The sequence below is a fragment of the Zingiber officinale genome, chromosome 10A (assembly GCF_018446385.1).
Source record: "Zingiber officinale cultivar Zhangliang chromosome 10A, Zo_v1.1, whole genome shotgun sequence".
Classification (NCBI taxonomy): Eukaryota; Viridiplantae; Streptophyta; class Magnoliopsida; order Zingiberales; family Zingiberaceae; genus Zingiber; species Zingiber officinale.
The window spans coordinates 7408542-7552720 of record NC_056004.1 but is presented as its reverse complement, the minus strand read 5'-3'; the positions used below and the strand labels follow the sequence as shown (position 1 = coordinate 7552720).

The 144179-nt window shown below is 40.1% G+C and overlaps 2 protein-coding genes and 1 long non-coding RNA gene across 4 annotated transcripts; 1 reads left to right on the top strand and 2 right to left on the bottom strand.

Annotated features, from left to right (window-relative positions):
• Positions 1 to 58773: 58773 nt before the first annotated feature.
• On the bottom strand, positions 58774 to 121333 carry LOC122026458 (40S ribosomal protein S26-like). Its single transcript, XM_042585202.1, has 6 exons — positions 121280 to 121333; positions 63056 to 63148; positions 62821 to 62905; positions 62617 to 62747; positions 58905 to 58919; positions 58774 to 58803 (listed from the first exon to the last, which is right to left on the bottom strand). Exons 1-6 carry the CDS (start codon positions 121331 to 121333, stop codon positions 58774 to 58776), a joined length of 408 nt encoding a protein of 135 aa, XP_042441136.1.
• On the bottom strand, positions 58904 to 60019 carry LOC122026135 (MLO-like protein 7). 2 transcript variants are annotated; one of them, XM_042584776.1, is made up of 4 exons: positions 59614 to 60017; positions 59386 to 59502; positions 59091 to 59255; positions 58904 to 58960 (listed from the first exon to the last, which is right to left on the bottom strand). In XM_042584776.1, the coding sequence occupies exons 1-3, from the start codon at positions 59830 to 59832 to the stop codon at positions 59130 to 59132; spliced, it is 462 nt and encodes a 153-aa protein (XP_042440710.1). In that variant the 5' UTR covers positions 59833 to 60017; the 3' UTR covers positions 58904 to 58960; positions 59091 to 59129. The 2 variants fall into 2 exon arrangements, with proteins under 2 accessions (XP_042440710.1, XP_042440711.1); XM_042584777.1 differs by lacking the exon at positions 58904 to 58960 and having other exon boundaries at positions 59090 to 59255; positions 59614 to 60019.
• LOC122026136 lies at positions 60712 to 61324 on the top strand. Its single transcript, XR_006124033.1, has 2 exons — positions 60712 to 60836; positions 61278 to 61324. It is a non-coding gene; the product is annotated as an uncharacterized LOC122026136 (long non-coding RNA).
• Positions 121334 to 144179: the final 22846 nt, after the last annotated feature.

Here is a 144179-nt window from a genome sequence, read left to right as displayed (position 1 = left end):
ACTTAGCTAATTTTCGCAATAAGTAATTAACTAGATTATTAAGGCGAGGGATACTTACAGAGGGATCGGGCCCTTCGGAAACGGATATGGATCCGTGGCTTCGCTCGGACTCGGCCTCCGACTCGGTCTCGCTTTTGGATTCGTCGATCTGGTCCCGGGCCATTAGCGCAAATAAACTCGTCTAATCGAGTTCGTCGTTGTCGTCTTATGAGGAAGATTCGTCCCATGTTGACTTTAATGCCTTCTTCCTTCTCTGCTTCTTTGCATCCTTTTGATTCGGGCAGTTGGCCTTGATGTGTCCCTTCTGGTTGCACCCGTAGCAGATCACTTCGAACTTTACCTTAGAACTTAGTTGAGCTTCCTTGGATTGGACTGCCTTCTTTAGGTCCTTCTTGTTGAAGCCTTTCTTCTTCTTGTAAAGTCTCTTCACAAGATTCATGAGCTCCGTTGTTAGTTCTTCATCTTCATCATCTGAGTCAGGTTCTTCTTCTGACTCTGGTTCAGTTCTTCTTCGTGATCTCGGTTCGCGCGTTCGACTGGTACCTACAACCAAAGCAACCCCCTTCTCGGTTGGTTGTGCATTAGTCTGCTCATGTAATTCAAACTCACAGAATAATTCATCTAATTTTATTGAAGATAAATCCATGGAGACTTTGTAGGCATCTACCATTGATGCCCACAATATGCTCCTCGGAAACGAATTTAGTGCGTACCTTATGACGTCCCGATTCTCTACCTTTTGCCCGATTCCGTGGAGAGAGTTGAGGATGTCTTGAATTCTTGCGTGTAGAGAGCTTGCCGTCTCACCTTCCTCCATTTTCAGATTATATAGTTTATTAAGTAAAAGATCACTTTTACTTACCTTGGTGTCAGAGATGCCCTCGTGGAGTTCTATCAGTTTCTCCCATAGCTCCTTTGCGGTTGAAAATGGACTGACTCTGTTGACCTCCTCCTTGGTAAGATCATGTTGGTGCAGTGAGCACCAGATGATCGAACCTGAGTTTTGATTATGGCAAAGGGCTCAAAGTTAAGTGGTGGTGTTATCTAACGAGGTTCATGAGTGTTTCAGGAAAGTCCTAACTGCGGTTAGGCAGGGGAAAATCCTAAGGGGGGGTAACCTTAGGTCCTAGGGGGTGGTAACCCTAGGTGAAGGAAAATCCTAAGGGGAGGTAACCTTAGGTCCTAGGGGGTGGTAACCCTAGGTGAAGGAAAATCCTAAGGGGAGGCAACCTTAGGTCCTAGGGGGCGGTAACCCTAGGTGAAGGAAAACCCTAAGGGGCAGCAACCTTACGTCCTAGGGGGCGGTAACCCTAGGTGGAGGAAAACCCTAAGGGGCGGCAACCTTAGGTCCTAGGGGGTGGTAACCCTAGGTGGACAAAAACCCTAGGGGGCGGTAACCCTAGGTCCTAGGGGGTGGTAACCCTAGGCGGAAAGTCCAGTCGGTCTGGAGGACCAGACTGGCAACAGGTAAATCTCCTGAGTGGAGTAGGTGAGGATGCGTTCCCCGTAGAGGGAACAATAGGCGTCGGGTCGACCTAGGGTTTCCGGCAGGAAATCTGAAGTCAGACTCGGACAGTCCGGAGACTGTTAAATACTATCATCTTCATATTTATTATTGTTTTGTGCTAACTTTGTGCTGTAGGGTATTTTTGGGATTAACATATCTTGCAGGGGCAAAAGTGCACAATTACTCTCGGATGAACAGTGTCCGAGGCGCCTCCATGGGGCTTGGAGGCGCCTCGGGTGCAAAACATAAGCTGGCTGCGAAGCAAGCTTCAAGGCGCCTTGGATAGGCTTAAGGCGCCTTGAACAAGTTGATGAAGGCGCGTTGGAGAGGTTGGAGGCGCCTTGAACAGGATAGAATAAGACCAGGTCGGTTCTGATCCACGCGGGTGATGCGGCCAGCCTGGAGGCGCCTTGGAGGGGTTTAAGGCGCCTTGAACACTGTTTATAAAGGGGATTCGACCAGCAGCTTAAAAACACAACATTCAAGTCTTCCTTCTGCATTTAGCTGCTAACGAACTCGTCCCGAAGTGCTGCAACTCGACACCGACAACCCGAAGCTTCAATTTAGTATTTTCCATTGTCGGTATAAGATTATTTACTGCATTACTTGTAAATCATCTTTGTATACTTTCGAACTTATAGTTGTTGCCCACCGAAAGCGATCAAGGATCGCGGGCCTTCGAGTAGGAGTCGCCTTAGGCTCCGAACGAAGTAATTCCTTCATGTCTGCGTCTCTTTTAATTTCCGCTGCATTAACTCTTACGTTTTACGATTCCGATAATCGAACGATTTTAGCCACGAGCGCTATTCACCCCCCCTCTAGCGCGATCTCGATCCAACAGATCACACTGGAGGGTGCAGGTAGCTTTGGCGTCGGCTTCCACCTTTTTGATTAGGCTCCCAGTCCTCGCAGGGTGTAGGCTTACCGTCCTTATCCGTTGGCAGATCCAAACCAGTCTTGATTATCATCTAGGTTTTGAATTAGATTTTCAGGTAGGTTTCCATTCGTCCCTTCCAGTACCAGAAATCTTCTCCGGAGAAGAGGGGGGGACGAACGGTGCTGAAACCCTCTTGTTGGGCCATTGAGAGAATATGCAAAAAGAAATAAAAAATATGTCTCAAGACTAAGTCTTGGATTAGTAGTGCGGGAGTAAAGAATTTAAAAAGAACTAACTCGAGTGGTGTTGCACCAACCTCGAGCGACATCGATACGAATGAGAAAAAAATAGGAATATAGTAATAATACTAATTTCAGTTGACTTCGAAAATCGATACCTCGGCCCGGACTGCCCAGATACCAATTTAAAACACCACGAAAAAATTGCGTGATTGGTGGTTGCACCAGATCAACGCGACCCCTCTCTGATACCAATTGTTGGATCGAGAAGTGCTAGAGGGGGGTGATTAGCGCTCGCGGCTATTTCGTTCGATTTGTAAAACTATCGGAGTTAAAAACACGCAGCGGAATAAAGAAACACAAACACAGAGACACAGGGGAATTTACTTCGTTTGGAGCCTAGATCGACTCCTACTCGAAGGCCCGCGATCCTTGATCGCTTTCCGTGGGCAACAACTAAAAGCTCGAATAGAATTACCAGTGAAGTACAATAATCAATAAGAAATAATTAAATTATACCGACGACAATATCAATAACTGAAGATTCGGAGCTCCGGGTCGTCGGGGGGTCGTTGCAGCACTTCAGGATCGTGTCGTTAGCAGCTAGTCGCAGAAGGATTGCTTGGAGTGAGTTGTTTTGAACTGCTTCTCGAACTCCCCTTATAAAGGGTATCCAAGGCGCCTCTAAGTCCTCTGAAGATGCCTCCGTCCCTTCTGAATCGCTCGTGCAGATCAGCGCTGAACAGTCGTCGCTTATCGCCTTGAAGGTGCCTTCATCCATCTTTAAGGCGCCTCCAATGGGGCATCCAAGGCGCCTTCGCACACCACGAAGGCACCTCCAGCGGGTCTGCACAGCCACGTCACTTTAGCACCCGAGGCGCCTCGGACACTGTTCATCCGAGGCTAAATTGTGCTCCTTTGGTCCTGCAAAAAGTGTTAGTCCCAAACACATATCCTGCAAAACAAAGTTAGCACAAAACAATAATATGGATATGATAGAATATGATGACAGTCTCCGGACTGTCCGGGTCTGACTTCGGATTTCCAACCGGAAACCCTAGGTCGACCCGACGCCTACTGTTCCCTCTACGGGGAACGCATCCTCACCTACTCCACTCAGGAGATTTACCTGTTGCCAGTGCGATCCTCCAGATCGACTAGACTTTTGCTCGGTGCTCGATGCTTCCGGACTTTCTGCTGGACTTCCGCTTCCCGGCTGGTCCAGTCTTTCACCTGGTTCGCGACACCAGGACTTTTCACCTAGGGTTACCCCCCCTAGGACTTTTTCCTGAAGCACTCGATCCACCAAGACTTTCTGCATAGGGTTACCACATCCTATGACCAAGGGTTACCACCCCCTAGGGTTTTCACCTGCATAACCACAGTTAGGACTTTTCTGAAACACTTAGTGAAGCACGTTAGATTACAACACACCTTAACTTTGAATCCTTTGCCATTATCAAAACTCAGGTTTGATCGTCGGATGCTTCCCACACCAACATAATGTTGATTTAAGTTTAAATTAACAATTTTAGATTTAAAATTTTAACTTAATAATTTTATTTTAATTTAATAATTTTATTTTAATTTAAGTTAATAATTTTAATCTAATTTTTTTTATCTTAATAATTTAAATTTATTTTTTAATTTAATAATTTGATTCAATTAAGTTAGAGTTATATTTTTAATTTGAGTTAATAAATTTTTTAAGTTGGATTTTGTTAAGTTGACATTGGATTTAAGTTTTAATTTTTTTTTTTTTAAATTTAACTTTATGTTAAGTTTAAAATAAATTTAGATTTAGGTTTGAATTAATTTATGATTTAAGTTATGTTTTAAGTTCAAATTTATTAATTTCAATAACTTAAAAATGATATTAGGTTAAGTTCAATCAAGTTTTATTAAAACCTATTAAAAAGGTTATTTTATTTAACCCATGTTAGATTCAAACTTAGCTTTGGGTTAATCAAACAAGTTTTCTAAGGATAAGTTTTCAGTTTAATGGCGGGTTATATGATCTTCTTGTGTATCAATGGTGGAGCACTTGCTGAATACTTTCCAAAATAGTCTTCCCCAAAAACCTTAATACTAAGTTTTGGTCTAACTAGCCCATGTTTGATTGGGTAGCTTTGATCAGATCCACTAAGTCTAGTGCACGAGGTAGAATACACAAGATTCAGCCTAGACATGCCTTTGATAAAGTTTCCTTGACGTACTATATATCATCTCAATCCATTCCGATGCTATGTTATTAGGGTTTTGTAAATCTTTTTAACTAACCATTATAAACTAAAACATAAATCTAATCCTAAGTATGAAAGTAGGTTAATTAACTTGGTTGAACAGTCTTTCTACTTGCTCCCTCTGAGTCATAGTTTAGATATGATCTATCTAAGTAATGAATTAGACTCTTATGGATCGAATAGTGATTTGGTTTGATTGTTTTGGTTAAACAGTTTTTAGGGACCCATGCTTGGACTTGAATTCTAATATTTTGACTAATTAGAGATAGATATGGTTTGTTGGTTTTCTTTGAGTTATAGCCAAGTCTCGATTTGTTGTACATGGCTTGTTGCGACCCAAGTACCATATTTAGACACTTGGATCCAAGTTTGAACTTTTCCAACATTTTCATGAGTCGCTCGACTTGATCTTTCAAGTTATAATTTTCTTCCTCAAGTTTTCCAACTTGAGTTGAAGTTCCAACTTGAACTTAGTTAGTCAAGTCACTCAAGTTGACTTGCTCCTTAAGGTGGCCAATTTATTTATGTAGTAAGTTATTTTATTTTTATGATTTTGTTAATTTTTTAAACAAATATTAAACTACTTTAATTAAATTTGACTTGGAATAAAAAGATACCATATTTGGATCTTCAAAAACGGATCTGTGGCTTCTCTCAGACTCGGTGTCGGTTTCGGACTCGTACTCTTCCTCAGACTTAGAATCTTCTTTTCTTACCATAAGGGAAAGATGACTCGAGTGCCTCGGTTCTTCAACATCGGATTCCTTGAAGGATGACTAGTCCCATGTCGCTTTGAGGGTCTTCTTTCTTCTTGTTGATTTTGGATTTTTATCCTTCTAATTAGGGCATTCCTTTTTTAGATGCCCCGTCTTGTTGCATCCATAACAAATTATTTCTGATTTGTTTTGCATATGGTTGATTGGTGTCTTCTCGATGCTTCTTTTGAATTTCTTCCTTGTTAGTAGTTTTCGAATCATATTGACTAGCTCCTCTTCATTGGTTAAGTCTGAGTCAGACTCACTTTCTGGTTCCTTCTTGGCTCTAGTCTTCGTTTCTTTGCTTGAACCTGCATACAATGTAATCCCTTTCTAGATTGGACTCAAGTTAGACTATTCATGTAATTCTAATTTACAAAATAGTTCATCTAATCTAAGAATTGAAAGATCCCTTGAAACTTTGTATGCATCTACTATTGATGCCCACAAAGCATTTCTCGGGAAGGTATTTAATGCGTACCTTATCATGTCGTGATTCTCCAAGTTGTATCTGATTAGGTGTAGGTCATTGAGAATATCTTTCAATCGAGTGTGTAGTTGCATGGTCGTCTCTCTAGAAAGTATTTTAATATTAAATAAATTATTTATTAATAAATCTCTTTTGTTTACCTTAGATTCATCGGTTCCTTTGTGCATCTTCACTAGATGGTCCCAGAGTTCTTTAGCATTTTCATTGGGCCCGACTCATTCAATTCTTCCATCGTTAGGCCGCACTAAATGGTGTTGATTGCTTTGTAGTTTAGTTACACCTTGTTGATCATCGGAGGGGTCTAGTCTTCTAGTTCTATCAACTTTCCATCTATTATCGGGGGAGTATATCCTTTGAGTATAGTGAACCAGAGCTCGATGTCGGATTTGAGGTAGCACTTCATTCTATTCTTCCAATAGCTAAAGTTCTCTCCTTTAAACAAAAGAGGGAGAACAGTGCTATACCCTTCTAGGTCGAAGTTTGACATCTTTGCTATCAAAGAAAAAGAAGAGGAAGATTTCCAAAACTCTCATCTTGGGATTAGTAGTGTGGGATAAAGAATTAAGAAAGACAAAGAAATCTTTTTAAGAAGAAAAGAAAAAGTTTTTAAAATTTCTCGAAAAATGATTAAGTATTTTAAAAGCTACCAAGATCTGATACTAATTGAAGGATCGAAATATGTGATAGAGGGGGGGGAGGGGTGAATATTGCACGTTTAAAAACTTTTCTTTTATCGTAAAGACAAATCAGAAAAAACAACGGAAAATAAAGACATGTTTCGGTTACTTGGTTCAGAGCCTAGGTTGACTCCTACTCCAAGGCTCGCGATCCTTGATCGCACCGTTGGGCAAGCCACTAAACCCCTTCTTTCTAAAATCTTTGGAAAGAAGAAACTCATACAATGAAATCTGTAAGATAGTAACAACCTACTATCTTACTAGAGTTTAAGTACAAAGCAAGCTAAATAAAAGTATACCGACACTAGATAGAATATGGAGCTTGGTCAATACTTCTAGGATGGAAAAGTAGCTTGTTTGAAGATGAGAAGAAGAATAGTACCATGAATAGTAGCTTTGCACATAGATGAACAGATCACTTGATTGCCTGCCTCGGACCTCAGCTCTCTTTTTATAAGCATCGTCATTGTTCGGTCGATTGATCCCTAGGTTCGATCCATCGAACCCGCTCCATTCCTTCTTCGCTGAGCTCCAATCAGATCCAATCTTCGGTCATTGATGATATTTAATGGTTCGATCGATCGGTCCACTTGTTTGGTCGATCGAACGATGAGCTTTCCCAGTTCGTCGAGATTCTTCATTAATGCACCTTTAATGCGACGATCGTTCGATCAACTGATCACTGGTTTGGTCGACCAATCAGCCTGGCTTCTTTCTTTGCTTTGGCTCGAGTCTACTCTCTCCCATGTCATCATGGTTTAGTCGACCGATCTGTGTTTCGGTCGACCAATCAGGCTTTGACCAAAATTTGCTTTGTTTTGCTCTGGTTTGATTTTTGGTCTAAGTTAACCTAGTTTGGTTTACCATTCCCTACGTTTGATCGACCTATCATGCCGAACGTGCAACATAGAGTTAAACAAAATATATCTGCAAAATAAAGGTTAGCACAGTAATATATATAATGCATGAGTAGTATTAGACAACAGAACTATCTTGATCTCAACTTGGAAACCTTCTCGGTTTCTTCAATTGGATCAGTGGCCTAGAATTTGTTCCTTTTTGAAACACGACATCACTGTCACTCTTTCAGTTGTTTACCTCAACTTACCTGTCAAATATTAGTCCTCTAGACTTATTTGGACTTCGCCGCTTAGCATCGGATCAGCCCACCTGGATTTTCCCTCAATCTTTGGTCCTCCAAACCTATTGAGCTTCCCTGCCAAGTGTCGGGTTGTTGGGTTCTTCAGGCCGTAAAACCGCTTTTCGCGTCGTGGAAACCCCGAATCACCCAAATCCGTAGATCCGTGCAAGGAAAACCGAACGAAAATTACGAGTACGAGTTACAAAACTTCTAGATCTACATGATGAAGATCTTTACCCTTGTTGCGTGCCCTTTTGCGTTCCCGCTCGTCCAAGGAATTGCAGGATCTCTAGACCGTCAAGCGTCGGTCCTCTAGAAGTATCCACACGGACACATAGGTGGAGAAAACCTCACACAAAGGTGTGCTAGCATCTTGGTAAGATTCGGCCAAGCAAGGAGGAGAGGGAGAGGGAGTGCTTCAAGAGGAAGAAGGAAGAATAATGCACACTTGAATGAATGAATTAAAAATCAATTCATCCCCATTCAAAATGTGGCCGGCCACTATCTTCATGTGTAACTCCCCATTAAATGCAATTAATGTGAAGTTATTATGATAATGGCTTTGTAACTTCCATGAGGTGGCACCCATGATGATGTGGAGTAACATCATTGGTCCACTTCAATGCCAACTCACCAATGAGGTGGCATAAAGTCAAGTCAAATTTGACTTTTAATCTTCCTCTCATGTCAAGTCAAACTTGACCAAATCTCTTTCATGGTTGATCGAATCCAACCATTTGATTCAAGCCAACTTAATATAATGAATCTAATTCATTTAATTAAATTGATTCAATGAGTCAAAATCTTAATTAGACTCATTGAACACATGAATCAACTTGAGTTGAACTCAAGTTAGCCCAATTAGGATTACTTTTAATCCAATTTGATTCATCAAATGAATCTAAACCTCTTGGTTCATCATATGAACCTAATCTCCATCTAATTGTCCTAAGTGTGTGACCCTATAGGTTCTTGTAACGTTGGCAATGCCCTAAACCCATTTAGGAGCATAAGTAATGAGCGGTATCTAGCAACACATCATTACTACCCAAGTTACAAGAAATGTCGAGATCCAACATCACCTTGTGACTACTAATTGTGACTCCTCACAATATATGACAAGTGTCCTTCTATCATAGACATCTAGATTGATCAATATGAGGCATAGACCGTGTCATCCTCTAATCAATCTAAATCTTGAACTCCAAGTAGACACACTAAAACAAATGAGCTCAATATCCTATATTGACTCATTTGGGCATGACCATGCACTTCGTGGTCTCACTCTATCAAGAATACCGATGTCACTCCCGTCATATAAGAGGGATAGATCCCATCTACATCACTCACATCCCTCCGCATAATTTGTTACATACCCAGTAATCGCCTTTATAGTCCACCCAGTTACGGGTGACGTTTGACGAAACTAAAGTACATAACTCCTTATGTAGGGATCTATGGTGACTTCAGGTCTAAGGACTAGTAGTCATACTAATAGCCACATAAGAAAGTATATGACACTCATATAATGATCCATGATACTTTCTCATGGTGGGTCATTCAGTATATATTCTCTAATGTATACCCATGTGTCAACTTGATATCTCTATATCCATGACTTGTGAGATCAAGTCATCGAGTTGACCTACATGCTAGTCTTATTGCATTTAACATTGTCCCTGAATGTTAATACTTGACTAGGAATGATTAAGAGTAGTGTTCCCTATATCATCTCACTATCGGTTCAACTAACCGATTGATATAGGTGAGAACCATCTACTCAAGTACATTATTATAATTAGTTTATTTGGCACCAATACAAGTAAATATATTAACCAAACAAATGCCTTTATTAATATACAAGAATATGATACAATGAGTCCATACAATCATCAAATGATTGGCTCTAGGGCTCTAACTAACAATCTCCCTCAAGCACTAGTGCCAATCAGTATAGGCTGTAAGGCCTAATGACCTAGTGTGACCATCATGCTTCCTCTGTGCCAAAGCCTTGGTCAAGGGATCTGTGATGTTAGCATCTGTAGGTACTCTGCAAATCTTCACATCTCCTCTATCGATAATCTCTCGAATGAGAAGGAAGCGCCGTAGTATATGCTTGGTCCCCTTGTGTGAGCGAGGTTCCTTCGCCTGTGCTATAGCTCCATTGTTGTCACAGTAGAGCTCAATAGGGTCAGCGATACTGGGAACCACCCCAAGTTCAGTGATGAACTTACGGATCCAAACTGCCTCCTTTGCTGCCTCTGATGCAGCAATATACTTTGCCTCTGTTGTAGAATCAGCTACTGTGTCCTGCTTCGAACTCTTCATGCTCAAAGCACCACCATTAATGCAGGATACAAACCCTGACTGCGATCGATAATCATCCTGGTTGGTCTGGAAGCTAGCGTCACTGAAACCCTTTACAGCTAGCTCATCATTGCATCCATATATCAAGAAATATTTTTTAGTCCTTCTTAAATACTTAAGAATATTCTTGACCGCTATCCAGTGACTTTCACCTGGATCTGACTGGTATCTGCTCGTCATGCTCAAAGCATACAAGACATCAGGTCGAGTACATAGCATGGCGTACATGATCGATCCTATGGCTGAGGCATAAGGGATCTGATCCATGCGGTCTCTCTCCTCTCTAGAAGAGGGACCTTGAGTGTTCGAAAGACTCACGCCATGTGACATCGGCAGAAATCCCTTCTTGGAGTTCTGCATGGCAAACCGTAGGAGTACCTTGTCAATGTATGTACTCTGACTTAGGCCAAGCAATCTCTTAGATCTATCCCTATAGATCTGTATCCCAAGAATGCGGGATGCCTCACCTAAGTCCTTCATTGAGAAGCAACTCCCTAGCCAGGTCTTGACAGACTGAAGCATAGGGATGTCTTTCCCAATGAGTAGTATGTCATCCACATACAATATGAGGAAGACAACTATATCCCCTACAACCTTATTGTAGACACAAGGCTCATCTTCGTTCTTGATGAAACCAAACTATTTGATTGCATCATTGAAACGAAGATTCCAGCTCCGAGAAGCTTGCTTTAGTCCATAAATGAACCTATGCAGCTTGCATACTCTGCTAGTATGCTGTGGATCTACAAAACCCTCAGGTTATGTCATGTACACATCCTCGAGTAGGTTTCCATTCAGAAACGCGGTTTTGACATCCATCTGCCATATCTCATAGTCATGGTAGGCTGCAATAGCAAGCATGATCCGAATGGACTTAAACATCGCTGGTGGAGAAAAGGTTTCATCATAGTCAATACCATGAATCTGCTTGAAACCTTTAGCTACCAAGCGACCCTTATAAATAAGTCCATCCATATCAGTCTTTCTCTTAAAGACCCACTTACACCCAATGGGTTTTACCCCTTCAGGTGGATCAACCAAAGTCCATACTTGATTGGTGTACATGGATTCCATTTCGGATCTCATGGCTTCTAGCCATTTCTCAGAATCTGGTCTCATCACAGCTTCCTGATAGGTGGAAGGCTCATCCTCTATGAGCACAATGTCATCATGGTCAGACAAGAGAAATGAGTATCTCTCAGGCTGACGACGTACCCTATCAGACCTGCGAAGAGGTATGTCTACTTGAACAGGTTGTTGTTCCTCAATTCTTTGTGGAACAACATCATCCACAACACTTAGTGGTTCCAGTTCAATTTCCATCGAGGCATCAGCGCTATTGTTCGCATCTTGAACTTCTTCAAGATCGAACGCGCTCCCACTAGTCTTTCTAGAAACTAAGTCCCTTTCTAGAAAGACCTCAGTCTTTGCCACAACTACCTTGTGCTGACTGAGAATGTAGAAGTAATATCCCTTAGTTTCCTTTGGATATCCAATGAAATAGCACTTGTCAGATTTGGGTCCTAATTTGTCTGAGACTTGACGTCGTACGTAAGCCTCACAACCCAAAATCCTCATGAAAGACACCTGGGCATCTCTCCCAGTCCATATCCTATATGGTGTCTTTATCACGACCTTGGATGGAACTCGGTTGAGAATGAAAGCTGCCGTGTCTATAGCATAGCCCCAAAGGTATGTCGGAAGATCTGTGTGACTCATCATAGATCGTAGCATATCTAATAGGGTACGATTCCTCCTTTCGGATTCACCATTCCACTGTGGTGTTCCAGGAGGAGTGAGTTGGGATAGAATCCCACACTCAGCTAGGTAGTCACGAAACTCATGGCTAAGGTATTCTCCACCTCGATCTGATCGAAGTATCTTAATACTCTTGCCAAGATGGTTCTGTACTTCATTCTTGAATTCTTTGAACTTTTCAAAGGATTCTGACTTATGTGTCATCCAGTACACATAACCATATCTACTGAAGTCATCATTAAACGTGATGAAGTACCTATAACCGCCTCTAGCAGCGACATTGAAAGGGCCACATACATCACTTTTGGGTTCTTCGGGCCACGAAAACCGCTTTTCGCGTCGCGGAAACCCCGAATCACCCAAAGTCGTAGATCCGTGCATGGAAAAACTGAATGAAAAATTACGAGTACGAGTTTGAAAAACCTTTTTAGATCTACTCCTAGATCTACATGTTAAGAATTTTACCCTTGTTGCGTGCCCTTCGCTTATCCCGCTCGCCCAAGGAATTGCCGGATCTCTAGACCGTCAAGCGTCGGTCCTCTAGAAGTATCCACACGGACACGTAGATGGAGAAAACCTCACACAAAGGTGTGCTAGCACCTTAGTGAGATTCGGCCAAGCAAAGAGGAGAGGGAGAGGGAGAGCTTGAGAGGAAGAAGGAAGAAGATACACCCACTTGAATGAAAAATGAATTCACATTCAAACCAAAAGTGGCCGGCCACTCTCCATGGTGAAACTCCCAAATTAATTGCATTAATTGCAATTAATATGAAGCCATTAAAGAGAATGGCTTTGTAACTTCCATGAGGTGGCACCTATGATGATGTGGAGTAACATCATTGGTCCACATCAATGCCAACTCACCAATGAGGTGGCATAAAGTCAAGTCAAACTTGACTTTTAATCTTCCTCTCAAGTCAAGTCAAACTTGACCAAATCTTTTACATGGTTGATCGAATTCAACCATTCGATTCAAGCCAACTTAATATAATGAATCTAATTAATTTAATTAAATTGATTCAATGAGTCAAAATCTAAATTAGACTCATCGAACACATGAATCAACTTGAGTCGAACTCAAGTTAGCCCAATTAGGATTACGCTTAATCCAATTTGATTCCTCAAATGAATCTAATCCTCTTGGTTCATCATATGAACCTAATCTCCATCTAATTGTCCTAAGTGTGTGACCCTATAGGTTCTTGTAACGTTGGCAATGCCCTAAACCCATTTAGGAGCATAAGTAATGAGCGGTATCTAGCAACACATCATTACTACCCAAGTTACAAGAATGTCGAGATCCGACATCACCTTGTGACTACTAATTGTGACTCCTCACAATATGTGACATTGTCCTTCTATCCTAGACATCTAGATTGATCAATATGAGGCATAGACCGTGTCATCCTCTAATCAATCTAAATCTTGAACTCCAAGTAGACTCACTCGATCAAATGAGCTCAACATCTAATGTTGACTCATTTGGGCAAGGCCATGCACTTAGTGGTCTCACTCTATCAAGAATACCGATGTCGCTCCCGTCATATGGGAGGGATAGATCCCATCTACATCACTCACATCCCTCTACATAATTCGTTATATACCCAGTAATCGCCTTTATAGTCCACCCAGTTACGGGTGACATTTGACGAAACCAAAGTACATAACTCCTTATGTAGAGATCCATGGTGACTTCAGGTCTAAGAACTAATAGTCATACTAATAACCACATGAGAAAGTATATGACACTCATATAACGATCCATGATACTTTCTCATGGCGGGTCATTCAGTATACATTCTCCAACGTATACCCATGTGTCAGCTTGATATCTCTATATCCATGACTTGTGAGATCAAGTCATCGAGCTGACCTACATGCTAGTCTTATTACATTTAACATTGTCTCTGAATGTTAATACTCGACTAGAAATGATTTAGAGTAGTGTTCCCTATATCATCTCACTATCGATTCAACTAATCGATTGATATAGGTATGAACCTTCTACTCAAAGACGCTATTATACTTAATCTATTTGGTACTAATACAAATAAGTATAATAACCAAACAAATGCCTTTATTAATATACAAGAATATGATACAATGAGTCCATACAATCATCAAATGATTGGCTCTAGGGCTCTAACTAACAATCTCCCACTAGCACTAGTGCGAATCAGTATAGGCTCTAAGGCCTAATGACCTAGTGTGACCATCATGCTTTCTCTGTGCCAAAGCCTTGGTCAAGGGATCTGCGATGTTAGCCTCTGTAGGTACTCTGCAAATCATCACATCTCCTCTATCGATAATCTCTCGAATGAGATGGAAGTGTCGTAGTATGTGCTTGGTCCGCAGGTGTGAGCGAGGTTCCTTCGCCTGTGCTATAGCTCCATTGTTGTCACAATAGAGCTCAACTGGGTCAGCGATGCTAGGAACCACCCCAAGTTCAGTGATGAACTTGTGGATCCAAACTGCCTCCTTTACTGCCTCTGATGCAGCAATATACTCGGCATCTGTTGTAGAATCAGCTACTGTGTCCTGCTTCGAACTCTTCAAGCTCACAACACCACCATTTAAACAAAATACGAATCCTGACTGCGATCTATAGTCATCCTGGTCGGTCTGGAAGCTAGAATCACTGTAACCCTTTACAGCTAGCTCATCATTGCCTCCATATATCAAGAAATATTCTTTAGTCCTTCTTAAGTACTTAAGAATATTCTTGGCCGCTATCCAGTGACTTTCACCTGGATCTGACTGGTATCTGCTCGTCATGCTCAAAGCATACGAGACATCAGGTCGAGTACATAGCATGGCGTACATGATCGATCCTATGGCTGAGGCATAAGGGATCTGATCCATGCGGTCTCTCTCCTCTCTAGAAGAGGGACCTTGAGTCTTCGAAAGACTCACGCCATGTGACATCGGCAGAAATCCCTTCTTGGAGTTCTGCATGGCAACCCGTAGGAGTACCTTGTCAATGTATGTACTCTGACTTAGGCCAAGCAATCTCTTAGATCTATCTCTATAGATCTGTATCCCAAGAATGCGGGATGCCTCACCTAAGTCCTTCATTGAGAAGCAACTCCCTAGCCAAGTCTTGACAGACTGAAGCATAGGGATGTCCTTCCTAATGAGTAGTATGTCATCCACATACAATATGAGGAAGACAACTATATCCCCTATAACCTTCTTGTAGACACAAGGCTCATCTTCGTTCTTGATGAAACCAAACTGTTTGATTGCATCATCGAAATGAAGATTCCAGCTCCGAGAAGCTTGCTTTAGTCCATAAATGGACCTATGCAGCTTGCATACTCTGTTAGTACGCTGTGGATCTACAAAACCCTCAGGTTGTGTCATGTACACATCCTCGAGTAGGTTTCCATTCAGAAACGTGGTTTTGACATCCATCTGCCATATCTCATAGTCATGGTAGGCTGCAATAGCAAGCATTTTTCGAATGGACTTAAACATCGCTACTGGAGAAAAAGTTTCATCATAGTCAATACCATGAATCTGCTTGAAACCTTTAGTTACCAAGCGACCCTTATAAATAAGTCCATCCATGTCAGTCTTTCTCTTAAAGACCCACTTACACCCAATGGGTTTTAGCCCTTCAGGTGGATCAACCAAAGTCCATACTTGGTTGGTGTACATGGATTCCATTTCGGATCTCATGGCTTCTAGCCATTTCTCGAAATCTGGTCTCATCACAGCTTCCTGATAGGTGGTAGGCTCATCCTCTATGAGCACAATGTCATCATGGTCAGACAAGAGAAATGAGTATCTCTCAGGCTGACGACGTACCCTATCAGACCTGCGAAGAGGTATGTCTACTTGAACTGGTTGTTGTTCCTCAACTCTTTGTGGAACATCATCCACAACAATTTGTGGTTCCAGTTCAATTTCCATCGAGGTATCAGTGCTATTGTTCGCATCTTGAACTTCTTCAAGATCGAACGTGCTCCCACTAGTCTTTCTAGAAACAAAGTTCCTTTCTAGAAAGACCCCAGTCTTTGCCACAACTACCTTGTGCTGACTGGGAATGTAGAAGTAATATCCCTTAGTTTCCTTGGGATATCCAATAAAATAGCACTTGTCGGATTTGGGTCCTAATTTGTCAGAGACTTGACGTCGAACGTAAGCCTCACAACCCCAAATCCTCATGAAAGACACCTGGGCATCTCTCCCAGTCCATATCCTATATGGTGTCTTTATCACGGCCTTGGATGGAACTCGGTTGAGAATGAAAGCTGCCGTGTCTAGAGCATATCCCCATAGATATGTCGGAAGATCTGTGTGATTCATCATAGATCGTACAATATCTAATAAAGTACGATTCCTCCTTTCGGATACACCATTCCACTGTGGTGTTCAGGAGGAGTGAGTTGGGATAGAATCCCACACTCAGCTAGGTAGTCACGAAACTCATGGCTAAGGTATTCTCCACCTCGATCTGATCGAAGTATCTTAATACTCTTGCCAAGCTGGTTCTGTACTTCATTCTTGAATTCTTTGAACTTTTCAAAGGATTCCGACTTATGTGTCATCAAGTACACATAACCGTATCTACTGAAATCATCAGTAAATGTGATGAAGTACCTATAACCGCCTCTAGCAGCAACATTGAAAGGGCCACATATATCACTATGTATGAGTACTAACAAATCAGTTGCTCTCTCGCTATGCCTACTAAAGGGCGTCTTGGTCATCTTGCCTCGTAGGCATGACTCGCATATCTCATATGATTCAAAATCAAAAGAGTCCAACAAACCATCCTTATGGAGTTGGGATAAGCGCTTGTCATTTATATGACCTAAGCGATAGTGCCAAAGGTAGGTTTGGTTCATGTCATTAGATTTGAACCTCTTGGTATTTACGTTATAGATAGGGCTCTCGAGGTCTAGAATATAGAGTCCGTTTATCAGAGGTGCACTACAATAGAACATATCGTTTAAGTAGACTGAACTACATTTGTTCTTTATAGTAAACGAGAAACCTTTCTTGTCCAAACAAGAAACTGATATAATGTTCTTAGTTAATGCAGGCACATAACAACAATCGACTAACTCTAGTACAAGCCCAGAGGGCAGAGATAGAAAGTAACTCCCTACAACAACAGCAGCAACCTATGCTCCATTGCCTACTCGTAGGTCCACCTCGCCCTTTGTCAATGCCCTGCTATTTCTCAGCGCCTGCACATCAGTACAAATGTGAGAACCACATCTAGTATCTAATACCCATGATGTAGAAATAGATAGATTGACTTCTATAACATATATACCTGAAGTGGAAGTCTCACTTCGCTTCTTCTTAAGATCCTCTAAGTATACCTTGCAGTTCCTCTTCCAGTGCCCGGTCTGACCGCAGTGGAAGCAGGTAACATCCTTGGCGACCCCTCCTTTAGGCTTCGGTGCCTTGCCTTTGCCCTTGGTTTGGGACTTTCCCTTACCTTTGGGCTTGCCTTTGCCCTTATACTTCTGGACCATCAGAATGGGCTTAACCTTCTTAAGGTTAACCTCAGCAGTTCGTAACATACTAAGGAGCTCGGGCAGTGGCTTGTCAATCTCGTTCATGTTATAGTTCAGAACGAATTGACTATAGCTATCCGGCAAGGACTGCAAGATTAAGTCAGTGGCCAGCTCTTGGCCAAGTGGGAACCCCAGTCTTTGTAGGTTCTCTATGTACCCAATCATCTTGAGTACATAAGGACCTACGGGAGCCCCTTCTGACATCTTGCACTGAAACAGTGCCTTAGAGATCTCAAATCTCTCATGCCTCGCTTGTCCCTGATATAGTTGGCGAAGATGCTCAACCATATCGTAAGCGCCCATCAACTCGTGTTGCTTCTGAAACTCTGAGTTCATGGTCGCGAGCATTAGACAGGACACATCTAATGCGTCGTCTTGATGCTTCTTGTAAGCATCTTTGTCTGCTCGCGGTGCATTGGCAGGAGGACCCTCCGGAATGGGCTGCTCCAGAACGTGCAGTTTACATTCCTGGGTGAGAACTATTCTCAAGTTCCTGTACCAGTCCAAAAAATTCGCTCCGTTGAGCTTGTCCTTCTCAAGGACAGATCGCAGGGAAAAGGAATTCGTGTTCGACGTCATGGTTATCTACAACAGAAAATTTGTAGAAATAAATATCATATTCTTTTAAAATCATTTAATTAGGCCTTTAACTAAATGATGCTCCCACTGAATTCTATAATTCATGTGGGACAAGATCCACATCATACTAGCCCTTGAGTTAACTTTGGCTAATACGCCCAAGGCTTAGTATGATCGGTAGGTAACGATTACCAATTACATATCTATGCAACTCTTGTTTATAGGATCAAGATCCATATTTATATTAAAACTCGAGTTAGCTTTGGCTAATACGCCCGAGAGTTAATATAAACGTGATTTTGTCCTACCTTTCCAACTATTGGAAGAATGCCTATAGTTGACTCGATCCAACCGAGTAACTAGGAATACTCAATCTAATTGAGTTTGTATTCACCAATGCGTTGATAGGCGGGACCAAGATTGTCCCTCCGTACCCTACAAAGATAATATGTATTGCTCTGCTTTGGCAGATTCAACAATACATGTGATCGAGGTAGTGATAGGTATCACGGCACAGTTAGGCATTAGAGTTGAGTCGATTGAGATCAAATCTAATCGAAAAAGGATGCATCTTGAGCACGACTTAGATCTAATCTAATTGCAAGGGTGCATCATGTGCACGACTTAGATCTAATCTAATCGTAAGGCACTAATTAATTAACTACTTATTAAATATGCATCACATACACAAGCAATTAATTAATCTATTTGTGATTTAGTCATGGCCCTACTACGATCTTCTCAAGCCAATGAGAAGATCGACTGGTCAACCTAGGGTCAACAACTTCTCCAAGCTCCTCCCTTTGACCACCTTGTGTTGCTCGTGCCCGCCTCGGAACTCCGTCTCGTGTGGACCCTCCACCGCTCCAATTTGTACATTACAATTTGAAACTCGAGTTACATTCGAGTCTAAATCTAATTTACAAAAAAAATATAAGAGAAGGTGTGATGCGCAGGTCATGAATATAATACAACACTCGCAAACACATAACGGCACGCAGGCCGTATTATGAATTACAACACAATCCAATCACATTGGGTTTTTGGGCCATGACTATTACAAAATTAATATATAATTCAAAATTATATATTTGTTATAATTTTCTGTAATTTTAAAATTAATTTTTACAATTTTTATGAGTAAAATTTCCGTTCGAACCCGTTTAGCGGTTTCGGGCGCAATCGCGGAACGGATCCCCTTGCGGGGCCAGGGGCAGCGCCCCTACCCGCGATCTAACCATCGCGAGGGTTCCTTTGCGATCCAACAGCGCCTAAACCCGCTGTCCCAAAACGATTTGGGCCGAGACATTGCCGTTTCGGAAAAATCTTCCCGGCGGGTTCGTTTTTAGCGATTTCGGGTGCAATTGCGGAGCAAATCCCCTTGCGGGGTTAGGGGCAGTACCCCTACCCGTGATCTAACCATCGCGAGTTGCTCCTAAGCGATCTAATGGCACCCAAACCCGCTGTCCCAAAAAATTTTGGGGCGAAACCAAGCCGTTTTTGGAAAAATCTTTCCGGTAGCCGAAGCCTACAAGCGTCTAAACACTTGTGCTTCGATTACTCGAGAAAAATACTCATAAAAACCCAAAAACCATAATTTTACAGAAAATTACAGAAACTTTAGTTTTCATAAAACCAAAAAACAAACTCGTATTCGCCTTGCACGTGGCTCTAATACCACTGTTGGGTTCTTCGGGCCATGAAAACCACTTTTCGCGTCGCGGAAACCCCGAATCACCCAAAGCCGTAGATCCGTACAAGGAAAAACCAAATGAAAAATTACGAGTACGAGTTTGAAAAACCTTTTTAGATCTACTCCTAGATCTACATGTTAAGAATTTTACCATTCTTGCGTGCCCTTCGCTTATCCCGCTCGTCCAAGGAATTGCCGGATCTCTAGACCGTCAAGCGTCGGTCCTCTAGAAGTATCCACACGGACACGTAGATGGAGAAAACCTCACACAAAGGTGTGCTAGCACCTTAGTGAGATTCGGCCAAGGAAATAGGAGAGGGAGAGGGAGAGCTTGAGAGGAAGAAGGAAGAAGATACACCCACTTGAATGAAAAATGAATTCACATTCAAACCAAAAGTGGTCGGCCACTCTCCATGGTGAAACTCCCAAATTAATTGCATTAATTGCAATTAATATGAAGCCATTAAAGAGAATGGCTTTGTAACTTCCATGAGGTGGCACCCATGATGATGTGGAGTTACATCATTGGTCCACATCAATGCCAACTCACCAATGAGGTGGCATAAAGTCAAGTCAAACTTGACTTTTAATCTTCCTCTCAAGTCAAGTCAAACTTGACCAAATCTCTTCCATGGTTGATCGAATCCAACCATTCGATTCAAGCCAACTTAATATAATGAATCTAATTCATTTAATTAAATTGATTCAATTAGTCAAAATCTAAATTAGAATCATTGAACACATGAATCAACTTGAGTCGAACTCAAGTTAGCCCAATTAGGATTACTCTTAATCCAATTTGATTCATCAAATGAATCTAATCCTCTTGGTTCATCATATGAACCTAATCTCCATCTAATTGTCCTAAGTGTGTGACCCTATAGGTTCTTGTAATGTTGGCAATGCCCTAAACCCATTTAGGAGCATAAGTAATGAGCGGTATCTAGCAACACATCATTACTACCCAAGTTACAAGAATGTCGAGATCCGACATCACCTTGTGACTACTAATTGTGACTCCTCACAATATGTGACATTGTCCTTCTATCCTAGACATCTAGATTGATCAATATGAGGCATAGACCGTGTCATCCTCTAATCAATCTAAATCTTGAACTCCAAGTAGACTCACTCGATCAAATGAGCTCAACATCTAATGTTGACTCATTTGGGCATGGCCATGCACTTAGTGGTTTCACTCTATCAAGAATACCGATGTCGCTCCCGTCATATGGGAGGGATAGATCTCATCTACATCACTCACATCCCTCTACATAATTCGTTATATACCCAATAATCGCCTTTATAGTCCACCCAGTTACGTGTGACGTTTGACGAAACCAAAGTGCATAACTCCTTATGTAGGGATCCATGGTGACTTCAGGTCTAAGGACTAATAGTTATACTAATAGCCACATGAGAAAGTATATGACACTCATATAACGATCCATGATACTTTCTCATGGCGGGTCATTCAGTATTCATTCTCCAATGTATTCCCATGTGTCAGCTTGATATCTCTATATCCATGACTTGTGAGATCAAGTCATCGAGCTGACCTACATGCTAGTCTTATTGCATTTAACATTGTCTCTGAATGTTAATACTCGACTAGGAATGATTTAGAGTAGTGTTCCCTATATCATCTCACTATCGATTCAACTAATCGATTGATATAGGTATGAACCTTCTACTCAAGGACGCTATTATACTTTATCTATTTGGCACTAATACAAATAAGTATAATAACCAAACAAATGTCTTTATTAATATACAAGAATATGATACAATGAGTCCATACAATCATCAAATGATTGGCTCTAGGGCTCTAACTAACATCACTATGTATGAGTCCTAACAAATCAGTCGCTCTCTCGCTGTGCCCACTAAAGGGAGTCTTGGTCATCTTGCCTCGTAGGCATGACTCGCATACCTCATATGATTCTAAATCAAATGAGTCCAGCAAACCATCCTTATGGAGCTGGGATAAGCGCTTGTCATTTATATGACCTAAGCGACAGTGCCAGAGGTAGGTTTGGTTCATGTCATTTGACTTGAACCGCTTGGTATTTATGTTATAGATAGGGCTCTCAAGGTCTAGAATATAGAGTCCGTTCATCAGAGGTGCACTACAATAGAACATATCGTTTAAATAGATAGAACAACATTTGTTCTTTATTATAAACAAAAATCCTTTCTTGTCCAAACAAGAAACTAAAATTATGTTCTTAGTCAAGGCAGGCACATAACAACAATCATCTAATTCTAGTACAAGCCCAGAGGGAAGAGATAGATGATAAGTTCCTACAGCAATAGCAGCAACCCGTGCTCCATTGCCTACTCGTAGGTCTATCTCACCCTTCGTCAATGCCCTGCTATTTCTCAGCGCTTGTACATTAGTATAAATGTGCGAAGCACATCCGGTATCTAATACCCACGACGAAGAAATAGAGAGGTTGACTTCTATAACATTTATACCTAAAGTAGAAACCTTATTTCTCTTCTTCTTAAGATCTTCCAGGTATTCTTTGGAGTTCCTCTTCCAGTGCCTTGCTTGTCCTTGATATAGGTGACAAAGATGTTCAACCATATCGTAAGCACCCATCAACTCATGTTGCTTCTGAAGCTCAGAGTTCATGGTCGCGAGCATAAGACAGGACACATCTAATGCGTCATCTTGATGCTTCTTGTAAGCATCATGGTCTGCTCACGTTGCAGTGACAGGAGGAGCCTCCGGAATGGGCTGCTCCAGAATGTACAGTTTACGTTCCTGAGTGAGAACTATTCTCAGATTCCTATACCAGTCCAGGAAATTTGTTTCGTTGAGCTTGTCCTTCTTAAGGACAAATCGCAGGGAGAAAATATTCGTATTCGACGTCATGGAAATTCTACAACAGAAATAAATGCAGAAATAAGTATCATATTCCTAATCATTTAATTAGGCCTTTAACTAAATGATGCTCCCACTGAATTCTATAATTCATGTGGGACAAGATCCACATCATACTAACCCTTGAGTTAACTTTGGCTAATACGCCCAAGGCTTAGTATGATCGGTAGGTAACGATTACCAATTACATATCTATGCAATTCTTGTTTATAGGATCAAGATCCATATTTATATTAAAACTCGAGTTAGCTTTGGCTAATACGCCCGAGAGTTAATATAAACGTGATTTTGTCCTACCTTTCCAACTATTGGAAGAATGCCTATAGTTGACTCGATCCAACCGAGTAACTAGGAATACTCAATCTAATTGAGTTTGTATTCACCAATGCGTTGATAGGTGGGACCAAGATTGTCCCTCCGTACCCTACCAAGATAATATGTATTGCTCTGCTTTGGCAGATTCAACAATATATGTGATCGAGGTAGTGATAGGTATCACGACACAGTTAGGCATTAGAGTTGAGTCGATTGAGATCAAATCTAATCGAAAAAGGATGCATCTTGAGAACGACTTAGATCTAATCTAATCGCAAGGGTGCATCATGTGCATGACTTAGATCTAATCTAATCGTAAGGCACTAATTAATTAACTACTTATTAAATATGCATCACATACACAAGCAATTAATTAATCTATTTGTGATTTAGTCATGGCCCTACTACGATCTTCTCAAGCCAATGAGAAGATCTACTGGTCAACCTAGGGTCAACAGCTTCTCCAAGCTCCTCCCTTTGACCACCTTGTGTTGCTCGTGCCCGCCTCGGAACTCCATCTCGTGTGGACCCTCCACCGCTCCAATTTGTACATTAAAATTTGAAACTCGAGTTACATTCGAGTCTAAATCTAATTTACAACAAGAATATAAGAGAAGGTGTGATGTGCAGGTCACGAATATAATACAAAACTCGCAAACACATAACGGCACGCAGGCCGTATTATGAATTACAACACAATCCAATCACATTGGGTTTTTGGTCCATGACTATTATAAAATTAATATATAATTCAAAATTATATATTTTTTATAATTTTATGTAATTTTAAAATTAATTTTTATAATTTTTACGAGTAAAATTTCCCGGCGGACCCGTTTGGCGATTTCAGGCGCAATCGCGGAACGGATCCCCTTGCGGGGGCTAGGGAAGCGCCTCTTCCCGCGATCTAACCATCGCGAGGGTTCCTTTGCGATCCAACAGCGCCTAAACCCGCTGTCCCAAAATGATTTGGGCCGAGACATTGCCGTTTCGGAAAAATCTTCCCGGCGGGTTCGTTTTAGCGATTTCAGGCGCCATCGCGGAGCAAATCCCCTTGCGGGGTTAGGGGCAGTACCCCTACCCGCGATCTAACCATCGTGAGTTGCTCCTAAGCGATCTAATGGCACCCAAGCCCGCTGTCCCCAAAAATTTTGGGGCGAAACGAAGCCGTTTTGGAAAAATCTTTCCGGTAGCCGAAGCCTACAAGTGCCGAGACACTTGTGCTTCGCTTCTACGGAAAAATTACCCATAAAAAACTATAAAAACTTAAATTTACAGAAAATCACAGAATCTTTTATTTTTCAAAAAAATAAAACTAAACTCGTACAAGCATTGCGCGTGGCTCTGATACCACTGTTGGGTTCTTCAGACCGCGAAAACCGCTTTTCGCGTCGCGAAAACCCCAAATCACCCAAATCCTTAGATTCGTGCAATGAAAACCGAACGAAAATTACGAGTATGAGTTACAAAACTTCTAGATCTACATGATGAAGATCTTTACCCTTGTTGCGTGCCCTTTTGCATTCCCGCTCGTCCAAGGAATTGCCGGATCTCTAGACCGTCAAGCGTCGGTCCTCTAGAAGTATCCACACGGAACACGTAGGTGGAGAAAACCTCACACAAAGGTGTGCTAGCACCTTGGTAAGATTCGGCCAAGCAAGGAGGAGAGGGAGAGGGAGAGCTTCAAGAGGAAGAAGGAAGAATAATGCACACTTGAATGAATGAATGAAAAATCAATTCATCCCCATTCAAAATGTGGCCGGCCACTATCTTCATGTGTAACTCCCCATTAAATGCAATTAATGAGAAGTTATCAAGATAATAGCTTTGTAACTTCCATGAGGTGGCACCCATGATGATGTGGAGTAACATCATTGGCCCACTTCAAAGCAAACTCACCAATGAGGTGGCATAAAGTCAAGTCAAACTTAACTTTTAATCTTCCTCTCAAGTCAAGTCAAACTTGACCAAATCTCTTCCATGGTTGATCGAATCCAACCATTTGATTCAAGCCAACTTAATATAATGAATCTAATTCATTTAATTAAATTGATTCAATGAGTCAAAATCTAAATTAGACTCATTGAACACATGAATCAACTTGAGTCGAACTCAAGTTAGCCCAATTAGGATTACTCTTAATCCAATTTGATTCATCAAATGAATCTAATCCTCTTGGTTCATCATATGAACCTAATCTCCATCTAATTGTCCTAAGTGTGTGACCCTATAGGTTCTTGTAACGTTGGCAATGCCCTAAACCCATTTAGGAGCATAAGTAATGAGCGGTATCTAGCAACACATCATTACTACCCAAGTTACAAGAAATGTCGAGATCCAACATCACCTTGTGACTACTAATTGTGACTCCTCACAATATATGACAAGTGTCCTTCTATCATAGACATCTAGATTGATCAATATGAGGCATAGACCGTGTCATCCTCTAATCAATCTAAATCTTGAACTCCAAGTAGACACACTAAAACAAATGAGCTCAATATCCTATATTGACTCATTTGGGCATGGCCATGCACTTCGTGGTCTCACTCTATCAAGAATACCGATGTCACTCCCGTCATATAGGCGGGATAGATCCCATCTACATCACTCACATCCCTCCGCATAATTTGTTACATACCCAGTAATCGCCTTTATAGTCCACCCAGTTACGGGTGACGTTTGACGAAACTAAAGTACATAACTCCTTATGTAGGGATCTATGGTGACTTCAGGTCTAAGGACTAGTAGTCATACTAATAGCCACATGAGAAAGTATATGACACTCATATAACGATCCATGATACTTTTTCATGGCGGGTCATTCAGTATACATTCTCTAATGTATACCCATGTGTCAACTTGATATCTCTATATCCATGACTTGTGAGATCAAGTCATCGAGTTGACCTACATGCTAGTCTTATTGCATTAACATTGTCCCTGAATGTTAATACTCGACTAGGAATGATTAAGAGTAGTGTTCCCTATATCATCTCACTATCGGTTCAACTAACCGATTGATATAGGTGAGAACGATCTACTCAAGGACATTATTATACTTAGTTTATTTGACACCAATACAAGTAAGTATAATAACCAAATAAATGCCTTTATTAATATACAAGAATATGATCCAATGAGTCCATACAATCATCAAATGATTGGCTTTAGGGCTCTAACTAACACGGGTCCTCTCGACCCACTTGGTCTTTCCGCCTGGCCTCCATGATCTACTAAGTCTTTCCTGTCTAGTCGCGACTAGGGCTTTCCCAGTTGAGTAAACAACTTACACACTCAATCAACTTGTTAGATCACAAAATACTTAACTTGAACCTTTGAAAACATCAAAGCTCAGGTTTGATTATAGTGCGACCTGCACTAACAAAAATTAGCTTCGTGACCTAAGCAAATATTATATTACATTGGCATGCTCAAATTGGTGAATAAAGTGCTTCTAGGTATTGAATACTTCTGGCTTTCCATCTTACCCATTCCTTGTCCAGTGATACACAAGATATATGAAATATATCAATCCTTCGTATGGTATACTAAGCATCTGTCCATCTCTTGGGCGACTATGTGGTTGGGTGAAGGAAGAAGGAGGATACGAAGTGCACTATTTTTGAACCTAGAATTCATCTCTTTTGTCCAAGTCATTTACCTTGGATAATTCACTATCAATCCAAAATAGTACAAATATGAGTACAACAGATTTATAACTTAAGTACTATAATAGAAAATATACCGATGACTTCTATGGATCTAGAAGGTCATTCTTTCCATCATTGAAACAAAGTTCGGGTGTCGTAGAGATTATCATAGTACTGTGTAGTACTAAAGATGCTTGGGATGTTCTTTTGAAGTGATGCTCAAGCCTCCTTTTATAGCTAAGTTGAACCTGATCTCGATCCACTAATCTCGGGATCAAGTTTCGTAACTTGACTTTTATTGGCTGTTTGATCTCCCTTTTCAGTCGATCGATCCTTCTGTATCGACCCCATCTTGTCGTCCAAATGCTGCCGCTTCATATGAGATCTTCATTAGGTTGACCGATCCTGTCGTTTGGTCGCCTGATACTACTTTCCTCGCAGGCTTATCTGGTCTAATCAACTCGCTGTTTATCCATCATTCGGTTGATTGAATCTCCTTATTTGATCGACCGATCCTTTTGTAACGACCCGGCCCCTTGGCTCCTTGGGTGGCCCAACTGGCGGCCCATTTGGCGACCCCTTGGCGGTCCCTTGGGTGGCCCAATTGGTGACCCCTTATGTCGTCGACCGACGACCCTCGGCCATGCCGTTACTTACTAGGTCTTCCCACCCTGGCCAATGGATTTTTACCTTCCCCAGGATTCAAACTCTAGACCTCCAAGCTAAGTACTAGAGTTTATGAATCCTGGTATCCAAGTGAGTTTTTACCTTCCCCAGGATTCAAATGACTTTTCACCGTTGATCAGGAGCCAAATCAATCACAGCCGTCCGTTCAGATCTGGAACAGATTCGAAACAGAAGCTACAGTAGCTTCCAGTCTTCGTCGACTCCTCCACAGCGCAGCTTCATCCCGCGACGATTTCTTCAGGATTTCGACCCCTTTCTCTTCTCCAATCAATTTCCCGAGCTTCAACCATGGTGGAGAGCTTCTCGACGGCGTCATCCTGATCATCTGGAGCCTCCAGCGGGTGTTCCCTCTGGCGAATTCTGCACTTCTACAATACCTCTGTTCACCTCAGATTTGGAGGTGTTCTTCCATATCTGAGCTCCGATTCCCATCAACAACATTTGGAGGTGGTCTTCCGGTGTTCCTGAGCTCTATCCGACGTCCATCCGCATTCCACAGCTTCCAATCCGATCCAGAGATCAGATTTGCAGATTTCTAGCATTTTCGACACTTGAGTGGGTTTAGGGTTGTTCTAGCTCGCCGGAGGTGGTCCGCCGGTGTTGTTGAGCATACCTCGAGCTGATACGCCACTGAGAGTCTTCATTGAGGTCCAAGTTGGGTGTTCTCGACTTTGGCACTCTTGTGTGACGGCAAGAGTGTGAAACTTGTGGACTTGGTTGTGAGAATGGATCGGTTAGGGTTTTATTTCATTTTGCTACTACTTTATAGCTTAGAACAGATTCCTCTTATGTTTGTTATGCTTTTATGCAAGTAATTTAGCATTTGTTTGTTTTGTTGAAGTTTAATTCATGTTTAGTAGTTGTAATTTCGTTGATACAATTTAGTTTAATTCTTGTTTGATGCTTAGTTAATTGTTAAGTGTTTAATTTCTAAGTTAGGGTTTTAATTATGCTTTAGATTTTATTGCATATCGTCATTTCATATTTAGATTGAGTGTGTTAATGATTTAATCACAACATAGAGTGACAATGTGTTATGGTTTAATTGTTGACACCTAGGTAGATTTCATTTATGCAGTAGATTAGTTCTTATTTTCTGTGATTTTCATTTGTTAGATTTTTATTCAAAGTTCAAACTCCCATTTTTCATGTTAAAAACCCCAAAAATAGGAATAAAACAAAATCCTAGATTACATCCTACCGTTTGTTCCTCGAGGTTCGATCCGGGGCTCGTTATTACAATATCATTGTGAAGATATGAGGTTCATGGAATATACATTGTTAATTTGATTTACGAGTGTGACAGACATCGTTATCAAATTTTGGCGCCGTTGCCGGGGAACATATGCAATGTTTGGTAATTTTAGGATTGTCTTTATTTTAGAAAGCCTAGAAATATTATTGTTTTGATTGCTTTCATGCTTATATATCCATGTGTTTAATTTTATATGTTCCTGAGTCTTCTGATTTTATTTGCTAGTGTTTCAGTGTAAGAACAAGAAATTTATGTGACCATGGATCCATATTATCAGTATTTTGGAGATTGGAGTCAGAGTTATCATTATTATCCTCAGACTAGGATTTATACGCCTGAATATCATTATGAGGATGTACAAGAATAATTTGCAGAGTCAGTTTGGAAATTCAATGAAATTATGCAACAAATGAGTGAGCATCAAGTGCAACAATTTGCAAGGATACAGAATATTCAGAGTCAGTTAGATCAGATTGCATTATCCATCAATCAGTTACAAGCACAAAATGCTAATGAGGAGATGGATTGTGGAGCTCTTGTCAAGCCTAACCCTATTCCTATTTCTTCACAAGAATTTTCTAGTTTTATTTGTGATGATGATGTAGTTGTTCAAGTTTCTGATTCTACTAATAGTGTTGCTTTAGGTGATGTGAATGATGCAGGTATTGTTGTAGAAGATGATTTATGTGTAGGGGAGTGCTTACTGGAAGCATTACCTCAAGAATCACCAAGAATTGTATATGTAAGTGTAGGGACTTGTGCTATGGAACCAAGCACCCAAGAATCACTACATGAAGTTGTACATTCACCAGAATTAGAGTCTGAGCATTTACTTGATGGAAAGGAGGTAACAATCACCACTCCAGGTACCTTTCAACACGATAAGGTAAGTATTGTTTGTGATACATTAGAGAATTTCATAGAGGTACCATTTATTGATTTTATTAGATGTGATTCATTTCTTGAAATATTTTCTACCCACATAATATTCTCCTATTTTCTTTTTATCCCACATGCGTGTGGGAGGTGTTTTCTTTTATTGATTGTGTAGGAGAACATAAGCTTCCGGAGTGGGTGCTTAATCTGAACCGCCTCAGACCTCCAGAAAGAATTTTCAAGGGAAAAAGGATTAATAAGAAGAATTTGAGTAGAACCATGATTACTCCACTTCCGGGGTGGTTTTTTTTTGTTAGATCTTCTTCAACCACCGGGAATGAAAGGGGAGTTGGTTCTAATTTAGCTTTCTCTTGCATTTTAATTCATGCTTGTGTCTAATAAATTCTTGATACATTTCTTTAGTTTCATACTTTGCATTTGCATTTTATTTTTATACTTTGCATTTTGTTTAGTATAAATAGCATGTCATTTGAATAAAGTCTCCATGGGAATTTTCTAAGTAATATTTTTAAGATGGTAAAAGTTTATTAAATTTAATCATCAATTTTAGGTCATGTGACATGATTGGATACTCTACTTACATGATATTGATTAAAATGGTGGTGGATTCCAATTTGGATTAATTGAGTTGATTGCATGGCAATACCTAGAGAGGACCACTTTAAGCCTCCACGTTATTTTCTTTTGTGTGTCATGCACTTACAACAATTGAAACTCTAGAACTTGCTTAGTTTCTTTTCAAAGTCACAATAGCATATGTGTGCATGGAGATGAAGGATATTTTTTCATTCTTGTTCCCTTATTTCCCATTTCTTTCTCTACAATTTTCTTGAACATTCTCATCTAGCATTCTAAATCTTAATTCTCTTTGCTTGTCGCATTTCTTTTATTTTATTGAGAGTTTTGGATTAATTGCTTGATGAGTTAGCTTGACTAAGATGGACAAGGCTTTAAGTGTGGGGGAGAGATGATGAGATGATAAATTTCTGGAAAGATTAAAGATGTTGCAAGGATTTCCAAAATATTGGCACAATCACTTGATTAAGGAGTTGTATAGTGCACTTTTGAAGCTGATAATTGGATGCACTGGTTTGTGCTACTATTCTGAAAATTTTCTCTTTAAAATCTTAAATCATTGAGAAATTCAAGCAATGTGTTGTATGCTCAATAACAAATGGTATGCTTAGCTTGTATGGCATTTGCAAGATGCGAAAAGATGAATTCAGGGATAAATCTGGAGACAAAATAATGCAGAACATGAGATGTGCTATAACATGGTACCTGTTGGTGCAACCTTAGGTCAAGGTTGACCTGGTTGACAAGACTCGAGTTGACTTGACTCGAGTTATGTTTTGATGTTTGACGAGTTATGACGATGTTTGACGTGAACAGAAAAGTTGTATCTTGATGTTTGACAAGGATACAAGCTTGGGAGATTGTGGGTGCAACTCGTGGTCAAGGTTGACCTGGTTGACCCGAGGTGAGGTGACCTGACTCGGAAAAGTCCAAGCAGGGAGCTTGGCACGGGAAAAGTCCAAGCAGGGAGCTTGGCATGGGAAAAGTCCAAGCAGGGAGCTTGGCACGGGAAAAGTCCAAGTATGGAAACTTGACATGGGAAGACGGAGAGGGCTCGGTAGCTCGTTCTCCGGACAGTGGTCAGAGAGGGCTAGGGAGCTCGTTCTCTGGACCGGATGGAAGTCGGAGAGGGCTCGGTAGCTCGTTCTCCGGACTGTGGTCAGAGAGGGCTCGGTAGCTCGTTCTCTGGACCGGATGTGGAAAGTTCTAGTGAGTGAAGCTAGGTGAAAATCCTAGCGAGTGAAGCTAGGTGAAAGTGGAAGTCCTGGTGAGTGAAGCCAGGCATTCGGGAAAGTCCTGGTGAGTGAAGCCAGGCAGTTTGGAAGTCCTGGTGAGTGAAGCCAGGCAGATTGGAAATCCTGGTGAGTGAAACCAAGTAAAAACCCTAGTAAGTGAAGCTAGGTGAAAGTCCTGGTGAGTAAAGCCGGGCAAGGGAAAATCTAGATGGATCAAGGGTGATCGGACATCTGGTGTTGGGAAGTCCAAGTAGATCAAGGGAGTGACCAGATGCTAGGAATAATGAACCAACAGATCAAGATTGACCGGATGTTGGTGTAGAAGCCTGAGGTTTAGGGCTGGGGAGTTTGGATCGGTCTGGGGACCGATCCAGTGATACACTGGATAGCCTGATCGGTCACCAGACCGATCAGTAACCATCCAGTAGCCTACTGTAGGTTATCTGATCGGTCTGGAGACCGATCAGACAACGATCAGGAGGCGCAAAGAAGTTCGGGAGAAGAGAAGCCTGATCGGTCTACGGACCGATCAGGAGGTTCCCTGATCGGTCTGTGGACCGATCAGGAGGTTCCCTGATCGGTCCATGGACCGATCAGAGACGGAACAGAAGCGAAGGCTAGGGAATGGATCGGTCTGTGGACCGATCCACATGGAGCCTGATCGGTCCACAGACCGATCCAGGCACTAGCCGTTGCGACGCAACGGCTAGATTTCTTCTGTGTTTCTTCGCTTTCTTCACAGGTTATAAAAGGAGGGCTGCTGCTGCGAGCCTTCTTCTTCGACTACTTCTTCTTCCTTGGATTGAAGCTTCTGCTTCTGTGCTCTGAGGTTCTGAGCTTTGTTGAGCTCGCTTCCGAAGCTTCGCGTGAGCTTCCAGTCGTCGATCAGCTGCTGCGTTTGGGTTGTGAAGTTGCTGCTTCATCGCCTCCGATCGACAGAGAAGGCAAGCGAGTGTTGCATTCATATTGTTGTTTGTATTTGCTTCTTGCTTTCCTTGTACTCCTTTCTTGTTGTTACAAGTATTGTGGCGAGGTTTCTCCACCCACAAGGAGCATTTATTAGCCGGTTCTCCGGGGACTCATCCACCGACGGATTGATAGGCTTCGTCCACCTTACGGACACGCCGAGGAGTAGGAGTTTATCTCCGAACCTCGTTACATCGGTTTGTTTGAGGTTTGTCTTCTTTCCCTTTCGTTTCTGTGTTTATTTTCCGCTGCGCTAACACGTTTTGTAGAAACGCGACGATTTGGGGTCGGCTATTCACACCCCCCCTCTCTAGCCTCCGTACGAAGGATCCTAACAAGTGGTATCAGAGCGAGGCGCGCTCTTCGTCGGATTAACACCCGTGGGAGCACAAGCTAGAGAATGGATCGACTCGGAGAAGACATCACGTTTCCACCCTTCTACGAGTGCTGCGACTTCGCGTATTGGAAGGTAAGAATGAGGTATTTTCTTATGACTAACCTTGAAAATTGGAGTTGTGTTCAATTAGGTTTCAAGCCTCCGATGGACAAGAAAGGAGAAACCCTAGAGAACAAGGAGTGGACCAAGGAGCAAATCCACCAATCAACCATCAATGATAAGGTAACGAAAATCATTGAATTTTCTTTACCTAATGATGTTTTGTGTAAGATAGGAGGATACAATAATGCCAAGGAGTTGTGGAACAACTTGGCCAAACTCCATGAGGAGAGCCCCACTTCAAGCCATGAAGAGGAGCCTAGTGAGCCAAGTAGCTCACATCGTGGAGGTGAGGAATTAGAAGTTGAGGGCTACTCAACATCTAAAGAAGAAGAGGAGGTGAGTTCTTCTTCAAGATCGGAGCACGAAGAAGAAGCTTCTACCTCCGGGAGGGATGAAGAAGAGAGCATCCATCCATCCTCAACCCTAGGTAACTCAAACACCTTAAGTTCAAGTAAATTGCATATAATGTGTTTTGAGTGTAGGGAATTTGGACATTACAAGAGTAAATGTCCAAAGAAGACTAAGAAGACTCCACCGGCGCCAAAGATCAAGGAAGTCGGAGTCCCAAAACGCAAGGGCAAGGAGCACGTGGTGTGCTTCCAATGCAAGCAACGGGGACACTATAGGAGTCAATGTCCAAGGGGGAGGCAATCTCACAAGGACAAAAGACCAAGCATGTGTAAAGGGGGAGCGAAGGCAAACCCTAAGGTATCCTCTAAGGTTCATTCTTGCACTTCTAATAAGATACATGCTAGTAGTCTTATTGCAATTGTCAAGAATGATAAGCATGATAATCATAGAAATCAACATGTGTGCTTAGGTGCTAAACATCTTAGCCTAGATAAGAACAATACTAGGAAGGTCAATCCTAGGATTAACTCATCTAAGGCTAAGGAGAACCTAGGTAGAAACCCCAAGACAACTAGATATATGCCTAGGAACACCTCAAGAAAGAATGATAAATTAAAACTTGAGGTTTTAGAGAAAGAAAATCAAGTCTTGAGGTCAAGACTTAACACTCTAGAAAAGGCCCTAAAGAATTTAGAGAAGTCAACTCTAGGGTCTAAGGGTCAAATTTCAAAGCCCAAGGACAAGAAAGGTTTGGGTCACAAACCTAAGTCCCAAATGGTCAAGCCCACCTATCATAATGTTCCATTCGATTATGGAACAAAAACTAGGGCTAGGAAAACCACCACCAAGGTCACAAGGGGAGTCACCCCTAGAGTTGATCTTGATGAGTCCCAAATGACCAAGGCTTTAAAGCCTAGGAGGGTCATTAGGAGGGTTGCTAGGGAAGTCATCCCTAGTGAATATTTAGTGAACCCAATGAGCTCAAATAGGTATTGGGTTCCTAGGAGCATCTTCTCTACCCCATAGATGGGTTAGAGAGTGTCAACTCCGATTAGAAGGGTAGTTAACCCAACTTTGAGGAAATTGACACTCAAGGAGCATTTTCAAGATTTTGTGAACCTTTGAAAATGAAATGGAATAATCATTAATATTTACTCCTTGAAGAGTAAATTGTGCCATATTTGAAAATAAAAATTATATCGACTTTAATCTTTATTGGCACAAGTTAGGAAAACCTAGAGAAATACCAAGTCGGGGTCTTGGTACTCTCTTAGGAATTTAAGACAATCTAGGCCTTAATTAAAAAGGTGCTATTCTTGAGGAAATATGAAATATGCCAATATTTGAGGATATACTTAATGTTAAGTGGCATAAATTAATCAAGAAAAATAGGAATGCCAACTTAGGTTTGGGCATTTTCTTGAAGCACTTTGAGCAATCTAGGTTTAGATTTTAAGTTAGCTAAGGTGTTAAGGATACTTAGATAGGTAATCTAGGTATTTTATTTGTGCTAACTTACCATGGTTGTTTGCCATATGCCATGCCATGACATCATGTTTAACTTATTATCATTTGAAATGTCATGATCATGCTTAGGTTAATTATATGTCATGCTTTAGTTTAAGTTTCATACTTTATGCCATGACATCATGACATTGGCACATGCTTTTATTTATGATATTATTTCATGCCATGTCATCATCTCTTGCATTAATAATCAATGAATTTGATTTAAGTATAAAAACACATTTTGATATTGAGATCAAAGTGTAGTTTAGCAAATGCATGAGAACTTAGCCTAAGATAACCTAAACCCATATCTCACATCAAAATTGACTTGGATGTATTTGATACACTTTAGATGTGTGTGAGATATTAGGATCATGAGTTAGGATCAAGGTACATAGTTCTTGTACCTAGATGAGCCTAATTCAAGAGATTGGAGGATCATAGGGAAAACTTGTGTACAAGTCATGTACATATAGTCCTAAGATTATGGTCCTAAATTAAAGGGTTAAAAATCATTTCAAAATTGATTTGAAAAACCTTGATGAAGCCATCCTAGTGATAGCATTCATCATTGAACATTGTGATACAAAGTTTACTTAACTTTGAACTATTTCAAAGTCTTTTGAACTTTGTATCAAAATTGAAAAATGGAATCTATTTTCATAGAAAACTATTTTTCCTTGATAGTATATGTTATGAGGAATGTATCCTCAAAATTTCACAATTTTTGGAATTTTATGGAATTTATTAGGGGTTTCTGAATTTCGGGAGAAGAAAAATCAGAAATCCCTGTGATCAGAGTCTGGATCGGTCACTGGACCGATCCAGGGAGGGCTGGATTGGTCACTGGACTGATCCAGAGTGCTGTGGATCGGTCTACTGACCGATCCAGTGAGGTCTGATAGCGTGCCAATGTGCTGAAATTCGACTGGATGTCTGAAATTTCAGTTTCGGGAGTTGAGTTTCGGATCTCTAAAGGATTGAAACTCTCCAAGACATTGTTGGTGCAATGGTCAAGGGTGAGTTGGCCTTTAGGGGGAGTTTTACCTATTAGTCAAGGGGGAGTTTTTACTCCTTAAGACTTTTGAGGATTAATGATAAGGAATTGTCACTAAGTTGAGTGTTGAGTTTAGTATCAAGGGGGAAATTAAGGTTTTCAATGAAAGGTATGGGACTTTCATTGGGAAGAAACTCTTGACCTTGATTCCCTCTTTTTGATGTGTGTCAAAAAGGGGGAGAGATGTCCCAAGGGGGAGAATGGGAGAATGTTTTGGAAAACCTAAGTTAGGTTATAGGGTTAACCTAACTTGTTTATGGGTTTTGTCAAACATCAAAAAGGGGGAGATTGTTGGTGCAACCTTAGGTCAAGGTTGACCTGGTTGACCAGACTCGAGTTGACTTGACTCGAGTTATGTTTTGATGTTTGACGAGTTATGACGATGTTTGACGTGAACAGAAAAGTTGTATCTTGATGTTTGACAAGGATACAAGCTTGGGAGATTGTGGGTGCAACTCGTGGTCAAGGTTGACCTGGTTGACCCGAGGTGAGGTGACCTGACTCAGAAAAGTCCAAGCAGGGAGCTTGGCACGGGAAAAGTCCAAGCAGGGAGCTTGGCATGGGAAAAGTCCAAGCAGGGAGCTTGGCACGGGAAATGTCCAAGTATGGAAACTTGAAATGGGAAGACTGAGAGGGCTCGGTAGCTCGTTCTCCGGACAGTGATCAGAGAGGGCTAGGGTGCTCGTTCTCTGGACCGGATGGAAGTCGGAGAGGGCTCGGTAGCTCGTTCTTCGGACTGTGGTCAGAGAGGGCTCGGTAACTCATTCTCTGGACCGGATGTGGAAAGTCCTGGTGAGTGAAGCCAGGTGAAAATCCTAGCGAGTGAAGCTAGGTGAAAGTGGAAGTCCTGGTGAGTGAAGCCAGGCATTCGGGAAAGTCCTGGTGAGTGAAGCCAGGCAGTTTGGAAGTCCTGGTGAGTGAAGCCAGGCAGATTGGAAATCCTGGTGAGTGAAACCAGGTAAAAACCCTAGTAAGTGAAGCTAGGTGAAAGTCCTGGTGAGTGAAGCCGGGCAAGGGAAAATCCAGATGGATCAAGGGTGATCGGAAATCTGGTGTTGGGAAGTCCAAGTAGATCAAGGGAGTGATCGGATACTTGGCACGAAGAGGAAAGCCCAAGTGGGTCAAAGGGATTGACCGAACACTTGGTGGAGAATTCTAGCAGGTCAAGGGAGTGACCAGATGCTAGGAATGATGAACCAACAGGTCAAGGTTGACCGGATGTTGGTGTAGAAGCCTGAGGTTTAGGGCTGGGGAGTTTGGATCGGTCTGGGGACCGATCCAGTGATACACTGGATAGCCTGATCGGTCACCAGACCGATCAGTAACCATCCAGTAGCCTACTGTAGGTTATCTGATCGGTCTGGAGACCGATCAGACAACGATCAGGAGGCGCAAAGAAGTTCGGGAGAAGAGAAGCCTGATCGGTCTACGGACCGATCAGGAGGTTCCCTGATCGGTCTGTGGACCGATCAGGAGGTTCCCTGATCGGTCTGTGGACCGATCAGGAGGTTCCCTGATCGGTCCATGGACCGATCAGAGACGGAACAGAAGCGAAGGCTAGGGAATGGATCGGTCTGTGGACCGATCCACATGGAGCCTGATCGGTCCACAGACCGATCCAGGCACTAGCCGTTGCGACGCAACTGATGTGCGCAGATTATATACTCTTTTATGCATGTTTTTACGCACATTTACATACTTTGAGCATGCTTGATCTATGCATTCTTATACTTCCAGCTTTCCTTTTAGCATATTTACTCTTTTGGTTCGGAGATCTGCTTTTTGTGCATTTTCTGTACACAGGAGTCGAAATTGGTGAAGATTATGCGTCCTCGGGCAGGCTTGGAAGTAATTGAAGGAAGAGAGCATCAGACCGTGTACCACACATGGCCATGTAGTCTTAACAGGAGGGGAAGAGGACATGGCCGTGTGAATCTCACACGGCCGTGTCTTGTTTCGAAGAAACCAGAGCAGATGCCTTACATGGCCGTGTGGATCTACACGGCCATGTGAGGTTTTCAGAGGCCAAGCAGGTGGTGGCCGTGTGCATCACACGGTCGTGTGAATTTTCCAGAGACCAAGCAGGTGGAGGCCGTGTGCACCACACGGCCGTGCAGTATTTCCAGAGAGCAGGAGGCACTTGGCCGTGTGCACCACACTGCCGTGCAGCATTGGCAGAAAAGGAACTGGACATGGCCGTGTGGATCTCACACGGCCGTGTCGAGGGGCCGTGTGGCGCCCAATTCCCTCTTCTATTTAAACCTTCCTTCATGAATTGAAAGGGGATCTCTCTCCCTTTGGGAGAAAGCAAGATTTGGTGGTTCCCTCTCGTTCTTGGGAGGATTCTTGGGCGATTCTAAGGGAGATCTCGACGATTCCGGCTCCGGAGCGAGGATTGGATCCGAAGACAAGGCTTCCTCGTAGAAAAGTTTTCTTTTTCCCCCTCTTCTTGTTTTCTTGGATTGGGGATTCAAGTAATGCTTGTAATCTCTATTTCTTCGGGTTTTCTTCCTCGATTCATGGAGTAGATCTTGTATTCTAGGATTAAGGGAGTATTTGTATGGTGGATTGATGTAATCTCATATGGATTTGCCATTTTCTTGTTTCAATGACATTGCCTTGCTTGTATCAATTAGATCTTGAATGATTAATGGTGATTTGTGCTTAATTCTCATTCTTGATTGATTGTTTGGGTTTCTTGTGGACTTTGTAAAGATAAACTCTCACTCGATCATCCGAGGGATCCACGTGACAGGTGCATGCCCGTGTAAGGACGTTTGAGAGATAATCTTGAAGAGGAAATGAGAATATTCAAGAGAGTAGGATGGATCTTGGGATTAGTTTCTTGTATCTTGATAGATTAATAAGTTGTGGGCTTGTATGTTGATATCCGAGGAAGACATAGTAATAGGTGCGCTTCTGTGTAAGGACAACGTAGGTTCATGTCTAATTAATCCTATTTGGATACATTTCTCAGTCTTTAGACGGTTGTCTATTGCAAGAGAGAACCGGCAACTTTCTACATGTTTGGCAATTGAGGGATAAGAATTGGTGAACCATTTACATTCAAGAAATCTTACAAAGAAACCGAAACTCCTAGAATCTCCCTTTATCATAACCCAAAACACTAAACTCTTGTTTGTTGATCTTTAATATTAGATTTGTTTACCTTTACTTTGCTTTTGAAACGATTGGATAGTTGTTTAGCTAATTTGCTTTGAGACGTTTCTAGTGCTTATTCCAGTCCCTGTGGATACGATAATCTTTTATATTACTTGCGACATTTCCGTACACTTGCGGAGAGTAACAAGTTTTTGGCGCCGTTGCCGGGGACTGCGCTATAACATTAGGAATTATCAATTGAGTTAGACTAAACATAACATTTGTTTTCCTTTCATATTGCATAGTTGTAACTAATCATTAGATTTCCGTTTTTTTTACTTTCTTGTATGACTTTCACTTCTTGTTAATTCTTTTTGTACAAATTCAATTCTGCATTTTTGATTCTTCTATTTTTTATTTTCCTGTTGAATTGTCATTTGCTATCTTGTTCTTGTGTATGCGAAGATCTAACTTTGCAGGGGAATTCTTTCCTTTTGACCCTGAGATTGATAGAACTTTCCATAAAAGAAGAATTCTGCAAAGGTAAATCGAAGAACAAGAATATCTAAACATGGTGTGCAAGTCACTAGGAGATTATGGAGCTCCGAAGTTTGCAAAACAAATGGGAGCAATTGTTTACCCTAACATACAAGCAAGAAATTTTATACTCAAACCATCTTTTGTTTCCATGGTTCAGAAAACTCAGTTTGGAGGATTGGAGATTGAAAGTCCTTATTCTCATTTGATGGAGTTTTATAGATATTGTTGTACTTTGAAATATGCAGAAGTTTCATCTGATATTATTCAGCTGCTTGCTTTTCCTTTTAGTCTGAAGGATGCTGCAAAAAGATGGTACAATTCTCTAAAGTCTCAAAGTATCAGAACATGGGATGAGTTAGAGCAAAAATTCCTTGACCAATATTTCCCTCCAAGGAAAACTACTTATTTGAGGAGTCAAATTTTAAATTTTAAGCAATTGGATGGAGAAAAATTGTACCAAGCCTGGGAAAGATATTCTTCTCTTCTGCAGTTATGTCCACATCATGGAATTGAGAAATGGTTAATTATGCATTTGTTCTATGTTGGGCTTTCTTTCTCAAATAAGAATCAGCTGGATTTAGCATCTGGAGGATCATTTTTGAAAAAAAGTCTAGAAGAAACTTTTGAGATAGTTGGCAGAATTACGCAAAACTCCAATGATTGGGCAGAGCAAGATAGTTCATTCTTAACAATGAATAACATTAGAGAAAAGGATAATGTTGAAAAAGGGCTTATCTTGAATCAAAATGATTTCTAAACATTATTTCCTTGGTGTTGTGAATCATTATAAAAAATGTTTGGCGAAAAGGCATTTTCAACAGAAAAGGGGGTATGTCTTGGTGATCATAAGGAGGAAGATCTGTTTTTAGACAATGAAGAGTTGTTAGAAGAAAGCTTGGCTGAGGAGGAGACTATGTTGATAGAACAGGAGCCAGTTTTCACAGAAATAGTACCACCTCAACTTGAACTTAAACCATTACCCCCAAATCTTAAGTATGAATTCTTGGGCTGAATTCTACTTATCCAGTTATAATTAATGCTCAGTTAAATGAGTTTGAAACAAAGAGACTGTTGGATGAGTTAAGGTTGCATAGAAAGGCCATTGGATATACAATAAATGATATAAAAGGGATTAGTCCATCTTTCTGTATGCATAGAATTTTACTTGAAGAGGGGTACAAGAACTCAATTGAGCATCAAAGGAGACTAAATCCAAATTTAAAAGAGGTAGTGAAGAAGGAAGTGATTAAACTACTTGATGCAGGGATTATTTACCCCATTTCGGATAGTGAATGGGTGAGTCCAGTCCACGTGGTTCCAAAAAAAGGAGGAATGACTGTTGTCAAGAATGAAGAAGATAAGCTAATTTCAACACGAACAGTGACGGGGTGGCGAATGTGCATTGATTATCAGAAGTTGAATAAAGAAACAAGGAAGGATCATTTCCCTTTACCATTTATTGATGAAATGCTTGAAAGATTAGCTAAACATTCTTACTTTTGTTACTTGGATGGATATTCTGGATTTTTTCAAATTCCAATTCATCCTCAAGACTAGGAGAAGACTACTTTTACTTGTCCTTATGGTACCTTTGCCTATCGTCGGATGCCGTTTGGGCTTTGTAATGGTCCAGCCACTTTTCAGAGGTGCATGATGGCAATTTTTTCAGATTTAATAGAAAAAATTATGGAGGTTTTCATGGATGACTTCTCAGTTTATGGGAATGACTTTGATTCTTGTTTGTCAAACCTTTCTACTATTCTAAAAAGGTGTGAAGATACAAACCTAGTGTTGAACTGGGAAAAATGTCATTTTATGGTTAAGGAAGGAATAGTTTTGGGGCATAAAATTTCAGAGCGTGGTATTGAGGTAGATCCAGCAAAAGTGGAAGTAATAGATAAATTACTTCCACCCATCAATATAAAAGGAGTTAGGAGTTTTTTAGGACATGCTGGCTTCTATAGACGCTTTATTAAGGACTTTTCAAAGATTTCCAAGCCATTAACTAATCTGTTGATTAAAGATGTTGAGTTCTGTTTTGATAGCGAATGAATTGAAGCTTTCAATAAAATCAAGAGTGCTCTTACAACAGCTCCAGTCATTCAAGCACCTGATTGGGATCTTCCTTTTGAAATAATGTGTGATGCTAGTGATTTTGCTGTAGGAGCAGTTTTGGGACAGCGAAGAAATAAGGTTTTGCATGCGATCCATTATGCAAGTAAAACACTTGATGCAGCCCAAGTAAACTATTCTACTACAGAAAAAGAATTATTGGCAGTGGTATTTGCTATTGATAAATTTAGATCGTATCTAGTGGGATCAAGAGTAATAGTATATACTGATCATGCAGCTATCCGGTATCTGCTTGGAAAGAAAGACGCCAAACCTAGGTTAATCAGGTGGATTTTACTTTTGCAAGAGTTCAACCTTGAGATTAGGGATAAGAAAGGAGCTGAAAATGTAGTAGCGGATCATTTGTCTAGAATATCTCAAAAGTCAGAAAATGAGGCGGATGTTGATTTACCTATTGATGACATATTCCCGGATGAACACTTACTAGCCTTATCTAGTGTGAAAACTCCTTGGTACGCAGATTTTGTGAATTTCCTTGCTAGTGGATTGTTACCTCCAGATTTTTCCCACCAACAAAGGAAAAAGTTTTTTTCAGAAGTTAAGAATTATGTTTGGGATGAACCTCTCCTGTACAAGAAATGCAATGATGTGATTTATCGAAGATGTATACCTGAAGAAGAGATTAGAGATATCTTGTTTCATTGCCATTCTTCATCCTATGGAGGACATTTCGGTAGTTCAAAAACGATTACGAAAATTCTTCAAGCAGGATTTTATTGGCCAACCTTATTCAAGGATGCTAAGTTGTTTGTTCAATCTTGTGCCAATGTCAGAGAACTGGGAATATAACTAGAAGAAATGAAACGATATTAAATTACATTCTTGAGGTTGAGTTATTTGATGTTTGGGGAATTGATTTCATGGGACCTTTCCCTCTTTCATATGGGAATAGGTATATTCTTGTGGCAGTAGATTATGTGTCCAAATGGGTAGAAGCTGTGGCATCTCCTACGTGCGATGCGAGAACAGTTATCAAATTATTTAGGAGTATTATCTTTCCAAGATTTGGGGTGCCAAAGGCAGTCATTAGTGATGGAGGATCACATTTTATAGAGAAACAGTTTGAAAACTTACTTAGAAGATATGGAGTGAAGCATAAAGTAGCAACACCTTATCATCCTCAAACTAATGGGCAAGCTGAGATATCTAACCGGGAAATTAAGTCCATATTGGAAAAGACTGTATCTACTTCAAGGAAGGATTGGGCGTTGAAACTAGATGATGCTTTATGGGCATATCGAACTGCTTATAAAACTCCTATTGGGATGACCCCATTTCGATTAGTTTATGGTAAGCCTTGCCATCTTCCAGTTGAACTAGAACATAAGGCTTATTGGGCAATTGCAAATTTGAATATGGATTTAAAAGAAGCAGGGGAGAAAAGGAAGCTTCAGTTGAACGAACTTGATGAATTAAGGATGGATGCATATGAGCATGCTAAATCTTACAAAGAAAGGACAAAGAAATGGCACGATCAACACATTCTTCGTAAAGACTTTAATGTGGGAGATTTGGTTTTGTTGTTCAATTCAAAATTAAAACTTTTTCCTGGGAAGCTTAAGTCAAGGTGGACGGGTCCATATGAGGTAAAGAAGGTTTATCCTTTTGGAGCTGTAGATATTTGGAACAAAGATTTTGGGATAATTAAGGTAAATGGTCAACGACTGAAAAAATATATTCATGGCACGAAAATAGAAGAGGTACAAAGGTTGTATTTTTCTGAACCTCGCCCTCCAGATTGAATTCTTTTAGCTAGTATAAATTCATTTGTTGGTTTTTACTTGTTTTTAATTTTGTTTTCAGGATTAGGTGCAAAACAAAGCCCGACCGTGTTCTATACACGGCCAGGCGAAGGTTGCAGGGAAGGGAAGTGGTTGGGCCGTGCCACCCAAACACGGCCGTGTAAAGAACCCCGAGGAGAAAGATGAAGAGGCCGTGTCCCAGACATGGCCGTGTGGAGAAACCCGTGAAAGAAGAGGTTTAGGCCGTGTCTCAGGCACGTCCCGTGCCTGGAATCCAGAGAAGAAAGGGAAGGGGGCCGTGTCACATACACGGCCGTGCGATGAGAAATGATCATGGCCGTGTGATATCACACGGCCTGATCCACATCCTCTTAAGGAATTAGGGCACGGGGTGAGGGGCGGCACACGGCCGTGTACCGCCGCTTGTTCCTTTTCCCTATCTTCCCTAGTCTAAAGGATTGAATTACTTCTTCCAATTTTTCCTTCTCATTCTTCTTTAGGAGATTTGATTTTCTTCCATGGAAAACGTGATTGAGGAGACTTCGGCCACAAGAAAAGGGAAGGAGAAGGTGGTTGCAAGAAAGGAGATGAATGTTTGCTTTGAAGGTATTTCCAATGACTTTGGTATTATTTTCTCTAGTGATGAGCAACGGTATAGATATTCATCTTTATGTAAACGACCACTTTTAGGCACTAGGTTTCTTGACGTTGAAACTTTAGAAACTTTGGGGTTTAAGGATGATTTAGTCTGGCTATTTGAAAGAATAGGATGGAGTGGTTTAGTGAACATGAAATATCCTACTTATCCTAGAAATTGTTTTTGAATTTTTAAGCTCAATAGAAGTTGATAATGTTCAAGGTGGGGGGAAGTGTAAATTTCGTTTGTTTAATGAAAGTTATGAATGGACGTTGGGAGATTTTAATACGTGTTATGAGTTGCCAAAGAATGATGTGTGTGTGATTTTGCCCCAATTTGTGAATTCACATTTTTGGCAACAAATTTCTGAACAACCATTATTCGATCCTCATAATTCCAGAGTTTTCCAAATTATCAATCCTATTTTTAAATATGCTTATTTAGTCATGAAAAACACTATATTTGGAAGGGAGGACAAAGAGGGATCGGTAAGACTTGTAGATTTGTATTGCTTGTGGGCAATGGTCGAAAATGTTCCAATTAATTCTGGTTATTTCTTTCTTAGACATTTGGCAAAATTAGGGAAATCAAATTCTACCACACCTATTATTTTGGGGGGATTACTTACTCAATTGGCCTTGGTATTAGGATGTGATTTGAGTGAATTAGAGGTGGTGGAGAGCTTTTGTACATTGGATTTCAATTCATGTTTAGCAATGAAAATGATTAAGCATGAAGAGCATGGATTTAGTTTAGTCATTAAAAATGGTTTCCCTTTGAAATTGCCTAATCGTGATTTTACTACAATTCATAATAAAGAGAATTGGTGTTTAAAGTTAGCTAGGCAACAATCTAGAGCTTTGTCAACTTTTACTCGAAAAAATGTTTCTAAGGGTGACCAAGAGATTCATAGTTTTATGTTCAAGAACTTAATTCTGCTTTGAAGAATATTCATAATGATTTAGATTCAACTAATGAATTTCTTGAAGATAAGAAGCTTGTGGAGGAGGAACTATTTAAAAAGCTACAAGATTGTTTCAAGAGTGAAAGAGAATTGTGTGATAAGATTTCTGAAATGATGAATGCTTATAGGGCTAAAATGGAATTTCATGAGGATCTTAGAGGTTGTATGAGATTTGTGCAGGATGACATTGATAAATTGTTTGAATATCATAATTTTTTCAGAAACGAAGTTAAATGGTTTGTTAAAGATTTTGCATCTTCTTTCCCTGATTTTCCTGATCTTCCACCTCCTCCACCATATTGATTTCATCGAGACGATGAAAAGTTTAAGTCTGGGGGGGTGTCATGTATTGTTTAGTTTGGTTTTCAGTTTTTAGTTTTTGTTAGTTTTGCATGTTGGTTCTTATTTTCATTGCTTGTTGCTTTATTTTGCTTGTTTTTGAAATAATCATGGCATGAGAACATCAAGTCTTCACTTATATGCTTTCTTGGATTCAAGTGAAATGTTAGCACGATTATTGTCTTGATTCATGATGTTTGAATGATGCTAGTAGTAAACTTTGTGTAGTTCTTTTTTCTATCTTGGGAAGCATTAATAAGCTAAGAATCTTATGGTGATGAGTTTTAGTTTTGGTTCAACCTTAAGGATTTTATCTTCACTACACTTGTGCTTGATGCTTGAATAGTTGATGTCATTGAAATAGTCATGATTCATCTTGTTTGCTTAGTACTTGGTTTCCATGGTGATTTCTCAACTTTCATTTTGGTTACTGGATGAGGCTCAAATCATTAAAGCTCATTTGGAAAAATCAAAATATCCCAACATGTGTGCTAAAAGTACATTTGTGAATAAGTTTTGCACAATGCAAACACTTATAAAAAAAATAAAAATAAAAAAATAAAGGAAAAGGGGATATAAAAAATAGTTGTCATGAGTGGAATCTAGCAAGTCACCCCTTTGAGACCGAGTTAGGTTACTGGGGAAATGACTGCTTAGCTTCTCTTGAGATTGAGCACACCTTTGAGACCTTGGGTTAGTTGAGAAGTATGAACCAAGTGAGCGGTGAGTAAGTGCCTATCACTGGTTACTTTTCTTTCACTGGAAACATTAGGAATTCAAATTTGATGACGACTTGACTAGGACATAGATTGAAACTTGAAGGGTGTTGAGTTACTTTTACACTGTGCACAAGATTTTTATGCTTGAACCATACTTTACTTGTTTCCATGATCATGCTTGTTAATGAAACTTTTTGATAGAATTAGGAAAGTGTATTAGGTTTTATGAATGTGTTGTAGAACATATGAATCTAGACTGCAGCATTTTGCTTGAGGACAAGCAAAGGTTTAAGTCTGGGGGTGTGATGTGCGTAGATTATATACTCTTTTATGCATGTTTTTACGCACATTTACATACTTTGAGCATGCTTGATCTATGCATTCTTATACTTCCAGCTTTCCTTTTAGCATATTTACTCTTTTGGTTCGGAGATCTGCTTTTTGTGCATTTTCTATACACAGGAGTCGAAATTGGTGAAGATTATGCGTCCTCGGGCAGGCTTGGAAGTAATTAAAGGAAGAGAGCATCAGGCCGTGTACCACACATGGCCATGTAGTCTTAACAGGAGGGGAAGAGGACATGGCCGTGTGAATCTCACACGGTCGTGTCTTGTTTCGAAGAAACCAGAGCAGATGCCTTACATGGCCGTGTGGATCTACACGGCCATGTGAGGTTTCCAGAGGCCAAGCAGGTGGTGGCCGTGTGCATCACACGGCCGTGTGAATTTTCCAGAGACCAAGCAGGTGGAGGCCGTGTGCACCACACGGCCGTGCAGCATTTCCAGAGAGCAGGAGGCACTTGGCCGTGTGCACCACACTGCCGTGCAGCATTAGCAGAAAAGGAACTGGACATGGCCGTGTGGATCTCACACGGCCGTGTCGAGGGGCCGTGTGGCGCCCAATTCCCTCTTCTATTTAAACCTTCCTTCATTAATTGAAAGGGGATATCTCTCCCTTTGGGAGAAAGTAAGATTTGGTGGTTCCCTCCCGTTCTTGGGAGGATTCTTGGGCGATTCTAAGGGAGATCTCGACGATTCTGACACCGGAGCGAGGATTGGATCCGAAGACAAGGCTTCCTCGTAGATAAGTTTTCTTTTTCCCCCTCTTCTTGTTTTCTTGGATTGGGGATTCAAGGAATGCTTGTAATCTCTATTTCTTCGGGTTTTCTTCCTCGATTCATGGAGTAGATCTTGTATTCTAGGATTAAGGGAGTATTTGTATGGTGGATTGATGTAATCTCATATGGATTTGCCATTTTCTTGTTTCAATGACATTGTCTTGCTTGTATCAATTAGATCTTGAATGATTAATGGTGATTTGTGCTTAATTCTTATTCTTGATTGATTGTTTGGGTTTCTTGTGGACTTTGTAAAGATAAACTCTCACTCGATCATCCGAGGGATCCACGTGACAGGTGCAAGCCCGTGTAAGGACGTTTGAGAGATAATCTTGAAGAGGAAATGAGAATATTCAAGGGAGTAGGATGGATCTTGGGATTAGTTTCTTGTATCTTGATAGATTAATAAGTTGTGGGCTTCTATGTTGATATCCGAGGAAGGCATAGTAATAGGTACGCTTCTGTGTAAGGACAACGTAGGTTCATGTCTAATTAATCCTATTTAGATACATTTCTCAGTCTTTAGCCGGTTGTCTATTGCAAGAGAGAACCGGCAACTTTCTACATGTTTGGAAATTGAGGGATAAGAATTGGTGAACCATTTACATTCAAGAAATCTTACAAAGAAACCGAAACTCCTAGAATCTCCCTTTATCATAACCCAAAACACTAAACTCTTGTTTGTTGATCTTTAATATTAGATTTGTTTACCTTTACTTTGCTTTTGAAACGATTGGATAGTTGTTTAGCTAATTTGCTTTGAGACGTTTCTAGTGCTTATTCCAGTCCCTGTGGATACGATAATCTTTTATATTACTTGCGACATTTCCGTACACTTGCGGAGAGTAACAGCAACGGCTAGATTTCTTCTGTGTTTCTTCGCTTTCTTCGCAGGTTATAAAAGGAGGGCTGCTGCTGCGAGCCTCGGTTTTTCTTGAATCTACTTCTTCTTCCTTAGATTGAAGCTTCTGCTTCTGTGCTCTGAGGTTCTGAGCTTTGTTGAGCTCGCTTCCGAAGCTTCGCGTGAGCTTCCAGTCGTCGATCAGCTGCTGCGTTTGGGTTGTCAAGTTGCTGCTTCATCGCCTCCGATCGACAGAGAAGGCAAGCGAGTGTTGCATTCATATTGTTGTTTGTATTTGCTTCTTGCTTTCCTTGTACTCCTTTCTTGTTGTTACAAGTACTGTGGCGAGGTTTCTCCACCCACAAGGAGCATTTATTAGCCGGTTCTCCGGGGACTCATCCACCGACGGATTGATAGGCTTCGTCCACCTTACGGACACGCCGAGGAGTAGGAGTTTATCTCCGAACCTCGTTACATCGGTTTGTTTGAGGTTTGTCTTCTTTCCCTTTCGTTTCTGTGTTTATTTTCCGCTGCGCTAACACGTTTTGTAGAAACGCGACGATTTGGGGTCGGCTATTCACACCCCCCTCTCTAGCCTCCGTACGAAGGATCCTAACAGTACCAAGATGTAAAAAAAAAAAATCAGAAGCAGAAATAAATCTAGAAGCTGAGATTTGAATTCATTGGCTGAGAGCTGTCAAGTAAATAAAGAAGTGCTGGAATTTTGCAAAATGTGCAGAATTCGAATTTGAATTGGAGTATCAGTTTTGTGCCAGATTCTGTTATAAGCCTCAGGCCTGTAAATATCCATATGGAGCACTTGGTTTTCATTCATCAATTGAGTTGCTAAACCACTAAAATCTTCCATGATTTAAACATGTAAATATAATGGAGGAAGGGGAGTAGATGAATTTCTTTGGAACTGAATTCTGAAGAAGAAAAAAAAACTATAAATTCAGAAATGAAGAAGTTTATCTATGAATTGTTGCTGCACCAATAGTGGTGATTTCTGAAAAAAATTTGGGATTCAAAGAAGCTGATTTCTGAAATTAGACTTCTTGTGATGAAATATGATTTAAGAAGGTCGAGGTTATTGAGTTCAAGGGTTTATGTGCTATAATTCCAGAAGTGGATTCTGAAACTCTGCCTAGATTGTATTGAAATGTGCTTTTGATTTCCAGAACCAAGAATCCGAAGTGAAATTTCTGTAATATTGAATTTTACAGAAATGATACCCATGTATCAACTAATACATATTTAATGGTGAACTTCTATGCTGTTTTTGATCAGTAAAAAATTGACATCAAAGTTTATACATTCAATGATAAATGGGATCTCCTCTCAAGGCTATCAAATCTCTGCAATAATTTGGAGGCTGCATTTTGATGCTAAAATCAGTGATCAGAAGAGTTTTGTGAAAGTGAATCATGGATGCATGAAATTTAATGGAACTGGACAGAACTGAAATTGCAATCTCATAAAATAACTGAAAAGCAGGAATTGTTAGTTGAGGTGTGAATTATAAGAGTAGGATTTCTGTGAACTCAGTGAATCTATTTTCATAGTTTTGTTCATAAATGAAGTTTTTATCCTAATGGATTAAAATTAGAGTGCTTGATACAAGTTTTGTACCAATATCAGTGAGCATTCTTGAAATTTAATTTCTGAAATTGGATTATAGCAGTTGGTATAGTTAGCAATTCCTCCATCTAAGCAGTAGGATGATAGTACAGAAATTCCAGCAAGTCAAGTTTCAGCAGTCTCTGAATTTTAAACCAAAATTCCAGCAACAAGTTGTTTCTGAAATAGAGTTCAAGAAATGAAATTTGAGAAGAGCTCATAGAAATCTTGTTGCTAAATTTGCAAGGTTAGAATTTAAAAAAAAATGAGCTAATTTTTGGATTTGAAGGAATGCAAGAAAAGAACTAGTAGAGCAATTTATGCAGTGCTGAAGCTTAATCCAGGAGGTTCATATATGTTTCTGCAGTAAAAGTGACCTGGAACATGAATGTAACATGTTCTATGCAAACTTATTGAAATTCTACAACTGAATAGATTTCTGAACTGAAATGTAGTGATTTCAGAGGTGGTTTATGTTGGGTTTTTCGGGCCGCGAAAACCGCTTTTCGCGTCGCGGAAACCCCGAATCGCCCAAGCCACGGATCTCGTGCAAGGTAAAACTTTCGAAAAATACCTGTACGAGTTTAAAACATGATCGACTCTTAGATCTATGAGGGAAAAACATTTACCCTTGATGCGTGCCCTTCGCAATCCCGCAACGTCCAAAGGTAGCCGGATCTCGAGACCGTCAAGCGAACGGTCCTCTAGCGGTATCCACACGAACAAGGAGTGGTCTTCTACCACTCAAAGATGGAGAGGAGAACCCACAAGTGTGCTAGCACTTTCTAGGGCTCTCGGATTGGATATAAAAGGTGAGAAAGGAGAGAAGGGAAAAGGAACTCACACACTCCTCTAGGTACTCTCCTTTTGTGACCTTCACACCACCTAGTTGCTTGGAATCAACTCTCACTTCTTCTCCACCATGAAGCCACGACCATCAGCAGGCTAGAGAGAGGGAGAAGCACCCAAGGAAGAAGAAGCATTGAACACCATTCAATTTCCACCAAATGAAAACCTCTCATCACTTAGTGTGGCCGGCCACCACATGTGTAACCCCCACATTAATGTGGCCGGCCACATTAAGAGGATTAATGGTGTGTAACCTCCATGAGGTGGCACACCATTATATAAGGGGATGATGTAGCATGCCATGTAGGATGAGTCATCCTCATGATGTGGCAATTCATCAAGTCAAAACTTGATGTGTCAACCTCTATTTGGTCAAGTCAAACTTGACCAATGCTCTTCCTTGTTGAGTTAAATCCAAGCTTTGATTCAAGTCAATTTTAATTTAATGAATCTCAATTCATTAATATAAATTGACTCATGAATCAAATTTAAATTAGACTCATTCAACAATTGAATCTAATTGAGTCTAACTAAATAAGTCTAATTTGAATCCAATCTTTGATTCATCATATGAATCTAATCCTATTGGTTCATCATATGAACCTAATCTCCATGCACATGTTCTTTGTGTGTGACCCAATAGGTTCTTGTAACGTTGGCAATGTTATAAACTCCTTTAAAACATAAGCAATGAGCGGCATCTAGCAATACATCATTGCTACCCAAGTTACAAGAAATGTTGAGATCCAACATCACCTTGTGACTACTAATTGTGACTCCTCACAATATGTGACAAGTGTCCTTCTATCCTAGACATCTAGATTGATTAATGTGAGGCATAGACCGTGTCATCCTTTGACCAATCTAAATCTTGAACTCCGAGTAGACTCACTCAATCAAATGAGCTCAATATCTCATATTGACTCATTTGGGTATGGCCATACACTTCGTGGTCTCACTCTATCAAGAATATCGATGTCTCTCCCGTCATATAGGAGGGATAGATCCCATCTACATCACTCACATCCCTCTGCATAATTTGTTATATACCCAGTAATCGCCTTTATAGCCCACCCAGTTACGGGTGACGTTTGACGAAACTAAAGTACATAACTCCTTATGTAGGGATCCATGTTGACTTCAGGTCTAAGGACTAATAGTCATACTAACAGCCACATGAGAAAGTATATGACACTCATATAACGATCCATGATACTTTCTCATGGCGGGTCATTCAGTATACATTCTCTAATGCATACCCATGTGTCAGCGTGATATCTCTATATCCATGACTTGTGAGATCAAGTCATCGAGCTGACCTACATGCTAGTCTTATTGTATTAACATTGTCCCTGAATGTTAATAATCGACTAGGAATGATTTAGAGTAGTGTTCCCTATATTATCTCACTATCGATTCAACTAATTGATTGATATAGGTATGAACGTTCTACTCAAGGACGTTACTATACTTATTTTATCTGACACTAATACAAATAAGCATAATAACCAAAAACCAATGCCTTTATTAATATAATTTAAATATGATATACATGAGTCCATACAATCATCAAATGATCGGCTCTAGGGCTCTAACTAACAATCTCCCACTAGCACTAGTGCCAATCAGTATAGGCTCTAAGGTCTAATGACCTAGTGTGACCATCATGCTTTCTCTGTGCCAAAGCCTTGGTCAAGGGATCTGCGATGTTAGCCTCTGTAGGTACTCTGCAAATCTTCACATCTCCTCTATCGATAATCTCCCGAATGAGATGGAAGCGCCGTAGTATGTGCTTGGTCCGCTGGTGTGAGCGAGGTTCCTTCGCTTGTGCTATAGCTCCATTGTTGTCACAATAGAGCTCAACTGGGTCAGCGATGCTAGGAACCACCCCAAGTTCATTGATGAACTTGCGGATCCAAACTGCCTCCTTTGCAACCTCTGATGCAGCAATGTACTCGGCTTCTATTGTAGAATCAGCTACTGTATCCTGCTTCGAACTCTTCCAGCTGACAGCACCACCATTAATGCAAAATATGAACCCCGACTGCGATCTATAGTCATCCTGGTCGGTCTGGAAGCTAGCATCACTGTAACCCTTTACAGCTAGCTCATCATTGCCTCCATATATCAAGAAATATTCTTTAGTCCTTCTTAAGTACTTAAGAATATTCTTGACCGCTATCCAGTGACTTTCACCTGGATCAGACTGGTATCTGCTCGTCATGCTCAAAGCATACGAGACATCAGGTCGAGTACATAGCATGGCGTACATGATCGATCCTATGGCTGAGGCATAAGGGATCTGATCCATGCGGTCTCTCTCCTCTCTAGAAGAGGGACTTTGAGTCTTCGAAAGACTCACGCCATGTGACATCGGCAGAAATCCCTTCTTGGAGTTCTGCATGGCAAACCGAAGGAGTACCTTATCAATGTATGTACTCTGACTTAGGCCAAGCAATCTCTTAGATCTATCTCTATAGATCTGAATCCCTAGAATGCAGGTTGCCTCACCTAAGTCCTTCATTGAGAAGCAACTCCCTAGCCAGGTCTTTACAGACTGAAGCATAGGGATGTCCTTCCCAATGAGTAGTATGTCATCCACATACAATATGAGGAAGACAACTATGTCCCCTACAACCTTCTTGTAGACACAAGGCTCATCTTCGTTCTTGATGAAACCAAACTGTTTGATCGCATCATCGAATCAAAGATTCCAACTCCGAGAAGCTTGCTTTAGTCCATAAATGGACCTATACACCTTGCATACTCTACTAGTGTGCTGTGGATCTACAAAACCCTCAGGTTGTGTCATGTACACATCCTCGAGTAGGTTTCCAATCAGAAACGCGGTTTTGACATCCATCTGCCATATCTCATAGTCATGGTAGGCTGCAATAGCAAGCATGATCCGAATGGACTTAAACATCGCTACTGGAGAAAAGGTTTCATCATAGTCAATACCATGAATCTACTTGAAACCTTTAGCTACTAAGCGACCCTTATAGATAAGTCCATCCATGTCAGTCTTTCTCTTAAAGACCCAATTACACCCAATGGGTTTTACCCCTTCAGGTGGATCAACCAAAGTCCATACTTGGTTGGTGTACATGGATTCCATCTCGGATCTCATGGCTTCTAGCCATTTCTCGGAATCTGGTCTCATCACAGCTTCCTGATAGGTGGTAGGCTCATCCTCTATGAGCATAACGACATCATGGTCAGACAAGAGAAATGAGTATTTCTCAGGCTGACGACGTACCCTATCAGACCTGCGAAGAGGTATGTCTACTTGAACTGGTTGTTGTTCCTCAACTCCTTGTGGAACAACATCATCCACAACACTTTGTGGTTCCAGTTCAATTTCCATCGAGGCATCAGTGCTATTGTTCGCATCTTGAACTTCTTCAAGATCGAACGTGCTCCCACTAGTCTTTCTAGAAACAAAGTCCCTTTCTAGAAAGACCCGAGTCTCTACCTTGTGCTGACTGGGAATGTAGAAGTAATATCCCTTAGTTTCCTTGGGATATCCGATGAAATAGCACTTGTCGGATTTGGGTCCTAATTTGTCTGAGACTTGACGTCGTACGTAAGCCTCACAACCCCAAATCCTCATGAAAGACACTTGGGTATCTCTCCCAGTCCATTTCCTATATGGTGTCTTTATCACGGCCTTGGATGGAACTCGGTTGAGAATGAAAGCTGCCGTGTCTAGAGCATATCCCCATAGATATGTCGGAAGATCTGTGTGACTCATCATAGACCGTACCATATCTAATAAGGTACGATTCCTCTTTCGGATACACCATTCCACTGTGGTGTTCCAGGAGGAGTGAGTTGGGATAGAATCCCACACTCAGCTAAATAGTCACGAAACTCATGGCTTAAGTATTCACCACCTCGATCTGATCGAAGTATCTTAATACTCTTGCCAAGTTGGTGTAATTCATTCTTGAATTCTTTGAACTTTTCAAAGGATTCAGACTTATGTGTCATCAAGTACACATAACCATATCTACTGAAGTCATCAGTAAATGTGATGAAGTATCTATAACCGCCTCTAGCAGCAACATTGAAAGGGCCACATACATCACTATGTATGAGTCCTAACAAATCAGTTGCTCTCTCGCTGTGCCCACTAAAGGGAGTCTTGGTCATCTTGCCTCGTAGGCATGACTCGCATATCTCATATGATTCAAAATCAAATGAGTCCAGCAAACCATCCTTATGGAGCTGGGATAAGCGCTTGTCATTTATATGACCTAAGCGACAGTGCCAGAGGTATGTTTGGTTCATGTCATTTGACTTGAACCTCTTGGTATTTACGTTATAGATAGGGCTCTCTAGATCTAGAATATAGAGTCCGTTTATAATAGGTGCACTACAATAGAACATATCATTTAAATAGACGGAACAACATTTGTTCTTTATAATAAACGAAAATCCTTTCTTGTCCAAACAAGAAACGGAAATTATGTTCTTAGTCAAGGCAGGCACATAATAACAATCATCTAATTCTAGTACAAGCCCAGAGGGAAGAGATAGATGATAAGTTCCTACAGCAATAGCAGCAACTCGTGCTCCATTGCCTACTCGTAGGTCTATCTCACCCTTCGTCAATGCCCTGCTATTCCTCAGCGCTTGTACATTAGTACAAATATGCGAAGCACATCCGGTATCTAATACCCACAATGAAGAAATAGAGAGGTTGACTTCTATAACATTTATACCTGAAGTAGAAATCTTATTTCTCTTCTTCTTAAGATCTTCCAGGTATTCTTTAGAGTTCCTCTTCCAGTGCCTTGCTTGTCCTTGATATAGGTGACAAAGATGTTCAACCATATCGTAAGCGCTCATCAACTCGTGTTGCTTCTGAAGCTCAGAGTTCATGGTTGCGAGCATAAGACAAGACACATCTAATGCGTCATCTTGATGCTTCTTGTAAGCATCTCGGTCTGCTCGCGTGGCAGTGGGCTGCTCCAGAACGTACAGTTTACGTTCTTGGGTGAGAACTATTCTCAGGTTCCTGTACCAGTCCTGGAAATTTGCTCCGTTGAGCTTGTCCTTCTTAAGGACAGATCGCAGAGAGAAAATGTTCGTATTTGACGTCATGGTTATATACAACAGAAAAATTTGCAGAAATAAATATCATATTCTTTAAAATCATTTAATTTGGCCTTTAATTAAATGATGCTCCCACTGAATTCTATAATTCTTGTGGGATAAGATCCACATCATACTAACCCTTGAGTTCGCTTTGGCTAATACGCCCAAGGCTTAGTATGATCGGTAGGTAACGATTACCAATTACATCTCTATGCAACTCTTGTTTATAAAATCAATATCTGCATTTATATTAAAACTCGAGTTAGCTTTGGCTAATACGCCCGAGAGTTAATATAGATGTGATTTTGATCTATCTTTTCCAACCATTGGAATAATGCCTATAGTTGACTCGATCCAACCGAGTAACTAGGAATACTCAATCTAATTGAGCTTGTATTCACCCATGCGTTGATAGGCGGGACCAAGATTGTCCCTCCGTACCCTACCAAGATAATATGTATTGCTCTGCTTTGGCAGATTCAACAATACATGTGATCGAGGTAGTGATAGGTATCACGGCACGGTTAGGCATTTAGAGTTGGTTCGATCGAGATCTAATCTAATCGAAAAAGGATGCATCTTGTGCACGACTTAGATCTAATCTAATCGCAAGGGTGCATCATGTGCACGACTTAGATCTAATCTAATCGTAAGGCACTAATTAATTAATTCCTTATTAAACATGCATCACATACACAAGAAATTAATTAACTTATTTGTGATTTAGTCATGGCCCTACTACGATCTTCTCAAGCCAATGAAAAGATCGATTGGTCAACCTAGGGTCAATAGCTTCTCCAAGCTCCTCCCTTTGACCACCTTGTGTTGCTCGTGCCCGCCTCGGAACTCCGTCTCGTGTGGACCCTCCACCGCTCCAATTTGTACATTACAATTTGAAACTCGAGTTACATTCGAGTCTAAATCTAATTTACAACAAGAATATAAGAGAAAGGCACGACGCGCAGGTCGCGGAAAAAATAAAAACATACAACACGCGCAAACACATAACGACACGCAGGCCGTATTATGAATTACAACACAATCCAATCATATTGGGTTTTTGGGCCATGACTATCACAAAATTAATATATAATTCAAAATTTTATATTTTTCATAATTTTCTATAATTTTTTAAAATATTTAGTAAAATTTCCCGGCGGTCCCGTTTAGCGGTTTCGGGCGCAATCGCGGAACGGATCCCCTTGCGGGGCCTAGGGGCAGCGCCCCTACCCGTGATCTAACCATCGCGAGGGTTCCTTTGCGATCCAACAGCGCCTAAACCCGCTGTCCCAAAATGATTTGGGCCGAGACATTGCCGTTTCGGAAAAATCTTCCCGGCGGGTTCGTTTTAAGCGATTTCGGGTGCGATCGCGGAGCAAATCCCCTTGCGGGGTTAGGGGCAGTACCCCTACCCACGATCTAACCATCGTGAGTTGCTCCTTTGCGATCTAATGGCACCCAAGCCCGCTGTCCCAAACGGATTTGGGGCGAAACGAAGCCGGTTTTGAAAGATCTTTCCGGTAGCCGAAGCCTACAAGTGCCGAGACACTTGTGCTTCGCTTCTACGGAAAAATTACCCATAAAATCATAAAAAACTAATTTTTACAGAAAATCACAGAAGGTTTTATTTTTCATAAAAATAAAAACAAACTCGTACAAGCCTTGCACGTGGCTCTGATTCCACTGTTGGGTTTTTCGGGCCGCGAAAACCGCTTTTCGCGTCGCGGAAACCCCGAATCGCCGAAGCCACGGATCTCGTGCAAGGTAAAACTTTCGAAAAATACGAGTACGAGTTTAAAACACGATCGACTCTTAGATCTACGAGGGAAAAACATTTACCCTTGATGCGTGCCCTTCGCAATCCCGCAATGTCCAAAGGTAGCCGGATCTCGAGACCGTCAAGCGACACTACAACAAAATCGCTCATAGACATCGGTTTTCCACCGGTGTCTATTTGATTTTCGACCGATGTCTATGAAGCCGATGTTAAAAGTCTGCCATTTTAGACATCGGATTAAAACCGGTGTAGTATCCCTTAACGACACCGGTCTTCGAATCGGTTATTAACCGGTGTAGTATCACTTAACAACACCGTTTCATCAACGGTGTAAAACCGATGTAATATTGTATGTTAACAACACCAGTTTTGGCAGCGGTAAATGACCGATGTAATATTACTTTATAACACCGGTTTTACATCGGTGGAAAACCGATGTAATATGTATATTTTTTAACAGCACAGATTTGATTTTAAAACCGACAATAACAAAAAAAAATACACAAATATTCATAAATTGTACAAATATTCTTCATTCAATAACATCCATAAAATACACAAATATTCACAAATTATATAAATAATCTTCTTACAACAATATCCATAAAATACCCAAACATTTTTTTTACATCAAAAGCTAGCTAATAGATATCGAAATCAAAGTATAACATTCTGTTAACACATCAAGGTACAACTGTCTCAAATGTAATCTAGCATGCATTCAGCCCACTCGAACCGCACTTCATCAATTTCAACTCTGGAGTACTTGAGATTTGTAAACTGTAAAAACACATAAATAATATATTAGTAAATCAAGACCAAAAATCATAGTTGAAAAAGTAGTAAGAGCACCAGGTAACAAGATGACTAATTTGAATGCTTAAAAAGAGACCTATTCATCATTTATCTCAACCACATCAATGCTTACTTCAATGCTTGCAATAAGGATCTTCAGTGATTCACAAGGTATCAGAAAGTTGAATTTGCAGTTACAAATGAAGTAAAAGAATCATATTCAGCTGTCAAAAGATAACTAGGTCCATGCTCTTAGAGAGAACCATACAAAACAAAATGAAAGGTTTTGAACATAAAAAAAAAAATGTTAGTCATGCCAAGACTGAGATCACTCATCTATCTATCATTTCAACCTAATAAATTAGTTACTTTGGTTTTACAAAGTCTCCCAATTGTGTAGGAAGATCACAGAAGAATATTCCTGATAAAAGTTAACTTTCTTTAGTAGAAACAACCAATAGCGCTATAACAAATCCAGGAACAGCAACCAACCATTAGTCACTAATATATGAAGAGATTGCAAATGGAAGTGAACTTAAAGAAACAAAAAGAGCAAATAAAAATCAACTAGACAGCAATGGATCCAACATAAAAAATTGTGCAAAAACTAATAAATAATAATAAGGGTTACAAATCACTCCTACACAATCAGCACTACACTTGCTTCCAACTAAGAGAGCCTATAATTAAACAATCAAAAGTGTACCAATAATTCTCCTTTCTGATAAATAGCTGTAATAATAAATCAAAAGCATAGCATGTTGTGCTCATATAGCTAACAATAAAAGTGAAACAAAAAAATATAGCTCTTGGGAATTAACTGACACGTATGGTAAACATGACCACCAAATCAAAGATGAAGTGTGTGAAAAATACCTTTGGTTTCTCTTCCTCCTTTGGTTTCAGTAGCTCTTCCTTTGAAATAGCTTTCCCTGCAGAAAATAATTCAGTCACTCAGCAGTCAGAAACATGCAAATATAAAACTACAAAACCGGTAGAATCTGGGCTTCCAAATGTACATGAAAAAATTTCAAATTCAATGCTGTGTCAGAGAACTCAAACCTTTTGCATCACGATATACTGGTTCTGCACTTTTACCACTCAAACTAGGATCCAAGGATGCAAATCTGGGACAAAAAAACAAAGAATAGTGAACATATATATACCAGTCGTGAAGGCATACTCAGCCGATGTCGTATCCTTTTCCCAGTCCTTCCATCTGTGTATCTGCCCAAGAGAAGATTATCAATGCAAAGTGGATACTGCAACAGCTAAACTAAATCATCCTCAGGCAATGCTATGGAATTATTCAGAATGATACATAATGTAATCCACTACTCTGTCACTGCAGATTCACCTTTGCTCTTCCAAGGACCATTATAAGAGCACTATTTACCACATGAAACTCAGCCAAAAAGAAGATCAGAATGTGCAACTGGTGCAAGCCTGTGGCAGTAATCAGTTGCTCCTTTTCCTACAAGTGATCGCAACTGAACATTTTAGTGAAAGCTTCTTAGATTTTGTTTACAATAGATTATTTTCAACCAAACAATCAGAGAATTGGAAGTTGCTGTGCACTACTCACTGGGGGGCATTCAACCACTGAATCACCAGCAGCTAAAATCCTGCGCTTCAGGTGTGACTCCGTCAGCACCAGCGCGAGCAGCCGCCTTTTATTTCTGCCAGTTGACTCTGCATCAGGGCGACATGGCAGCATAGAATCTGCAACTGCCTTTGGCACGCAGATTTTCGCGATCTGGTCCTGACTAAATGTCAACAGCAAGGAGATGAAGCCGAGAATCATCAACTCTGCGAAAACCACAATGGATCACAGAGTTACAGTAATTCATCTATTCCGGATACCATGCACGTCGAAAGAGTGCTCCAATTTAGGTATGAACTTTCTGGTTTTACCGGCTTTCACCTTCTCAAGAACTTCAAAAAGAGTTCTCTTTTGCCTCTTGATAAACCACTGACAACGAAGTCAAAGCAGATGTAACTGTCAGTCATATGAGAAAATGATGCTAATGCAGGACAAGATGGAGTAGCATAATTCCAAGCTAGGAAAAAGATAAGCCATTCAAGGATCTGAAGTATGAAATTATCAGGACAATTTCTCACTTGCAGCCCCAGACATTCCAGAAACTGAAAAATGATTAATCTTTAAGATATAAACTGAGAATTTATAAAACCATGCTTCCTCGTGAAACATGACTGATAACTCGTAAAGAAACCGCTTTCGCTTCATTTAATTTCTTGATGTTACTGATAACTCCCAAAGAAACAACAAAGCAAAACAACTTTTTGTATTCGCAAACCAAGTTCATCCTGATCAAGATAGTTTAGATTTTTTTTCCCAATACATACATACATAGATCAAGATTGAGACAAACGCCTCATAATTTTCCTTTAAAAATTATAGTAAAAAAAATAAATTCCTGAGCAACTTTCCTGTCAAGAAAAATACCCAAACACATATCAGACAAAGTGAAGCTCTGACTCACCTCCCGGACATGATGAAGTCCCTTCTCCAGCAACAGGGAGATGATGATGATGGCCAACTCAAAAATCGAGCAATCGACCTGCCTATCCGTGAGCTACGCCATAGGACTCAAAAATCGGCCCGGCGTCGAAGATAGAACCCTCAAACGCCATGCCTTTCTTAGGGTTAAATCGGCCGCCCATGTTCCTCGAGAGCAACAAGAAATGGAAATTCAAGCTAACATCTTTGCTTTTGGAGTAGTTTTACTGGAAATAATCAGTGGAAGACCTCCATATTGCAAGGAAAGAGGGTGTCTGATAAATTGGGTAAGATGCATATTTGAAAATATTTGATACTCAAAAACAGCATCAGCTTCTTGTAACAGATACTGAGGGCATAAACCCAAATTTGTTCTTATTTCCTACAAACTTCCGATAATCATTTGTTCCATGTAGTTTAGAAGCTTAATTCTCAACAAGCCCTCTAATCAGTTCATACAATAGTCAGGGTAAGTTAAAGGTTGTATTACCTCTATTTAGCTACCTTATCACATCCCAACTGAGGAAACCATAGCCTCGCTGCAAATCACAAGTTTCTTTCAACATTATCTTCCCTTTGGAGATTCATTAGTTGGAAAAGACATAACATTGTTTGCCCTTTGGGTTCGCTAGTCTCAAGATATATCCTTCTTGATCCAACAGTTTGTGATTCATATTAGTAGATTCATGCTATATATCCACGGCTCATTGTTCTTCTATGTTATACAGGCCACAAAGTATCTTCAAAACCCAGAAGAGATAAGTAAACTAGTAGACCCTGAACTGAAAAACACAAAGTCAGAAGACCTCGCGGGTTACAGTTAGCCATGTGCATGAAGATGGGGGTCTAAAAGTGTATATCTGGTTAAGTAGGGTCATACTTGATGGTAGATGTACAAAAAAAAATTGGTTCTCAAAATTCAGAAAATACACTTAAACAATAAAAAAAAACTTAGTTTAGAGTCACAAAATGAACCTTTTGCTATGAAACAGGAGCCCAACATTTAAACAATCAAAATAAGGATTAGTATTGATTACCCATTTATCTTAATAGGTTAGGTTAAATTCGAGTATCAATCCTTTAATCCTAAGGTTACCATTTAAGATAGCTTATCCAACCACTCTACTCACTGCATCTCCTAATCTCTAATTCCTTTCTTCTTAGGCAATCATTTAGTCTCCAACTAGTATATGGTTTGTAACAAAAGCATAGCATTCGGTTTGTATAAAAAAAATCATTGTAACAAAAGCATAGCATCCGGTTTGTATCAAAAAATCATAGCAAGCACGAGTTTGTAAATCACGAATAAGTATTGGCAACATAATAGGCAATGAATGAGCCATATTGGAATTCAAGCAGGACAAATTGAACTTGAGATTAAGTATTGCATAAAGAAAGAATTGGATTTACCATATCCTTCCATAGAGATAATTTGTAAATCACCACCAAAATAGCGAGCATAGAGACGACTAATTGGAAGCCCATAACCATAACCAGCCATAATTACTCCATCTGAGCTTCCTTCATCGTTTTCCTCGAGTGGATTTTTAGCAGTGCTATAGAGATATGTGAAAATCTTTGGAAGACCACTTCTTGGTATGCCACCCCCTTCATCTGATATCTGAAATAATTGATAGCATATCAAGATCAGTATTCCAAAGCTAGAAAAACTAGATGATTGTTCTCTGTCTTGCAAATCTACATCTGGTGGTTCTGCAGTATCAACACTTTTCAAGAAATAAATAATGCCTGCAAGACATCAGTAACTGTCAAGAATTCTCAAAGAAAAATATCCAGGAGGTATAATATAAATTTCCAATTCCTACACCTCTACTAACAAAAATTAGCTAAATGCTATGCAAAAACCAAATAATGAACTTGCCAAAAAGCATGTAAAGGATACCAAAACATTGCATTCATCCATAGCAAGCATAAAAGCAGAGAAGTAGCACAAGAGAATGATATGACGAATACTAAGATGCATTCATTAAAGCCATTTACAAAGATATAATATGAAGGCAAGTAAATATAATAACACATTAGTAAAAATCCACGGAGATGCAATACCCGGCGTCTGAAGCGCTGTGGTGGCTCTCGGTTCCTCCTATCAGTGCGAGACCTCACCCTGACAACCTTCGAGTGGATTACGCAGGAGACACAATACTGCACCTTAATATACAGCTTCGGAAGTGTGTATCCTAAGATGTTTAAAACCTTTAGCCATCAAGAATGACAGATACCGACCAAATAATTCAAACAAAAATATAATACCATCAAAGGCACACGCCTCTTGCACATCCCTCACAGCAGCTTGCTCCACTATATTCCTCACAAGAAACCTCTTGATAGCCTTGTCCTTCGTTATGGCGTAAAAGTAGAGAATCAACAGAAAATCCCCAACAGACCGAAAAAAATATGTAAATGTAATATTTTCGCACGAAAAAACCAATCTTCTTCAAATGGGAAAAACAACGGATAATAAGAGGAAATGGAAAAACTGTGATACCATAGGGCAACACTTTTCGCAGTTGGAGCAGCGGATGAAGTTCACGTGACCTCTGCCGTGCTTATTGCGTCCGCCGTTTCTGCGCTTGAAAGTCTGAGAGAGATGGTCGGATGGTCGGAGGTTTAGGTTATCGCGAGAGAGATGTCACGCGGAGGAAGGGCGGGATAAAGATTTAGGTTTGGAGGGAATTCACAGTGTGCAGATTTTGGCTTGTGGGGAAAAATTAAAATATTATTTGGGTTCATTAACATCGGATTTTAAAAACCGATGTTAAAATCGGTGTCTATTAACCAAAAAAAGGGCGCTCATAGACATCGCCTAAAAAACCGATGTCTATGAGCTAAAATCTGCGCTCATAGACACCGATTTTTAGAAAAACCGGTGTAAAATACTCAAAGACATCGGTTTTAGCCTAAAACCGTTGTTGTTCCACTGATGTCTATGAGCGATTTTGTTGTAGTGCGAATTGTCCTCTAGCGGTATCCACACGAACAAGGAGTGGTCTTCTACCACTCAAAGATGGAGAGGAGAACCCACAAGTGTGCTAGCACTTTCTAGGGCTCTCGGATTGGATCTAAAAGGTGAGAAAGGAGAGAAGGGAAAAGGAACTCACACACTCCTCTAGGTACTCTCCTTTTGTGACCTTCACACCACCTAGTTGCTTGGAATCAACTCTCACTTCTTCTCCACCATGAAGCCACGACCATCAGCAGGCTAGAGAGAGGGAGAAGCACCCAAGGAAGAAGAAGCATTGAACACCATTCAATTTCCACCAAATGAAAACCTCTCATCACTTAGTGTGGCCGGCCACCACATGTGTAACCCCCACATTAATGTGGCCGGCCACATTAAGAGGATTAATGGTGTGTAACCTCCATGAGGTGGCACACCATTATATAAGGGGATGATGTAGCATGCCATGTAGGATGAGTCATCCTCATGATGTGGCAATTCATCAAGTCAAAACTTGATGTGTCAACCTCTATTTGGTCAAGTCAAACTTGACCAATGCTCTTCCTTATTGAGTTAAATCAAAGCTTTGATTCAAGTCAATTTTAATTTAATGAATCTCAATTCATTAATATAAATTGACTCATGAATCAAATTTAAATTAGACTCATTCAACAATTGAATCTAATTGAGTCTAACTCAATAAGTCTAATTTGAATCCAATCTTTGATTCATCATATGAATCTAATCCTATTAGTTCATCATATGAACCTAATCTCCATGCACATGTTCTTTGTGTGTGACCCAATAGGTTCTTGTAACGTTGGCAATGTTATAAACTCCTTTAAAACATAAGCAATGAGCGGCATCTAGCAATACATCATTGCTACCCAAGTTACAAGAAATGTTGAGATCCAACATCACCTTGTGACTACTAATTGTGACTCCTCACAATATGTGACAAGTGTCCTTCTATCCTAGACATCTAGATTGATCAATGTGAGGCATAGACCGTGTCATCCTCTGACCAATCTAAATCTTGAACTCCGAGTAGACTCACTCAATCAAATGAGCTCAATATCTCATATTGACTCATTTAGGTATGGCCATACACTTCGTGGTCTTACTCTATCAAGAATATCGATGTCTCTCCCGTCATATAGGAGGGATAGATCCCATCTACATCACTCACATCCCTCTGCATAATTTGTTATATACCCAGTAATCGCCTTTATAGTCCACCCAGTTACGGGTGGCGTTTGACGAAACTAAAGTACATAACTCCTTATGTAGGGATCCATGGTGACTTCAGGTCTAAGGACTAATAGTCATACTAATAGCCACATGAGAAAGTATATGACACTCATATAACGATCCATGATACTTTCTCATGGCGGGTCATTCAGTATACATTCTCTAATGCATACCCATGTGTCAGCTTGATATCTCTATATCCATGACTTGTGAGATCAAGTCATCGAGCTGACCTACATGCTAGTCTTATTGTATTAACATTGTCCCTGAATGTTAATACTCGACTAGGAATGATTTAGAGTAGTGTTCCCTATATCATCTCACTATAGATTCAACTAATTGATTGATATAGGTATGAACGTTCTACTCAAGGACGTTACTATACTTATTTTATCTGACACTAATACAAATAAGCATAATAACCAAAAACCAATGCCTTTATTAATATAATTTAAATATGATATACATGAGTCCATACAATCATCAAATGATCGGCTCTAGGGCTCTAACTAACAGTTTATTCATCTAATCACTGCTGGGAAGCTGGAACAATTTGTGTATCAAATGAGTACCAAAAATTTTGGAGCAGCACTAAGTCATTGAAAAACTCAAGTGGAGCTCTTGTACTTTCAGTAACAAATGGTGTTCTGGTCTTTTTATGTCTTCTACTACTTCTCAAATTTTTCACTACAGAAATGGAAATGGTCTGTAATTCTAAACAGTTTATATGCAAAAGCTTATTGAAGTTGTTGATTAGCAATGATTTCTGGAATTTATCTTGAAAACTGAAAACAAAACATGAATTTGAAGATTTCAGGAATTAGAATTTGATTACTGCAAAATACAGTTGGTCCTTTATCTATTGAATGCTTGGTGAGATTTCTGAAATTGAAGTATCACTAGAGTTTTGATGTGGTACTGCCCTAGCAGTAATTTTTTAGCTGAGTTTTATGAAATGGAGAGACTAAATTCCAGATTGTTGTTACTGATGTTGCACCCAACTTGTTTGATAACAGAAGGAGAAAAGGAACAGAATCTGAAGGATGGATTGAATAAGTGTGAATGAAAAGTATATTTCTGAAATGCTGAAATTGATCAAAAGATGGAAACTGTCCAAAGCATTAAACAGAGGATCTTTGCTAAGCTGGAAGTTTTAGAACGCAATTGGAGTTTCTTTAGTTTTGAATTCTGTAACTTCAGTCCTAGATTTTGATGGAAGAAAGAATATAGGATACATATTCGAGAATTGTTGTACTGAAGTCATTTTGAATTCCAATTTCTGGACTGATATCTGGAAAACCATAACTCTGCAAGTTCTATTCCATGTATCAACTTGGATTGGATTGTTTTAATTTGGAAATGAATTGTTAGACTATTATTTGCATGCTATTCTTTGGTAAACTGAATTCTAAATGATTTTAGTTGAAGTTATCTTGAAATTGCAGCTCTGAGACAGTGAGATTTCTACACAATCTAGGAATGCAAGTTGCTGAAATTCTTATTCTTTGATAGCTGTAATAATCTGATTTCCTGCTGGAATTGAGGTTTTGCATCAAATTGCTTGGTTACTTGAATTCCGAAAGAAAAGAAAACAAAATCTGCAGAATGAAGCAAGCAGTGGCAAGATTAGTATCAAATAAGTGAATAGCATGATGTGTTTTATTGTCCGAGACGGACAATGTTTTAAGTGTGGGGGAGGGATTCCTTATCCATTAGTTGATTTGAGATGATTTGAGTTTCAAATGCTGGAATTGAAGTGGGAAAAGAGCAAAAATAGTGAGAAAAATTTTTTTTTTGCCACATCAAGAGAGCATCAAGTGGAAGATAGAGTATCAAGATTCTTTATTTTCCATCAATTTGAAGTGGAGGTTAGCTTGATCTTTTGTATTGATAATGACAATTGGTATTCATCTTTTACACATCAAATTAGTCAACTCATCAAGTATATTCCTCCAATACTCTTATCTTCTCATTTTCTTCATTGAATACTTTTCTTTTGCCATTTTCATTCACTTACATTGTTCTTCTTGCTTCCATTTTAATTCTTGTTGATGAAATCCTTTTGATTCATGTATGCTATGTTTATAGTGGTGGAGAATTAGAAAATAAGCAAGCTTATGGTAGTGAAATGTTGTGAGTGACATTGAGTGAGCGCCACTTATACACATGTTTGTGTGTGAGAGCTAGAATAGGTAAATCCCTTGTGAGATTGCATCTTGCTTAATTTTTCAATTGGATTGAAAATACCATACCTACTGATTATTGTTTGAATTGTATTCATGATTGTTTGTGATCTTTAGATGGTCTTGGTTAAACTCTTTTTACTATCTTCTAGATATTATTAGGGAATTTGTGTGGAGGTGATTTTTAGTTTTCTTTACTTGCACGGGACGTTCAAGACTAAGTGTGGGGGATTTGATAACCATGATTTTATTGTATTATTTTGATTCATATATGCATGGTTTGATGTTGATTTCATAGGTTTAAATCATAATTACATCACATTTTGTGCATTATATAGATTTTGTACTTAATTGTAAATTATTTTATTTTTAAGTTATTTGATGCTAATATTTGATTCTTATTTTTTAGGCATCAAAGGATCGTGGATGTGGATCTATTTGAACCGAAATTGGGCTCGAATCGGAGTTTAAATGAGAAGATCAAGCTTTGGAGTATTAGGGGTCGTTCATCAAGAATAGGACAGATCTGAACCATCCAGTGAAGATCTAGCCCATCCAACCTAATGAGGAGGAGATCTCAGCCATAGATGATGATCCAGAGGTTTTGATCTAGATCTGAGTTCATATAGCCATTGATCCAGCCCAAATTAATCTGGACCGTTCATCGAAGATTGGGCAGATCTGAACCATCCAGTGAAGATCTGGTCGATCCGACCTAAGGGAGAGTAGATCCAGACCCTAGATGAAGATTAGTACCTCCGGATCGGATTTTGGATGACTTTTCACCGTTGATCAAGAGCCAAATCAATCTTAGCCGGCCGTTCAGATCTGGAACAGATTCAAAACAGAAGCTATAGTAGCTTCCAGGCTTCGTCGACTCCTCCACAGCGCAGCTTCTGTTAGGACCAAAAGTGAGCTAGAGGGGGGGGGGGGGGTGAATAGCTCTTCGCGTGCTCGTCTCGCTTGGTTGCGCTTCGTTGCTTGTTTCTTCAAGAGATGGCAGCGGAAATACAAAGAAACAAATACAACACGCTAACACTTGGATTTTACTTGGTATCCACCTCCAAAGTAGGTGACTAATCCAAGGATCCACACAACTCACGCACCCTCCACTAATGAAACTCTCCTTTATGGTAACTACCAAAGGCGGAGAAGCCCTACAAGACCCAATACAAGAAGAGAGGGAAGGGATACAAGAAATACAAGCTTACAAGCTTACAATGAGTGCAAAACCCAAACCCTAGTTTCTTCTTCTTGCTTTGATCCGCCTCTTGACTTGGAAGAGCCTCCAAGAACCTTCAAGAACTGGCGATCTCGAGCTTGAGAAGAGCTGTGGAGGAGCTGGTGAAAATCTAAGCTGTATCGTTGAAGAGATGTCGAAGGAAACGAATGCCTGCGGCTTAAATCGACTCCAACGGTCGGATCCCAATCGATTCGATTATTCCCAATCGATCGGGGAGGCTTTGGATCGATCCACGGATCGATCCAGAGCGCCTCTGTACTATGGAAAAACGCCTGGATCGATCCACGGATCGATCCAGCGCTTATCGCACGAACCAGCGGCGTCCCAATCGATCCACTGATCGATTGGGACCTCTTGATCGATCCACTGATCGATCCAGAGGCTCTCTGTTCGCTAGGAAAAGCCTGGATCGATCCACTGATCGATCCAGCTCCTGGATCGATCCACTGATCGATCCAGCTCTTGGTTTTTGCCCAAAACCAAGTCCCAAGACTCCCAAACCAACATCCGGTCAACCTTGACCTTTTGGTACATCATGCCTAGCATCTGGTCACTACCTTGACCTACCAGGACTCCTCACCAAGTGTCCGGTCAATCCCCTTGACCCACTTGGACTTTTCTCTTCGTGCCAAGTATCCGGTCACTCCCTTGACCTACTTCGACTTCCACCAGATGTCTGGTCAATCCCTTTGACCCATCTGGATTTCCTCGTGCCAAGTATCCAGTCAATCCTTTGACCTACTTGGACTTCCCAACACCAGATGTCCGATCATCCTTGATCCATCTGGATTTTCCCTTGCCTGGCTTCACTCACCAGAACTTCCATTCTGCCTAGCTTCACTCACTAGGACTTCTCTTCTGCCTGGTTTCACTTACCAGGACTTCCATTCTACCTAGCTTCACTCACTAGGACTTTCACCTAGCTTTACTCACTAGGATTTTCCTTCTGCCTAGATTCACTCACCAGGACTTTCACTTTGCCTAGCTTCACTCACTAGGACTTTCCTTCTACCTGGCTTCACTCACCAGGACTTTCATACTGCCTAGCATCACTCACTAGGTCTTTCACCTGGCTTCACTCACCAGGATTTCCTTCTACCTGGCTTCACTCACCAGGACTTTCACCTAGCTTCACTCACTAGGTCTTTTCTACTGCCTAACATCCCAGTTAGGACTTCCCAGTCAAGTATCCGGTCACTCTCTTGACCTACTTGACTCTTCTTCATTCGACCTTTTATTGTCAAACATCAAAACTATGATCAAGACTCAAGCTTGATCAACTCAGTCAACCTTGACCTAAGGGATATTGCACCAACAATCTCCCACTTTTTGATGTTTGACAATACCTTTAAGTTAGGGCCACTCTGAGTTAAGCTAATCCCATAGCCTTAACTCTCTTCATGCCAAAGTATGAATGTTGGTTCCCTTCATTCTCCCCCTATGACCTCCCTCATAGGTAATGAAGGCCTAACTTAAACCACACATTCTCCCCCTATTGGCACACATCAAACCATGCCCCATTTTGGGCACACATCAACAAATCCACTGTTGAAAAACTCTCCCCCTGAAGAGTTGCTCATCGTTGATCACAACTTCACTCATTGTGATCAACACGATAATGAAGGTCTCATTCCCTTCATTTTCACCAATGCTCGCTCTGGAGCATTAACAAGGTCTAATGACCCAATTGAAGGTCCCATACCCTTCATTTTCCTTACATTCTCCCTCAATGTAGACAAATGCCCAACCTTGAGCCTTTTTCAACCACTTGAAAAACCACTTGAAATAATGAGGATATCCACTCCCCATTTCAAGTTCAAATGCTCATTCATGAGCATTCTCTCTAAAGAAGGTTAACCACCTTCCAAGGTTCATGAAAAATAATTTTTCATGTCTTTAAAGAGTCCCTCCCCCTAAAGACATGGTGGTAACTTCTGCCATTGCACCAACAATGACGTGGAATCCCTAAACCTTTAGGAAACCCAAATTTAGAAGTTTTGAGGTTCAAATGTTTAAAATTTGAAACAAACCTCAACCTAAACTTCAATTTAGTCTTCCTTAACCAATCCATCCTTGTTTTCAACATGAAAACACCCTTTTTATGTGTACAAATGTATTTTAAGGGTTTAGAATGGTTACATAGACTAAACATGGTAAAAAGATGTTGAAATCAGGCCTTCCCAGCCAAAATTAGCAACTTGGATCGATTGGAGTTGGGATCCAATCGATTGAACCAACTGAATCGATCCACTTATCGATTCAGTATGTGTGGATCGATCCACTGATCCATCCAGCGAGCTTCTGCTCGCGAGACTTGCCTTCTGAATCGATCCACTGATCGATTCAGACTCCAATCGATCCATGGATCGATCGGAGCTCTGATAGTTGTTGAATTTCAAATTCAGCCAACTTCAGAAACCCCTAGAAAATTCTACAAAAATCCAAAAATCATAAACTTTCGTGTAGACATTATTTAGGGCATACTTAATCATGGAAAAATAGTTTTTTATGAAAATACATCATATTTTCAAAGATTGACACAAACTTGAAAACTTGCAAAAACTTTAATGTTTTCTTCAAGTTTGTGTCTAACTATTCAATGGTGATTACTATCAAAAGATAGCCTTCACCAAGGTTTTCCAAAAATATTTTAAAAACATTTTCAAAACCAATATCCCATCATGTTCCTTGGGCATAATGTACATGACTTGTACATTAGCTTTCCCAATGATGGGAAAACACATAACTATGTGTTTTGATGAATTTAAAACTCAAAAGAATGCACTAAATCAACATATTGAGTTTTGTTCATCATCCTAACATCTCACTTGTATCTAATTGCACTAAAACACATACAAGTCATCTTATAGGTCTTGTGAGATGTGAGATTTTGGTTTTGCCCTATTCTAGGGATCATGCATATCTATCTAGGCATTTTAGAGATATTAGACATCCACCTAGAATGTCACTTGTTAATAAGTGTTGTTAAATGCCATTTGTCCTTAATTTCAAGGAATTAAACTTAATGCATGATTATGTTATGGCATACATCAAAAGAAAATAATTTTCAAAAGAAAATATCCTATAACTACATGATGTATGAATGTCATGACATGGTATTTTTGGATTTTTCATAATAAAACATGAATGTAAAAATAGACATTATGTCATGGCATATGATGGGCAAACAATCATGGCAAGGTTTAGCATAAATAAAATATACCTAGATTACCTATCTAAGTATCCTTAACCACTTAGCTAAACTTAAAATATACCACTTGTTTTAACTTAAAATGTTAAACCTAGATTGCCCTAAATGCTTCAAAAAAATGCCAAAACCTAAATTGACATTTCTATTTCTCTTGATTTGTTTATGCCACTTAAAAATTAAGCATGCCCTCAAATGTTGGCATATTCCAGTTTTCCTCAAGAGTAATCACATAAATCAAGGCCCGGATTGCCTTAAATTTCTAAGAGAATACCAAAATCCCAACTTGGTATTTCTCAAGGTTTTCCCAATTTATGCCATTTTAAGATAAAATCAATTTTTCCACCATTAGGCACATTTTACTCTTTCCAGGAGTAAATAATAATTCCATTCCATTTTCAAAGGTTAACAAAACCTTGAAAATGCTCCTTGAGTGTCAATTTCTTCAAAGTTGGGTTAACTACCCTCCTTCTTATAGTTGACACTCTCTAACCCATCTATGGGATAGAGAAGATGCTCCTAGGAACCCAACACCTATTGGTGCTCCTTAGATGCTCTAGGTATTTACTAGGGATAACTTCCCTAGATACCTTCCTAGTGACCTTGTCGGGCTTCTTAGAAGCCATGGTCACATTTTCTAGGTCAACTCTAGGGATAGCCTCCCTTGTGACCTTGTTAGTGACTTTCTTAGACTTCTTAGAAGTCTTAGTCACTTTGGTTGCAAAGATACTTCTAGGGATATCTTCCCTTGTATCCTTGACTTGACCTCTAGACTTAGGGTTTGTTCCATAACTATATGGAACCCTATGATAACTAGGCACATCCTTTTTAGATTTGGGTTTGTATCCCAAACCTCTATGGCCATTGGATGGCTTTAATTTTCCTAGCCCTAGGTTTTGCTCATTTTGCCCTTTTAGGATATTTTCCATCCTTTTTAGGGTCTTTTCCATTTTATCAAGTCTTGACCTCAAGACTTGATTTTCCCTCACTAAGTCCTTAGTATTTGATTTTTCATTTGATCCATGAGCATTTTTATTCTTGGGCTTGTATCTATTATCCTTAGTGTTCTTGCCCAAGTGTCTATCTGCCTTCCTAACCTTAGGTTGGGTAGTCTTGGCATGTAGGGCCACATGCTTTTCCTTATAGCCCTCATGCTTTCTATTCTTATGGTAAATTGCATTAAAATGATAAAAATTAGAACTATCATGTTTTTTACCATAACGTAAAGGGGTAGGCTCAATAAATGTTACCTTCTTCTTTACCTTGGATGCTCCCCCTTGACTAGTGCCTCCTTGAGCCTTGACCACCTTTTTCCCCTTGGGGCATTGACTTCGGTAATGCCCTTTTTGATTGCAAGAGAAGCACACAATGTGCTCCTTGCTCTTCTTCATTCCTGGAACGGTCTCCTTGGGCTTCACCTTGCCCTTTTTTGCCACTTGGCCGTTCTTCTTGGCCAATTTAGGGCACTTGCTCTTATAGTGCCCTTTTTCCCTACACTCAAAACAAATAATATGATTTTTATTATTAATTGAAATATTTATACCTTTGCTTGTAGGGGTGACATCTTTTCCTTTGTGTCCGGAGGTAGAAGCTTCCTCTTGATCGGACCTTGATTCTCCTCCATTTGATTTTTCTTGACTTGTGGAGGTAGAAGCTTCTTCCTCCTCTTCTTCTCTTGACCCGGATGTAGAAGCTTCTCCTTCTTCTTGATCCAGCGTCACCAAGAATTGCTCCCCCTCAATCCTAGAGGTGGAGGCTTCATCATCTTGAATATGAAACAAGGAGTATGCTCCCTCCTTGTTCCCTTCGATGCATTGCCTTGAGGATGAAGCTTCTTGGATTTCCTCTTCTTCGGAGGTTGAGCATCTCTCAACCTCGGAGTCCTCCTCTTGGTCTTGCTCCAAAGAGTCACCCTCTCTGGATTCTTCTTGCTCTTGTACAGTGGAGGGGATCTCTTCATGAAGCTTGGCCAATTTACTCCATAATTCCTTTGCATCTTCAAATTCTCCAATTTTGCAAAGGATGGTGCTTGGCAATAAATTGACCAAAAGCTTGGTCACTTTATCATTGGCCTCGCACCTTTGGACTTGCCCTAGGCTCCACTTGCTTCTCTTGAGAACTTTGCCCTTTGAGTTTGTTGGAGTCTTGAAGCCTTCCATAAGAGCAAACCATTGCTCTATCTCCATCATAAGAAAATTTTCGATTCTTGATTTCCAAGAATCGAAGCTCGTGGAAGTGTATGGTGGAGCCACCCTCGTGTCGAATCCGAGCCCATCTCGGAATTCCATTGTAGAAGTTGAGCTTTTGAATTTCTTTGACTTGACAATTTTGCTTCAACTTCTTCACCCTCTAGCTCTTCTTGTTATGCTTGACCCTTCCGGCGATGATTCCGGTGAAGAGCGGCTTGGCTCTGATACCACTTGTTAGGACCAAAAGTGAGCTAGAGGGGGGGTGAATAGCTCTTCGCGTGCTCGTCTCGCTTGGTTGCGCTTCGTTGCTTATTTCTTCAAGAGATGGCAGCGGAAATACAAAGAAACAAATACAACACGCTAACACTTGGATTTTACTTGGTATCCACCTCCAAAGGAGGTGACTAATCCAAGGATCCACACAACGCAAGCACCCTCCACTAATGAAACTCTCCTTTATGGTAACTACCAAAGGCGGAGAAGCCCTACAAGACCCAATACAAGAAGAGAGGGAAGGGATACAAGAAATACAAGCTTACAAGCTTACAATGAGTGCAAAACCCTAACCCTAGTTTCTTCTTCTTGCTTTGATCCGCCTCTTGACTTGGAAGAGCCTCCAAGAACCTTTAAGAACTGGTGATCTTGAGATTGAGAAGAGCTGTGGAGGAGCTGGTGAAGATCTAAGCTTTATCGTTGAAGAGATGCCGAAGGAAACGAACGCCTACGGCTTAAATCGACGCCAACGGTCGGATCCCAATCGATTCGATTATTCCCAATCGATCAGGGAGGCTTTGGATCGATCCACGGATCGATCCAGAGCGCCTCTGTGCTATGGAAAAATGCCTGGATCGATCCACGGATCGATCCAACGCTTATCGCGCGAACCAGCGGCGTCCCAATCGATCCACTGATCGATTGGGACCTCTGGATCGATCCACTGATCGATCTAGAGGCTCTCTGTTCGCTAGGAAAAGCCTGGATCGATCCACTGATCGATCCAGCTCCTGGATCGATCCACTGATCGATCCAGCTCTTGGTTTTTGCCCAAAACTAAGTCCCAAGACTCCCAAACCAACATCCGGTCAACCTTGACCTGTTGGTACATCATGCCTAGCATCTGGTCACTCCCTTGATCTGCCAGGACTCCTCACCAAGTGTCCGGTCAATCCCCTTGACCCACTTGGACTTTTCTCTTCGTGCTAAGTATCCGGTCACTCCCTTGACCTACTTGGACTTCCACCAGATGTCTGGTCAATCCCTTTGACCCATCTGGATTTCCTCGTGCCAAGTATCCAGTCAATCCTTTAACCTACTTGGACTTCCCAACACCAGATATCCGATCATCCTTGATCCATCTGGATTTTCCCTTGCCTGGCTTAACTCACCAGGACTTCCATTCTTCCTAGCTTCACTCACTAGGACTTCTCTTCTGCCTGGCTTCACTCACCAGGACTTCCATTCTGCCTAGCTTCACTCACTAGGACTTTCACCTAGCTTCACTCACTAGGATTTTCCTTCTGCCTGGCTTCACTCACCAGGACTTTCATTCTGCCTAGCTTCACTCACTAGACTTTCCTTCTGCCTTGCTTCACTCACCTAGACTTTCATACTGCCTAGCTTCACTCACTAGGTCTTTCTCCTGGCTTCACTCACCAGGATTTCCTTCTGCCTGGCTTCACTCACCAGGACTTTCACCTAGCTTCACTCACTAGGTCTTTTCTACTGCCTAACATCCCAGTTAGGACTTCCCAGTCAAGTATTCGTTCACTCTCTTGACCTACTTGACTCTTCTTCATTCAACATTGTATTGTCAAACATCGAAACTATGATCAAGACTCAAGCTTGATCAACTCAGTCAACCTTGACCTAAGGGATATTGCACCAACAGCTTCGTCCCACGGTGAGTTCTTCAGGATTTCGGCCACTTTCTCTTCTCCAATCAATTTCTCGAGCTTCAACCTTGGTGGAGAGCTTCTCGGCGGCGTCATCCCGATCATCTGCAGCCTCCGGCGGGTGTTCCCTCCGTGAATTCTGCACTTCTGCAATACCTCTGTTCACCTCAGATTTGGAGGTGTTCTTCCAAATCTGAGCTCCGATTCCCATCAGCAACATTTGGAGGTGGTCTTCCGGTGTTCCTGAGCTCCATCCGACGTTCATCCGCGTTCCACAGCTTCCAATCAGATCCAGTGATCATATTTGTAGATTTCCAGCATTTTTGCCACTTGAGTGGGTTTAGGGTTGTTCTAGCTCGCCGGAGGTGGTCTGCCGGTGTTGTTGAGCATACCTCGAGCTGATACGCCACTGAGAGTCTTCATTGAGGTCCAAGTTGGGTGTTCTCGACTTTGGCACTCTTGTGTGACGGTAAGAGTGTAAAACTTGTGGAATTGGTTGTGAGAATGGATCGGTTAGGGTTTTATTTAATTTTGCTACTATTTTATAGCTTAGAACAGATTCCTCTTATGTTTGTTATCTTTTTATGCAAGTAATTTAGCATTTCCTTGTTTTATTGAAGTTTAATTCATGTTTAGTAGTTGTAATTTTGTTGATACAATTTAGTTTAATTCTTGTTTGATGCTTAGTTAATTGTTAAGTGTTTAATTTCTAAGTTAGGGTTTTAATTATGCTTTAGATTTAATTGTGTATCGTCATTTCATATTTAGATTTAGTGTGTTAATGATTTAATCACAAGGTAGAGTGACAATGCGTTATGGTTTAATTGTTGACACCTAGGTAGATTTCATTTATGCAGTAGATTAGTTATTATTTTCTGTGCTTTTCATTTGTTAGATTTTTATTCAAAGTTCAAACCCCATTTTCATGTTTAAAACCCCAAAAATAGGAATAAAACACAATCCTAGATTACATCCTAGCGTTTGTTCCTCGAGGTTCGATCTTGGGCTCATTATTACAACATCATTGTGAAGATACAGGGTTCATGGAATATACATTGTTAATTTGATTTACGAGTGTGACAAACATCATTATCAGTCGCCCAATGGACCGCCAAAGGGCCGCCAAATGGGCCTCCCAAGCCTAGAGGAGTCCCTACCAGAGGAAATTCCGGCAGCATCTCCCCTGTACGGGTGACAATCTGAACCTTTTCTACAGATACAATATACCTCATCCACAGGCGGCTGGAATATACACACAACCACGTAGTTTATATGCATCCTACTCGGCTGATACAATAAAAATACAACCACGCAGTTATATGTAAATCTAACAGCCCACTCGGCTGTACCAAAACCAAACACAGCGGAAATACAATGGACAACACATACAAACTAAAAACGAAGACTACTAGTCGGATAGGCTTACACCACACAACAAAACAACACTCTAGAAACAAAACCAGAACACAAAGCTAAATGCACAAATTTCATATACCAAAATAAAAATAATCAAAAGCGGAGACAGGTCTTCTGATGTGACGTGGGGACCAGCAAGTAGGATACTCCAAGCGACTCCTTAAACAACCTGGTACTTGAAAAAGATAGTGTCCACGGGGGTGAGTTCAACAACTCAACAAATACCTAGTTGACATGTGTAGTAAACTATAACAAAAAGTAATAACTATGGAGTACAGTCTCCGGGACAAAAGCTGGAAATACATAATAGAAAAGACTGAAGAGAACTGTAATCACTAGGGCCTCCTATCAGAATAGTCAGGTCGTCGGACTGAGAGTATCATAAATCCTATATACATGTCAAACATATGCATCCATCCAAATCCAACATATAAGTGCAGCAAACACAACCATTAAATGCATAAATGCGTATGATGTCAATGACATGTCCTGGTCACCCCTGACTCCAGTCAGCCATCTCACACACGATGGTGAGACCGAGTGGGTAGGGCTGTGACAACCATGCACTCTGCCATCACTACTCCTGATGAGTGACCGAGTGGACGGGATGCTATCGGAGTACACCTATCCTCCTATCCCAAATCATAAGTGGGGGAGCTCAATGCTCTCATCTCCTTGAGACAATCCAGAGGAGGGATCCCTGATGTGCTACCACGCTGTGTCACGCTACCCATGAGTGTGCCAGCGGAGCACCGACAGAGCACCTGCTGCAACACACCCTGCCATAATATACCACTAACCCATGAGTGGTGGTGTGCGCAGATCCATGTAACTGGCAATGTGCTCAACAATAATGGAGCCGACTATCGCACAACATGCAAACATGCGAGATAATGCATGACACTAAGCATGACAATATCCTAAACAACATAGCAATATCCATATATATATAAAATGTGTACCCTAGCATCGATGGGTCAAATCCGAAGATCTAAGGTACATAGGTCAGGTATGATAAAAACCTAGTCCGGTGTACCGTAAGGCATGGTATGTCACTACCTCTATGAATATACATAATCGAGAAGATATGAATGCAACAAGTAAGTAAAACAAACATGCAATAGGTATCAGAGTAGTGACAAACCGAAGCAAAGACGAACATAACTATTACTAAAGGTTATAACTTACTAAACATATCGACATGACATTATCAAAGATAAGTCAAGGTACCCGCCTCCAATAAGAGGATCGTATCCGAAATAGATCCCACGTCGAGACACCGTCTCGAATCAAAGTCTTGTAATATCAAACATATATAGTTTTATTTAACTAGATGCAAATGAATTAAGTAACTAAAGAAAAGACCCAAACATCCAAACCTAATTAGGGAAAACCCTAATCAACATGATCATCTAACTACAATACGTATCCCAACTCCTACAAAATGTATCAACATCCTACATTTTTACCTCAAATCACAGCCGAAGAAGATCTGCTGTTGGAGCACAGTAGTTACTCCTAGGCGAAGTTACTGCCAATAATCCTAACCGAAGCGAGGTGGAGCCGTTGCCTACTAGGTCAACCCTTCCAAATCAGCACCTAGAACAAACCAAATGTCTAATTCAAAGTGAGTACATCCCCAACCATGCAAGACCAAATTAAGGCTCACCTTGTGGTCTGATCACTATACTAACTGTCAGCAACTTCACACTAGACCGAGGCTGAGATCCAGCGGTGGTCTTGAAGCTAGATTAGCGACTTCTTTCGCTTGGCCACAGATCAGCCCGTGAAGGGAAGAGTGGCATAGAGGCAGTGGCAAGTTTGGCGGCCGGCACAAAGGAGACTTCCGAAAATAGAGGGAAGAAGCAAGCTCGCGATCGGCAGTGGCACGAAGAGGAAGCACTAGGGCTCCCCTCTCTCAGTTCCGGTGGACGGCAGTGGAAGAAGGCAAGATATGCGTCGGCGGAATGAAAGAGACCAGATCTGCGCCGGTGACTGAGCAGAGGAGATGAGGGTCGGTGTCGGGCAGAGGAAATCATGTGAGGAAGAGATTGGCTTTCCTTGGCTATCGTCGGCCGGCGAGGATGGATTGGCCAAGAGGAGAAGCCAGCGGTGCTCTTGTGGCGGTCAGCAATTAGATGGCGACGCGGGAAGAGGTGAAGTGTCGGCACAAGAAGGGCGGCGCCGGTTATGAAAGGGAGCGGTTTGGGCACAAGTTCTGCGGGGGAGAAGAAAAGGATCGGCCGAAGAGAAAACGGGAATGAGAGAAAACAAAAGAAAAATAAAAGGAAAAGAAAAGGAAAAGAAAAATCAAACTTTTCCTCGTTTAAATTGAGTAGCCTAAACAGGCTTTTTCCCCGGCCCAATATTTATCCTCGTAACCTACACCATACGGTCTCCAAAAAATTCCCAGAAAATTTCCAAAAAATCCGAAAAAATCCCTTATGGTGTTTCGCCTATTTACGGTATTGTACATTCTCCCTCACTAATAAAAATTTGGTCTCCAAATTTCGTTATCTACCATCAGTAAGTACTAACAGCAAATAAGAAGTATAAATGTTGAACGGTAAATTAACACACATACCTCAAGTGAAAAGATGGGGGTATCGAACTCGGATCATATACTCGAGCTCCCAGGTAGCCTCCTCGTCGGAATGATGCTGCCATCCAAGCTTGACCAGCCGAATGGTCTTGTTCCGCAACTGACGCTCTTTCCGGTCCAAAATCCGTACCGGAACCTCCTCATAAGTGACGTCAGGCTAAAGGGGAACTGGTATATCAGACAACACATGTGCTGGGTCAGCTACGTATCTCCTCAGTATAGATACATGTCGTGCACGCCTGCCAGAGCCGGTGGTAGCGCCAGATGATAAGCTACCGCTCCAATTCTCTCCAAGATCTGGAAAGGTCCCATGTATCGTGGAGCTAGCTTACCTCTGAGGTCAAATCTCTTCACCCCTTTCGTGGGGGAGACTCGTAGAAAAACATAGTCGCCAATAGAGGTCTACATCTCCGATCAGCATAACTCTTCTGACGGTCCTGCGCCTTTGACATTCTTCGTCTGATAGTACGGACCAACTCTACGTCCTGCTGAGCTCTATGAGGTCCCAACAACTGGGCCTCCCCAACCTCATCCCAGAGGGTGGGTGTCTGACAAGGCCTACCATACAACGCTTCAAACGATGCCATCTGGATAGCCGAATGAAAGCTGTTGTTGTTGGCGAACTCTACCAATGGCAAATGGTCCTCCCAACTGCCTCCGAAATCCAATACACATGACCTCAGCAAGTCCTCTAGAGTCTGAATGGTCCGCTCTGACTGTCCATCTGTCTGCAGATGGAAATCTATACTGAAACGGAGCTGAGTGCCCAAGGGCTGCTGCTAACTCTGCCAGAAATGAGACGTGAACCGGGGGTCTCTATCCGAAATAATAGTCAAAGGAACACCATATAATCTAATGATCTCCCGGCAATATAGATCTTCCAATCGATCCAGGGAATCAGTCTTCTAGATCGCTAAGAAGTGCGCAGATTTGGTTAATCGATCAACGATTACCCAAATCGCTTCATGGCCTCGTCGTGTCCTAGGTAAACCCACCACAAAGTCCATGGTAATATGTTCCCATTTCCACTCAGGAATAGGAATCCGCTGAAGTAAGCTGGCAAGTCTCTGGTGCTTGGTCTTCACCTGCTGACAGACAAGACATCTAGCTACAAATTCCGCGATGTCTTTCTTCATGTCGTTCCACCAATAGGAATGCCTTAAATCTCGGTACATACGAGTCCCGCCTAGATGAATCGCAAATCGAGAGCGATGAGTCTCCTAAAGTAACTCCTCCCTGACCGGGTGAGATGGGGGTACACATAATCTGTCTCGGAAATAAATAATACCTGCATCATCTCGGGTGCATTCTGTCTGCTACCCGGAAGTTAGCGGGCTACCAATGGACTGTAAATGCTGATCACCGGCTTGGGCCTCTCAGATCCTCGTCCTGATCGACGACTGAGCAACCATGGTAACCATCATACCCTGCTCTGTCGGTCCCTGCTCCTCAAGGCCCAACTCAGAGAAACCCTGAATCAAGTCTGTGACCACAACTCGGTGGCAAACTAAAGTCCCTCTGGACTTCCGGTTAAGTGCATCGGTAACCACATTAGCTTTCCCCGGGTGGTAGCTAAGGGTGCAATCATAATCCTTCAGGAACTCCATCCATCTCTTCTGTCGGATATTAAGTTCCTTCTGAGTAAAAAGGTATTTGAGACTCTTATGATTAGTGAGAATCTCAAATGTAATACCATAAAGGTGATGCCGCCAAATCTTCAAGGCAAAAATAATGGCGGCTAGCTCCAAATCATGTACTGGGTAGTTCTTCTCATGCTCCTTCAACTTCCGAGAAGCATAGGAGACTACCCTACCGTGCTGCATCAAAACAGCGCCCAAACCCTGAAGAAAAACATCGGTGTAGAGTACGAATCCGTTCTCTCCAGAAGGCAAAACCAAAACTGGTGTCGATACTAACCTCTGCTTCAGCTCCTAAAAGCTGGTCTCACAGGCTTCTGACCAAGTGAACTTCACGCCTCTCCTGGTCAAGCGTGTTAGTGGCATAGCTAAATGGGAGAAACCCTCGATGAAACGTCTGTAATATCCTACCAGTCCCAAGAACTTGCGGATCTCCAACACTGATTTCGGCTGCTCCCAACTGGTGACATCCTCAGTCTTCTGAGGGTCCACTGAAATACCTCGGCTAGAGACCACATGACCCAGAAAACCGATTGAAGATAGCCAGAAGGCACATTTTCTGAACTTCACGTATAGCTGATGTCGTCGAAGAGTCACCAAGACTATACGAAGATGCTATGCATGTTCCTCCTCGGAACGCGCATAGATCAATATGTCGATGAAAACGACAATGAACTGATCTAGATACTCCATAAAGATGCGGTTCATCGGATCCATAAATATCGCTGGAGCATCAGTAAGCCCAAATGACATTACCAAAAACTCATAATGTCAATACAACAAACATTCTCAACCAGAGATCCCCGATAACAAGTCCGAAATCTGATCACTAACTACAAATCACCAAAGAATAGATCATCTAATGTGAGAGCAACGGTCCATCACAAGAAATACTACATATGTCGGAGCAACGCTCTACCACCAACAACGCAAAGTATATGGGTGCAGCGCTCCACCACAACAATCCAAAATATGTGGGAGCGACGCTCCACCATACACAATCCAAAATATATGGGAGCAACGCTCCACCACAAACAACCCATAATATATGGGAGCAACGCTCCACCACAAAAAATCCATAACATGTGGGAGTAACGCTCCACCACAACCATCTAAAATATGTGGGAGCAACTCGCCACCACAAACATCCCATAAGTGACCAAGACATCTTACTATCCAACTAGAGGCTGCACGAGATCACTCTACCACATATCACTGTGGGTAGCCAAGGGTATAACAACCTAGTAAGCAAATCAAATCCATCGTCAACTCTATCAACATCCTAGTGGGTCACCCACCAATAGGTGAATTAGTTGACAGAGTAATACAACAAATGACATAATGTAGACACTCCACATCCTAATTTCAACATAGGTAGAATCATCATGATGCCACCAACAATACACCTGACACACATGCACACATAACATAGGTATGATCGACATAATCCTCTAATTAGTACACACCCAACACACTCATAACACAGGTATAAATCAGCGTGATACCTCCAACAATGCATACCGAACCCGTGTGCATATATCAACGTAGGTATAATCGTCAATACACCTCAAACAACACTCACCTAACATATATACACCTATGCTAAGAGTATAATCAACGTAATACTTCCAACAAATCATAATAGACACGAGTGTACACACAGAACAAATATAATCAACAAGATACCTCCCATAATACACCAAACACATGTACACATACAATAACATAGATTTAATTGACATGATACCTTCAATAATACATTTAGACAGGTACACCAAACTACATAGCTATAATCCACAAGGAACCTACAATAACCATATCGGAACATGTATACAAATACTACCTGCAAATGGACAATCTACCACAGAACTCGTACAACACATACTAATCATATATACACGCAACATAGATATGAATAATCGGCATATTTAGCCCAATCAACCAGACATTCCCTATGCTATATTTTAAGTTATCCAACTAGGTACATACAGTCAAAAAAATTAAGGTACCACATGTAATAGGATACATCGATCCTCTATAGACTGATCAAGCCGACAATGGTATACGGCTAATTCAGTCTTTTCCACGTCAATACAAGCCATATACTCAAATGTACTCTAGATACCTAACTAAGCACAAACAACCCAAAGATTCTAACCTCTAAAAATACAGTATGATGGTCCCCTACTGATCAGACCAACAAAACAAAATCGGTCATCTACTAACTAATCAAGAATATCTTAATCCTCTACAAGTAACTAAGGTAAATCGATCCATGACTACCCAAATCAACAAGTGTAAATCAGACTTCTACTGACCGATCTAACAAGAGTAAATCAATTATCTATTGACGAAATTAACTAAGATAACATGGTATTCTACTGGCTAAGTCAACATGAATATATAGATACTATACACTTTCCAGCTAATAATAGCAGAGGCTGATATGTGCCTTCATCTCCTAACCAACTAGTAGTAACAGAAGCTAAAACTACTGATGGTATGATATAAAAAAATCACTAGAGACTATAATCCTTGATCTCTATTACGGTCAACCAAGATCAGTGGCTTACCCATCACATGTAATATGTGCTACAACAACCAGAAAGGTAATAAATAAAAAAAGTGCTAATACATGTCAAAACTATCATAGTCAATAATGCATACACTAACAGAAAAATATGATAACAATATACCAACATACCTCTTATAGCTTGGAGATGTCCTGTTGCTGCCTATTCCCAAAACTCAAAAAAGTCACATCTAGAAAACTAAAACACGAAATCCAAAACATAGAAAATAAGACTCGTAAAGCTGGCTCTGATACCAATAAATTGTCACGCTCCAGAGGAGTCCCTGCTAGAGGAAATTCTGGCAGCATCTTCCTTGTACGGGTGACAATCTGAACCTTTTATACAGATACAATATACCTCAGCCACAGGTGACTGGAATATACACACAACCACGCAGTTTATATGCAGCCTACTCGGCTAATACAATAAAAATACAATCACGCAGTTATATGTAAATCTAACAGCCCACTCGGCTATACCAAAACCAAACACAGCGGAAATAAAGTGGACAACACATACAAACTAAAAATGAAGACTGCTAGCCGGCTAGGGTTACACCACACAACAAAACAACACTCCAGAAACAAAACCACAACATAAAGCTAAATGCAAAAATTTCATATACCAAAATAAAAATAAATAAAGGCGGAGACAGGTCTTCTGATGTGACGTGGGGACAGGTAGGCAGGATACTCCAAGCGACTCCATAAACAACCTGGTACCTGAAAAAGATAGTATCCATGGGGGTGAGTTCAACAACTTAGCAGATACCTAGTTGACATGTGTAGTAAACTATAACAAATAGTAATAACTATGGAGTACAGTCTCCTAGACAAAAACTGGAAATACATAATAGAAAAGACTGAAGAGAACTGTACTCACCAGGGCCTCTTATCAGAATAGTCAGGTCGTCGGACTGAGAGTATCATAAATCCTATATACATGTCAAACATATGCATCCATCCAAATGCAGTATATAAGTGCAGCAAACACAAGCAATAAATGCATAAATACGTATGATGCCAATGACATGTCCTGGTCACCCCTGACGTCAGTCAACCATCTCACACACGATGGTGTGACCGAGTGGGTAGGGTTGTGACAACCTTGCACTCTGCCATCACTACTCCTGATGAGTGACCGAGTGGACGGGATGCTGTCGGAGTACACCTATCCTCCTACCTCAAATCATAAGTGAGGGAGCTCAATTCTCTCATCTCCCTGAGACAATCTAGAGGAGAGATCCCTGACGTGCTACCACGCTGTGCTACACTACTCATGAATGTGCCAACGGAACACCGACAGAGCACCTGCTGCAACACACCCTGCCTTAATATACCACTAACCCATGAGTGGCGGTGTGTGCAGATCCATATAACTAGCAATGTGCTCAACAATAATGGAGTCGACTATCGCACAACATGCAAACATGCGAGATAATGCATGACACTAAGCATGACAATATCCTAAACAGCATAGCAATATCCATATATATATAAAATGTGTACCCTAGCATCGATGGGTCAAATCCGATGATCTAAGGTACACAGGTCAGGTATGATAAAAACCTAGTTCGGTGTACCGTAAGGCATGGTATGTCACTACCTCTATAAACATACATAATCAAGAAGATATAAATGCAACAAGTAAGTAAAACAAGCATGCAACAGGTATCAGAGTAGTGACATACCGAAGCAAAGATGAACATAATTATTACTAAAGGTTATAACCTACTAAACATATCAACATGACATTATCAAAGATAAGTCAAGGTACCCACCTCCAATAAAAGGATCGTATCCGAAATAGATCCCTCGTCAAGACACCGTCTCGAATCAAAGTCCTGTAATATCAAACATATATAGTTTTATTTAACTAGATTCAAATGAATTAAGTAACTAAAGAAAAGACCCAAACAACCAAACCTAATTAGGGAAAACCCTAATCAACATGATCATCTAACTACAATACGTATCCCAACTCCTACAAAATGTATCAACATCCTACATTTTTACCTCAAATCACAGCCGAAGAAGATCTGCTGTTCGAGCACAGTAGTTACTCCTAGACGAAGTTGCTGCCAATAATCCTAACCGAAGCGAGGTGGAGCCGTTATCTAACAGGTCAACCCTTCCAAATCAGCACCTAGAACAAACCAAATGTCTAATTCACAGTGAGTACATCCTCAACTATGCAAGACAAAATTAAGGCTCACCTTGTGGTCTGATCACCATACTAACTGTCAGCAACTTCACACTAGACCGAGGCTGAGATCCAGTGCTAGTCTTGAAGCTAGATTAGCGACTTCTTTCGCTTGGCCACAGATCAGCCCGTGAAGGGAAGAGTGGCATAGAGGCAGTGGCAAGTTTGGCGGCTGGCACAAAGGAGACTGCCGAAAATAGAGGGAAGAAGCAAGCACGCGATCGGCAGTGGCACGAAGAGGAAGCACTAGGGCTCCCCTCTCTTAGTTCCGGTGGACGGCAGTGGAAGAAGGCAAGATATGCGTCGGCGGAATGAAAGAGACTAGATCTGCGCCGGCGATTGAGCAGAGGAGATGAGGGTCGATGTCGGGCAGAGGAAATCCCGTGAGGAAGAGATCGGCTTTCCTTGGCTCTCGTCAGCCGGCGAGGATGTAACACCCACGAAATTTTAAGATAAGTATATGAGCATTATTCTCTTTAGAGCATGAAAGTAAGAGGAATAAAAATAAATAAATTATAGAAATAAAAAGAAGGAGGGGTCAAGGTTTGAACCTTGAACCTCCCACAAATAATGAAGATAAATTGATGCACGACAACCACTAGGATAATGATTAACATATGGATAGAAAAGAATGGAATCTTAGTTAAAGGTGAGAAGAAAAATAAAAGAAAACTAAACAATAGAGCAAGAGAATACCAAGTGACTTACCTCCTCTTCCTCTTGGTTAAGAGAAGAAACAAGCCAAAGTTAAGTGGCCTACTTCCCTCCCTCTCCCTCTCTATTTTCATGGGAATTAATGGAGTGGGAGAAAAGAGGAGTTGAGGAGTAAATGAAGACATGATTTCATGGGCAAAGGAATAAATAGGTTGGGAGAAGAAAACTAAGGGATTAAAATCATTTCTTCCTCCTTCCTTCTTCTTCTTCATTCTCACCGAACCAAGAACTCTCTCCCTCTCCTTTGTCCGAGAGATAAGCTAAGCTTATCTTCAAGAAAAACTAAGTTTAGAGAGGAGACCTTCAAGATCTATCCCTTCCAAGCAAGAGAAACAAAAGGAGGTACAAGAAGAAGAAGCTCTCTCCTTCCTTGGCACCTAGGATACTTTTCTCCTTAAGAAAAACCATAAGCGAAAGAATCTAAGCTTCCCCTCACCTGTGGTACAATAGTTCATATGGTTTTCATGAAGATAGATTGCTTAAAAACCTAGGGTTGCTTCATGGAAATTTCGGCCATGACAAAAAGAAGAGTCTAAGGAACTTTAAAATCCAACTAGATGTGCTCAATATATTTCTTATGATATGTATCTTATGGTAGGAGGTTAACCTAATGTTTTTATGCTAGAATGTTTGGTTAGAACTTAGGTTTATGATTTTAGACTCTCGGCCAAGCATGAACAAAAGAGCTAGGTAAGCTTTAAACCTAAACCAAGCATGCTCTCTTGTCTTTATGATATGTGCCTTATGATAATGGTGTTGTTAACATTTTCTCCCACTTGTATGTTGATTTGAATTTCATTTTCATATTCATGAATATTCGGCCATGGTAGATCTAAGGGCCTAGAAGAGCTTTAAACCTAAACTAAGCATGCCATGATTTCCCTAAGATAAGATATGAAGCTAATATGATATGCCCATGATCTTATGATTGAGATGAACTCTATTTCATGCTTATGAAGATTCGGCCATGTTAAGGTTTGAGGCCTAGGAAAGTTTAAAACAAGTCTAAGATGCTCATGACCTTCTTGATGCAAAGATATGAAACTAAATTGATGTGCTTATGCTTGTTTGTTGCATAGAAATTTGATTACATGCTCTATAACTTTCGGCCACACAAGGTTTTAAGACCTAGAATGCTTAGAACTTAAACTAAGTTTGCTCATGTTATTCCTTGTAATAAATGCTATGAAAGTTATTATGGTCTCCATGCTCTTATGCCACTAGAAAACCTAATTCCCATGCTTAACAAGGTTCGGCCACATTAGGTTAAAAGGCTTAGGAAGTTTGGAACTTAGACTAAAAGTACTTATGATGTTCCTCATGATATGTATTATGATATTGAGTTAAGGTTCAACATTTTCATGCTACTTGTAACCTAGAATCATGCTTGCTAGGGTTCGGCCATGTTAAGGTTAAAAGCCTAGAGAACTTAGAACCCAAACTAAACATGCTCAAGTTGTTTCTTATGATATATGATATGACATTAGTTTAGGGTTTACATGTTTGTATGTTGCTTATAACCTAATTTGAGGCTTGATGGGTTTCGGCCATGATGTAAGTAAAGACCTAGGAAGCTTGGAACCCAAACCAAATATGCTTAAGGTGTTCTTTATGATATAAGATATGATAAAGGTTTAGGGTTCACATGCTCTTATGTTGCTTGCTAACCTAGGCTACAATTACATGATTCGGCCACCACATGATATTAGGGTTAGAGACCTACTTATGTTTTTCCCATATGCTTCACGTGCAATGTTTTATGATATGATAAGAATATGACATGCTGCTATGCTTATTTATGTATGCTCATGACCTATGTATGATGATGTGCTATGTGCCCAAGTTTATGATGGGCTATGTGTCTAAATTTATGATATGCTATGTGCCCAAAAATTTATGATATGCTATGTGCCCAAGTTCATGATGTGCTGTGTGCCCAATTATGCATGTGATCATGATGTGTTGTGTGCCCAAAATTCATGATGAGCTGTGTGCCAATTATACATACTTTATGTTATGCCTAAAGAGTTGTTTCCCTATTAGTTGGGACTACGAACAGTCTTCATGATATGATTATGACATGAATGATAGATTAAGAATTATGATACGTATGACATGCTACTTTACTTTTAAAGGCTTGTACCAAGGGTGGGCTCCATAAGCGCCCCGGGGTCGATGGACTAAGAAACGGGCCTCGTTAGGGATAGGCTCCTAAGTGCCCCTAGGTCGATGGACTAAGAAACGGGCCTAGTATGTATGCCTTGTAGGGTTCAAGACTTGCTACCTTGGACCTACATAGGACGCGCGCATTTATGTATGTGGTACAAGCCGAGGTCCCCCTATGTTGAGATTATGTTTAATTATGTATATTATAAGTTTTCGAAAGACATGTTGCATATGTTTTCATGATACATGTTTAAAAATTCACCTTGCATATACCTTTTGATTATGCCATGATATTTATGATTATGTTATGATATGTCAGGGTGCATTTGATGATCATGTTATGTTATGCCATGATACCTTACGATTATGTTACGATATGCCATGATATGTTGCATGATATGATTGTCTCCATGTGTTATGTCTTGTGATTTTGATATGCTATACGGTTTTTGTGAGTAGCAAAGGAACTTACTGAGCCATGAGTGCTCACAGCTTACTTTCTTGTACCACAGATAAAGGCAAGGAATGGATGAACTAGGGGAGCAGTAGGAGGGGCTTGAAGGATGTGTGTGGTAGTGACTTGGCTAAAGGAGAAAGACCTGCTTTTGTTTAATAAGAACTATGCCTAGTTTATGTTGCTACTTTATGACTCCATGACATTTAATTGTATGTTTGGGTATTATGACTTAATAATCATGTTAAGGATGCTATGTGATTTTATATGTCCAGGTGATTAGTCATGGTGATTTTAAAGTAAAGAAAAGTTTTTAATTTCTATAATTAAGACTTCCGCTATAGTAAGTAGGTATGTATGTTAAAGTAACCCCCGTCGCCCTTAGCAGGAGGGGCGGGCCATTACAGTTTGGTATCAGAGCCAGGTTAGCCTTTTCACTACACACATGTCAAGCCTCCATCCTGCCACTCCAAGTAAAAATCTATATGTTTAAGTCAAATTCTTTTTATGATGCTTTAATATTATGCATGTTTACTTATCCTTCTTGATTATGATAAGTTACAGTTCTAGTTTAGGTATGCATGATGGTAGGATAAGAATGATAATGATCTTATGTTAGCCTGGATGGGAATAACGATAATTTATTATCATTTGATGAAGATAAGCATGGCTAGGAGATGCACTACCCGAGCACACGAGACAGCGACTCCACCGGATCTGACCCAGGTAGTTATTGACCTCCAGCGTCAGATTGCGGAGCAACAACAGCTGATCACGACTTTAATGGGTCAGCAAGAAAATCCTGCCACCCCGCCAGTGAATCAGAACGCAGTGCCCATTATCCCAATAGTTGCGCCAGTACCACCGATAGCCCCTATTCCGGTGGTCCGACAGGAGACCTACTTGATACAGTGGCTAAGGCTGAAGCCGAAGAACTTCTCAGGTACTTGAGAGCCATGGGACGCTCAGGCCTGGTTCAAAACAGTAGAAAGCATAGTAGAATTACTGGACTGGCACGTATCGGAAAAGATCAAATGCGTATCATTCTGCTTTTCCGGAGATGCAAGGATGTGGTGGGAAAGAGTAAAGGCAAAGAGACAAATTAATCTGATGACTTGGACGGACTACGAGACAGAGTTCTTCGAAGAGTTCTTCCACATGCAAGTGACAAACCAACACTACGACGAGTTCACCGAGTTTCGGCAAGGTGACCTATCAGTGAACGAAGCAATAAAACGCTTCAACCGTCTAGCACGCCTTTGTCCAGAATTGGTCAGCACATGAAGGGAAAGGGTCAGACTGATGTTGAAAATGCTCCGACCTGAGATAGCACTGAACGTGGCTGGCAGAATTAACAGGCCGTAGACTACAGAGGAACTGGTCAACAGTGCCCTAATTACAGAACACTATCAGAAAGCAATGAACGAGAATAAGAATCAGGCACGAGCAGAAGGACAGAGACCTCCGAGTACCAAAACAGGCTGGAAAGGAACCCCTACCGGGAAAAGGAAACAATGGGACAATGCTAAAGGTGGTCCAGTGAATAAGCAACCGAAGTACCCTCAGTGTACTATTTGTGGAAAGCTGCATTCCGGATTATGTCACAAAGGTACAAGAAAATGCTATAATTGTGGACGGGAAGGACATTTAGCCAGAGACTGCACTAACCGATTTCAGGCACCACCCCAGCAGAATAACCAGAACAGGAGTACCCCTCCACAACTACACCAGATGCAAACTGCTATAGAAGGGACTTTGATCAGCCAAGGGAGATTGGAAGCCCCGCCAGCGACAACAAACGCCAGAGTTTTTCCGCTTACTAAAGAAGATATGGCAAGCGCCTCTACCATCGTCACAGGTCAGCCGCCTATTTTTATCCAATACACCAAGGTTTTATTTAATACTGAAGGCAAACCAGTGGTCGAATCTATCGGGAAACCGAGAAACATTTCGTGTCATTGGGTCGAGATTATCTCTGGGCAACTCTCCACCTTGACCATAGCACCCACTCTATTCGACAACATATTAGAAAAGCAAACCAGTGACCAAAGCCTCCAAAGGATTAAACAAGAGATCATAGAAGGAAAGAATGACGGATTTCATATCGCGGACAGTGGAATATTATACCTCAGGGATCGATTATGTATCCCCGAGGATTCCGAGTTGCGAGGGAAGATATTAGGAGAAGCTCATTCAACGCCCTATGTAATGCATTTGGGCTCTACCAAAATGTACCAGGATTTGAAAAAGAAATTCTGGTGGTCCGGTATGAAAAGAGATGTGGCTCAGTATGTCAGTGCCTGCCTGACCTGTCAGAGGGTTAAAGCAGAACACCAGAGGCCAGGAGGATTACTGCAGCCTGTCCAAATTCTAGAATAGAAATGGGAAGATATCTCTGTGGACTTCATTTCAGGATTACCCAAGACAACAAATGGCTACGACGCTATATGGGTAATCGTGGATAGATTAACCAAATCCGCCCATTTTTTGGCAATTAAGATGACGTATTCAATTGAGCAACTGGCCCAATTATATGTCAAGGAAATTATTAGACTACATAGGACCCCTAAGACCATCATCTTCGACAGAGATGGTCGTTTTGTTTCGCATTTTTGGGAATGCGTTCAGAAGGCTCTTGGCACAAAGCTATTATTCAGTACTGCTTTCCACCCTCAAACCGACGGACAGACAAAGAGGGTGAACCAAGTGCTAGAAGACATGCTACGAGCATGCACCTTAGACTTCAAAGGCAGCTGGTGCCGATATTTATGCTCAGCAGAATTCGCTTACAACAATAGCTACCAGGCTACTATTGGGATGGCACCCTACGAGGCTCTGTATGGTAGGAAATGTAGATCCCCTATAAGTTGGTATGAAGGCGGTGAAAATAAAGAGATGGGATTTCAAACAGAACTTATCGATAACACCACCCATGTTATACAGAATATCCGCCAAAGAATAGAAACTGCTCAGAGTCGACAGAAAATTATGCGGATAAGCGACGAAGGCCATTGGAGTTCAATGTCGGAGACTCAGTATTCCTCAAGGTAGCTCCTATGAAAGGAGTAATGAGGTTCGGTAAGAAGGGAAAGCTAAGCCCACGCTATGTGGGACCATACCAGGTTCTGAAAAGAATCAGCAAAGTAGCTTATGAAATAGAGTTACCTCAAGAGATCTCAGCCATTCACAATGTGTTCCACGTTTCGATGCTAAAGAAATGTATTCCGAGTACGAACCAAGTGGTTGAACCACGGACAGTACAAGTGCAAGAGGACCTAACCTACGAGAGCCGACCAGTTCAGATATTGGATCGAGACATCAAAAGACTAAGGAACAAAGAAGTACCCTTAGTAAAGGTCCTGTGGCAAAGTCAACAGTATGAGGAAGCCACGTGGGAACGAGAAGATGATATGAAACAAAAATATCCGAAGCTATTCAAAGTTCGAGGACGAACTTTCTATGAGGTATGGGGTACTGTAACACCCACAAAATTTTAAGATAAGTATATGAGCATTATTCTCTTTAGAGCATGAAAGTAAGAGGAATAAAAAAAATAAATAAAAGAAATAAAGAGAAGGAGAGGTCAAGGTTTGAACCTTGAACCTCCCACAAATAATGAAGATAAATTGATGCATGACAACCACTAGGATAATGATTAACATATGGATAGAAAAGAATGGAATCTTAGTTAAAGGTGAGAAGAAAAATAAAAGAAAACTAAACAAAAGAGCAAGAGAATACCAAGTGACTTACCTCCTCTTCCTCTTGGTTAAGAGAAGAAACAAGCCAAAGTTAAGTGGCCTACTTCCCTCCCTCTCCCTCTCTATTTTCATGGGAATTAATGGAGTGTGGGAAAAGAGGAGTTGAGGAGTAAATGAAGACATGATTTCATGGGCAAAGGAATAAATAGGTTGGGAGAAGAAAACTAAGGGATTAAAATCATTTCTTCCTCCTTCCTTCTTCTTCTTCATTCTCACCGAACCAAGAACTCTCTCCCTCTCCTTTGTCCGAGAGATAAGCTAAGCTTCTCTTCAAGAAAAACTAAGTTTAGAGAGGAGACCTTCAAGATCTATCCCTTCCAAGCAAGAGAAACAAAAGGAGGTACAAGAAGAAGAAGCTCTCCCCTTCCTTGGCACCTAGGATACTTTTCTCCTTAAGAAAAACCACAAGCGAAAGGATGTAAGCTTCCCCTCACCTGTGGTACAATAGTTCATATGGTTTTCATGAAGATAGATTGCTTAAAAACCTAGGGTTGCTTCATGGAAATTTCGGCCATGACAAAAAGAAGAGTCTAAGGAACTTTAAAATCCAACTAGATGTGCTCAATATATTTCTTATGATATGTATCTTATGGTAGGAGGTTAACCTAATGTTTTTATGCTAGAATGTTTGGTTAGAACTTAGGTATATGATTTTAGACTCTCGGCCAAGCATGAACAAAAGAGCTAGGTAAGCTTTAAACCTAAACCAAGCATGCTCTCTTGTCTTTATGATATGTGCCTTATGATAATGGTGTTGTTAACGTTTTCTCCCACTTGTATGTTGATTTGAATTTCATTTTCATATTCATGAATATTCGGCCATGGTAGATCTAAGGGCCTAGAAGAGCTTTAAACCTAAACTAAGCATGCCATGATTTCCCTAAGATAAGATATGAAGCTAATATGATATGCCCATGATCTTATGATTGAGATGAACTCTATTTCATGCTTATGAAGATTCGGCCATGTTAAGGTTTGAGGCATAGGAAAGTTTAAAACAAGTCTATGTTGGTGCGGGAAGCATCCGACGATCGAACTCGTGTTTTGATAACGGCAAAGAATTCAAAGTTAAGATGTTTTGTAGTCTAACAAGTCTACTCTAGGATTTCAGGAAAGTCCTAGCTGCGGTTAGGCAAAGGGAAAACCCTAGGGGCGGTAACCCTAGGTTATAGGGGGTGGTAACCCTATGCGGAAAGTCTTGGCAGGTCGATGGCTTCAGGCAAAAGTCCTAGGGGGTGGTAACCCTAGGTGAAAAGTCCTGGTGTCACGAACTAGGTGAAAGACTGGACTAGCCGGGGAAGCGGATGTCCAGCAGAAAGTTCGGGAGCATCGAGTGCTGAGCAAAAGTACAGTCGATCTGGAGGATCGACTGGCAATAGGTAAATCTCCTGAGTGGAGTAGGTGAGGATGCGTTCCCCGTAGAGGGAACTGTAGGCGTTGGGTCGACCTAGGGTTTCCGGTTGGAAACCCGAAGTCAGACTCGGACAGTCCGGAGACTGTCTATACTTCTTTCATAATGTTTATTGTGCTAACTTTGTGTTGCAGGATAGTGTTTGGGACTAACGCATCTTGCAGGAGCAAAGGAGCAACCTAAAGCCTCGGATGAACAGTGTCCGAGGCGCCTCCATGGAGCTTGGAGGCGCCTCGGGTGAAAAGGCTGAGCTGGCTGCAAAGCACCATTGGAGGCGCCTTGGAAGGCGCCTTGAGAGGGATATAAGGCGCCTTGAATGGATGAAATTCGACCAGGTCAGTTTTGATCCACGCGGAAGACCAGGCAGCATGGAGGCGCCTTGAACAGCCTTCAAGGCGCCTTGAACATAAGGGGGTTTCGACCAGCACTTCAAATCAACTAATCCCAAGTGATCTTTCATCAACGTGCTACTCCAAAAGATGCTCCGAAGTGCTGCTACAAGTGCCCGACGACCCGAAGCTTCAGAATTAGCATTTCTTATTGTCGGTATAATATTTATAGCTTTTATTTGTACTCATAATTATAATCCTTTAACGAGCTTATAGTTGTTGCCCACCGGAAGCGATCAAGGATCGCGGGCCTTCGAGTAGGAGTCGATCAAGGCTCCGAACGAAGTAAAAATCCTCCTGTCTCTATGTCCTTACTTTGTTTTATTCCGCTGCTTAATTACTCCGATAATTCTTATGATTCCGATAATCGAACAAGATAGCCACGAGCACTATTCACCCCCCCCTCTAGCGCTTCTCGATCCAACAATTGGTATTAGAGCGGGGTCGTCTTGAAGTGCAACCACTATTCGAGACAATTTTTTCGTGGTTTTGTTCGGAGTCGATTAGAATTTAGCCTCATAGCTATATTCTAATTTCTTTTCACGAATCGATTTTCTGCTCAAAGTTGGTCAATACCACTTGAGCCTGTTATTTTTTACTTCCTCCCGCACTACTAATCCAAGACTTAGTCTTGGAATAGATCTTGTTGTTTCTGTTTTTTTTTAGATCTAAATGGCCCAACAAGAAGGATATAGCACCGTTCGTCCCCCACTATTTTCCGGAGAAGACTTCGGATATTGGAAGGGGCGAATGGAGATATATCTAAAGATCCAGTTCGACACCTGGATGATCGTCAAAACAGGACTGCAACTACCAACTGGTACAGACGGTAAGCCTACATCATGTGAGAACTGGGAGCCCGCATTTTTCAAAAAAGTGGAAGCCGACGCCAAAGCCACCTGCACCAACCAGTGCGGTCTGACCAAAGAAGAGCTCAACAGAGTCGGTCCATTCTCCTCCGCAAAGGAACTATGGGAGAAACTGATCGAACTTCACGAGGGCACCTTGGAAACCAAGGTAAGTAAGCGTGATTTGTTACTTAACAAATTATACAATTTGAAAATGCTGGAAGGCGAGACGGCAAGTTCTTTACACGCTCGAATTCAAGATATTCTGAATTCCCTTCATGGAATCGGGCAAAAGGTAGAAAACAGAGATATAATAAGGTATGCTCTTAACTCATTTCCTAGGAGCTCATTGTGGGAATCAATGGTAGATGCCTACAAAGTCTCTAAGGATTTGTCTTCCTTAAAATTAGACGAATTATTTAGTGAATTTGAACTCCATGAACAAACTAATGCACAGCCATCCGAGAAGGGCATTGCTTTGGTTGCAGGTACAAGTCGAACAAGGGAATCAAGAGTACGGCGAAAGATTGAATCGGAATCAGAAGACGAACCCGAGTCAGAAGATTCAGAGGATGAACTGACCAGCGAACTAGTGAATCTCGTGAAGAAGCTCTACAAGAAGAAGAAGGGATTCAACAGGAAAGATCTAAAGAAGGCAGTTCAATCCAAGGAGGCTCAACAGAACTCAAAGGGAAAGTTCGAAGTCACTTACTACGGGTGCAACCAAAAGGGGCATATAAAAGCCAACTGCCCCAACCAAAAAGAAGCCAAGAAGCAAAGAAGAAAGAAGGCCCTAAAGGTAACCTGGGACGAATCTTCTTCGGAGGACGAAGACGACGAACTCGACCAAACGAGTTTACTCGCATTGATGGCCCGGGACCAGATCATCGAATCCGAGAGCGAATCAGAAGGCGACTCCAAGCAAAGCCACGGATCCGCATCCGTTTCTGAAGGGCCAGACTCCGCTGTAAGTATTCCTAGGCTTAATAACTTAGTCAATTATTTACTTCGCAAATTAGCCAAATCAAATTTGAAAATTAAGTCACTTCTAAAAGAAGTAACCATTCTTAAAGGAGTAACTAACTCAAAATCTAAACCTAATCAAGTTCAAACTGAAGATTCAACTTAAGTACAACAACTTGAGAAAGAAAATTCAAATCTGAAAAATCAATTAAAAGATTTAAAAATTACTTTAGAAAAGTTCTCTCTGGGCTCCAAGAATTTGGATCTAATTCTTGGGACACAAAGAGCCGTCTACAATAGAACTAGGCTAGGATATAAAAGTAAAAAGAAATATAAATCTTATTTATCTTTAATAAACAAACAAAGTAGTAAATCAGTCCAAGCATGGGTCCCCAAGTCCAAATTGATCAATCAAATTGGACTTGGCCAATACTGGGTTCCGAAGGATCAAATATACTACCTCGACAGACCATATCGAGTCCGTGATCCAGGGAAAGCTAAAATGAAAGCGATCTTAAATTCAAAATTCAAAAATTGAAATTAAATTAAAAATTCAAAATTAAATTACAAATTGAAAATTCGAAATTAAATTAAAATTCAAAATTAAATTACAAATTCAAAATTCTAAATTCTAAATTAAAAATTCAAAATTAAATTACAAATTCAAAATTCAAAATTTGAAATTAATTTAAAAATTCAAAATTCAAAATTCGAAATTAATTTAAAATTTCAAAATTAAAATACAAATTCAAAATTCAAAATTCGAAATTAATTTAAAAATTCAAAATTAAAATACAAATTCAAAATTCAAAATTCAAAATTAAATTAAAAATTCAAAATTAAATTACAAATTCAAAATTCAACAAGTCGAAATTATAAAAATGAAAAATAGATGGAGGAGCCAAACTAGCTGGCACCTCCAACTGAACTACCCGACAGGGTAACTGAACCTAATTTACCCGGAATGGGTAAAACAAGAATAGATTACCCGGCAGGGTAATTAAGGTTAGATTAAAACGGGATAAGTTTAACTTGAACCACAGTACTGGTGAAGTTTTTGGATGATAGTACGTTAGGGAAACTTGGGCATCGCCTGTCTAGGAAGATATGGATTCGACCTAGTGCATTTGGCCAAGTGGAACTGACCGAAGCTACCCTTAAATGGATCCTAACTAGTTAGACCAAGTTTTAGTATTAAGTTCAATGGGTAGAACTATTTGGAAAACCTCGAAGGCATGGTTACTTTAATGAGCTCCTTGTGACTCACCATAGCCCAGAAGTTTATCCACAGAATTCTTACTTGTTGAACCCAAAGCTAAACCTGAATCTAACACAAGACTAAACCAAACCCTTAAATTGAACCTCAATTCATCTCACAAAAATTATAGGATTCCCTGATTGAGAATTTAGATCGGGTGAGATGACTAAGTAATTAAAATCAAACTGATAATTTCAAAATTATTTTAAAAACTTAAATTTCAAAATTATTTTAAAAACTTAAATTTCAAAATTATTTTAAAAACTTAAATTTCAAAATTATTTTAAAAACTCAAATTTCAAAATTATTTTAAAAACTCAAATTTCAAAATTATTTTAAAAACTCAAATTTCAAAATTATTTTAAAAACATAAATTTCAAAATTATTTTAAAAACTCAAATTTCAAAATTATTTTAAAAACTCAAATTTCAATATTATTTTAAAAACTCAAATTTCAAAATTATTTTAAAAACTCAAATTTCAAAATTATTTTAAAAACTCAAATTTCAAAATTATTTTAAAAACTTAAATTTCAAAATTATTTTAAAAACTTAAATTTCAAAATTATTTTAAAAACTTAAATTTCAAAATTATTTTAAAAACTTAAATTTCAAAATTATTTTTAAAAATTATTTTAAAAACTTAAATTTCAAAATTATTTTAAACTTAAATTTCAAAATTATTTTAAAAACTTAAATTTCAAAATTATTTTAAAAACTTAAATTTCAAAATTATTTTAAAAACTTAAATTTCAAAATTATTTTAAAAACTTAAATTTCAAAATTATTTTAAAAACTTAAATTTCAAAATTAAATTTCAAAATTATTTTAAAAACTTAAATTACAAAATTATTTTAAACTCAAATTCCAAAATTTAAAACTATCTTTAATATTATTCCAAAGTTAACTAACTTTATTATTCTTGTCAAAATTTAATTATATCAATTGAAAATTTCAAAATAGGTTTAAGTATTTGCTGAATTACTTCAAATATTGAGTAAAATAGAAAATCTAAGGAGTCTACTTCAAATAAGCCATCTTTAAATCCATTTAAATCCAACTCAAACTCCTTCATGTGTAGGAGTTAGATCAATGGATGCTGGATAGCGGATGCTCTAGACATATGACTGGAGATAAGTTGAAGTTTACTAAACTGAAGTACAAAAAGTTAGGATCGGTTGCATTCGGCAACGACGGTAAACTTAAAGTAATCGGAAAAGGTAATATTGAACTTAGTTCGGATTTCATTATTCGAAATGTCTTATTGGTTGAAAATTTTAACTTTAGTTTACTAAGTATAAGTCAATTATGTGACAGTGGATATCTAGTCAATTTTGACAGATCTATATGTTTAGTTAAAAACATAGAAAACCTTGAAATTAGACTTAAGGGACTTAGGAAGAATAACATCTACACGATTGACTTATCAATATCCTCAATAAAGTGTCTCTTGACACAACAAGAGGAAACCCAACTGTGGCACAGAAGGCTAGGTCACACTCACACTAGACTCATTTCAAAAATGAGTCACAATGGTCTAGTGAGAGGTTTGCCCAAATTAAAATTCATTGAAAATTCAATCTGTGATGCGTGTCAAAAAGGAAAACAAATCAAGTCAATCCACAAATCAACCAATCTAGAAAGAACCAACACAATACTCGAACTTCTTCATATTGACCTATTTGACTCACATGGAGCCAAGTCACTAAGCAAGAACCAATATTGCCTAGTAATAATTAATGACTACTCCAGGTATGCATGGGTAAAATTCCTAAAAACAAAAGATGAAACCTATGAAATATTTAGTAACTTTTGCAAATTAACGGAAAATGAAAAAGATACTAAAATTAAAAGAATAAGAAGTGATCACGGGGGAGAATTTGAAAATCATAGGTTTACCAAATTTTGTAAAATAAATGGATACCAACATGAATTTTCATGTCCTAGAACCCCCCAACAAAATGGACTAGTAGAACGTAAAAATAGAACACTACAAGACGCCGCTAGGACAATGTTAAACGAATATGAGTTAAGTCACCAATTTTGGGTTGAAGCAATAAATACGGCAAATTATATTCAAAACAGAATTTTAATAAACAAATATCACAACAAAACACCGTATGAACTCTACTATCATAAAATTCCCAACCTAAACTATTTAAAAGTATTTGGTTGTAAAGTTCACATTTTAAATACTAAAGACTACCTAGGAAAATTTACACCCAAATCTAACCAAGGAATATTTTTAGGATACTCCTCAACCAGTAGAGCCTTTAGAGTATATAATCAAAACACCTTGAAAGTTGAAGAAACAACTAATGTAATATTTGATGAAGAAAACAATTTACCTAATATAACTAACAATGCTGACATTCATCCAAGAGCTACAGAAGATGATGAAATCCAACCTAATCTTAATGAGACAGAAAAACCAATATTTGAACCTCAGCCAAGACCAACTAGAATAAGTACTTCTCACCCACCTGACCAGATTCTGGATGACCCAAATCTAGGAGTCAGAACTAGGTCATCCCATAGAAACCTTAGTCAGATTGCCCTCATTTCCAAAATTGAACCTAAAACTATAGAAGAAGCTCTTCCTGACCCAGACTGGATCATTGCAATGCAAGAAGAATTAGCACAATTTGAGAGAAACCAAGTCTGGGACCTCGTACCTAAACCCATAGATAAATCAATAATATACACCAAATGGGTTTTTAGGAACAAGTTGGATGATCACGGTGAAATAATAAGAAACAAAGCTAGGCTAGTAGGCAAAGGGTTTAGTCAAGTCGAAGGCTTAGACTATGATGAAACCTATGCCCCGGTAGCTAGACTCGAGTCTATTAGGATGTTACTAGCCTATGCAGTAAATAAAGGGTTCAAGTTGTACCAAATGGACGTTAAGTCAGCCTTCTTAAATGATTTTATCAAGGAAGAGGTCTACGTAAGCCAACCTCCAGGGTTTGAAGACATAGACTATCCTAACCATGTATTTAAGTTAAAAAAGGCATTATATGGATTAAAACAAGCCCCTAGAGCATGGTATGAAAGATTATCTAATTACCTAATATCCAAAGACTTTAACCAAGGTCAAATCGATCCGACCTTGTTCGTGAAAGCTGTAGAAACAGACATCTTTATAGCCCAAATCTATGTTGACGACATAATTTTTGGCTCAACTAACTCAAAATTTCTAAAAGAATTTATTAAGTTAATGGAAAGTGAATTTGAAATGAGCATGGTAAAGGAACTCAACTTTTTCTTAGGCTTACAAATAAAACAAACCAAAGATGGAATCTACATTTATCAAACTAAGTATGCTAAGGAGTTAATCAAAAAATTTAGCATGGAAAATTCAAAAATTATAAATTCTCCAATGGCAACCAACATAAACATTGACTCTGACCCTGAAGGAAAACCTGTAGACCCAAAATACTATAGGAGTGCCATAGGGAGTTTACTTTATCTAACTGCAAGTCGACCTGACATACTGTTTGCAGTAGGTATGTGTGCAAGATACCAATCCTGTGCAAAAGAGTCACACCTAACATATGTTAAAAGAATACTGAGGTATATTAAAGGAACTCTAAATGTAGGACTTTGGTATCCAAGAACTTGCACTTTTGACCTTTATGGCTATTCTGATTCAGACTATGCAGGGTGCAAGTTAGATAGGAAAAGTACAAGTGGTAGCTGCCAAATTCTAGGTCAGTGCCTAGTAAGTTGGTCAAGCAGAAAACAACAATGTGTTGCTCTATCCACTACAGAAGCTGAATACATAGCTCTAGGAGAATGTGCATCTCAATTGTTATGGATGATGCATACACTAAAAGACTATCAACTAGACTATAAAAATACTAAAATCTTTATTGATAATATCAGCTCAATTAATCTGACCAAAAATCCTATACACCACTTTAGGACCAAACACATAGAGGTAAAACACCACTTTGTAAGGGATCATGTAGCTAAAGGTGAAATTGCACTCAACCACATTGAGTCCAAATCAAACCTAGCTGACATTTTTACAAAACCCTCACCTGAACTTGAGTTCAGTGGACTTAGAAGGCAAATAGGAATGTGTTGGGTAGAATAGATATCTTACTATTATTTCTATTATTGTGTTTTCAAATTCTAGGAAAAATAGTTTTCAAAACTCCAATTTTGCTAGATTCTTAAAATTTTCTGGAATTAGCCTAGGGTTTCCCCCTAGATATCATGTTCCCCTAGAATTAAGCCAGAGCATCTCACAAACACCTAGGTTTACCTTGATTGTGATTGAAGAACATAGAACGGCGTGAGATGCATAGGGTATAGCCTGGATTCAAGAATGCTTATATTTGTGCATCAATATGAGTCTGGGCGTTAAATATGCAATAAACATTAATCAAGTTAAGTTCTCCAGCTCTAGTCAAGTCTATCTAGACCAAAATAACTTAACTTGACTAACCTAGTAAAAGCTATTGTCCTGTAGACAATCAGCAAGTAACTAAAGGTTAGACAGTTGGCAAAAGATACTCAATTTTTTTAAGAATGTTTTGTTCTCTATGGCTCTGATACCTAATATATCAACATGACTTGTGCTTGGACTTAAGGACCAACTGAACTTAAATGAATAATCTTGTCCTAAAAACTTAAACTATTAATCTAATTGACCTTAACTTTCAAACTCTGTTGAACATTGCTAACCTTAATAAAATCATGTACAACTCATTCAAACACCTATTATTGCCCATTTTTGAGTTATGGCAAAGGGGGAGAGTAGCAAAAATGTAAACATAAAATTCAAGTTAAAAATTAAGGGGGAGCAAGAGTTAAGGGGGAGCCAAAGTTAAGGGGGAGCATATAGGGTAAAATTTGCTTTAGTTACCTTGTTCATCTATACTTAGCAGATTTGCCTGTGTTAAAAATGTCTATCTATTCGTTTGTTTACTTAACTTTGAATTTGTGTTGCCATAATCAAAAAGGGGGAGATTGTTGGTGTGGGAAGCATCCGACGATCGAACTCGTGTTTTGATAACGACAAAGAATTCAAAGTTAAGATGTTTTGTAGTCTAACAAGTCTACTTGAGGATTTCAAGAAAGTCCTAGCTGCGGTTAGGCAAAGGGAAAACCCTAGGGGGCGGTAACCCTAGGTCATAGGGGGTGGTAACCCTATGCGGAAAGTCTTGGCAGGTTGATGGCTTCAGGCAAAAGTCCTAGGGGGTGGTAACCCTAGGTGAAAAGTCCTGGTGTCGCGAACTAGGTGAAAGACTGGACTAGCCGGGGAAGCGGATGTCCAGCAGAAAGTCCGGGAGCATCGAGTGCTGAGCAAAAGTCCAGTCGATCTGGAGGATCGACTGGCAACAGGTAAATCTCCTGAGTGGAGTAGGTGAGGACGCGTTCCCCGTAGAGGGAACAATAGGCGTCGGGTCGACCTAGGGTTTCCGGTTGGAAATCCGAAGTCAGACTCGGACAGTCCGGAGACTGTCTATACTTCTTTCATAATGTTTATTGTGCTAACATTGTGTTGCAGGATAGTGTTTGGGACTAACGCATCTTGCAGGAGCAAAGGAGCAACCTAAAGCCTCGGATGAACAGTGTCCGAGGTGCCTCCATGGAGCTTGGAGGCGCCTCGGGTGAAAAGGCTGAGCTGGCTGCGAAGCACCATTGGAGGCGCCTTGGAGAAGGCAGAAGGCGCCTTGGAAGGCGCCTTGAGAGGGATATAAGGCGCCTTGAATCGATGAAATTTGACCAGGTCAGTTTTGATCCACGCGGAAGACCAGGCAGCATGGATGCGCCTTGAACAGCCTTCAAGGCGCCTTGAACACCCTTTATAAGGGGGTTTCGACCAGCACTTCAAATCAACTAATCCCAAGTGATCTTTCATCAACGTGCTACTCCAAAAGACGCTCCGAAGTGCTGCTACAAGTGCCCGACGACCCGAAGCTTCAGAATTAGCATTTCTTGTTGTCGGTATAATATTTATAGCTTTTATTTGTACTCATAATTGTAATCCTTTAACGAGCTTATAGTTGTTGCCCACCGGAAGCGATCAAGGATCGCGGGCCTTCGAGTAGGAGTCGATCAAGGCTCCGAACGAAGTAAAAATCCTCCTGTCTCTGTGTGCTTACTTTGTTTTATTCCGCTGCTTAATTACTCCGATAATTCTTACGATTCCGATAATCGAACAAGATAGCCACGAGCGCTATTCACCCCCCCTCTAGCGCTTCTCGATCCAACAGTCTAAGATGCTCATGACCTTCTTGATGCAAAGATATGAAACTAAATTGATGTGCTTATGTTGGTGCGGGAAGCATCCGACGATCGAACCTGAGTTTTGATAATGGCAAAGGATTCAAAGTTAAGGTGGTTTGTTATCTAACATGTTAAATAAGTATTTCAGGAAAGTCCTAACTGCGGTTAGGCAGGTAAAACCCTAGGAGGTGGTAACCCTACGTCATAGGGGGTGGTAACCCTATGCGGAAAGTCTTGGCAGGTCGATGGCTTCAGGCAAAAGTCCTAGGGGGTGGTAACCCTAGGTGGAAAGTCCTGGTGTCGCGAACCAGGTGAAAGTCTGGACTAGCCTGGAAGCGGATGTCCAGCAGAAAGTCCGGAAGCGTCGAGTGCTGAGCAAAAGTATCGACTGGCGACAGGTAAATCTCCTGAGTGGAGTAGGTGAGGACGCGTTCCCCGTAGAGGGAACAGTAGGCGTCGGATCGACCTAGGGTTTTTCGGTTGGAAACCCGAAGTCAGACCCGGACAGTTCGGAGAATGTCATATTCATACTATTATTTTGTGTTAACTCTGTGTTGCAGGTATTTTTGGATTAACATACTTGCAGGTACCAAAAACACAAAGAAGAACTCGGATGAACAGTGTCTGAGGCGCCTCCATGGAGCTTGGAGGCGCCTCGGGTGCAAAACCTAAGCTGCCTGCGAAGCAAGCTTCAAGGCGCCTTGGATAGGCTTAAGGCACCTTGAACAAGTTGATGAAGGTGCCTTGGAGAGGTTGGAGGCGCCTTGAACAGGATAGAATTCGACCAGGTCGGTTCTGATCCACGCAGGTGATGCGGCCAGCCTGGAGGCACCTTGGAGGGGTTTAAGGCGCCTTGAACACTGTTTATAAAGGGAATTAGAGGCAGCAGCTGATACACAACTTTCTAAAGCCATCTTCTGCAACGTGCTGCGAATACGACCATCCTGAAGTGCTGCAAGTACACCCCAACGACCCGGAGCTCAGTCTTTTCGATTCTACATTGTTTTTGGTATATTTTATTAGTTATTGTACTTGCAATCTGTAACTATTTAACGGATTTATAGTTGTTGCCCACCGAAAGCGATCAAGGATCGCGGACCTTCGAGTAGGAGTCGCCTTAGGCTCCGAACGAAGTAACTCCTTCGTGTCTGTGTCTCTTTACTTAATTTCCGCAGCATTAACTCTTACGTTTTACGATTCCGATAATCGAACGATTTTAGCCACGAGCGCTATTCACCCCCCCTCTAGCACGGTCTCGATCCAACAATTGGTATCAGAGCGGGGTTGTTTTGAATTGGTGCAACCACCTTTCAAAACTTATTTTTTCGTGGTATTTTTTTTAATTAAGCTAGAATCTAGCTTTTTAGCTACATTTTAACTCTTTTTTCGAATCGGTTCTTGCTCAGAGTTGGTCAATACCACTCGAGCTCGTTCTTTATTCTCCTTCTTCCAGCACTACTAATCCAAGACTCAGTCTTGGAATAGGTCTTCGTCTTTTTGTTGTATTTTTAGATTTAAATGGCCCAATAAGAAGGATATAGCACTGTTCGTCCCCCACTATTTTTCGGAGAAGACTTCGGGTATTGGAAGGGGCGAATGGAAATATATCTAAAGATCCAATTCGACACTTGGATGATAGTGAAGACAGGACTCCAACTACCAACGGATAAAGATGGCAAGCCTACATCCTGTGAGGACTGGGAGCCAACATTTATCAAAAAGGTAGAAGCCGACGCCAAAGCTACCTGCACCATTCAGTGCGGTCTTACCAAGGAAGAGCTCAACAGAGTTGGCCCGTTCTCATCAGCAAAGGAGCTTTGGGAAAAATTAATCAAACTCCACGAGGGCACCGCCGACACAAAAGTAAGTAAAAGGGATTTGTTATTCAATAAATTGTATAATTTAAAAATGCATGAAGGTGAGACGGCGAACCAGCTTCACGCACGCATCCAGGATATTCTCAACTCTCTTCATGCAATCGGACAGAGAGTCGAAAATCGGGACGTCATAAGGTACGCGTTAAATTCATTTCCAAGGAGTACATTGTGGGCATCAATGGTAGATGCTTACAAGGTCTCCAAGGACTTATCTTCCTTAAAATTAGATGAGTTATTTTCTGAATTTGAACTACATGAGCAGACTAATGCACAGCCAACCGAGAAAGGTATTGCGTTGGTTGCAGGTACAAGTCAAACACGGGAACTGAGATCACGACAAAGAAAGGAACCGGAGTCGGAAGTTGAACCAGACTCAGACGATGAAATTACAACCGAGCTTGTAAACCTCGTAAAGAAGCTCTACAAGACGAAGGGCTTCAACAAAAGAGATCTAAAGAAGGCAGTGAAATCTAAGGAAGGTCCACAGAACTCAAAGATGAAGTTTGAAGTTACATGCTACGGATGTAACCAAAAGGGGCAAATCAAATCCAACTGCCCTAACCTGAAGGAGGTCAAAAAGCAAAAACAAAAAAAAGGCCCTTAAGGCAACATGGGACTAATCTTCATCGGAGGACGACGACGAAGAGCTCGAACAGATGAGTCTACTCGCACTAATGGCCCGGGACCAGATCGTCGAATCCGGAAGCGAGAGCGAGTCAGAGGCGGAGTCCGAGCAAAGCCACGGATCCGTATCCATTTCCGAAGGGCCAAACCCCGCTGTAAGTATCTCCTGGTTAAACAATTTAGTTAGTTACTTATTGCGCAAATTAGCCAAGTCGAATCTTAGAATTAAATCACTTCTAAAGGAAATAGATGTTCTTAAAGAAGTAACAACCATTAATTCCTTACCTGATCAAGTTCAAACTGGAAATCCAACTCAAGTTCAAGAACTTGAGAAAGAAAATTCTAGTTTGAAAAATCAGGTAAAAGATTTAAAAACCACTTTAGAACGGTTCTCGCTAGGTTCCAAGAATTTGGATCTAATTCTTGGGACACAGAGAGCCATCTATAACAGAACTGGGCTTGGATATAAAAGAAAATATAAATCTTATTTATCCTTAATAAACAAACAAAGTAGTAACTCAGTCCAAGCATGGGTCCCCAAGTCCAAGTTGATCAATCAAGTTGGACTTGGCCAATACTGGGTTCCCAAAGATCAAATACACTACCTCGATAGACCATATCGAGGCCATGATCCAGGGGGAGCAAAAAGAAAAACGATCTTAAAAATTTAAATTAAAAAATGAAATTAAAAAATTAACTTATAAATTAAAAATTCAAAATAAAATTACAAAATCTAAAATTAAAATACGAAATTAAATTAAAAATTCAAAATTAAATTACAAAATCTAAAGTTAAAACTCAAAATTAATCAAATTCAAAATTCAAAATTCGAAACTAAATTAAAAATTAAATTGAAAAATAGATGGAGGATCCAAACTAGCTGGCACCTCCGACAGAACTACCCGGCAGGGTAACTGAACCTAATTTACTCGAGATGGGTAAAACAAGAGTAGACTACCCGGTAGGGTAATTAAGGATAGATTAAAAAAGGTTGGATTTACCTTGAAATTTAGTACTGGTGAAATTTTTAGATGATAGTACGTTAGGGAAGCTTGGGCATCGCATGTCTAGGAAGATATGACTTCGACCTGGTGCATTTGGCCAAGTGGAACTGACCGAAGCTACCCTTAAATGAATCCTAACTAGTTAGACCAAGGTTTAGTATTAAGCTCAATGGGTAGGACTATTTGGAAACTTCAAAGGCATGGTTACTTTAATGAGCTCCTTGTGACTCACCACAACCCAGAAGTTTATCCAAAGAATGCTTACTTGTTGTACCCAAAGCTAAACCTGAATCTAACACAAAGTTAAACCAAACTCCTAAATTCAACAATAAATCATCTCACATCAATTATAGGATTCCCTGATTGAAAACTTAGATCGGGTGAGATGACTAAGTAATAAAATTATTTAAAAAAAAAAACTTTTCAAAATTAATTTCAAAATCAATTTCAAAATTATTTAAAAAACTTTTCAAAATTAATTTCAAAATAAATTTCAAAATTATTCAAAATTAATTTCAAAATAATTTCAAAATCAATTTCAAAATTATTTAAAAATCTTTTCAAAATTAATTAACTTTAAAACACTTCTCAATTACAGCAATATGGCTAATTATTGTTAACTTAGATTTGGTAAGATAAAAATGCTAAGGAGTTTGCTTCAGTCAAACTATCTTTTTATCCATTAACAAAAAACCAATTCATTCACTTTATGTGTAGGAGTTGGATCAATGGATGTTGGATAGTGGATGCTCCAGACATATGACTGGAGATAGATTGAAGTTTTCAAAGCTCAAACTAAAAAATTTAGGATCAGTTGCATTCGGCAACGATGATCAACTTAAGGTAATCGGAAGAGGTAATATCGAACTCAGCTCCGATTTTATTATTAGAAAAGTTCTGTTAGTTGAAAATTTCAATTTCAATTTACTAAGTATAAGCCAATTGTGTGATAGCGGATACTTAGTCACTTTTGACAAAGCTAGATGCCTAGTCAAAAATATTAAAAATCCTGAAATCACACTTAAGGGACTTAGGATAAATAATATGTACTCAATTAATCTACCCACATCCTCAGTACAGTGTTTCTTAACACGAGAAGAGGAAACTGACTTGTGGCACAGAAGATTGGGTCACACTCACACTAGACTCATTTCAAAAATGAGTCATAATGGTCTAGTTAGAGGTTTACCCAATTTTTTAAAATAAATGGATATCAACATGAATTTTCATGTCCTAGAACCCCCCAACAAAATGGTCTAGTGGAACGTAAAAATAGAACACTACAAGAAGCCGCTAGAACCATGCTAAATGAATATAATTTAAATCATCAATTTTGGGCTGAAGCAATAAATACTGCAAATCATATTCAAAACAGAATATTGATCAACAAATTTCACAAGAAAACCCCTTATGAACTATATTATCATAAAATTCCTAACTTAAATTATTTAAAAATATTTGGATGTAAAGTTCACATTTTAAATACTAAAGATTATTTAGGAAAATTCACACCCAAATCTAACCAAGGAATATTTTTAGGATACTCCTCAAACAGTAGAGCCTATAGAGTCTACAATCAAAAAACCCTAAAGGTTGAAGAAACAACTAATATAATATTCGATGAAGAAAGTAATTCACCAAATATAAATGAGAATGTTGATATTGATCCAAGAAATACAGAAGATGATGAAATTCAACCAAGTCTTAATAAACCAGAGGAACCAGCCCCTGACCCAATCACAAGACCAACTAGGGCCGGTACCACTCACCCACCTGATCAAATTTTGGGTGATCCAAACCTAGGAGTCAGAACTAGATCTTCCTATAGAATCCATAGCCAGATTACCCTAATCTCTAAAATCGAACCTAAAACAATAGAAGAAGCACTACCTGACTCGGACTGGATCATAGCTATGCAGGAAGAATTAGCCCAATTTGAGAGAAACCAAGTCTGGGAACTTGTACCTAAATCCTCAAATAAATCAATAATAGATACCAAATGGGTATTTAGAAACAAACTAGATGATCAAGGCAAAATAATTAGAAATAAGGCTAGGCTAGTAGCTAAAGGATTTAGCCAAGTTGAAGGTTTGGACTATGATGAAACCTATGCCCTAGTAGCTAGACTCGAATCCATTGGAATGTTGTCAGCCTATGCGGCAAACAAAGGATTTAAATTATACCAAATGGATGTTAAGTCAGCATTCTTAAATGGATTTATTAAGGAGGAAGTTTATGTAAGCCAACCCCCAGGATTTGAGGACTTAGTATATCATAATCATGTATTTAAGTTAAAAAAGGCCTTGTATGGACTTAAACAAGCCCCTAGGGCATGGTATGAATGGTTATCAAATCACTTAATATCCAAAGGCTTCAACCAAGGTCAAATAGATCCAACTCTATATGTAAAAACTGTAGAAAAAGACATCTTCATAGCCCAAGTCTATGTTGATGATATAATTTTTGGATCAACTAACTCTGAATTTTTAAAAGAATTTGTTAGATTAATGGAAAATGAATTTGAAATGAGTATGGTTGGTGAACTTAATTTTTTCTTAGGCTTACAAATAAAACAAACTAAAGATGGAATTTACATTTATCAAACTAAATATGCTAAAGAATTAATTAAAAAATTCTGCATGGAAAATTCAAAAACAATAAATACTCCAATGGCAACCAACATTAACATTGATTCTGACCCTGAAGGAAAACCAGTAGATCCAAAGTACTATAGAAGTGCCATAGGAAGCTTACTTTACCTAACTGCAAGCCGACCCGACATATTATTTGCAGTAGGTATGTGCGCAAGATACCAATCGTGTGCAAAAGAGTCACACTTAACCTATGTAAAAAGAATACTTAGGTACATTAATGGTACTCTAAATGTAGGACTCTGGTACCCTAGAACTTGCACCTTTGACCTGCATGGCTATTCTGACTCAGATTACGCTGGATGCAAGTTAGATAGAAAAAGCACAAGTGGTAGTTGTCAATTTCTAGGACAATGCCTAGTAAGTTGGTCAAGTAGAAAGCAACATTGTGTTGCTTTATCTACCACTGAAGCTGAATATATAGCCTTAGGTGAATGCACATCTCAATTGCTATGGATGATGCATACACTTAAAGACTATCAACTAGACTATCATAACACAAAAATCTCAATTGATAATATAAGTTCCATAAATCTAACAAAAAACCCAATTCATCACTCAAGGACTAAACATATAGAAGTGAAGTACCATTTTGTAAGGGATCATGTAGCTAAGGGTGATATTATACTCAACTATGTTGAGTCAAAATCAAACCTAGCTGACATTTTCACAAAACCCTTACCTGAACTTGAGTTCAGCTCACTTAGAAGACAAATAGGAATGTGTTGGGTAGAATAAATAGTGTTTTTCAAACTCACTGTTCTATTTAAAAATATGTCATCATTTTTTTTTAATCTAGGAAAAACAGTTTTCAAAACTCCAATTTTGTTAGATTTTTAAAACTTGGATTTAGCTTAGGTTTTCCCCTAGATATCATGTACCCCTAGATTGAAGCCAGAGCATCTCACAATCACCTAGGTATACCTTGCTTGTGTTTGACACACATAGAACGACGTGAGATGCATAGGGTATTGCCTGGACTCAAGAATGCTTATATCTGTGCATCAATATGAGTCTGGCGTTAAATATGCAATAAACATTAATCAAGTTAAAGGTCTCCAGCTCTAGTCAAGTCTATCTGGACCTAAATAACTTAACTTGACTAACCTAGTAAAAGCTATTGTCCTATAGACAATCAGCAAGTAGCTAAAGGCTAGACAGTTGGCAAAAGGATATTCAAGTTGCAGTTTAAGCATGCTTGTACTTTAAGGGTCTGATATCTGATAACATTACTTTAGGGCTCTGATACCTAATCAAGTTAAATTAGATAATTTAAGTTGACTCATACTTGGACTTAAGAACAATCTGAAGCTACTCTTTTTGCTAATAAAACCTCTTAACCTAAATATTTTTAAATATAAAAATGTTTTTCATTACTTTATGGTTAGCTATACTTTCAAACTCTTGCATCTTTTCAAGTATCACCTTTTAGGACTTCTTCAAAATTCAACTAAAGTATTTGCAAAAAACGCTTAATCAAGTGATCTCTATAATTGAAAATTCAAATATTTAAGCAAATACTTTCCAACTTAGCTAATTTATAAAACTTGTTAAGTGATTTGTATGACTTAAAACCTTTGTATAATCTTATAGAAAAATACTCGTTTTTAAAATTTTTTCACTTAGCAAAAAGTTAAACAATGAAAATTAATTATACCAAAGCTAAATGTTATAAAAGCTCTTTCAAATTTTTCTAAAATCTTACTAGTCTTTAAAATTTTCATTTTTTTTAACCTCTTTAAAAAGGTTCAGAATCAAATTCACTTGCTTCTCTGAAAAGTTCAGACTTGTTTTAAACTAGCTTATTTTTGATAAATGGCAAAGGGGGAGAGTAGGAAATTCAAAATAAATCAAAGGAAAAATCAAAAACTAACTCAAAAGTAAAAAGCGCTTTAGTAGGAAATTCAAAATAAATCAAAAGTAAAACTAACTCAAAAAGGAAACCCTGTGTTAAGGGGGAGCTTCACAAAGATTAAGTGTTAGCTTAAGCTATGCTTTTCATTTGAATTTATGTACTTAAGCTTGCTCACTTAAAACTTTTTGATATATTGATGCATATGTTTTACTTAACTTTGAATTTGGGTTGCCATAATAAAAAAGGGGGAGATTGTTGGTGCGGGAAGCATCCGACGATCGAACCTGAGTTTTGATAATGACAAAGGATTCAAAGTTAAGGTGGTTTGTTATCTAACATGTTAAATGAGTATTTCAGGAAAGTCCTAACTGCGGTTAGGCAGGTAAAACCCTAGGGGGTGGTAACCCTAGGACATAGGGGGTGGTAACCCTATGCGGAAAGTCTTGGCAGGTCGATGGCTTCAGGCAAAAGTTGTAACACCCCAAATTTCATGATTTAGAGATCTAAAAGACCTTATTAAAATCTAGAAATGTTTTATAAAAATTCTAGAGATTTTTAGAAATTTTTAGAGTATTTTTATGGAATTTTTGGAGTTCGTTTGGTATTTTTACCAAGAGGAAGAAGTTTAAAAAAATATTTATGTTGAAGCCGGGTTTTGAACCCAAGACCTCGGACCCGAACCAGGTTTTAACTGGATGCAGCCGACCAGCCGAGCTACGCTCGTTTTGTTAATCATATATGGAGCGATATATATTTAAGTAGTAGTTAGGAACAGTAAAATAATAAGAAATAAAATGATTGCAGCTGGGATTCGAACCCACGAGTTGGCCTTTAAGCAGAACGCAGCCCACCAACAGACGAGCCGAACTTTTCTTAACTAAGTTTATATCGAAATATATTTAAGTAGTAGTAGTTAACAGAAACCTTAGAGTATTAAAAGGAAGAACTTAGGGATTAATTACAAAACCTAAATTCTTTCCTCACCCTTCCTCTCCCGACGCGAGCGGCGACTCTTCTCCTCTCTCGCGGTGGAAACGAAGAAGAAACCAGGTTTGGTCTCCGGCGTCAGCGAGCTCTCTCCTCCACGGATCCTTCACCAAGCCGAACTTCTCTCGGCAAGGTCAGCGCGGGCACAAGAAGAAGCCACAAGTGTTCAAGCTTTGAAACCCTAGACCTTCCTCTCCTTCGGTTGTAAGTCCAAGAATCGCCGGTAAGTTGCTACTCACCTGCAGTAGGATAGCTCCGACGTTTAATTCTTGATCCTCTCCTTGTTCCCGAAGCTTTGCATGAATTCCCTTGCGTTTTCAGTTTTCGGATCATACCGTACAATTTTCGTTTGCATAATCTATTTTGTGCTTGTTGCCGTGTGCTTCAATGAAAGGAATAGGAGAAGAGATTTGAATGAATTGATCATGCAGTTAGGCTCCCCAGCTTTTATGATCTGTTTTTCATGTTTAGATTGCTTTGTTTGTTGCTAGCTCAAAGAATATTGTCGGCTCCCATTAAGTCTCTCGAATTTTGGTTAGATTTGGAGTTGCTGCCATGAAGTTGATACAGAATTGTTAGGTTTAGAATTTAACAAATAGTCTAGTGACGAATGGCTGGTGTTGTAGTTTTCCTTCCTTGCCATAGATTGAAGTAGAGGCACTTTTCTGTTTTCTTTTCTTCCATTTTTGCCGTGGATTGAAGCAGAGGCACTTTTCTATGTTTTTCCATTATAGCCATGGCACACATCAAGATGATTATCCATGTTTTAGTTCCTTTCAGTAGCAGTGCAGGAACTTAGATTTCCTTAAGCATTTGATTCCTTTATTTCTAGTTCCTTTGCTATTAAATGTGCACGAGCAGATTTCTAGATTTATTTGCTATTGGGACAACATGAACAACCTGTAGAAGCAATACAGATTTTTGAATTCTTTAAGCATGACCTAGGTTTTATTTTAATATGAATTTATCGCTTCTAGTATGCATAGCTTTAAGTCCATCATATTCCTATACATGATTTACCTTAAGCTCTAACTGATTATACCCAAGTTTAGTTCTAAGTTCATGTTGTTATTTGAATCTGTTGTAGCCTGTTTGAAGAAGTTAGATTTGCTTTCCTTTGATTTGTTTCCGATGTAGCATGCTTATAGAAGTCAGATTTTCTTTCCTTTGATTTAATTCTGTTGTAGCATGCCTAAAGACTTCAGATTTGTTTTCCTTTGTTTTAATCTGTTGTAGCCTGTTTGAAGAAGTTAGATTTGCTTTCCTTTGATTTGTTTCCGATGTAGCATGCTTATAGAAGTCAGATTTTCTTTCCTTTGATTTAATTCTGTTGTAGCATGCCTAAAGACTTCAGATTTGTTTTCCTTTGTTTTAATCTGTTGTAGCATGTTTGAAGAGGCTAGTATTTTACTTGAACAAGTATAAGAAAGATAAAGAAAAGAAAGAAAAAGGCCAAGGCCTTAAGTAGATCCCAAAGTCAAGACTTTAGGGATTTTGGCACACAAGGCGCTAAAGAAAATGCCGAGGCATTATATAGAAGTATTAAAAGATAACAAGTATTTTACTTTTATCAGTGGCACTGTGTTGGACTCTCTGTCCTTGGGCTGGGCTCCCATAGTCGTCCCTAGGTTTAGATAACCTAGTAGTAACGGCTCGGCCGACGGTCGACGGTCGACGACCATAGGGTCGCCAAATGGGCCGCCGAATGGGTCGGGTCGTTACAAAAGTAAAAGCACAGTTGCCGGGCCCAAGAAGAAGTTGATTATTATTTTGAAGTATTATAAGTATAAGTTTTTGAACAAGTAAAGCAAGTTTTTCATAAACATAAAGTATTAAAGATTAAGTTAGAACAAATGAAATAAGATTCAGAAGGTGTTTAGAATTCAGTAAGTTTAGTCCGTTATGCTAGCATGATTGTATAGATTTACTTTACATGTTTAGCCTTTCAGTATGTTTCTTTCACTAGTAGATGAGAATGAGTAGATTTCCTTTTGAGCATTCAGTGTTAGATTTCAGTATATCCTCATGCATATCGAGATTTTGTGAGTTAGATAGCGCTTACTAAGCAAATTTTGCTTATAGACTACACTTCCTCTTACTGCAGATACAGGAAAGGAAAAGATATAGAAAGGAAGGCGACAAGGTGGCGCGGATGGTGTGTGATGCCAGGACTATGGAAGCCTTGGGACTAGGAAAGAAGTTTTAAATTTAGTTTCCGCATTTTAGTTATTGTAAATATTTGTGTTGTATTTTAAGTTCATGTCATTTGAGATTATTCTGTTTAGATTGCATGTAGGATGAGTTCAGTAGATATTTGTGTGTTTGATACTTATTTAACTGTGTGGGTGTTTGATAAATGTTCCAGCCGCCTGTGGCTGTGTATATAGTGTTTGTATATCAGTTTAAGGTCACCGGTACAGGGGAGATTCTGCCGAAATTTTTCGGTAGGGTTTCCATGTGGTTTTTAATCATACCGGTTAAGTAGAGTTAGTAGTTAAGTAACGGTCACTCTTAGGTAGTAGTAGTAGTAGTAAGAAGGGTGGTCGTTACAAAAGTCCTAGGGGTGGTAACCCTAGGTGGAAAGTCCTGGTGTCGCGAACCAGGTGAAAGTCTGGACTAGCCGAGAAGCGGATGTCCAGCAGAAAGTCCGGAAGCGTCGAGTGCTGAGCAAAAGTCCAGTCGATCTGGAGGATCGACTGGCGACAGGTAAATCTCCTGAGTGGAGTAGGTGAGGACGCGTTCCCCGTAGAGGGAACAGTAGGCATCGGATCGACCTACGGTTTTTCGGTTGGAAACCCGAAGTCAGACCCGGACAGTTCGGAGACTGTCATATTCATACTATTATTTTGTGTTAACTTTGTGTTGCAGGTATTTTTGGATTAACATACTTGCAGGTACCAAAAATACAAAGAAGAACTCGGATGAACAGTGTCCGAGGCGCCTCCATGGAGCTTGGAGGCGCCTCGGGTGCAAAACCTAAGCTGGCTGCGAAGCAAGCTTCAAGGCGACTTGGATAGGCTTAAGGCGCCTTGAACAAGTTGATGAAGGCGCCTTGGAGAGGTTGGAGGCGCCTTGAACAGGATAGAATTCGACCAGGTCGGTTCTGATCCACGCAGGTGATGCGGCCAGCCTGGAGGCGCCTTGGAGGGGTTTAAGGCGCCTTGAACACTGTTTATAAAGGGAATTCGAGGCAGCAGCTGATACACAACTTTCTAAAGCCATCTTCTGCAACGTGCTGCGAATACGACCATCCTGAAGTGCTGCAAGTACACCCCGACGACCCGGAGCTCAGTCTTTTCGATTCTACATTGTTGTTGGTATATTTTATTAGTTATTGTACTTGCAATCTGTAACTATTTAACGGATTTATAGTTGTTTCCCACCGAAAGCGATCAAGGATCGCGGGCCTTCGAGTAGGAGTCGCCTTAGGCTCCGAACGAAGTAACTCCTTCGTGTCTGTGTCTCTTTACTTAATTTCCGCTGCATTAACTCTTACGTTTTACGATTCCGATAATCGAACGATTTTAGCCACGAGCGCTATTCACCCCCCCTCTAGCGCGGTCTCGATCCAACAGCTTATGCTTGTTTGTTGCATAGAAATTTGATTACATGCTCTATAACTTTCGGCCACACAAGGTTTTAAGACCTAGAATGCTTAGAACTTAAACTAAGTTTACTCATGTTATTCCTTGTAATAAATGCTATGAAAGTTATTATGGTCTCCATGCTCTTATGCCACTAGAAAACCTAATTCCCATGCTTAACAAGGTTCGGCCACATTAGGTTAAAAGGCTTAGGAAGTTTGGAACTTAGACTAAAAGTACTTATGATGTTCCTCATGATATGTATTATGATATTGAGTTAAGGTTCAACACTTTCATGCTACTTGTAACCTAGAATCATGCTTGCTAGGGTTCGGCCATGTTAAGGTTAAAAGCCTAGAGAACTTAGAACCCAAACTAAACATGCTCAAGTTGTTTCTTATGATATATGATATGACATTAGTTTAGGGTTTACATGTTTGTATGTTGCTTATAACCTAATTTGAGGCTTGATGGGTTTCAGCCATGATGTAAGTAAAGACCTAGGAAGCTTGGAACCCAAACCAAATATGCTTAAGGTGTTCTTTATGATATAAGATATGATAAAGGTTTAGGGTTCACATGCTCTTATGTTGCTTGCTAACATAGGCTACAATTACATGATTCGGCCACCACATGATATTAGGGTTAGAGACCTACTTATGTTTTTCCCATATGCTTCACGTGCAATGTTTTATGATATGATAAGAATATGACATGATACTATGCTTATTTATGTATGCTCATGATCTATGTATGATGATGTGCTATGTGCCCAAGTTTATGATGGGCTATGTGCCTAAATTTATGATATGCTATGTGCCCAAAAATTTATGATATGCTATGTGCCCAAGTTCATGATGTGCTGTGTGCCCAATTATGCATGTGATCATGATGTGCTATGCACCCAAAATTCATGATGAGCTGTGTGCCAATTATACATGCTTTATGTTATGCCTAAAGAGTTGTTTCCCTATTAGTTGGGACTAGGAACAGTCTTCATGATATGATTATGACATGAATGATAGATTAAGAATTATGATACGTATGACATGCTACTTTACTTTTAAAGGTTTGTAGCAAGGGTGGGCTCCATAAGCGCCCCGGGGTCGATGGACTAAGAAACGGGCCTCGTTAGGAATGGCCTCCTAAGTGCCCCTAGGTCGATGAACTAAGAAACGGACCTAGTATGTATGCCTTGTAGGGTCCAAGACTTGCTACCTTGGACCTACATAGGACGCGCGCATTTATGTATGTGGTACAAGTCGGGGCCCCCCTATGTTGAGATTATGTGTAATTATGTATATTATAAGTTTTAGAAAGACATGTTGCATATGTTTTCATGATACATGTTTAGAAATTCACCTTGCATATACCTTATGATTATGCCATGATATTTATGATGATGTTATGATATGTCAGGGTGCATTTGATGATCATGTTATGTTATGCCATGGTACCTTATGATTATGTTACGATATGCCATGATATGCTGCATGATATGATTGTCTCCATGTGTTATGTCTTGTGATTTTGATATGCTATACGGTTTTTGTGAGTAGCAAAGGAACTTACTGAGCCATGAGTGCTCACAGCTTACTTTCTTGTACCACAGATAAAGGCAAGGAATGGATGAACTAGGGGAGCAGCAGGAGGGGCTAGAAGGATGTGTGTGGTAGTGACTTGGCTAAAGGAGAAAGACCTGCTTTTGTTTAATAAGAACTATGCCTAGTTTATGTTGCTACTTTATGACTCCATGACGTTTAATTGTATGTTTGGGTATTATGACTTAATAATCATGTTAAGGATGATATGTGGTTTTATATGTCCAGGTGATTAGTCATGGTGAATTTAAAGTAAAGAAAAGTTTTTAATTTCTATAAATAAGACTTCCGCTGTAGTAAGTAGGTATGTATGTTAAAGTAACCCCCGTCGCCCTTAGCAGGAGGGGCGGGGCGTTACAGAGGATGGATTGGCTGAGTGGAGGAGCCAGCGGTCCTCTTACCGCAACTGTGACCTAAGTCACGACGAAGAGGGAAGTGTCAAGAACAGCGGAGAGGCGGCACAGCGAGAGGCGAAGTTGATTGTGGTGGTCGATGGCTAGCTAGGGCACGAGCATAAAGAAGGAGATCGGTGGATGGCGGAAGTGAACTACAGAAGGGATCGGCTAGGGAACGGGGGAGTCGCCGGCACTGCTCGACGTTGGGGAGATTAGGCTTGGCGGGGAGAAGAGGATCGGGCGAAGAGAAAACGGGAATGAGAGAAAAGAAAAGAAAAAGAAAAGGAAAAGAAAAATCAAACTTTTTCTCATTTAAATGGAGTTGCCTAAACAGGCTTTTACCCGGGCCCAATATTTATCCTCATAACCTACACCATACGGTCTCCGAAAAATTCCCAGAAAATTTCCAAAAAATCTGAAAAATTCCCTTATGGTGTTTCTCGTATTTACGGTATTTTACACCTTTGGTCAAAACTTCATCGTAAGCTTAAATTTTACCCTTGTGCTTGGGGGTTTGGTCGATCGATTCGGACATTGGGTTGACTGAACAAGGTAAAATTCAACCCTCTAAAAATGTTAGTTTGAAAAACAAAGTTAGAATAATAGGAAAATAATATGAAACAAAATATCTTTGACAACCTCCAGACTATCTGGTCCAGACTTTGAGTTTTGCTGAAATTCTAGGTCGGACTGACGCCTACTGTTCCCTCATCGAGGAATGCGTCCTCACTTACTTATTTTAGGAGAGTTTATCTTTTGTCAAACCGGTTCTCCAGATCGACTGAACTTTTTCTCAACGTCCAAGACTTCAGGACTTCATGTTGAACGTCCACTCCTCGACCCGTCTAGTCTTTCACCTGGTGTCCGCGACCCCCAGGATGTTCACCTAGAGTCCTCAACTCTAGGATTTCATCCAAAGTCTTCGAACTCCCAAGACTTCACTCAGTCCCCCGAACTAGGACTTTGTTGCCTAACCATAGCTAGGACTTTCCACTTGCCAAACCGCAGCTAGGACTTTCCACCTACCTAATATCAACTAGGACTTTCTTTTGCATAAGATCACTTAGGACTTTCCTACAAACTCAGTCACACTTATTAGATCAATAAGACAGCTTAACTTTGAACCCCCTTTGTCATTATCAAAACATAAGTTCGATCATATGGTGCTCCCTGCACCAACAGTTAGGTCATGTTGTGTTTGATCTGTGTGTCTAAGTCTGCAAGAATTAAGAAACACAGGAAGTCGAGCGAAATATGTAACTAGCAAGAATGATGGCACGATGAGTGAGTCAACAGGCTTGGTGCATCCGAGATATGAGGTCCTATAGAAGAGTACACCAGCGGATGGGAAGGTTGCACGCACTACTTCTGAGGGATAAGAAGCTGGAGTAGAAGACTGCTCAAGAAGAAGGCTGGAGTTGAGTTTTGGTGATCTTAACTCTGAATGGGCATAGAATCATCCAAGCAACCAGAATAGCCGAACAAGTTAATACGAAGTTGACTTGTCTAGGCACTCTGACTCTACACGCCCAGACTAGTTCGGGTGTCGGACCACGGCATCCCATCGAGGTGTTGCTATGAGGATGACAATCAGAGTCCACATCAACACCAATCCAAGTGCTCATACAAGTCCAGGTGCTTGGGCAAAGATAAAGACTTATCACGAAACCATTGTGGAGCTATTGAGGAGTAGATAATGTGCCACAATAGAGGCGCCTGGACCTACTCTAGGCGGTCGGAGATGCCACATTATCAACGACTATATTTTGACCAGTGAGCTATAAATAGAGCCCTGGTCCACTTCATTCAATACAACACTCATTCATAATCTCTAGATTTTCTGTTTCTTTTATGTCTATACTTAATCGCTGCAAGAGGCTTCTCTACCTTCAACGAAGGAGTTTGTTACTTCTTTCAACACCTTAGATTAACAAGCTCCCCGATTGTAACCAATTAAATCAGAGTCTCCTCTTTTCTTATTTTTATGTTTTTATTCCTAATTATCTAACATGTGTTGTCTTTGCTAAATTTGGAAAGTAAAAAAAAGTGTTGATTTTATTTGCAGGCTATTCATCCCCTCTAACAGACCTCATCAGGACCAACAAGTGGTATCATAACCCAACCACTTCATAAGGACTAACTTAAAATACGATAATTAAATAATAAGTGTTATTGGAGAAATAACCTTATAAAATTTTCTACAAATTTTTAGAATTTTTCAGGATTTAAGTAGAGTCCATATGACACATTTTAAGGGGATGTATCAATTAAATTTAGAGAAAGCATGTTTGAAATATCAATTATGTGGGATTGATTGATTTAATCAACATAAGGTTTTAATTCATCAACCTAGTTATAAATACTTAACCTATTTATATTCTTCCAATTTCTCCCCCCCTCTCCCAATCCCTAATGTTGCCTCTCCCTAACTCTCGATTACCGCCCTATTCAACGCTGGCATTAATTGCCATCTCTCTAGTGCACTTCTCTTAATCCATCAGTCGACAGTGTGAGAGATTATCGTTGTCGATCCTCCTTCGTTCATGAGCGAGAGTCATCAACCTCCTCTATGTGTTGCCTTTTCACCCTCTTGCCTTCAAAGTCTCTTCGTCCATTGTTAAGGGATAGCTGCATCTAGTGAGGGCCATCGTCGGTTGTCGTGGACCGACACTGGAGCATTGGGTAACAGCCAGTGTCGCCACCAGCATGTTTTCACTCGATGGCGCTGTTGTTGCAGCGCCAAGCTATTTCCCCATCGTGCGACACCGTCATCTACAAACCGTCGACCGCCGGTAGTGCTGCCATCTTAGAGGTAACTAGTTAACCCTAGCATAAGATTTTGGTATTGGATCTTTAAGTGGTACTGATTTGGGGTAATTGTCTTGGACAATAGCGACTTTGCCTAGTTCAGACCATAGCTACCAATAGTAGGGTGCTTCATCTGTTAGTCAATAACAGAGTACATTAATTTGGGTGAGTTGAAGTAGATGAATCATGCATAAACCTAATTTAATTTAATGATAGAATGGTTAGGGATATCTAATTCAAAGTAGTTGTGGCATGGTGAGAGTAATTTGCATCTAATGTAGTTGTGATGTGACTAAGGTTAATTGAGGATCAACTGTAATCCAATCACTTGGATGGATTAAACTAGGGATGAGATTTGATCTGGTTTGATTAGTAAAGGGATTAACCAAGGTTAATTAATGTTTTAGGAATAGCTATTTGTTTTGGAATATGATTTAACTATTTGTAACATATGTAATTTGATAAATTACACATGTGAATGCAGGACTATGATTTGCGATGAGCATTTCGACATGGAGAAAGTTAAGGATGCTCTACAGTTAAAGGCGAGTACTTCTTGACTTGTTTCTTTATATCTTTGATCTTAATGCATGATTTATTTTATTAATTTGGCAGTACTTATTTGCTTACATTGACTCTAATCTTGATTGATTCCTAAGTTATGTTTAGTCTATTTGATATCTATCTAGTCTTGCAGTCTTCTTTGTTTTCATGCATGTATTGTATGAGTATTACCGTAGTATAGTTTCAGATTTATGCTCAGACATTTACACCATATCGTGATGAACTTAGGCTTGTAACCATATGTTAGCGATATTATAGTATACTTGTATACTATATAAGTGCATATATGTTAGTGAGATTATACCAGCTTATACGAGATAGATATCTTACTCTTGCAAAGTGATAGAGTATTCCATTGGGTTATCTCCTTTGGACCGACCCTCATGACTACTTGATTTTGAATCCATTGGTTTATGGTATTTGTGATGATGTAAGGGAGATATATGAGATATTATAACTAGATGACTAGTATTCTCTTGATGAGATTGGTTGACTAGTATTTTGGGGGCGTGGTTGTTTGTGTTAGGCTCATGCCTATACATTAGTAAGATTATACTGTGTTGGATCGAGATGCATTAGAGAGGGGGGGGGGGTGAATAGCGCTCGTGGCTTTCATGCATTTCGGATTCGCAAAACAATGAGTAACACAGCGGAAAAATAAATATAATACAGAAAGACACAAGGAGTTACTTTGTTCAGAGCCTTGGGCGACTCCTACTCCAAGGCCCGCGATCGTTGATCGCTTTCAGTGGGCAACAACTATAATATCGTTAGAAAGAGTACAATTGGGTTTTACAATAAAATGTAAAAGAAATTATATCGACAGTAACAAATTGTAAAACTGAAGCTTCGAGTTGTTGGTGGCTTGTCGTAGCTTAGTAGGAGCTTCGGTGGGCAACAACTGTAGCAGAAGGATTACTTGTTTCTTGATGTATCTAGCTGCTGGTCGAGATGTGCTTTTATTGGCCGCTGAGGGCGCCTCCAATACCTCATGGAGGCGCCTCAAACGCCAAAATCTATCCCGCTTCCTGCGTTGAGATAAGCCTTCGCAGCACTGCCTCTTATCCGCCTGGAGGCGCCTCTATCAACCACTGAGGCTCCTTCAAGCCAGCGTCCAGGGCACCTTAGCTGTCCTCGAGGATGCCTCCAAGCCCGATGCGCAGCCAGCCCACCTTGCTTTGCACCGGAGGCGCCTCCAAGCTCAATGGAGGGTGCCTCGGGTAGTGTTCATCTGAGGCAAGATGTGCACATTAGTCCTTGCAAAATATGTTAGTCCATAAAATAACAACATACCCTGTAAGATAAAAGTTAGCACTATATAAACATAATAAATTAAGTAATCGGTAGTCATCGGACTGTCTGGTTCTGACTTCAGATTTTCGACCGGAAACCCTAGGTCGAATCGACGCCTACTGTTCCCTCTTCCGGGGAACGCGCCCTCACCTACTCCTCTCGGGAGAGCATACCTGATGCCAGTCTGGTCCTCCAGACCGACTGGACTTTCTGCCTAGGGTTACCACCCCTAGGACCTAGGGTTACCACCCCCTAGCGTTTTTCGCCACTTAGGGTTACCACCCCTTGGGACCTAAGATTACCCTCAAGATTTCCACCGCCTAGGGTTACCACCCCCTAGGACCTAAGGTAGTCACCCCTTAGGGTTTTCCTCTACCTAGGGTTACCACCCCCTAGGACCTAAGGTTACCGGCCCTTAGGGTTTTCTACCTACATAACCACAGTTAGGATTTTCTGCAAACTTATTCACACATATCAGATCACAAAATAACTTAACTTGAACCCTTTGCCATAATCAAAACATCGATTCGATCGTCGGATGCTTCATGCACCAACATACTATACAGTAGGACATCAAGTATCCTACTAGACATTTGCTTGTTATGTAGGCTCTGTTAGCAATTCGAGCCATAAAAACTACTTTTTGCATTGCGAAAACCTCGAAGATCGCCACGGATCCGTGCGAACATAAATAAAAATTCATGTACATGTTTGTCTACACTAAATTTATCTTAGATCTACAAAAAAAAGAAGTTACTCTTGTAGCGAAGCCCTTCGCTCATCCCGTTCATCCAAAAGGTTACCAAGCTCGTAGAGTGTCAAGTGTACACTCCTCTACACGTATCGACACGGACAAAAGGTGGAGAGAACAACTTAGAGTGTGCTAGCACCCTTGAGAAGTCTCGGCAACGGAGGAGAATGGGAGAAGTGATGAGAGGAAGAAGAAGAAGCCTTGAATTACATCACTTAATGTGGTTGGCCACATTATTGTCTGCTTTATACCTCCATGTAATACCAAGAGTCATGACTCTTGGTCTTCCTCATGATGTGGCATATAATGATGTGGCCTTGATGATGTGGAACACCATCATTGGCCGGCCCATGCCAAGTCACAATGAAGTGGCATTTGGTCAAGTCAAACTTGACCCTTCATCTTCCCTCTCAAGTCAAGTCAAACTTGACCTCTTATCTCCCATTGTTGAACAAATCTAACCATTGATTTAAATCAATTTAATTTAATGAATCTCTATTCATTGGTTTAAATTGACTCAATGAATCATAATCTAAATTAGACTCATTCAACACATGAATCAAATTGAGTCCAACTCAATTAATCTAATTAGGATTACTCTTAATCTAATTTGGTTAATGAGATGAACATAATCCTCTTGGTCCATCATATGAACATAATCTCCATCTAATTGCCCTTTTGTGTGACCCTATAGATTCTTGTAACGTTGGTAATGCTCCTAAACCCATTTAGAAACATAAGTAATGAGCGGTATCTAGCAACACATCATTACTACCCAAGTTACAAGAATGTTGGGATCCAGCATCACCTTTGTTACTACTAATTGTGACTCTCACAATATGTGACAATGTCCTTTTATCCTTGACATCTAAATTGATCAATTGAGGCATAGACCGTGTCATCCTCTAATCAATTTATGTCTTGAACTCCAAGTAGACTCACTCTAATCAAATGAGCTCAATATCTCATATTGACTCATTTGGGCATGGCCATGCACTTAGTGGTCTCACTCTATCAAGAATCATGATGTCACTCCCATCATATAGGAGGGATAGATCCCATCTACATCACTCACATCCCTCCGCATAATTTGTTACATACCCAGTAGTCGCCTTTATAGTCCACCCATTTACGGGTGATGTTTAATGAAGCCAAAGTATGCAACTTCTTATGTAGGGAACCATGGTGATTTCAGGTCCAAGGACTGATAGTCATACTAATAGTCACATGAGAAAGTATATGACACTTATATAACGATCCATGATATTTTCTCATGGTGGGTCATTCAACATACATTCAACAATGCATACTCATATGTCAACTTAATATCTCTATATCCATGACTTGTGAGATCAAGTCATTGAGTTGACCTACATGCTAGTCTCATCGTATTATCATTGTCCCTGAATGTTAATACTTGACTAGGAATGATTAAGAGTAGTGTTTTCTATATCATCTCATTATCGATTCAACCAATTGATTGATATAGATAAGAACCTTCTACTCAAGGACGTTATTATACTTAGTTATTTGGCACTAATACAAGTAAGTATAATAACCATAAAGAAATGCCTTTATAAATATATAGGAATATGATACATCGAGTCCATACAACAATCATCACATGATTGGCTCTAGGGCTCTCACTAACAATCTCCCACTAGCACTAGTGCCAATCAGTGTAGGGTCTAATACCCAATGACCTAGTGTGACCATCATGCTTTCTCTGTGGCAAAGCCTTAGTCAAGGGATCAGCGGCGTTAGCCTCTGTGGGTACTCTGCAAATTTTCACATCTCCTCTATTGATGATCTCTCTAATAAGATGGAAGCGTCGTAGTATGTGTTTGGTCCGCTGGTGTGAGCGAGATTCCTTAGTCTGCGCAATTGCTCCATTGTTGTCACAATAGAGCTCTATAGGATCGGCTATGCTAAGAGCCAACCCAAGCTCAATAATGAACTTGCGGATCCAAAATGCCTCCTTTGCTGCTTCTGATGCAGCAATATACTCGGCCTCTGTTGTAGAATCAACAACTGTTTCCTGCTTCGAACTCTTCCAGCTCACAGCACCACTATTCAAGTAAAACACGAACCCAGACTGCGATCTATAATCATCCTGGTCAGTTTGGAAGCTGGCATCACTGTAACCCTTTACAACTAGCTCGCCATCACCTCCAAATATCAAGAAATACTCTTTAGTCCTTCTCAAGTACTTAAGAATATTCTTGACCGCTATCCAGTGATGCTCACCTGGATCTGACTGGTATCTGCTCGTCATGCTCAAAGCATATGAAACATCAGGACGAGTACATAGCATAGCGTACATGATAGATCCTATGGCTGAAGCATAAGGGGTCGTATCCATGTGGTGTCTCTCCTCTCTAGAAGAGGGACTTTGAGTCTTTGAAAGACTCACACCATGTGACATCGGTAGAAATTCTTTCTTAGAATTCTGCATGGCAAACCATAGTAATATCGTGTCAATATATGTACTTTAACTTAGGCCAAGCAATCTCTTAGATCTATCTCTATAGATCTTTATGCTGAAAATACAGGCTGCTTCACCTAAGTCCTTCATTGAGAAATAATTCCCCAGCCAAGTCTTTATAGACTGCAGCAAAGGGATGTCATTTCCAATGAGTAGTATGTCATCCACATACAATACAAGGAAGACAACAGTATTCCTAACAACCTTCTTGTAGACATAGGGTTCATCTTCATTCTTGATGAAACCAAACTGTTTGATCGCATCATCGAATCAAAGATTCCAGCTCCGAGAAGCTTGCTTTAGTCCATAAATGGACTTATGCAGCTTGCATACTCTGCCAGTATGCTGTGGATCTACAAAACCCTCAGGTTGTGTCATGTACACATCCTCGAGCTAGTTTCCATTCAGAAACATGGATTTGACATCCATCTACCAGATCTCATAATCGTGGTATGCTGCAATAGCAAGCATGATCCGAATGGACTTAAACATCACTACTGGAGAAAAAGTTTCATCATAGTCAACCATGAATTTGCTTGAAACCTTTAGCTACCAAACGCCCCTTATAGGTAATAAGTCCATCCATGTCAGTCTTTCTCTTAAAGACCCACATACACCCAATGGGTTTGACACATTCAGGTGGTTCAACCAAAGTCCATACTTCGTTGGTGTACATGGATTCCATCTCAGATCTCATGGCCTCTAGCCATTTCTCAGAATCTGGTCTCATCACAGCTTCCTGATAGGAGGTAGGCTCATTGTCAATGAGTATAACTTCATCATGGTCAGAGAAGAGAAATGAGTATCTCTTAGGCTGACGACGTACCCTATCAGACCTGTGAAGAGGTAGGTCTACTTGAACTTGTTGTTGTTCCTCAACTCCTTGAGCAACAATCTCATCATCCATAACATTTTATGGTTCCAGTTTAACTTCCATCAAGGCTTCAGTGCTATGGTCCATATCTTGAACTTCTTCAAGATCGAATGTACTCCCACTAGTTTTTCTAGAAACAAAGTCTTTTTTTATAAATACCCCAGTCTTAGACACAAATACATTGTGTTGACTGGGAATGTAGAAGTAATATCCCTTCGTTTCCTTAGGATATCCAATAAAATAGCACTTATCGGATTTGGGTCCTAGTATGTCCGACACTTGACGACGAACGTAAGCCTCACAACCCCAAATCCTCATAAAAGATATCTGGGCATCTCTCCCAGTCCATATCCTATATGGAGTCTATATCACAGCTTTGGATGAAATACGGTTAAGTGCGAAGGCTGTTGTGTCTAGAGCATATTCCCAAAAAGATATAGGAAGATCTGTGCGACTTATCATAAATTGTACCATATCTAATAGGGTATGATTCCTCCATTCGGATACACCATTCCACTGTGGTGTTCCAGGAGGAGTGAGTTGGGATAGAATCCCACACCCAGCTAGATAGTCACGAAACTCATGGCTAAAGTATTCACCACCTCGATCTGATTGAAGTATTTTTATACTCTTGCCTAGCTGGTTTTGTACTTCATTTTTAAATTCTTTGAACTTTTCAAAGGGTTGTGACTTATGTGTCATCAGATACACATAACCATATCTACTGAAGTCATCAGTAAATGTAATGAAGTACCTATAACCACCTCTGGCAGTGACATTGAAAGGGCCATATACATCACTATGTATAAGTCCTAACAAGTCAGTTGCTCTTTCGCTGTGTCCACTAAAGGGAGTCTTGGTCATCTTGCCCAGTAGGCATAACTCGCATGTCTCATATGATTCAAAATCAAATGAGTCCAGTAAACCATTTTTATGGAGCTCGGATAAGCAATTCTCATTTATATGACCTAAGCGACAATGCTAGAGATAGGTTCGGTTCATTTCATTTGACTTGAACCTTTTGGTACTTATGTTAGAGATGAGGTTCTCTAAGTCTAGAATGTAGAGTCTGTTCATCAGAGATGCACTACAATAGAACATATCTTTCAAATAAATAGAACAACATTTATTCTTTATTATAAATGAAAAGCCTTTCTTGTCTAAATAATAAACTAAAATGATGTTCTTTGTGAGAGCAGGCACATAACAACATTCATCTAATTCTAGTACAAGCCCAGAGGGCAGAGAGAGAAAGTAAGTTTCTACAGCAATAGCAGCAACCCGTGCTCCATTGCCTACTCGTAGGTCCATCTCATCCTTCGTCAATGCCCTGCTATTTCTCAGTGCCTGTACATTAGTACAAATGTGAGAAGCACATCCGGTATCTAATACCCATGATGAAGAAATAGAAAGATTGACTTCTATAACATATATACCTGAAGTAGAAATCTCATTTCTCTTCTTCTTAAGATCTTCTAGGTATCCTTGCAGTTCCTCTTCCAGTGCCCGGTCTGACCGCAGTGGAAGCAGGTAGCATCCTTGGCAACCCTTCCTTTAGGTTTCATTACCTTGCCTTTGTCGTTGGCTTGAGACTTTCCCTTACCTTTAGGCTTGCCCTTGCCTTTATGCTTTTGCACCATCAAAATGGAGTTGGGCTTTACCTTCTTAAGGTTGAGCTCAGTAGTTCGCAACATGCTTAGCAGCTCAGGCAGTGACTTATCAATTTCGTTCATGTTATAATTTATGACAAATTGACTGTAACTTTCTGGCAAGAATTGCAAGATCAAGTCAGTGGCCAATTCTTGGCCAAGTGGGAATCCCAACCTTTGTAGGTTCTCTACATACCCAATTATCTTGAGTACATATGGACCTACAGGAGTCCCATCTTGCATCTTGCACTGAAACAGTGCCTTAGAGATCTCGAATCTCTCGTGCCTTGCTTGTCCTTGATATAGTTGATGAAGATATTCAACCATATCATAAGCAGTCATCAACTCGTGTTGCTTCTGAAGCTCAGAGTTCATGGTTCCGAGCATGAGGAATGATACATCTAATGCATCATCTTGATGCTTCTTATAAGCATCTCGGTTGGCTCACGTGGTTGTGGCAGGAGGTGCCTCCGGAATGGGCTGCTCCAGGATGTAAAATTTTCTTTCTTGTGTGAGAACGATTCTCAGATTCCTTTACAAGTCAAGGAAATTAGCTCCATTGAGCTTGTCCTTGTCAAGGATAGAACATAGGGAGAAAATGTTCGTGTTCATCGACATGGCAATCTACAACATAAATGAAGCAGAAAGTAAATAGCATATTCCATTTATCATTTAATTAGGCCTTTAACTAAATGATGCTCCCATTGAATTATAGGGCTTTTGTAGAATCAAGTCATGGATGTGGTCAAACCACACTACTAGATTCATACCAATTAGCTATAATTCTCGTGGGCCAAGATCCACATCATACTACGCCTTAAGTTAGCTTTGGCTAAATCGCCCATGACTTAGTATGATCGGTAGATAATTAATTATCAATTACATCTCTATGCAACTCTTATTTTTTCCAACCGTTGGAAAATGCCTATAGTTTTACCCCATCCAATTGAGTTAACAAGTTATACTCAATCTAATTGAGTTTGTACTCACCCAAGCTTTGATAGGCGGGACCAAGATTGTCCCTCCGCACCCTACCAAGATAATATGCGTTGCTATGCTTTTGCAGATTCAACAACAACAAATGATCGAGGTAGTGATGGGTATCAAAACTTGGTAGGCATTTCGAGTTGACTTGATTAAGATATAATCTAATCATGAATGTGTATCATATACGCATTAAGGCACTAATTACCCTACATTAGCATGCATCACATACACATAAGATATGATATATATATATCTATATATATATATATATATATATATATATATATATATATATATATATATATACATATATATTGGGTAATTTATTTGTGATGAGGTCATGGCCCTACTACGATCTTCTCAAGCCAATGAAAAGATCGGACGGTCAACATAGGGTCAACGACTTCTTCAAGCGCCTCCTTTTGACCACCATGTGTTGACAGCGCCCTCTTCGTAACTTCTTCTTGAGTGGACCTTCCACCGCTTTATTTTGTACATTACAAATATGAAACTCGAGTTACATTCGAGTCTAAAATCTATTTACAACAAGAACATAATAAGGGAGGCACGACGCGCAGGTCGCATATCATATACAACACGCACAATAAAAAAAATGGCGCGCAGGCCATATTATGAATTACAACACAATTTTAACCAATCATATTGGGGTTTTTGGGCCATGACCATCACAATTTTACTATTGTTTTATCAATTTTATGAGTCATAACTTCTCAGTGGTCCCATTTAGCGATGTTCGGGCACGATCGCGAGACAATGCCCCTTGCGGGGTTAGGGGCAACGCCCCTTCTCGCGAGATGAATATCATGAGTGTCCCATCTTGATCTAACAGTGTGTTAAGTCGCTGTCCCAAACAAAAATAATTTTTTTTGCGCGAGACCTTGCCGTTTTGGAAGGTTTTTCTTGGTAGATGAAGTCTACAAGTGTCCAAGCACTTGTTGCTTCGCCTCTACAAGAAAAATACTCACAAAATCCATAAAAATAGAAAAATTACAAAAACTTACATATCTGAAATCTTTTCATAATAAACAAATACAACATGTACAGGCTTCGCACGTGGCTCTAATACCACTGTTAGCAATTCGAGCCGCAAAAACCACATTTTGTGTTGCAGAAACCTCGAAGCTCCCCACGGATCCGTGCGAACATAAATAAAAATTCATGTACATGTTTGTCTACACTAGATTTACCTTGGATCTACATGAAAAAGAAGTTACCCTAGTAGCGAAGCGCTTCGCTTATCCCACTCATCCAAAAGGTTGCCGGATCTCGTAGAGTGTCAAGTGTACACTCCTCTACACGTATCCACACAGAGAAAAGGTGGAGAGAACAACTTAGAGTGTGCTAGCACCCTTGAGAAGTCTCGGTAATGGAGGAGAAGGAGAGAAGAGATGAGAGGAAGAAGAAGAAGCCTTGAATTACTTCACTTAATGTGGCCGACCACTTTATTGTGTGCTTTATACCTCCATGTAATACCAAGATTCATGGATCTTGGTCTTCCTCATGAGGTGACATACAATGATGTGGCCTTGATGATGTGGAACACCATCATTGGCCGGCCCATGCCAAGTCACAATGAAGTGGCATTTGGTCAAGTCAAACTTGACCCTTAATCTTCCCTCTCAAGTCAAGTCAGATTTGTCCTCTTATCTCCCATGGTTGATCAAATCTAACCATTGATTCAAATCAATTTAATTTAATGAATCTCTATTCATTGGTTTAAATTGACTCAATGAATCATAATCTAAATTAGACTCATTCAACACATGAATCAAATTGAGTCCAACTCAATTAGTCTAATTTGGATTACTCTTAATCCAATTTGGTTCATCATATGAACCTAATCCTCTTGGTCCATCATATGAACCTAATCTCCATCTAATTTCCCTTTGTGTGTGACCCTATAGGTTCTTGTAACGTTGGCAATGCTCCTAAACCCATTTAGAAACATAAGTAACGAGCGGTATCTAGCAACACATCATTACTACCCTAGTTACAAGAATGTTGAGATCCAACATTGCCTTTGTGACTACTAATTGTGACTCTCACAATATGTGGCAATGCCCTTCTATCCTTGACATCTAAATTGATCAATTGAGGCATAGACCGTGTCATCCTCTAATCAATTTATGTCTTGAAATCCAAGTAGACTCACTCTAATCAAATGAGCTCAATATCTCATATTGACTCATTTGGACATGGTCATGCACTTAGTGGTCTCACTCTATCAAGAATCATGATGTCATTCCCGTCATATAGGAGGGATAGATCACATCTACATCACTCACATCCCTCCGCATAATTTGTTACATACACAGTATTCGCCTTTATAGTCCACCCATTTACGGGTGACGTTTGACGAAGCCAAAGTAGGGAACCATGGTGACTTCAGGTCCAAGGATTGATAGTCATACTAATAGTCATATGAGAAAGTATATGACACTCATATAACGATCCATGATACTTTCTCATGGTGGGTCATTCAGTATACATTCTCTAATGCATACCCATGTGCCAACTTGATATCTTTATATCCATGACTTGTGAGATCAAGTCGTCGAGTTGACCTACATGCTAGTCTCATCGTATTAACGTTGTCCCTGAATGTTAATACTTGACTTGGAATGATTAAGAGTAGTGTTCTCTATACCATCTCATTATCGATTCAACCAATCGATTGATATAGATAGGAACCTTCTACTCAAGGACGTTATTATACTTATTTATTTGGCACCAATACAAGTAAGTATAATAACAATAAAAAAATTCCTTTATAAATATATAGGAATATGATACATCGAGTTCATACAACAATTATCACATGATTGGCTCTAGGGCTCTCACTAACAAGCTCATGTATATACATTAGTAATGTTAGTTAGAGCCCTAGAGCCAATCATTTGATGATTGTATGGACTCATTGTATCATATTCTTGTATATTAAAAAAGGCATTTAGTTTGGTTATTATACTTACTTATATTGGTGCTAAATAAACTAAGTATAATAGCGTCCTTGAGTAGAAGGTTCTTGTTGGAACCCCAAGGTTGTTTTGGTGTGATCAACAAGTTAAGTTAGGTCCTGTGTGTATTTAACCTTGTGTCTAAGTATGTAGGAGCTTAGGAGCACAGGTACTCGAGCGGAAGACGCAGCTAGCGAGAAGGACGACACGCTGTGCGTCCGAGGGACGAGGCGCTGCGGAAGAGTACACCGGCGGACGAGAAGGAAGCGCGCGGTGGTTCCGAGGGATGAAAGCTGGAGCAGAAGATTGCTCGGGGAGCAAGAGACGCAGCTAGCGAGAAGGTCGACGACCGAGGGACGAAGACTGCGGATGAGTACGCTGGCGGACGAGAAAGAAACACGTGGCAATTCCGAGGGACGAGAAGCCGGAGGGAAGCACGCTCAAGAAGACCGGAAGTTGGGTTCGGGTGAGCCCTTTTCCGGATGGCAGAGATCACCCAAGTAAGCGGATTCGGAGCGGAAGACCTGGACCGAGGCGGGACTGAAACGGAGCAGAGGTCCCGGACGCAAAAGTCAACCAGAGTTGACTTTTTGCTCCGGGGCGCCCGGAACTGTCCGGGGCGCCCGGAGCAGCCCGGGGCACCCGAAACAGTCCAGGGTGCCCGGAACGTGAAGTTTGACCAGAGCGCGTCTTTCGCGTTCTAGACATTGGGGGATAAAGTTTTATCCCCCCTAGGGCGCTCGGAACCCTTCCAGGCGCCCCGACCAAGGCTATAAATATAGCCTTGGTCCAGAAGCTTTTCAATTAACTCAGTAATTAGCATTCCAAACACTTGTGCGCTCATTGCTCTAGTTTAGCTTCTGTTTTGTGCTTTCACCGGTGTAAGAGGCTTCTCCGCCTGAAGGAGTTTTTAGTGCGATCACTTTCCTTGGATTAACAACCTCCCCGGTTGTAACCAAGTCAAATACGGTGCCTCGTTTCTTTTCTTGTATTTCTACTTAGCTAATTTTATACAAGGGTTAGTTTAAGAGTTCGAGAAGGGTTGTTTTATTTTTTATTGTACAGGGCTATTCAACCCCCCTTCTAGCCGGCCCAACGGTCCTACAAGTGGTATCAGAGCCGAGGCGCTTCAGAAGGACTAACCGCCGAACGAAGCAACGCGATGGCCGGACCAAGCATCCACCCACCGAAATATGAAGGGGAATTCGCTACTTGGAAAAAACTGATGCAGGTATTTCTTACAACAGATATTGAATTATTTTTAACAATGAAATTTGGCTTTGATGCTCCAGAGGACAAGGAAATAGATAAATGGACAAAAAAGGAGCAGGCCGACTTCGTGGCGAACGGCAAAGCAGAGTACCATCTGCTAAGCGTTCTTCCGCCTCAAGAAGTCAACAGGATCGGTAAATACAACTCCGCAAAGGAACTTTGGGAGAAGTTTCTTGAGCTACACGAAGGGACGTCCGAAGCCAAGATCGCTAGACGAGATCTGCTTCGCAATCAGCTCACCAGCCTGCGACTTGGGGAAGACGAGACAGTCGCACATCTGCACTCCAGAATAAAAGAAATCATCACCGGACTCACGAATCTCGAAGAAAAGGTAAGTAACCGAGATTCGCTCAGGTACGCGTTAAATTCATTTCCGAGAAATTCAAAATGGGCATCACTAGTAGATGCTTTTTAGATTTCTAAGGACTTAGAAAAAATTTCATTAGAAGAATTTTTTTCAACATTTGAAGTCCATGAGTCAAGATGTGTAGGAATAAAGGAGCCCAAGAACAATGTCGCCCTCAAAGCTTCGAGAGACGAACCTGAGTCAGAATCCTCTCTCGACGACGAGGAAATGGTAATGATGGTAAGAAGATTTAAGAAACTTTGTAAATCTAGATCTACTAACCATCCGCAGGGAAAGAAGAAAAGGATGATCCGCTGCTACCACGGCGACAAAGAAGGGCACGTCAAGGACAACTGCCCCAAGCTAAAGAACAAAGACAAGGAGAAGGGTAAGAAGCCTATCCAGAAATGAAAGGCCCTGAAAGCGACGTGGGACGATACGTCGTCCGAATCGGAAGTCGAAGCATTCACCGGACTCGCACTGATAGCGAGCCATCAAGACGACGACTGCGATTCAAGCTCTTCCGAAATGAGCATCGAGAGCATCGATGAAGGGGGAGACACGTCGGAAGAAAGCAGCAGTTCAGGGGGAGAAACGGACAACGAGATCGACAAGGTAAGTCAGGTACGATCTCTTCCTCCCGATAAAATGTTTAAGTTCGTTAAACTTTTAACAAAAGACTGCTGTAAATTAGAAAGTGAAAATAAAAATTTAAAAGCAATTCTAGCTAAGTCTTGTCTCTTAGAAGAATTAGATAAATTAAAATTGAAAAATGAAAAATTGGAATTAGAAAATCAAAATTTGAAAATTCAAATAGATAACTTAAAAAACTATGCATGTTCATCTAAAACCAATTTTAGAAGATTTAATAATTTAAATTGGTACTTTAAATATCACCCGGGACAAATTAGGAACATTTCAAGAAAATATGTCCCTAAAAACTTTTTAGTTAATCCAGTAGGTTGTAACCTATATTGGGTTCCTAAATCATGCTTAAATTGATTTTAAAATTAAAATTAGCGCTTTAAGTGAGAAAATTAAACAAATAATTTCTTTATGAAGCTTTGTCTAAGGAAGTGGTTGATGCTCCAATAACCAGGAAGGCCTAGTGCCTCGCCACGACCTGGAAGTCAAAATATTGAAATAAATGTTTAATTCACTTACTAATGAAGCATTAATACAAGAATTAATTAGTGCTTGAAAAAGGTTATTCAAAACATTTTATTTCAAATTAGAAATTTACTTACTTAGAATTCTTTTTAAAATATTCTCAAAAATCATTTTTTTTCTAAGTTAAGAATCTTTTTAAACAAGAAATCTCAGTTTAAATTACTTAGAAACATTTTTTTAAGTCTTTAACCCTCAGATTATTTTTCTTGGAACCCCATTTTTTTTGTGATCAAAGGGGGAGAAGGGAAAGTATAAGTCTAGGGGGAGGTAGGTAGATAGATTTTTTCTATCTTTTTGTACTTAAATTACAAATTAAGTTAATTTACTTAATTTTATTTAATATCTATTTTACCCTAGCTTAACTTGGGTTGATCACACCAAAAAGGGGGAGATTGTTGGAACCCCAAGGTTGTTTTGGTGTGATCAACAAGTTAAGTTAGGTCCTGTGTGTATTTAACCTTAAGTCTAAGTATGCAGGAGCTTAGGAGCATAGGTACTCGAGCGGAAGACGTAGCTAGCGAGAAGGACGACACACTGTATTTAACCTTATGTCTAAGTATGCAGGAGCTTAGGAGCACAGGTACTCGAGCGGAAGACGTAGCTAGCGAGAAGGACGACACACTGTGAGTCCGAGGGACGAGGCGCTGCGGAAGAGTACACCGGTGGACGAGAAGGAAGCGCGCGGTGGTTCCGAGGGACAAAAGCCGGAGCGGAAGATTGCTCGGGGAGCAAGAGACGCAGCTAGCGAGAAGGTCGACGACCGAGGGACGAAGACTGCGGATGAGTACGCTGGCGGACGAGAAAGAAACTGTAACGCCCGCCCTCCCTGCTACCCTAAGGGACGGGGCTACGATACTCTACGTATAAATTTTTCTTTTAAAACAGCGGAAGACTTAAAATAATTTTTCATAGTTTTAATAAAAACTTTTCTTTTAAATTTCTTTTGAACTATACTATCACATGGCATCAAAATCATAACATCAAATCCAGTGGAACCATAATGTCAAGCCACACATGTTTAGGTATCACAAGTCATAAAATACCAATGCATAGTTCTTTAAAGAAACTTTAAGCAGGTTCTTATTTATTTGGTTGCCTAGCCACTGCCACACACATCTTCGTTGCCCCTCCTGCTGCTCCTCTAACTCATCCATCTTTTTCCTTTATCTGTGGTACAAGGAAAGTAAGCTATGAGCACTCATGGCTCAGTAAGTTCCTTTCCTACTCACTAAAACCAACAATCAGCACATAATCAAGAATGTATCAACAAGTCTTAATCTCAACTAATCATGGCATAACATAGCATTCTATTCAAGCATATCATGCATCATAATATAATCACAACTAGTCATGGCATATCAAGCATCATCATGGCCGAAACATATACATAGTGCATTGCATAAAACATAGTTAGACATGGCATAACAAACAAGTATCATGGTATATCAAAGCATGGCCGAAACATGTATATCAAAGCATCATACTATGGCCGAAACATGTACATCAAGGCATCATCATATCCATGGCCGAAATCTATATATCAAGCATCAACATATCCATAGCCGAAACATGTCTATAAGGTATAGCATGAACATAACATAATCATACCTTATCATGGCATATCATAATCAAGAGCATAACATGAAACATAGCATAATCATAAGGTGTATGCAATATGATTTTGGAAAACATGTATCCGAAAAACATGTGTATGTCTCATGATCTTTAAAACCATTTTCTTTTACATATATACTTGAACATAATCTCAACATAAGGGGGATCCCGGCTATGTACCACTTACATATTGCGCGCAACCTTGTAGGTCCAAGGTAGCAAGTCTTGAACCCTACGAGGCAAACATACTAGGCCCTTAGTCCTAGGGGCACTTAGGAGCCCATCCCTAACGAGGTCCTTAGTCCCCGGGGCGCTTATGGAGCCCACCCTTGGTACAAGCCACTCACACATAAAGTAAAGTACATGTCATACATATCATGTATCATAAAAGCATGCATCACTTAGGCACACATCATATCATAAAAGTATGCATCACTTAGGCATACATCATGTCATAAAAGTATGCATCACTTAGGCATACATCATATCATAAAGGTATGCATCACTTAGGCATACATCATGTCATAAAGGTATGCATCACTTAGGCATACAACACATCATAAAGGTATGCATCACTTAGGCATACATCACATCATAAAGGTATGCATCACTTAGGCATACATCATGTCATAACAATATGCATCACTTAGGCATAGATCATAAAAACATGCATATCTTAAGCATAAAGCATATCATCAAGCATGCATGATTTAACCACATAGCATATCATGAAAGCATGCATAATTTAACCACATATCATAACATAAGCATGCATATTTTTAGCACAAAGCATATCATATCATAAAAGTAAGCTATAAGCACACAAGCTTAGTAAGATCCTTTCCTACTCACAAAAACATACATCATAGCATAATCACATAAGCATATAGCATGGAGACATAATCATCTAAACATCATATCATGTAAAAGAGCATCATAACATATCATATCATCTTATATAAGAGTATCATGTCATATGTATCATATCATGAAAGAGCCTCATGTCATATCATATCATAACATATCATATCATAAAAGAGAATCATGTCATATCATATCATAACATATCATGTCATAAAAGAGTATCATGTCATATCATATCATAGCATATCATATCATAAAAGAGTATCATGTCATATCATATCATAACATATCATATCATAAAAGAGCATCATGTCATATCATATCATAACATATCATGTCATAAAAGAGTATCATGTCATATCATATCATAGCATATCATATCATAAAAGAGCATCATGTCATATCATATCATAACATATCATATCATAAAAGAGCATCATGTCATATCATATCATAACATATCATGTCATAAAAGAGTATCATGTCATATCATATCATAGCATATCATATCATAAAAGAGCATCATGTCATATCACATCATAACATATCATATCATAAAAGAGCATCATGTCATATCATATCATAACATATCATATCATAACATATCATATCATAAAAGTATATGCAAGATGTCTTTCAAAAACATGCGTCATGTCATGTGCAAGATGTCTTTTTTTTCTTTAAAAAAAAAAACATATCATATAATACTTAAATATAATCTCAACATGAGGGCCCGACTATGTACTACATGTTAGTTAGAGCCCTAGAGCCAATCATTTGATGATTGTATTATGGACTTGTTGTATCATATTCTTATATAAATAAAGGCATTTGGTTTTTGGTTATTATGCTTACTTGTATTAGTGCCAAATAAACTAAGTATAATAACGTCCTTGAGTAGAAGGTTCTTACCTATATCAATCGATTGATTGAATCGATAGTGAGATGATATAGGGAACACTACTCTTAATCATTCCTAGTCGAGTATTAACATTCAGGGACAATGTCAATGCAATAAGACTAGCATGTAGGTCAACTCGATGACTTGATCTCACAAGTCATGGATATTGAGATATCAAGTTGACACATGGGTATGCATTAGAGAATGTATACTGAATGACCCACCATGAGAAAGTATCATGGATCGTTATATGAGTGTCATATACTTTCTCATGTGGCTATTAGTATGACTACTAGTCCTTAGACCTGAAGTCACCTTGGTTCCCTACATATGGAGTTATGTACTTTGGTTTCGTCAAACGTCACCCGTAACTGGGTGGACTATAAAGGCGATTACTGGGTATGTAACGAATTATGCGGAGGGAAGTGAGTGATGTAGATGGGATCTATCCCTCCTATATGACGGGAGCGACATCGATATTCTTGATAGGGTGAGACCACGAAGTGCATGGCCATGCCCAAATGAGTCAATATAAGATATTGTGCTCATTTGATTGAGTGAGTCTACTTGGAGTCCAAGATTTAGATTAATTAGAGGATGACACGGTCTATGCCTCATATTGATCAATCTAGATGTCTAGGATGTTGGGTTTTTCGGGCCTCGAAAACCGCGTTTTCGCGTCGCGAAAACCCCGAATCACCCTAGCCATTGGATCTCGTGCGAAGAAAACTTTCCGAAAACACGAGTACGAGTTTTAAACTACGATCTACAGTAGATCTACAAAGGAAAAACATTTTACCTTCGAAGCGTGCCCTCGCAAATCCCGCTCGTCCAACGGTACGTCGGATCTCGAAGTTGTCAACGTAGACAACTCTCTAGTGATATCCACACGAACAAGGTGTGTTCTCTAACACACAAGGATGGATAAGAGAGCACCCAAGTGTGCTAGTACTTTCTAGGGCTCTCGGGTAGGATTTAAAAAGGGGAGAAAGGAGAGAAAGAAAAAGGGATCTCACATAATCCTCTAGGTACCCTCCTTTGTGACCTTCACTTCACCCTTTTCTTGGAACACAACTCATACACCTTCACCCTCCATGAAAGCTCACGGCAACCACAGCAAAGGAGGAGGAAGAAGCTAGGAAGAAGATGGAATAATTACCACCTAATCAATTGCCACAAAAAAATGAAACCTCCTTTCATTATGTGGCCGGCCACACATGGGTAACCCCCTCATTTAATGTGGCCGGCCACATTAAATGGAGGATTGTAACCTCCTTGACAACTAGGAGATGATGTGGCTGCCATGTAGGATGAGTCATCCTCCATGAAGTGGCAATTCATCAAGTCAAACTTGATGTTTCAACTTCCCAATTTGGTCAAGTCAAAATTGACCAAATCTCTTCCATGTTGAGTTGAATTCATTCTTTGATTCAAGCCAATTTCAATCTAATGAATCTCAATTCATTAATATAAATTGACTTAATGAATAAAATTTAAATTAGACTCATTCAACAATTGAATCTAATTGAGTCTAACTCAATAAGTCTAATTTAAATTAATCTGAATCCAATTGGTTCATCGTATGAACCTAATCCAATTGGTTCATCCTATGAACCTAATCTCCATCCACTTGTTCTTTGTGTGTGACCCAATAGGTTCTTGTAACGTTGGCAATGTTTCTAAACTCCTTTAAAAACATAAGCAATGAGCAGCATCTAGTAATACATCATTGCTACCCAAGTTACAAGAAATGTTGAGATCCAACATCACCTTGTGACTACTAATTGTGACTCCTCACAAAATATGACAAGTGTCCTTCTATCCTAGACATCTAGATTGATTAATGTGAGGCATAGACCGTGTCATCCACTAATCAATCTAAATCTTGAACTCCAAGTAGACTCACTAAATCAAATGAGCTCAATATCCTATATTGACTCATTTGGGCATGGTCATGCACTTCGTGGTCTCACTCTATCAAGAATACCGATGTCTCTCCCGTCATATAGGAGGGATAGATCCCATCTACATCACTCACATCCCTCCGCATAACTTGTTACATACCCAGTAGTCGCCTTTATAGTCCACCCAGTTACGGGTGACGTTTGACGAAACCAATGTACATAACTCCTTATGTAGGGAACCATGGTGACTTCAGGTCTAAGGACTAGTAGTCATACTAATAGCCACATGAGAAAGTATATGACACTCATATAACGATCCATGATACTTTCTCATGGCGGGTCATTCAGTATACATTCTCTAATGTATACCCATGTGTCAACTTGATATCTCTATATCCATGACTTGTGAGATCAAGTCATCGAGTTGACCTACATGCTAGTCTTATTTCATTAACATTGTCCCTGAATGTTAATACTCGACTAGGAATGATTTAGAGTAGTATTCCCTATATCATCTCACTATCGATTCAACCAATCGATTGATATAGGTAAGCACCTTCTACTCAAGGACGTTATTATACTTAGTTTATTTGGCACCAATACAAGTAAGTATAATAACCAAACAAATGCCTTTATTTATATAGAATATGATACAACAAGTCCAAAATACAATCATCAAATGATTGGCTCTAGGGCTCTAGCTAACATAGGATAGAAGGACACTTGTCATATATTGTGAGGAGTCACAATTAGTAGTCACAAGGAGATGTTGGATCTCAACATTCTTGTAACTTGGGTAGTAATGATGTGTTGCTAGATACCGCTCATTACTTATGCTCCTAAATGGGTTTAGGGGCATTGCCAACATTACAAGAACCTATAGAGTCACACACTAAGGACAATTAGATGGAGATTAGGTTCATATGATGAACCAAGAGGATTAGATTCATTTGATGAATCAAATTGGATTAAGAGTAATCCTAATTGGGCTAATTGAGTTGGACTCAAGTTGATTCATGTGTTAAATGAGTCTAATTTAGATTATGACTCATTGAATCAATTTAATTAAATGAATTAGATTCATTATATTAAATTGGCTTGAATTAAATGGTTGGATTAGATCAACCATGAGAGAGATTAAGTCAAGTTTGACTTGACTTGAGAGGAAGAGGAAGAGTCAAGTTTGACTTGACTTTTTGCCACATCATTAGTGAGTTGGCAAGATGTAGACCAATGATGATGCTCCACATCATCATGGTTACTTAAGTGAGATGCCACCTCATGGAGGTTACAATTCTTCACTTTAATGGCCTCCACATTAATTGTGATTAATGTGAAGGGGGTTACACATCTTATGGTGGCCGGCCACTTTTGTGAATGAAGAGAATTCATTTTTCATTCAAGGCAATTCCATTCTTCTTCTTGCTCCTCAAGGTTTCTTCTTGCTCTCCCTCTCCTCCTTCTTGGCCGAAAACTTCATAGGTGCTAGCACACCTTTTGTTTGGCCTCTCCACCTAGTTTGTTCGTGTGGATACTTTTAGAGGATCGTACACTTGACGATCTTGAGATCCGGCGAATCGTTGGACGAGCGGGATTGCGAAGGGCATCGCATCGAGGGTAATATTCTTCTCTTCTGTAGATTTAGTGTAAATCTAAGTTAGAAACTCATACTCGTAATATTTTCGAAAGTTTTATTCTTCGCACAGATCCATGGCGGGGGTTTCGAGGTTTCCGCGACACGAAAAAGCGGTTTTCGCGGCCCGAAGAACCCAACAGTGGTATTAGTGCCACGTGCGAAGTCTTGTACGAGTTTAGTTTGCATTTTTATGGAAAATATAGGTTCTGTGATTTCCTATAAATATAAGTTTTTATGGTTTTTTTATGAGTAATTTTCTCGTAGAAGCGAAGCACAAGTGTTTAGACACTTGTAGGCTTCGACTACCGAGAAGATTTTTCCAAAACGGCAAGGTTTCGCCCCAAAATTTTTTGGACAGTGGGCTAAGGCACTGTTGGATCGCAAAGGAACCCTCGCGATGGTTAGATCGTGGGTAGCGGTGTTGCCCCTGGCCCCTCAAGGGGATTCGTTCCGCGATTGCGCCCGAAAAATGCTAAACGGGACCGCCGAGAATTTTTACTCGTAAAAATTGTAAAAATTATGAAAAAATATAGAAAATTATGAAAATATATAATTTATAATTATATATTAATTTTGTGATAGTCATGGCCCAAAAGACCCAATCTGATTGGAATATTTGTGTTGTAATTCGTAATACGGCCTGCGTGTCGTCATGTGTTGTGTGTGCTGTATACTTGATACGCGACCTGGGAATCGTGCCTTTCTCTTTATATTCTTGTTGTAAATTAGTTTAGACTCGAATGTAACTCGAGTTTCAAAATTTTAATGTACAAAATTGGAGCCGTGGAAGGTCCACTCGAGATGGAGTTACGAGGAGGGCGCGAGCAACACAAGGTGGTCAAAGGGAGGAGCTTGAGAAGCTGTTGACCCTAGGTTGACCATCCGATCTTCTCATTGGCTTGAGAAGATCGTAGTAGGGCCATGACTAATCACAAATAACTTAATTAATTGCTTTTGTGTATGTGATGCATGATTAGTAATTAATTAGTGCCTAACGATTAGATTAGATCTAAATCGTGTACAAGATGCACCCTCTCGATTAGATTAGATCTCAATCGCATCAACTCTAATGCCTACCGTGCCGTGATACCTATCACTACCTTGATCACATGTGTTGTTGAATCTGCCAAAGCAGAGCAACACATATTATCTTGGTAGGGTACGGAGGGACAATCTTGGTCCCGCTTATCAATGCATGGGCGAGTACAAACTCAATTAGATTGAGTATTCCTAGTTAACTCGGTTGGATCGAGTACAACTATAGGCATTCTTCCAATGGTTGGATAGATAGGATATAAATCACATTTATATTAATTCTTGGGCGTATTAGCCAAAGCTAACTCAAGTTTTAATATAACTGCGGATAATGATCCTATAAACAAGAGTTGCATAGAGATG

Excerpts from the sequence above, each read along its gene's own strand:
- LOC122026458 (XM_042585202.1), bottom strand. The coding sequence starts at position 121,333 with ATGGCCCTCACTAGATGCAGCTATCCCTTAACAATGGACGAAGAGACT. Across the intron at positions 63,149-121,279 it reads TGGACGAAGAGACTTTGAAG|ACTTTCAAGCGCAGAAACGG; the intron begins GCAAGAGGGTGA and ends CATCTCTCTCAG. Across the intron at positions 62,748-62,820 it reads AGAGGCGTGTGCCTTTGATG|GATACACACTTCCGAAGCTG; the intron begins GTATTATATTTT and ends TAAACATCTTAG.
- LOC122026135 (XM_042584777.1), bottom strand. The coding sequence starts at position 59,832 with ATGATTCTCGGCTTCATCTCCTTGCTGTTGACATTTAGTCAGGACCAG. Across the intron at positions 59,503-59,613 it reads CAGTGGTTGAATGCCCCCCA|GAAAAGGAGCAACTGATTAC; the intron begins GTGAGTAGTGCA and ends GATCACTTGTAG. Across the intron at positions 59,256-59,385 it reads TGGTCCTTGGAAGAGCAAAG|ATACACAGATGGAAGGACTG; the intron begins GTGAATCTGCAG and ends TCTCTTGGGCAG.